The 144,179-nt window shown below is 48.3% G+C and overlaps 2 protein-coding genes and 1 pseudogene across 2 annotated transcripts; 2 read left to right on the top strand and 1 right to left on the bottom strand.

Moving 5' to 3' along the window:
- Positions 1–54,523: 54,523 nt before the first annotated feature.
- Positions 54,524–58,297, bottom strand: LOC149332835 (uncharacterized; annotated as a pseudogene).
- Positions 58,298–73,525: 15,228 nt separating this feature from the next.
- On the top strand, positions 73,526–123,739 carry LOC149332834 (uncharacterized). The gene is made up of 14 exons (XM_089557569.1): positions 73,526–73,550; positions 80,881–80,929; positions 81,758–81,870; positions 84,377–84,451; positions 86,289–86,480; positions 107,610–107,664; positions 110,199–110,291; positions 111,131–111,352; positions 116,734–116,816; positions 118,664–118,723; positions 118,812–118,848; positions 120,624–120,736; positions 121,639–121,845; positions 123,534–123,739. Exons 1-14 carry the CDS (start codon positions 73,526–73,528, stop codon positions 123,737–123,739), a joined length of 1,530 nt encoding a protein of 509 aa, XP_089413695.1.
- Positions 123,740–138,632: 14,893 nt separating this feature from the next.
- LOC149332833 (uncharacterized) lies at positions 138,633–142,710 on the top strand. Its single transcript, XM_089555889.1, has 3 exons — positions 138,633–138,780; positions 139,315–139,551; positions 142,511–142,710. Exons 1-3 carry the CDS (start codon positions 138,633–138,635, stop codon positions 142,708–142,710), a joined length of 585 nt encoding a protein of 194 aa, XP_089412015.1.
- The last annotated feature ends 1,469 nt before the right edge of the window (positions 142,711–144,179 follow it).

The raw sequence follows: 144,179 nt of genomic DNA, 5'->3' as shown, positions 1-144,179 counted from the left end.
ACGGCAAACGGCAAGATAGTGGTCCGCAAAACGTTGCAAAATAACACAAGAAGCAAATGAGTAGTTGGGGGCTCGTAAGGCGATGTGGTCTAGACACGACGTTGTTAAATGGCCACCAGCTATTTCTTCACGGGTGGGAGCTGTTATCATATTTTCAACACCATACGATGACAGGAGGGACAAATAGTCGGATACGGAGCCCACTGCAGGACACAAGGTATTGATATTCAGGTCTCCTACTAAGCATAATTCTTCCACGGAATGCCATGACCGCAGCAATTCTTCGAGTTCCAAAAGAAAACGGGTAACACTGTTGCAAGGTGGCCGATAAAAAGCTACGAAGCTCAGACATCGAGAGCCACAAGTTATCGTTAGCGCCAAGCATTCGGCATGAACAAAGTTCACGTCGATGGGTGCAATGTCAAACGTGTCTCTTACAAAGATAGCGATTCCGCCCCCTCGTCGACGAGGCCGCGTTACGAAACGGCACTGATAGCCTGGTACTGAAAACGTGTGCATGCAGGCATCTGTAGCATTAATTTCTGTCAGGACGAAAACGTCAACAAATCCGATTCCTGATGTGGCAGTTAGCTTAAATTCTTCCCAGTGTTTTCGAAGGCTTCTAACATTTGTGTTCACAATAGTAAATTCATTCTCAGAGCTGTGACCAAATTTATCCTTGAAAGACAAAGTTTGGGAGTTCGCAGCACGTACTGACCATTGCAGTTAGACAATTCGATCCAAGTCGGCTGGTCTGATTATTCGGAGCAGAGACGAGTTTTCGGTCTTCTTCGCGAAGATCTTGCCACGTTTAACCCAGACAAATTTGTACTCATTTTGCTTAGCCCTGGTCCTTGCACGCCAGAACAGATCTCGGTTCAGTCTAGTCAAGTTCTCGTTAAAAAATATCGTTTGGGTCTTTCCAGGCTCGCAAAGATTTCCAAGCTTCCTGCGGGCTTCGAACAACGTTTCTCTCGAAGCAATAGAACTGAAGCGCACAAGAATCCTGGGGATAGAGTCACGCCTGCCCGGTAGACGATGAATTGCTTCAACCTCCGACAGAGAAAAATTTTGCACTCCCAATTTTCCAGCGATCTCCCCAAGCACCTCCTTCAGGTTTTCGTCCGCTTCTTCTTTGAGGCCATGGATTTCCATGTTCATGTTGCGACTGTATTGTTCACTCTCATTTAGTTCCGCTTGTATTCGCTCCAGCTGTTCTGCTTGAGCCTGGACAGTTGTTCTCAGTGCGGATATTTCCTCATCTCGAGAAAGTGCTTGTTCCTTGGCTGCCTTCATTTCTGCGAGAACTGAATCGTACTGTTCCGACAGGAAGGTCACTGAGCTCTCCAATTCATGAACTGTTTTGGTTAATGTGACCACTTCGGTTCGCAAAAGCAGCAGTGAATCAACCTTCGAATGTAGCTCCGGTAAGCATTCTAGGCTCTTTTTGATGTCTTGTAGTTCCGAAAGCAATGCCGATTCCACCCCTGTACCCTCATCGGCCTCGGCAGCATCAGACTGAGAGTTGGAACCACCTACGCGTTTTCTTGCCGCTCTGCATGTCTTGCATACCCACACGTCCCGTTTTGCGGTACCCATTGTGTTAAAGGTGTTTGGCGCAATTCCAGAACAATTTTGGCCCAGATGGTAAGAGTAATTACAACTAGTACAGGTCATGAATTTTCCATCCACGGGTAGTGTCTGGTGACAGGTGATACAATCTGCCATTGTTATACAGGGGAAAGCGTACACAGGGTGCAGACAGGGTGCAATACACTGGATGCAGTCAGCGGCAAATCAAAATTTGAGCGATACCAGCCAAAAAAAAAATGACACGCTACCTGTCAAGATACAGAGTGTCAGCGTTGGGCCACGCACTCGCCGCCGACTGCAGATGATCCCCGTTGTCCGCTGGCTTATGTAGTTTGCTGGCGAATCCTTGTTTTCAGACGAGTTGGCCGCTTGTCGCCAGAATCAGCTGAATGGCCAGCTCCGATGAAGGTGATAGCAGCGTCCGGGGCATCACGAGGACAGCATCCAGGTCACCGTCTGTCAAGATACAGAGTGTCAGCGTTGGGCCACGCACTCGACGCCGACTGATAATAATAATAATAATAATAATAATAATAATAATAATAATAATAATAATAATAATAATAATAATAATAATAATAATAATAATAATAATAATAATAATAATAATAATAATAATCTTTATTCATACCTACAGGTATGAAAAGGAGTCGAGGGAAAAAGCCACAAAGCTTGACAGGCCCTCGACCCCTGGTACACAGATATCGGCCAGCAGGGTTTTTCTTTTCACAGGGTTCTTTCCTGGCACGGCACAAGTGTAATTCGCAAAGACAATATTACATGTTTATACAAAAATAACGATATGAGAAAAGAAAACAGGAATACATACACAATTAATAAAACCAAGAAAAAAAAGAGTAAAGGAAAAAAAACGGCGACGTGGCCGTTTTCCCCCCAAGCTTTTTCTTTTCCAGTCTCCACCGGCCGACTTCGATTACCCTATCGATATCCCTATTAGTGTCGAAGCTTTCAGCGATAGTGGCCTGACCCTTTCGTCCATTAATCTGCGCAACAAACACATCTCTCCGTGTTACTTGGGTTCAAGCCAACGCAGAAGAGCCGCGAAGGAACGCACATCCGTGGCTTTGTCACGCGGGAAGCTGCCCGCCCAGGAACACACAGAACAGAGCAACGTCAAAAACAGAGTGAAGCCCGAAGCTTGGCTGGGATCTACTGCGCGCAATAAAATCAGGTATAAAGGTTTTCGCGCAGCGAGCAGCGTACAGCCACACCTCTTCGCAAACGCGCGCTCGCAGCGTTCAAGGACAGTTCGGCGGCTCTCAATGCGGAAAACTCAGGCGCTGAATTATTGCACGTCTCACGTCACCCGTTTATTTAAGCCAGCCACCGGGAGTACATTATACCTGCGCGCTTCGCCCAAAGATGTGGCGGTGTGTGGCTGCGGCTGGAATCGTGGCACGATGAGGCAAAATAAAACGCAGAAAGTACGCTCGCCGGTGGCATACGGTATTGCAGCGGCAAAGGGAAGGGAAAAGAAGATGGAAGGGATTTGCTGGGACGAAAAACTTTGAGCCACTTGCATGATTATACAGTATTCCAATTAGGGTCTGTACACTGAGCAGTATTGGAGTTAGCGAAAATGAAGTATTTGAGCCCAAGATTGATTCCATTATATCACTCATTTATACGTAGTCACATCACTTATGGCTTAACATGCTGGGGTAATACAGATCTCACCTTGCATCAACTCAGGTAATCGAGAACAAAGCTATAAGAATTATTGCATCCAGCTCGTTCATTACTAATGCCAGATCTTTACTCCATATAAACAATATCCTAACTGTTTCATAGCTCATCAAATTTCATTTAGGTATATTGTTCTTCGGAATCATCAACAACCAATTACCAACACTTCAGTTTTTATCTTCCACACTCACCAATTCCAACAGTACCCGGTTAGCTTCTAACAACAATTTCCTCCTACCAAAAGTTCGTACTAACTATGGCAAGCAGACTGTTCAGTATTCATCGATTTCACTATGGAACACCTTACCTTTGAATGTTAAAAACTCGCGTTCAGTATTTAATTTAAACAAACCTTGAAACAATTCTTGATAGCGGACAGTTGACCATAAGTTTCTTTTTGTTTATTTCTGTTTTCTTTTTATTTTCTTCCTTTTTTTCTTTTTCTTTGTAGTTTGTGTTCCTTAGTTTGTGTTCTTTGTCTACAAATGTTTGTATTGTCTTAATTCGGTATCACCTGTCATTCTTAAAATGCTGCGCTTAATTTATTTAACTCAAGCTTATTATGAACAGGAGGTCCCCTTTCATTCAGTCGACTATAGGACCTCCTTCTGCATATCATTGTACATTGTTGAAATCATTGATTAATAAAAAAAAAATCTGAAATTCTGAAAGATCAGTGTGTTTGCCAAAATTGAAATATATTTCTGGAGTAGGGCTGTTCAGGTGTACGCACACGAACAATTTTGCAGCCATAAATCTAAGAAGTCCTTCGCTCGGATTTTCCTGCTTAATACCTGTCGCGAGATCACGCAGCGCTAGTCTAGAAAGGCTAATCTTCTCACCTCGGCATAAAAACCTAACCACAGAACGGGAGGTACTGCGGAGACAACTCTAAACTAAAACTCTCCCTGACCCTGCCATTCTAAGCCATGTGTACCCGTACAGATTTAAACCGGAGTGCAGCAGATACGGTGACAAAGCCACCGTAGACTGTCCGTACGATCCCCCACCATTATCGCTTCAGAGGCTTGCGCACCCGGGCCCGTGGCAGACCTTGCTGCTCATTTACGACCTGGAAACACAGGCACAGGTCGTGAGAAGAGCCCAAGAGGTCGCCGCCTGTCCCCACTGACGGCTACCTAGCAAGACCAACTAATCCAGTTGTTACTCAAGCCGACGAAAAAAAAAAAAACGTTTTTCAGTCTGAAATCGATTTCTCCAGCCACGCGTCTCAACGTTTTCGGAAACAAACTCCAGCGTTTTATGAAGCAAAATTATGTTATGAATACTCGATGGAAGGATTGCAAACCCTGTCAGAGCGAGAAAAACGTGGAAGTCATTCGGTCAATAAAAGCAGACACCTCATATCAAAAGCCGCCGCGGTGGCTCAGTGGCTATGGTGCTCGGCTGCTGACCCGAAAGACGCGGGTTCGATCCTGGCCGCGGCGGTCTAATTTCGATGGAGGAGAAACTCTAGGGGCCCGTGTACTGTGCGATGTCAGTGCACGTTAAACAACCCCAGGTGGTCGAAATTTCCGAAGCCCTTCACTACAGCGTCTCTCATAGACTGAGTTGCTTTGGGACGTTAAACCGAACCAACCAACCTCATATGACCAACGCAAGCAACTTGGAAGACAGCACAGAGTGTCCCGCTATCTAAGCAGTCGTTGAAGAGGTGACTATAAAAATTCCAGGGGTGCTTAAGTGCAGTGATGCGAAAGCATTTCACTTAGTGCTGCCGATTACTATGTTGCTGCGTGTTCATTCCTGTATGCCCTTGCGGTTTCAAAGTCGTGTTTTCGCTCTAACTTCGGTTCTAGCACATCCAAAGACGTCGGTCTTGTTGCTAGAACGTCTAGTACGCACACCAAAGAGTTAATTAATTAATTCTCTAGTTCGTACCGATTAATTTGTGATGTGGTTGATGGTTTATGGGGTTTAAAGTCCCAAAGCGACTAAGGCTATGAGAGACGCCGTAGTGGAGGGCTCCGGAAATTTCGACCACCTGGGGTTCTTTAACATGCACTGACATCGCACAGTACACGGGCCTCTAGAATTTCGCCTCCATAGAAATTCGGCTGCCGCGGCCGGGATCGAACCCACGACTTTCGGGTCAACAGCCGAGCACCATAACCACTGAGCCACCGCGTCGGATTTAATTTGTCATGTAACTGACCAATTCAATGAATGAATTACTTATTCCAATTATCAACTTTCCATTTAATTATTTTGGTGGCCTAGTTTGTATTTATGCTGCCTATATAATTATCTAATCAACTATTTCATTAATTACCCCTGTAATGAATTACAGAGAGGTTGTGCGGACACGCTCTGCCGACAGGTCCTGTACACACGTAACTCATGAGACAAGAAATGCTTTCGCATAAATGGATTAAATTAAATGCATTAAATGCATCACTAAATAAATTAAATTAAATTCGCATTAAATGCAGAAATGCATGCGTCGCTCGGCTGCTGACCCGAAAGACGCGGGTTCGATCCCGGCCCCGGCGGCCGAATTTCTTTGGAGGAGAAATTCTAGAGGCCCGTGTGCTGTGCGATGCCAGTGCACGTTAAAGAACCCCAGGTGGTCGAAATTTCCGGAGCCCTCCACTACGGCGTCTCTCATAACCTCAGTTGCTTTGGGACGTTAAACCCCATAAACCAAACCAAACCTAATACGGGAACACTTCACATGGCAATTTGGCTGAAGAGCTGACGCGCTTTTTGTGCGAAAGCACTCATACGCTCACCAGCACCGGCCAAGAACCTTGTCAACGTATTACGTACGGTGGGCTTGTGCCGTTGCCTAACAACGGCATGTTTCCTTTCACCTAAGTGCAGCACACTATATCCTAACTATGGCAATAAATGCTCGCGCCAAGCCTCCGCTCCTCAAAGTGCGGTTACGCTCGCCCTCATACCACGCGGCTAGTTGCCTTTCTATGCTCAGAGTGACGAGAGCGAGGCAGCGAAATGTGTTGAAAATGTTTGGTTTAGTTTATTAAGGCGAAAGCCTTTAATGCCTCATACTGTCGTTAGCAGACGCGTCGGCAGGAGTGTCGACAGACGCGTCGGCAGCCGTGTGGACAGACGCGTCGGCAGAAGTGTCGACAGACGCGTCGGCAGGAGTGTCGACAGACGCGTCGGCAGCCGTGTCGACAGACGCGTCGGCAGCCGTGTCGACAGACGCGTCGGCAGGAGTGTCGACAGACGCGTCGGCAGGAGTGTCGACAGACGCGTCGGCAGCCGTGTGGACAGACGCGTCGGCAGAAGTGTCGACAGACGCGTTGGCAGCCGTGTCGACCGACGCGTCGGCAGATTCGTCCGCCTTTCGGCGTCACTGCTTAAAAGGCTCAAGGTTCCAGCATGAATAAAGACGCATCTAGTGAACGCATGGACTTCATAAATAAAATAAAAGGTGTAAAGTCAAGAAAAGAAAAATAAAAAATAAAAATAAGAAAATAAACAAAAATAAAAACAAAATAAATATAAGTTGTGAAATTGAAAGTAAAAAATAATAAAATGAAGAAAAGGAGCAAAAAAATAAAAAACAAAATACGAAAAATAAACAAGTAAATAAAAACAAACAGTGGCCAGGAAACGCTTTCGCCTTGCAGCACTTTAGAGAGCCAAAGTGCCCCTTGAATTTTTGGGGTTTAACGTCCCAAAGCAACTCAGGCTATGAGGTACGCCGTAGTGAAGGGCTCCGGAAATTTCGACCACCTGGGGTTCTTTTACGTGCACTGACATCGCACAGCACACAGGCCTCTAGAATTTCGCCCTCATCGAAATTCAGCCACCGCGGCCGGGATCGAACCCGCGTCTTTCGGGTCAGCAGCCGAGCGCGGTAACCACTGAGCCACCGCGGCGGCGAAATGAGAAATCAGTTGAAAACTGCACTGACACTCATGTATATGTAGAATGGCAATAACTACTGCTGTCCGAATTCAGTTAAGGCACCGTCAAGGCGGCGCACATACATGTGGTGAAGTTTCGACAGCGTCAGTTGCGAGAGAATCCTCAAATTGGCTTTACTGTGTTGGAAAACCCATTAATGTCATGCTCAGAGCTGTTGGGCAGCACAGTTGGTTTCAAATTGGCCCTGCGGTCAGTATGAGACACGTGGTTGCTCCTGAGAGCCCGGTATCAATTTCACATTGGTGACAGTCGGCTGCACGAAACAAACTATAAATAAGACAAATGGCGGGCCTTTTTAGCACACCTTAGGACTGCAAGTGCGTGCCCTGCGGTTTACCTAAATAACCCCGATAACATGAAGCCAAGTAGGCATGAAACGGTTACAGCTACGAAACAGGCGCGGAAAGTCCGACAAAAGCATATCTAGAGCAGACGACAACGGCAAGAGCTCACCTGCGGAAGTCCAGACGGAAGCACCCACGGTACAACCCACGCTTTCACAATGTGCCACGGAGAAGTTTCTTAACATGCCGCAAGCTCATCTTGAAATGAAGAGTTAAGTGCTTCAAACGAAAGCACGAAGCATGGCACAACGACGGGAAAAGGTTTCGCACTGGCCGTACAGCGAAGGAAACGATAGAACCAATAAAACTGCTGCAGTGGTGCAGCGGGGTGCAAATATTACCAAACGGTGACAGATAAGCGACGAGCAAGGACGACAAAAACTTCTCAAAGGGGCCAGTTCGAGACCGGCGAGATTAATTCGAACGCTTTCCCAGACGCGCCGTTGTAGAGAGCTGGCTATAAGGAATCGCTTCGTAAGCTCCCGCCACTGGCCGCAAACCGAAACAAGGCCTGCAAAGTCGCGCTGCAAATGCACCTCACACTCATAAACAGGGGGCGCAAGAAGAGCGTTGTAAAAATTAGAAAATTCGGCATAATGTTTTGCTATAATAATTTACCTATTTTGTGAAACCTGGCATTAAAACATTTACTTCGTTGTGTTGTATAGCATTTTAATTTGTACTTTTATATTTCTTTATATGAGTATTTTGCCATCCATGAACACTGGATCTGAACACCGGAACTGAAGCGAAAACCGAACTGCTTGCGCACCTAATTCGCACTTCGCTTAAATACGCAAATCGATCATCATTCTTTTTGTTCGTCCTCGCTAGTACACCAAAAAAAAAAAATATTGCAGCAAAAACCTGTAGGTTCACGAAAGGAGAAAAGGTGATTATTTGTGGATTCGCAGTGCATGGACTTTGTAAACAGGCAATATACGGGAAGAAAAAAAAAAGAAAACGGGTACACATAGACCACGGTTTCAGCGAAGAAAAAAGAAGGAAGACTTACCGCACATTTTCTTTCTTTCTTCTTCTGTGCAAACTCCTAGCACCACGGGTGGTCTCCACGTGAGAGACACCGCTGACCTGAGCGGCCCGGTCATAACTTAGCGCACTGCCCGCCAGACGCCTATGCCCAAATGCGGCCTCGACGAGGAACGGCGAGCTGGACGCAGGGGCGAGCTTCGTACGCTGGCAAGCAGAAGATTGTTAACCAACTAGACTCTGCAGTTAGCAGTTAGAGACCCTCTGGAAATAAAAAAAAAGAAAATACGCAGTCATGTTATGCAGTGTTAGGGAAGAAGTTAGAGCTTGACCCTAGCCCTTTACGCTCAACGGAGTCGCCGCTACACAGGAGTCTAAAGCACAAAGAAGAGCCAAGTATATGTATTTATTCCACCTTGGGGGATTCCCCTAAACTTTTGACCAACACTGTTCCCACTTCAAGTTATTGATCAATTCGCTCTCGCCCTACAGTAAGCCTGCCGCCCCGGTTAGCTGCGTTGGTATAGCGACTGCTCCGGTGATGCGGTGGTCCCGGGTTCAAACCCCGGACCAGGACAAATTTTTCTTTAACTACGAAGTTTCCGAAAAATCTGTATAGTTTTCCTTTGTAGCCGTTTGGCTGCGCTTGGGTGGATGCCAATGAGTAATTACTCCCTTATTATATATGTATGAATACGCTGGAGTCCTGCTTCACTGGGACCGTTCCCTTGCAGAGCGGACTGCAGGAAATCGAAAGTGAATGTAAAAAAAAATAAAAGAGAAGAGTAAAAAAGGAAAAGAAGCTGAAATAATGGAAGGAAGGCAGAAAGGTAGAATAAACAAAAGAAAGGAAAGAAGGAACAACACTAATGGGACAATTAAGGAACTTATGTGCGTGTAATGCGAAAGCGTTGCTATTCCAATCAACTTCCATTCTGATTCTATAGCAGATCTGTTGTATTCCTTTGTAGTTGGTGAGGTTTTAAGTACTAGTACTGACCACGTACTGATTATAACTGCTTAACATAACGCCGCCACGTTTTGGACGACGACGAGTTCCGTAACGCTTTCGCACTTATAAAGAAATATATTTCAGGAACGAAGAAAGAAAGTTTATCTGCGAAAGGCACGACTATCTCTACGTTTTTCAATGGGGCGGTTGATTTTAAATAGTAGGTTCAGCTGTTCCTGGACCCTATATCCGAACAAGATCAAAGAAATAATTGAAGGCAGTGCGGATGTGAGCCTCCTGCTTGACAGATAGAGTCGGACCCCTTGGGCTCCATGTCATTGCTTCGTGCGTCTGGCCCCCGGTAGTCTCCCCCTGCCGCAAGCCGAACGTGGTAGAACTATACTCCGTTTCATACACAGCAGGCAACGCTGCGGAGGTTACTGAAGTAGTGCGTCCGCGAAACCATATTACTCCGCCATGTATCATTCGTTCTTCTCGAAACTCCGCTCATTGTTTGGACGAGTACAAAGAGCGGTATAAAAAGATGTGGTAGCATTGAAAATCATGGTCGAAGCTGTGAGGCTCTCAGTGTTCGGGCTCTCTGGCCATAATTTTCACGGGGAGTGAACTACTTTTTGGATGTGGGTTTAGTAGAAGCGATTTGCCCTACCAACCGCGAATCATACCGCCACGTGTACTTTTTGCGTCTCGAAATCTCGACGAGTCGCAGGACGAAATTGTGGCAAGAGGTAAAACGAAGTTCAGGAGGTGCCAGTCACGGCACTTAAGATTTGTCGCTATCAAATATGTTTGTGTTCGCTTTGGTTGTATGGCGAACTACTTTTAGCGTGCGGAGTTAGCCTGCGCGAACAGGCGTGCTAGCTTTGGCAGCGTTGCCTGCTATGTATGGAATGGAGTATAGTCGCTGGTGAGAATCAGGCGGCATACTACAGCGCTTAAAAGAAAAAAGAAAAACGGGACAGCGGCAGAGGCAAAGCATGAGCGCTGAACTCGGACGGCTGCACCTTTCCGAAATGCGTTCACTTCTGTAAAGGGCAAGTGCTTAGTCGTCAGTGCAAGGACAAAAGTGGTCACACGACAATGTAACGCGCTCAACCGGTGTTTGACACAAAGCTGCAGCGACGGAGCAGTGTAGTCGCCTATCTACATGTCGTATTGTCGTAGATAGGCGACTACTCTGCTCCATCGTTGCAGCTTTGTGAAACACCGGTTGAGCGCGTCACTGTACAAAAAAAAGCCAAACATCTACTCGGCGCACGCAGTTTTGGCTATTTGAAAAATTGATCGCTCCCGGTTACAACTGATACTCCAACCCAGCATTTTTTTCCCCCACATTCGTTCAGAGCTGCAGTTTGCCCCACAGCCAGAGGTGGATCTTAGAAGGATGTGCTGGTGTTGCGCAGGCTAGTGTAGCACTGCAGCCCAGATGAGTTGCGCGATCACAGGAACAGAATTGCGCCGCTGCTTGCTGCGTCGCATCCGTCGTTCTTGTCGTCCACGGCACATTCCGGCGCGCAAAAAAATAATAATGGTTGGAATTAACAAAATAAACAGAGAAAACTATGAATGACCTCGAATGACGGGGCGAAGCAATAAGAGCTAAAAACTGCAGCTCAACGGAAAGCCTGGTATCATAGCCTGCGGAACAAGCCATGACGACTCACTCATTCAGACGTGATTCAAGTTACGTGACTCGCGTTTCGATAATACCTAAAAGCCCGTGCACGAGGCCTCGACGCTTAGTCGCTGCCCGTAAGGCGGCTACTCTTGCGACAACAAGGTATTGAGAGCAATAAAACCGAAGAAAAAAAAATGCCGCCTGTCGTAATCACGCCACTCTCACACATCGTACAATGTACAAGAGGTAGATCCAGTCATTTTCTTTACATCGAAAAAAAAAGGAAAGGGGAGGAGAACCATTATGAACGCAAAAAAGAAAAGAAAACCGATTGGGCCGACTGAGCGGCGCCATGGCGCGCCCATTTCTTCATGAATGAAAAGCGTGTACTACGCTGCTCAACACAGTGGGAGTGTGTCGTTGCCGGCGCCTTCGAAACCCCCTCTCCCATCCGTCGCGTGCTGGTTTTCTTTTCATTAGTCTTTCTTCTTAAATAGCCGCCAACACGGCTCCTTGCCCCACTATCGCCGAAGCTGCTTAGCCCGGGGGACAGTTAGGCCGGCCCCACGCCTTTCGGGTCATCAGAGATGATCTCTCGGTTAGAAGAGGGAGGCAGAACCCTTACCCCAAGCGTAGAGAAGAAAGAGCAGTACGCGCCTGCTACACCCCGTATATACGCTTGCTCCGCACGCCCGTCGCGTGGGCGAACAGGGCATAGCCAGACAGCCAGTGGAGGAGGAGCCGCCCCGGCAGACACGGACGTGGCCGGCGCGTGCGCTGAAAACTGTTGTACAAACAGCACGTGCCGAGCAGGCTTAAAGAGAGACCGCCGAGATAGAAACGAAAGGCGGTGCTGGAGGAAAAAGCCCAAGTCGATTCATTGCCTGAGTCTGTACTCTCGGGAAGGAAGCGGAGGCGGTGGTCCTACGGGTACGAAATCGAATCGTAGTAGATCTACGCACGTTGTGCAGGGGTGAGGGAAGATCGTTTGTGTGTGTGTGTGTGTGTGTGTGGCCTGTGGGGTCTATAGTGCGCGTGTAGCACACAGGTCGGCGTCATGAATGGGAGGAATCAAAAAAGAGAGGACAGTGCCGAAAGAGAAGGAAGGAGAAACAGGACCGACCTCGGGCACAGTTGTTGCTTTAAGGGTTGTCCGGCCAGGGAGATGGAAGGCAGCTGAGGGAATATGTGCGCGTTTGACGTGGGTGCCGCTACGGTGATAAGGTGAGACGGTATGCAAGCAAGAAGAATGACAGCCCAGTAAATCGTAGATACGGGAGAACAATAAATGATAAATGTATTCGCGTGAGCATTGAAAAAGTTATCTGTGATTTTTTATTTATTTATACAAGTACCTGCAGCGCCCAGGGGCATTATAGCAGGGGGGACAATAAGAGTAAACATGTACCTAAAATGAGCATGTAACAAATATTGAAAATAAACCATAAGGCACATTTGTCTAAAATAAAATAGAACGCATCACTGAAATTTCAGTCCGAGAAAACAAGTTTTGAAAGGGTGGAAAGCCTCTACGACAGATTGGCGGCCAGGAAAGACTGAAAATGTTTATCCGTTTTACATTGTTCTATGCTCTAAGATCCCACTACCTTGCATAAACGACGCCTGGGGAAGGTTACATTCAAATAACATTTATGCGCAAGTGGAAATGGATTTTAAACCCAGGAATTTCAGCGTAAGCAGACGGCATTTTGCGGCCGACACCTTGAGTCAAGGCAGCAAGAAGATACTGAAGTAGTTAACGCTACTCATGCTGTGAACATACAGTAATGGTTTTGAGCAATAAAGAATTAACGTGGTAGCGAGTAACCGGTCACAAGAAGAACGCCTCGGCAATTTTGCGTTAAAAATTGGCCCAGACATCTACCGAATTTATTCTTGCATACGCTGACTGTCGCACATTTTACTGCACACGTGTATGTGCGATGCGTGCACAGGTGTGCCATGAGCTGCGTGTCTTAAGAAGTAACTTCTCTCGAAGTGATCGGTATGATTGGCAAAAGCTTCCTTCACTGCACAGCACTCGTATGCTCTCACTACCTGATCTCAGTATAGAGCGAGTTTTTCTTAGCTATTTACTGGAAAGTATACAGAATTGCATTTAACATTCTCCTTTACCACAAGGCAACTCTCCCACGCAATTAACCACAAGGTCAATGTCCAACTGCAATTTGTTTACGCCACTGCTTTGACCCGATCCGACGATAGTTCTCCTTTATACCAATGCACAGGCAGGCATCAACGGTCAAATAATCATTGCATGACCTTCGTGTAATACCTCTGTCACAACTGAAAATTGAATGTTAATTGAACCTCGTGGCATTCGGTGCATTGAATGTCATTATTTTTTCTTCAGTGCGGCGTGGTCGGTGTATGATCAGAGGAAATACACCGAAGCAGACAGAGCCATTCCCACCCCAACGAAGCGACCACAGCCCAATTCGCCCGTATGGGCAGTGCCAGAGTATGTGGCCGGGCCCATCGCAGTGGAACCAGAGTCGCTGGTCATGGGTCCTCTACTGTGTGCTTTCCTTGGCGGGGGCCGCTAAAAGATTAGCAGCGGGTGGTCGGGCGAATCTGGTCGTTGGGCTCCTGGCGCGGGTTGGCTGGACATTTTTGGCTGCGTACAGCGACGGCGTAAGTCCCTGAAGGACGCCCAGAGCCTCGTGGACTTGTTCTCCTCCCTGAAAACCTCGTGGATAACTTCCCGTAGATTTCCTCTGGTCGTTGTCACGGTATCGGAGTTGCTGCCGGAGAACACGTGTAGCTACCGGTCGTACAGGCGAGCTCTGACATCTAGCGTCTTCCCTATGGTTGCTGCTTCCGGGGTGAATTCGAGAATGGCCTTCGATGGACTGCGGGGGAATATTATACCTTTCAAATATTATTTCAGGCCACGCTGCAGCACTTGCAGTCAAGTCAAGTACAATATCAGCCACAAATTCGATAAAAGTACATACACAAACTATAGGGCTGACATGGTGGAGCGTGGAGACGCGCGGAGCATTGAAATGACGTCTAAAATGTGAAGCGCTCAATTACAGCTTTAGGTAAGTCCGATCTAAACGCACTTGGAACGCCAAGCAATCCAAAACACAGAACTCAGAATTATTGCAAGTCGCGGGCAGGGCCGTGCTTCATGCTCGGCTACTACTGTCGGCCTCTGGTGAGGCTGGCACTGTTAGCTATCCACGGCAGCCTCTAGTGCGAATAGTTTCACCACTAAATTAATATTTTTTAGAACAGTTTAATAACTTACTTTTAGCTGTACACTGTTCTTCGCATTGCTTCTTTCTACTGCGAATATAGTGTCTAGCGTATGCATTCTGTTCGAGATCGAATGAGAATGAGTTACCAAAACTAATTCGATGGCGAACGTCCTTCGAACCTACTGCCATTAAATGTTCTAGTGTAGCAGCCAATCACAGGCATTAGATGATAACGCCATTCGAGTCGAATAATATTAAATGCGCTACTGCGAGCCTAAGGGTATTAGGAGCGTGTAAACCCGCAACACGGCGGTGCAAGCCGAAGCTGTGACTGCAACTTGTCGTCGGCACTAGACGGCCGTCTCCGCCAAAGAAACGGGTGGGGTCGGTCGCAGCAAGGCAACGGCACTAAAGGGGCGACAAGACCTGAAAGAGATTTGAAAAAAAAAAAAAAGAAAACACGCCTCAACAGGAAGTTTTCTAGCCGCAACGACGTGTCGACCGCGAGACAGGAGAGACTGCACACGGCTCGCTCTCCCTTGACTCAAAAGAAACAAGCACAGATTTGAAGGTAGACGAGCCAGAGGCGGGGAGCGTTCGCGTGTTGCGCTTCTTGTCTTGGCTTCGCCCGAACCTTGCGGTGGTGGCATCATCCAGGCTGTTTCACCGCCGTGTCGTCTCTCCTGTCGCGCCCGTAATCTCTCTTAGCAGCAGCGGCGTACGGGCACAACCGGAAAGTTGAGTTTCTTCTTTGCTCTGTGAACCCGCCCCCCCCCCCCCCTTCCTAAGCCAACTCGCTCGCACGCTCTCTCTCCTGTCCCGTGACTTGTTCTTTTATCTCCTTCCACATTATGGCGCCATCTATTTCTCTCTTCCCGAAGTCCTCCTTTCTCTCTTTGTTTTAAGAAGACGGTGCAACGTACTACGACTCCTCAATGAACTGGACTTCTACTACGCCCAGCTAGTGTACGTGGCGGCGTTCGCCGCACACATAAGTACTTCTATATATATATATATATATATATATATATATAGCACAGCTCGATGTACCCGAAAAGACGAGAACGGCGGAGTCAGCCCGAAAGGTTGTAGATTATATATATATATATATATATATATATATATATATATATATATATATATATATATATATATATATATATATATATATATATATATATATATATATTGAGCTGTGCTATAGTAGTTTACGACTGAGAAACGGCGGCGTCCACGGCGACTTCCGCGTCTGCCGTCGCCAGCCCAGAGAAGGTGCACGTGTGTGCGCGTGCTCGCTATCTGCGCTGAACTACGTGTCGCACGGCCGTAGACGGGCGGAATTTTACGATCGGCGCCACGCTGTCCACGCGCCGGCTAGGCCAGCGTCAATGGAGCCCCGTGTAATCTACACTCTACGCTGTGTGGGTTTCCTCTGCATTGAGAGGGCAGGTTTCGGTTACCTGCGTTCACAATTTAATGTTTCCGGAGCGCAAACAAAACTAGTACGGACAGAGATAGAGAAAGCGATGCTCTCTCGCGCGCGCGGTGTAACTGTCATCATGTCGTATGCCGAACACGGATCGAATCCCTCCTGCCTCTGAGGAAGTGCACTACACCATTCAACGTGCAGCGTGGAACAGTGGGTGATTCCTGAGTTAAGTGTCATTTATTAGCGTCCTGCGTCCATTTTTTTTTTGTTCGTGCAGTGCTCCGGAAGGGAAGATGCAAAGCGATCAGGTGATCAAAAGGGATCGCTATAAATACGGCCTGACTATCCTGCTCAATCACCCTGCCTCGCTCCGATACGCCAAGCGTAGAGCTTTTCTTTTTTTCTGTCTGGCCTGCGGTTTGCTAGCGTAGAGGAAAGACGCTTGGCAAGACTCTTCTGTACAAGCACACTGTTCTTTCAGAGCACCTGTTTTGTTGGAGGAACCAGTTACTTTTCATCATCATCATCAGCCTGACTACGCCCAGTGCAGGGCAAAGGCCTCTGCCATATCTCTCCTATTATTCCTATCCTGTGCCAGCTGTGTCCAAATAGTTAACTGCAATCGCTGGAAACAACGGAAAGCTGACAACTTGCTCCTATAGTCTGAAAGTACGCCAGGAACAAAAAAAAAACGAAGGACTACATTGCAACTTGTCCTTGAATTGAAACCGTCCCCTGTTTTCTAATTCTCTGATGTCATGGATGATTGTCCAGGCTAGCAGCGATTAGCCGGATAAGTTGGCTGTAGTTCGTTCATCGCGAACTTCTATGGGCAGTAAAGTGCGCATGGGAATTTACTGCTACGCAACGCATCCAACAGCTTTGGGAGCGCGGGAAGTCGCGAGCTTCTTGGCGCATTAAGAGTAAGATGTAAATAAAGAAAACCTAAAAGACAGCGCGCCGCTCCTGAATCCCCTTAGGAAGAAGAAACTTGTAGCAAAAGTAATCACAGGCGTGCTATAAATTCGCAGATGTCTGGGATATATATGGACGAAAATCTCAGCGTCACTAAGATGAGCCCACCAGCACTTGCTTCAAAGTACTCTTTGTTATCAGCGAAGAGCGCGCACAAGACAAGTCGAAGTAAGAAGAAGCGACACGCTGTGTCCGTCGGTTGTTACTTCACGTTTTGTGCGGTGTTCAGTAATGAATCCGTACGGACTAGCCAATCCCTTTTTTTAATATCCCTTTTTTAATTTACCAATATCCCTCAAGAGAAAAGTATACAACAGCTGTATGTTACCAGTACTCACCTATGGGGCAGAAACGTGGAGGCTAACAAAGAGGGTTCAGCTTAAGTTAAGGACAACTCAGCGAGCTATGGAAAGGAAAATGAGAGGTGTAACGCTAAGGGATCGGAAGAGGGCGCAGTGGGTGAGGGAACAAACGCGGGTTAATGGCATCCCAGTCGAAATCAGGAGGAAGAAATGTGCTTGGGCCGGGCATGTAATGCGAAGGCAAGATAACCGCTGGTCCTTAAGGATAACGGAGTGGATTCCAATAGAAGGCAGACGTAGCAGGGGGCGGCAGAAAGTTAGGTGAAAGTTAGGCAGAAAGTTAGATTAAGAAGTCTGTTGGGATATGGTGGCCACAACTGGCCAAGGACAGGGATAATTGGAGAGACAAGGGAGAGGCCTTCGCCCTGCAGTGGGTGTAGTCAGGCTGATGGTGATAATGATGATGATGACCGACTAGCCAAGCTCACTGCTCTTTTACTCTGCTAGGCGGGAAACAGCGCCCAACAAACAAGGATGAGAAGAAGGTGGTACGGATCAAGTCATGCAGCAACCAGCCCCACAACAAACTTTATTGGAGTTCTTTTACAGCCCTTGCTACATGTATCCGTCGAGCCCTGAAATCAGGAAATGCAAGCCTCCTAAATATAAACCGCGATAAATATGCGTAACGCTTTGAAAAACACAATCGGCCATGAAAACCGCACAAATCGGAATCAAAATGCAGGAAGCCTCTCGAAGTGGATCGTGGAGCCGGTTTTTAACGCTCTGATGCCCGTTGGGTGGGGAAGTACTGAGCCCGCAGAAGTATCCGCGGCTAACAGCTGGAAACGCTAGGACACTTGGAAGAAACGGATTAATCTCCGAAGTATAACTTCGTCGATATCCGATATATTCTCAACAGACTCAACTGATACACCAGAAAAGATGAATAATGTAGGGAGCATAAAATGAATACCTTAGCAAACTCCTTGGTTTAAATTCTGAGTGTTTTCCGTAGATTTTTCTTCCCACACGAAAGATGTGCCCATAAACTCAACCGAAGCTAAGAAACAAGAATCGCTTCGTTGCAACTCGTTAGATTTTCAGTAAGCCTCCACTGGCATTCGACACAAACCTGGTAACGTCCGTAAAGAAATTAACCGATAAAGATGTTTTTAAAGTGACTAAGTTGCACTGTGCAAAGCCAGAACTCCGTAGCTGAACGTAACTTCGGCCAACCGTGCTACTTCGGCATGCACTGACCCCGCACAGCTCGCGGGCGCCTTTCCCCTTTGTCGAAATGCGATCGCGCCAGCTGGGATAGAACGCGCAACGAAGCCAAACCGTCTCGGCGAAATCCAAAAGAGGAATACGCTTGGTTGCCAATGTGGCCCATAGCAAAAATCACTGAGCGGCCAAGTTTGGTTTGGTTTATTGGGGTTTAACGTCCCAAAGCGACTCAGGCTGTGAGGGACGCCGTAGTGAAGGGCTCCGGAAATTTCGACCATCTGGGGTTCTCTAACGTGCACTGACATCGCACAGTACACGGGCCTCTAGAATTTCGGGTTGGTTTGGTTTATGAGGTTTAACGTCCCAAGGCGACTAAGGCTATGAGAGACGCCGTAGTGGAGGGCTCCGGAAATTTCGACCATCTGGGGTTCTCTAACGTGCACTGACATCGCACAGTACACGGGCCTCTAGAATTTCGGGTTGGTTTGGTTTATGGGGTTTAACGTCCCAAGGCGACTAAGGCTATGAGAGACGCCGTAGTGGAGGGCTCCGGAAATTTCGACCACCTCGGGTTCTTTAACGTGCACTGACATCGCACAGCACACGGGCCTCTAGAATTTCTCCTCCAAAAAAATTCAACCGCCGCGGCCGGGATCGAACCCGCGTCTAGAATTTCGTCGTCATCGAAATTCAGCCGCCGTGGCCGGGATCGAACCCACGTCTTTTGGGCCAGCAGCCGAACGCTGTAACCACTGAGCCACCACGGCGGGGTTGAGCAGCCAAGTGTCGCTGGCGGAGACCATGAATGAAACACGTTGTACTACGCCGCGAGTACACACGGAGTGCCTCGAGGGCAGTCGTGACGCGCTTTATCGGCCACCGTAAACAGCGCGTAGGGGCAGCACGACTGAGGGGATAGTCTTGCTCTGCTAACGACTTCCGCGTTTCCCCGTGCGGAGCACCTAGTCTTTCGCGTCGCCATCTGGTGTATACCACAGATACTATTGGTGTGCGGAAACTTTGCTCAGGGGCCGCCTTGTAACTGCCACGAAATTTACAGATGGCAGAACATGGGTTTAGCCGCTGGGTTTTGACTGCGCTCCGTGCTTTGAAAGGCGAGGTTTTTGACGATGGCAAATGATAGATGGGAATGAGCAGTTATTGATGCTTTCCACATAGGCACACCTGAGAAACGTATCAGCAAGATCCCTGATGTCGAAAGAATTTTCTTTCTTGGAAGGTTTTGGGCAGGGCACCCTCACCGCGGCTTTCGTCACTCCTTTTCGTGGTTTGGCTCAGCTTCTGTGCTCAGGCAGAAGCTCGTGCGAGATTTTCAGGCTAGGCTCGTTTTTCTGCTCAGCTTTTTTTAACTCCTTTTAACAAAGCTTTCTCTCAACAAACTTTCAAGAAAAAAAAGCTTTCAACAAAGCCTTTTCTTTGTTTCAGCTTTCGACCAGGTGTATTCGCTGCTTATTCCTCGTAAGCTTCCCGTGCTATTCTGCTCTTCGTATGGGGTAAAGAATTTGTTCTGGAAGATTTTGTTCTCCTAGTGCCTTTTTCGACGTTTCTAAACATGACTTAGCTATTGTGAGCTGTTACACGGTTTGTGCGTTGTTTTTAGTTTGTTAGCTTTGCGCCTTTTCTGACCATGTTTCACTGTTTTACATGACGCAGCCTTCTAGTGCTGGTGCACGGTTTTCGCACTGCTGTTTTGGAAAGCTCTCCTTTTCGTGAAGAGATATTTTTGGTTTTAGCCAGTAAATCCCATGACTGTGTTGCAGAGCAATTTTACCTGTATGATTTCGAGGACCGGCCGAGTGATAGCTTCATTTTTGACTCTTCATGTTTTAGTGTTCTCGAAGATTGCAAAAATCAAAGATAATCATGTGCATGACGTCTTCGGCAAATTATCAGCGCTCCACACAGAACGCTTAATTATTCCTTGCATTTCCTTGAAAAAGTAAAGTATGTAAAAATAAGTTTATAAAACTGTTATCCATCACGGAAATAACTAGATTGGGAAAGGGAGGCTTCAAGGAAAAAGTAGTCGAGGAGGTTAAAGTAGCTAATGCTTTCCTATGTAAATAGGTGCATCAATTAATTTATTAAGCAGTGATGCAAGTAGAAATGGTAACATATTGCCTCCATAGTTTGTTCTAACGTTCGGTGATGTCAAGTCTGGTTTGTGACGGCGTGGCTATGTGCAGTAAAATATTTTAATGAGGGTTAAGGCTGATATATTGGTTGCGCATCTTCTTCGTTTTATTTTATAGGTACTCACTAGTCTATAAGCATAGAACCTGGAAACGTTAATAATATTGTATCAGAAAAATAAGATTTTGTTGCGTGCCTATTTGGCAGGTTCACAACCATTCTGAGGGCTCGTTTTTCAAGAACGGTTAGTTTTTTTTTTTTTTTCAAACTGGTTTTTGTAGCAGTGCCCCATTCTAATCAGCAGTAGTTTTAATGCAAGCGAAATAATGCATGTACAGAGTCGCTTTTACCTTCTGTGGGCGGCAACTTCTAAAAGGCGACATAAATCGTATGCTTAGATGCCTTTAACGCCGCATGGTTTATGCGGTCATCCCACTTCCCACTTTGGGTGGATATGACGCCAAGCGATTTGAATGACCTTACTAACTCAATCTGGTCTCCGTTGTAAAATAGCTCACCGAATTCATTGCACTTTCTATTTTTCGATGAAAAAGTACTGCCTTCCAATTTACTACAACATTAATTGAGTGAGTATTTTCGTCTGACCATATATGTACTTTTTGCAAGAGCATGTTTGGTTTCTTTCAAGAGCATAGTTCATACTGAAATAACTCTTATTTCAGCATGAACCAACTATATCGTCAAATCCTGTTGAGCTAATTGGGACGGCCAGCACACACCAAGCCGAGAGCGAATTGATCAACAACTAGAAGTGCAAACGGTGTTGGTCGTACGTTTAGGGGAATCTCCCAAGCTGAAGTTCAGTTGTAATGAATTACTCTTAAGCCTTACTAGCATCGATGCGTTTCTTGCGCGGAACATCACCGGTGCTACTTCAGTGTCCACATGCACCGCCGAGACACGGCGTGATACCACGCAGAAACGGCTCCTAAGCCATCGCGGATCAGTGGTGATGATCTTTAATCAGCATTTTTAAAGCGTAGACTTGACTAGCCTAGCGGCGCCGATTTCGCTGTGTCTGCACAAATGGCCTTGAACAGGAGGAGCGGAGCTGCGTAAGTAGCCAAGTGACGTATACCACGTGACTAGTAGCAGCTGCAGCCGCGCGCTCCGCCGTCGCCGCGGCCGCTGCGTGGACCGCTACGCGCTGGCTGTCAAGTGTCTCTCTATGGACGATGCAAGGGAGCCGGAGCCGACGTCCTCGGGAGTGGGTACTCGCAGACGTCGGACCGAGTCTGATCATCCGGTCGACATTGCCAACCGTCCAAGGCATTTAGCGATCAGTGGGGGCGTAAACGCTCTAAACAGCCAGCGAAACCGTTGAAGAGCGGGAGCTTCGAAAGCGAAGGAAATGCGCATGCCGTATTTACTCGCATATAGGTCGACCTTTCTTTTTTTCAGAAATATTGCCCATACTTAGTTATCCACCTATATTTGTGACCAAAAAACCTCGACCTATATTCTTGACGCAGGTCTTCATCATCATCATGTGGGTGCACACAGTGAATTGCTGTGTGTACCCGCATTGCTCTATCTCTCATTTCTGCTGTCATGTCGTGGTAGACAGCTTAGAAAGCAGTATATTTTGGCGTTCTGGGCAGGAGCGGTGATGGTAAAGCACGGGATGTTTTGGAGGCGTACCACATAAGAAAAAGAGGAAAAAGTTGAGTCGGCGATACATCTGTGAACCTTTTTAAAGCTGAGATTTCATATCTTGAACGGTTCTGTTGATTGCACATCAGGTTTCTTTCTGCGCAAGCCTAGGCTCATGTATATTTGCTCGCTTTTCAGATATTCAAGTCAGATCAAGTGTGTGCTTGTCCTACATAATATGTGAATGTTTTTCCAAAGATATGGGTCAACTTATTATCGAATAATTTTTTTTATTTCTCGGCGAGCCCAATGTATAGCGGTCGACCTACATTCGTGGTCGACCAGTATACGAGTAAATACGGTAACTGGCCCCCTGGCACAGTGGACACCTCATTCGCGCTTTAAGCTACGCGGCGGTAGTGACAGATGTGCGCTGCATGCGTTGGCATTGACAACGTTGTGGAAGAAACACGGCACTGGAGCTAGAGGCCTTTGACGTTCACTGTGTTGTTTAGCGCTGACGTTGACAACGTTCTAGACACCGGTAATCTTCTGGAAAAGAAGAGCGCATAACTGGCTCCCTGAGTGAGTGGACGCCTCAATAGCGCTAACTGGGTGGACCGGTGCAACGCGGCTGCTCGCCAGATGTCTGGCCGCAACACGTGGCGCCTGTTCCGCGCTCTCATCGATCCAATACAAACACGCTCGGAAACCCAACGCCAATTACATAGGGCCTTGCACAACTTTACAGGAACGACAAAACAGCTAGCGCACACGCTCAGGGATCGATACCTGTCCACCACTAAGGACCCCCGGCAGGCGGCGTACTCGTATGCAGGCGAGAAGAACACGGAGCTGGACAAGCCTTTCCAACTCCACGACCTCCGGGCAGCCTTAAGCAAAATGAAGCGGGGCACTGCACCCGGGCGCGACAAGGTTACGGTCAAGCTCTTGGCCAACCTTCCCGACGCAGCCTACGCCGCGCTTCTCAAATACATCAATAGCATTTGGGACGGAGAGACTCCTCTCCCTCTCGATTGGAAATCGGCTCTCGTGACCTTTATTCCGAAGGCCGGCAAACCTATTGATGTGGAGAACCTTCGCCCCATCTCCCTCACGTCTTGTGTCGACAAGCTGATGGAGACGATGGTGCGCGACAGACTCCCCGATTTTCTCGAAACACAGCACACTTTCGCGGACACCATGTTCGGTTTTCGTCCTCACAAGTCAGCACAGGATATACTTCTGCAGCTTCACCAAGACATCTTAGATCCTGTCGAATGTCCCCACAACGACAAGGTGGTCCTGGCCTTGGATCTTAAAGGCGCATTCGACAACGTCAAACACGAAGTAATCCTGGACCACCTCAGTACCACCAACTGTGGCCACAAAACATTCAACTACATAAAACAATTTCTTACAGACCGTCAAGCCTACATACGCATACAAGATGCGGAACACGGGCCATATACCATCGGCTCGAGGGGAACACCTCAAGGCGCGCTCCTGTCTCCCCTCCTCTTCAATTTGGCAATGCTTCATCTTCCCTCCAAATTGTCTTCTTTGCCCGGGATACATCACGCTCTTTATGCGGATGACATTACAATTTGGGCCACGCAAGGTAACCTGGGCCACATGGAATCCTGCCTGCAAGCAGCGGCGACCCTAGCCGACGACTACGCGGCCTACTGCGGACTCCAGTGCGCCCCATCTAAATCAGAATTTGTGCACATACGTCCCTCCCCTCGGGACACAACTCCGCTTTGCATCAGTCTCCCCTCGGGACCGATCCGGGAGTCCAAGGAGATCCGCGTCCTTGGTCTCTTCATACACCATCAACGCAGGGTCGACACTACCCTAGCCAAACTTCGCACAGTGGGAGACCAGGTGGGCCGCATGGTCCGCCGGGTCTCCAACAAGCGGGGCGGATTACGAAGGAAAGATGCACTGCGGCTTGCCCATGCTTTCGTGACGAGTAGAATCCTCTACTCAACCCCCTACTTGCACCTGCGCAAACATGATGATGACCAACTGGAGGTCATCCACCGGAAAGTCATCAAGCGGGCTCTCGACCTCCCGGTCACCACGTCCAACCAGCGACTTCTGGCCTTGGGCGTGGTAAACACATTCCGGGAGCTTCGAAAAGCCCACTTAGTCAACCAATACACGCGTATTGCACAGACCACGTCCGGTCGCCGCCTCTTGGACCGGCTACACATCAAACATGACTATCATATTGAGGAAAGGGAGAGAGTGCCAGAACCCTGGAGACGCGCCCTCCGGGTCCGACCCCTTCCCCGCAACATGTCCAGAGAAGACCATAGCGGTTGTCGCCAGGCACGTGCGGAAGCGTTGGCGCGATACTATGGTAACCAACAACATGTGTATTACGTGGACGTTGCCGGCCCACACCACGGGGTGTGGTACACGGCCGCAGTCGTACACAACACAAACACAGTTAACGGGCTCACTTTCAAAGCCTACAGCGCAACACACGCGGAGGAGAGTGCCATTGGTCTGGCTCTCACTACTCCCAAGTCTAAACACATCATCACCGACTCGCGAGGGGCCTGTCGGAACTATGAGTTGGGCTGGGCTCCCCCGCTTGCCTGGCGCATATTGGTATATAGCTGCCGATGCGAAGATCCAACTGCACGCAACCTGATTTGGGCCCCCGGTCACCAGGGCCTACAGGGAAACGAACAGGCCGATCAGGCCGCCCGCGCACTCTCTCCCCGGGCTATCTCCCTGTCCTTGGAAGCCTACTCCCAATCAGACAATCTGGCCCTTACATTCAAACACATCACCGATTGCTATAAGGAGGAGCACCGGCGCTACCCGGCCCCTTGTAAGGGACTGGATCGCGCTGACGAGCGCCTCCTCATCAAAATTCTTACTAACACTATACTGTGCCCAGCGGTACTTAAACATTTCAACGCATCCTTTGATGGCGCGTGCCAGTTCTGTGGGGAGGTGGCTGACACCTTCCACATGGTTTGGGCGTGTCAGTCAAACCCATCTATCCCCCCCAACCCCAACCCCACCAGAGAGGACTGGGAGGCGGCCCTGCTCGGCTGTCAGGACCTAAAGACCCAAAAGGCCTTGGTTCACCGGACGCGGGCGGCGTTGCTTGCCAATGGGGCCCCGGAATAGGGGCTCCACCTAGTATTGTTAGGGGAAAGGGCCAATAGGGCCTACCCCAATCACCTCTCTGTAAATATGTATCGCACTATAAATGTTTTTCACCACCACCACCACCAATAGCGCTTTGAGGTACATGGGATGGTGAGAGAGGTGTGGGCTACATGCGTTAGCGCTGACAACGTTGTGGCAGACACGCGGCGCTGCAGCAATAGGTCGCAGCGTCACAATCGCTTGCATAACCAGGGTTGGCTGAATTAAATCGGAGGCTTTTTTCTTTTATTTATACGAATTCAACTGTGGAGGTTTCAGCATTCATTACTTGAATCAATATTACCTTTGGAAAAAAATTTTTGAGACGACCTGTAGCGCTCAAGATTATTCAGTGAGTAATGCTGTCTGGCGCGTTAAATACAATCAGCTACCAGTGTGTACGAACGTAATATAAACCTTGCTAGATATATCCCAAGCACAAAACTGGTAGGCTGCCGAACTTGATCTGACGTGCTAGGAGCGATCAGGCTGAGGGCAGCATGCACAGGTAAAATCTGTAACCTTAGAAAAGCCATTTGCACGGGGCACTTTACCGTAGTAATTATATTCTAACTACTGTCAACATCTCGCAGCGTGATTCGCTGAAAGTAATGATTTTGAATTATATGATCTTATTATGACAAAGTGCAAAGAAGACAAAGGGCATGCGCGCTAGCCCAATCCCCAGCCGTGGGTACGTGCCATTAAGCCTGAGGACATCATCATCATCATCATCGCCCGGTGCACGCTCCTGGCTGGACTGGCTGATCTCGAACTGCTGTTGGCCCTCCTCCCGTTAAAAAGCTTCTCCAGATAAACCCCACGTTACCCAAAGCAATATTATTATATGTGTGTAAACATTTCGAAACAAATCTGTGTGGTAGGGAAGCGAGCTAGAAAGGAAGTACTGGGAATCATCCCTGAAAAAGAAGCCAAAAAGGGCCCGGAACTTTGGTCTTTTACTTGGAGTTTTTCCTTTATTTTAGGCTGTGTTCGACATTTTATGTATACCAGCCAATTTGTTATCTTGTCTAATACTCGGAGATATACAGAATATAAGATATTCCACGAAGTTATTAAGCTGCCGACGAGTCGGGAAATGATAAGAGCTTTCTTTTACCATACACGACTTGGAGAAATCATTGCTTTGCCCGCTTCGTCGAAACAAAATAGCACTCGATCACTCATGGATATCGATTTGGCTTGACGAGCTAGGCAGGCGAGAAAAGACGTTCTTGGCGCCATTGGGCGTTCGTGTCAGCGGAGGTGCCAGAACAATTATTTGCATAAAGGGGGCATTAGTAGCCATTAGGCTTGCCTGAAACCATCGGCCGTTCCAACACGGGATTACGACAGAGGACATGCGTGACTATAAGTTATTTTCATGCGAAGTAGTGTTTTCATGCTTCGAACCTGGGAACTGAACCTTCGAAGAGCAGATGTAAATAAATAACGAAAGACGGCAGGATGCAAGAAGCAGCGACGCGAGCAGCTTTTCGCCCCGGAGGTGACGCTGTTTCGCAGCCGCTGCAGGCGTGCAAACACGAACCTCGAGCCAAGTCAACATGTGTGTGGGGCCACGCCGAGTGAGCGATGGCACTTAGTCACGCAACGCGGCCGCCATCCCTTCGCGTGCGGTCTCTTAATTCTGGCGGATCTCTGCCATCGCGTGCTGGGTCCGAAGTATTGAAACCTCGCTACGTGATTGATGAATCCAGATATTTAAAAGCAGCAGATGTGAAGTAAGGCTGAAGCCAACCTCCCCATCAATGAGGACCAGGAAATCTGGCGTAAAACCGCGCACACTTGTGCAAGAAATGACCAGGGTGTTTTTTTGCTACGGTCTTGGTAAATTGACAAATTGGTTTTTGAGGAAACGAAATGGCGCAGTATCTGTCTCGCATATCTCGGAGGACGCCTGAACCGCGCCGTAAGGGAATGGAGGAAGGTAGGAGTGATAGAATAAAGAGAGAAAGAGGTGCCGTAGTGGAGGTCTTCGGAATAATTTCGACAACCTGGTGGTAGTGGTGAAAACATTTATTAAAAAGGGACAGGATGTATGTTTGGATCAGCCCTTAAGGGACTGATCCTTACAAACACTAGGTGGAGGTCCCTAGTATGGGACCCCAGTGGCGGTGGCCGCCGCCCGGGCGCGCCCGACTAAGGCTTGTTGGGCCTGTAAGTCGTGGCAGCCGAGCAGGGTCGCCTCCCAGTCCTCCCGGGTTGAGTTGGGGATGAGGAGAATGGTCGGGTTGGAGGGGCAGGCCCACACCATGGGATAGGTGTCCGAAGACACCGCACTACAGTGTGAGCAGTTGCCGCTAAAGGAGGGGTCGAAATGTTTTAGTGCTGCCGGGCACAGCAATGTATTGGTGAGAAGGCGGAGAAGGAGCCGCTCATCAGCCTTCTTGAGGCCTTTACATGGGCTTGGATAAAGGCGATGACTGTTTTCATAGTAGGCTGTAATTTCTTTGAATGTATACACCGGATTAAAATCGGGTTCCTGATCGGGTGGGGAGGAGGAAACAGCCCGGTGAGAGAGCGCGCTGGCGGCTGCGTCTGCTGCCTCGTTTCCTGCCAACCCCTGATGAGCAGGGGCCCATATAAGGTAACGGTGTGCGGGGTCCAAATCCCGTATGCAATTTAGCTATATTCGATAGGCTTGGAAGGGAGTGGATCTGATATCGCACAGCACACGGGCGCCTCTTGTGTTTCGCCTCCATCTCAAACGCGGCCGCCGCGGTCGGGTTCGAACCCGGGTACTGCAGTTCGGTAGACGAGCGCCTTACCACTGAGCCACCGTGGCGGGCATTGCTACGGTCTAAGTTGAGATTTTTGGGGCCCATTTTCCTAACTAAACGTGTTCCGAACGGGAACGTCGAGTGGCCTTCAGCTTTTCTCAAAAATTCAACTCTCCTTCTTCATTACTCAGGGAAGTTATCAAAAATTTTTGCAAAGCGATGAGGGCGCCTAGCATAGAAATAAAACAATGCAGCTTTTCGCCTACGCTAGGCGCATTATGTATAAACTACCTGCTTTAGTGTACTGCGTACAGTTTGCATAGCAAAGGGAAGCAGGTACTGCGCATGCATTATCTGCATACTCCAGTCACTCCATTGTCTCTACAACCACCTCCAGATTATAATGATCACCAATGTTTTTCATTTGAAGCCAATCATTAATAGCGCGTAAAGTTATGTGCTGCACCTGCATATTTGTGGACTAAACAGCCGTTGGCTAAGACGTTTGTGGAAGCCTAGACCCGCACATAGGGCCACGGTACTATTTTCGATGAGGCACACAACTACTGTTGTTCACTGCTGCAGGACTACTACTTGCCCGGCGTGTGAGTACGACACAGAGTTGGCAGACAACGAAAAATGGGTGGAGTGCGAAATTAAGTGTCTTCACCGATTGCAGTGCGTCGTTGACGTCCTTCTTTAATGAGAGAGAGAGAGAGAAACAACTTTATTGCCATAGATTGGAGAGATTTAGGACAGGTGGGCTTGGTGTGGCCCCCAGGTGGGGGCGACTTCCTGGGTCCACGAAATGAGTGCCAGTTGGATGCTCTTGTCTGGCCTTCTGACGAGTTGGTTCCATCCTTCTTCGGATGGAGCTGGCAGTAAGGTTCGAGGGGGCGGATTTGAAGTAAGTGACAGAAGCGATGCGTATTTTGCTCGTAGCTTACTACTGTGTCAGTATGAAACTAAGCCGCTACAGAACGCCTGCATCGCGTGCTCGCACGCAGGATCTCCGCTATAGGCTCACGTCTAGGTGTCGTCCACAAATCTCGCATTTTTCCCCGCCGTGGCGTCTGAGAAACGTGACGCGCAAAACTGCGTTCTTCGAGCCGCTGCCGCAACAGCTGCTGCTAAGCTCCCTGCTTACACGGAACTGATCCGGGGCAAAGAGCAGTGGGCTTTGTAAACAAGCTCTTCGTGAGCGAAGGAGATCCGCCGCCGACGGCTAGGCGGGACGGCCTTGCAGGCATTTCGCAGGACATTCCCTCTGCATATGCAGACAGGGGCGATCCTGTAGCCCTTCCAGGCTTTCGGCTGTCAATAAAAGACAAACTCTTTCTGCAGTATATGAATACATATATATATATATATATATATATATATATATATATATATATATATATATATATATATATATATATATATAGGTTCCGAAAGCGTGAAGTACTAGACTGCTTATAAGAATATATAGCGAAGTATACGCTTCGTTAAAGGAAACATATTTATTCAACTCGACGTTTTTTTTTTATGAGTGTGTGGGTCGCACTGCCTCTAATAATTTTTTATGCGTATTTTTCTGCTATGTGCTTTGTGTTTCCCACTTTCCTGTTCTGTGCCCGCCCCTATAAAAGGGGATGCATTCAAAATGTAAAATCACTCCTGAAGAAGAACGGTCTTCCGATCGAAACGTCGAGTTGAATAAATATATTTCCTTTAACGAAGCGTATACTTCGCTATATATATATATATATATATATATATATATATATATATATATATATATATATATATATATATATATATATATATGTCTATATATAGTCACCAGAATTTGAAAAACATAGCAGAATTTAATTCACGACGTTTCGGCAGGCTGGAGGGCCAGCCTTTTTCGAGTGTGACACTCGTCAACGGCTGGCCCTGAAACATCGTGAATTCAATCCTGTTATCCTGTTATGTTTTTCAATTCCTGATGACTTTATCTGATATATATATATATATATATATATATATATATATATATATGTTTGTTTCTAGGTTACAGTTGGCAATACACTTAAAGGAAACAGACGTACAGGCGCGGCCATAAGTAAACGGAGCACGCTATTGCGTTCGAAGTGCAATCATGCTTTCTCTATCGGTAATGAAGAAGCGTTGTTTGCCTACAAGAAAGCCCACCAACCTCCGCTACCAGCATGCGCGTACCACTGGTGGAAATTTCAATTAGGTGACGCGTGAAAAATATTCGAAGACAGTTGCGTGCTCCGTTTACTTTTGTCCGCGCCTGTACTTGGTGAAGAAACACTACTACTCTTGACGTCTTGGCCGTGGACCGGCCTTCGTCTGAAGGAATTGAGCTGCGGGCAGTCTTAAATTTATATGATGATGCTATGACTGTTTGCACCAACGACGGTGAATAAACTGAATCGGGCGAATTCATGCATTCGCAAAAGCGCTAAAGTTAGGTATCAGTGGTCATCTAAAATACCAAGAAAACATAGACACGTGTCTAACTTACAAGACGCAGATAATGCGGAGGGCACAGGCGCAAAATGGGTGTGGTGCAAAATAAATAAATAGAAACAATAGGAGGACACGATGCGAAGCTACATTGTGGATGATATGCGTATGCTCTCCGATATGTACAAAATCAATAAAATGAACAAAACCACACATGTGATCTGTGACTGCTGATGCGAATTCTGAATGGCGCAACTGTTCGTCCCTCGTACTGAGCTTTAGTGGTGCCATATTCCAGGAGGTAGACAACATTAGCGCGGTCGTATTAAAGGTTACTTTTTAGCTGAAATGAGAAGGATGACGCTGTTCAATTGGCACTAGAGGTTGTTGCTATCACCGGATAGGGTTTACACCGAGGTTTATTGCATGGCGCAGATCCTCTGAAGCTACGGTTGTCGATTGTCGACGATGTTATCATAACACGGATGTTCCTTGCAACAACGCGTGGGGGTGCAGGGATCACTGTTTTCATCCTTTCACTCTTTAGAAGGATGTTGCGATGTTAAGAACTGCGCTGACATGGGAATTAATGCCGAATGTGGAAGGACAAGACTGAGTCGAAAGTCAGGGTGTGGCTGCTTTTACCATTTATGAATTCGCGCCGGTCATGTTTTCAAGCTTTCTTGACTGAATCGTCGATGACTGAAAATGGGTGTTTCTCTCGTGCTAGGTCTCCCGGAGTTCGCAGTTAGTTTCAAAGTCGCCTTCTTTAGAGCAAACCGTACGGAAGCCAAGCGACTGACTGTAAGCGATGGAGGTTTTACAATGTCGGGTGTGACTGCTCTTGAAGTGTAAGTGCTGGTGTCGGTCTGTGGGTTTTCTGTAAACTGTTCTTCCCAGTTTGTTTTCCGCGAGGGTCACCTAGACAAGAAAATTCACAGTCGAGGCTGAATGTGAAGATGAAAACGAGATGTTAGTGTGAGCGCTGTTGAAGTCAGAAAGGAACTTCGTCAGTTTTTCCTCAGCATGTGTCCAGACCATAAATACGTTTTCGATTAATCTCCTGAAAAATATTGGTTTATATAGAGAACTATTGGCGAATTCCGTCTCAAGTGCAGCCATGCGTATTTTAACGCAATTTAGTCCACTTTTCGCTCCCATTGACGTTCCGCTAATTTGCACCTAGTGCTGGCCATTAAAATCAGAGTTGTTTAACTCAAGTATCCGTTTGAACAGCTCTGCAAGCGTGTTGCCGTCAACTGGTTGTTTGGATTCTAAGCGCTCATAAGCAGAGACGACTGCTTTGATCCCATCAGCATGCGGTATGTTGTTGTACAGTGAAGCGACGACCGGGGTATCATTTCAATGACTAAGTCATTTCATTGACTAAGTCAGGGAATCATTTGGAATGACTAAGTCGAGAATTTCGCAAAGTGGTGGTGTCCTTAACAAATATATTGGAGAAACAACTTTATTCTAATGTTTCGGCCTGGGTCTGGCCTTCGTTAGAATGACCTCATAAAGGTGACAGGTACAGCTTTTCTAACTAGACGTGAGCGCTGAGGGAACATTCTGGTTGGCGGGTCGCAGCGACAAGCACTTCACTATGAATCGGCAGTGAAAGCTAAATATTAGTCAGCACAGTAAAAAATGAGTAGAGCATCGCGAACTATAACTGTAATAACAACACTGCGAAAAGATTGGTCGCGTGCTCAAATGCACGAGCAAAGGCGAACAACAACAGAAGACATCAGATAGCTGTTGAGGCGAGAGGCAATATACACGAAAAGAAGAAGCAAAGAAGCACAAAAAGGGCAAACCATGGAAGAGAGGAAAAAATGAAGATCAGTGCAGATGAAACACATCAGGTACTATAAAGTAATGCGTTTATGACGAGAGACAACTTAGCTTTTCAACATTTTCATTCATACCGCAAGAAACAGTAGTAAACTTGAATCAGGAGTGATTCACGAACTTCGCGTTCATGGTGGGCCTTGAAAAGCCCAATTCCAGTTCCGCTCCTTGAATATTTTTTCAAAAGGGTGCTTAGTTTTGTTTACATGTTTACAGATAGGAAACTTCTGCAGTGTCTTGAAATGAGCGTTATGATTAAGAAAACGATATCTGAGATGTGCTTCTGTTTGGCCAATATATTGAATTACACAGATTGAACATTCAAGCCTGAAGATTACGTTGTTAGTATCACATGAGTAGTAATCCCGAATTTTTCCATTACAATTCGATGCAATGCTCGATGCCATTATTTATTTATTTCTTTTCAAATACTGCAGGCAACAGTACGGCCCAAACAGGAGAAGGTCGCAAGAGGTGCGCAGATAAAAGCATTTACATCGGTACAAGAAACAACCGACGCTGGAAGACTTCCGCTCTTCAATTGTGAGAGGAGCAAAGGATATCTGGAACTGCTTAGTCCCCTGAAAGTACGGGCGAATAACATTCGATTGGTTAATTCGCTATGAACTGTGTTGTGCAGGGGAAATATAAGTTTCGCGCTGCAAGCCACTTCTTTTGTGATAGATGAAATGAAGCAATTTTAGTCTCGCAATGTTTCGACGTACCCTCTTTGCCACAAGTAACCGAGCAACAGGTTTTTGATTGTCAACCGTATAACGGAGCCTTTATGGCACCTCTAAATACCGAAAGGTGTCAAAGCGTGAGGACAAAGGTTCACCTTACTTTACTGCCATGAGTGCTTCGCTACGCGGCTAAGAAACAAACCACAGTTGCCGGGTTACTTTTGACAAAGACTGTACATGAAGGAGCTCTATATTCATTCGCTGCAGCACATATCGGTAACAGAAGAAGAGCATCGCTAGTATGATACAATAAATCTGGCAGCAAGTGGCCGAATTCATTCCACTTGCGCAATATTTATTTATTTATTTATTTATTAGAGATACTATCAGTCCGGTCAGGACCAAGATAGGAGATATCTTTAACATAGCGTAGGTCCCGCACTGCGGAAGCATACTCAAGAACTGGGGAAACTACAGTGCGCTATGCCGCCAATTTAACACCTAACGGTGATGTTTTTAATTTTCCGCGCAGAAAGCAAAGTTTGTTGAATGTCGTCATATGCGCGCAAACTTTGCAAAGCAATTTATTGCATGGATGGCAGCGAATTGGTACACTTGGCCTTGACTGAGATGAGGTGAGAACATCACTGAGGTTTTTGCCGCGATGGCAGACAACACGGGGGGCTCGTTGGAAAGTGTGCTTGAGTCGATCACTCTCCATAGGAATGACATGGTGTTTTTTTTTTCGAAATTCCCGTGACGTTTGGAACCAATGCCGAGCGGGTTACTACCAAGTTAATTTGTGATGGATTGGATGGTTGCTTTTGTGCTTTGAGGATTGCGGCATGGCCCGGTTACCTACAACTTCGAAGGAAACCACGAAGAAGTTCATAGACGCTTAAAAAGGTCCAGTCGATTGAGCACCCAATTACGAGAAACTGTGTTAAAATGAAAATTGGAGGGGACACAAGCCCCTCCTTACCGGTATGACACGATAGCTTAAATGGGTTAAAGTCCATATATGCAGAATTGATTTGATTTATTGGGGTTGAACGTCTCAAAGCGGCTCAGGCTATGAGGGACGTCATAGTGAAGGGCTCCGGAAATTTCGACCACCTGGGGTTCTTTAACGTGCACTGACATCGCACAGTACACGGGCCTCTAGAATTTCTCCTCCATCGAAATTCAGCCGCCGCGGCATGGATCGAACCCGCGTCTTTCGGGCTAATGTGCAGAATTGGTGATTCTTAACACTCATACATCCCTGGGAGCGCCCCGCCGCGGTGGCTCAGTGGTTATGGCGCTCGGCTGCTGACCCGAAAGACGCAGGTTCGATCTCGGCTGCGGCGGCTGAATTTCGGTGGAGGCGAAATTCCAGAGGCCCGTGTCTGTGCGATGTCAGTGCACGGTAGAGAACCTCAGGTTGCCAAAATTTCCGGAGCCCTTCACTACGGCTTCCCTCATAGCCTGAGTCGCTTTGGGACGTTAAACCCCAATAACCATAACCGTAACCTCGTGCCACTCCTGGCGCGGTGGTGCAGTGCTTAAGCGATGCGCCACTGCTCTGCGATGCCAGGTGCTGCCCCCCCGGGAGGGTTTCTGCGATCCAGGTTGCTCTCCCGAGCAACCTCTAGCAACCTATCATTAATTCAACTGCCATATGTCGCAGTGCGCACATCGCTCGGAATCCGGTGCACGCAGGTTGTGATGACGCCAGAAGGTTGCCCAAACTAGGTGGCCCACCTGCCTTTGCTTATCTGAGGATTTTTCGCGGACATTTAGCTCACTGTCAACGATGTCGATGAGGACGCTGAATTTTCTGCGACAGAGCTCCGTAACGATATCGCGTATTCTTGATTTAACCAGTCAGTGGTGCATTTTTACACCTTAGCTACAATCACTAAGATGCAGTCAACGTCACTAATAACGCCAGAAGGTGTAACCTTGCTGCCAATGACTGAGAATGATCACTTCGGGGTTCAGCTATGTGCGTCATGTCTTTTGACAGTGAATCCAGATTACATCTGTTGGGTGGCCCAGCCGCGGTGGCTCAGTGGTTACGGCGCTCGGCTGCTGACCCGAAAGACGCGGGTTCGATCCTGGCCGTGGCGGCTGAATTTCAATGAAGGCGGAATTCCAGAGGCCCGTGTGCTGTGCGATGTCAGTGCCCGTTAAACAACCCCAGGTGTGAGAAATTTCCGGAGCCCTTCACTACGGCGTCACTCGTAGGCTGAGTTGTTTCGGGACGTTAAACACCTATAAACCAAACCAACCAAACATCTGTCGGATGGAATTTTCAGGTTCAACGTACACGCGACATCAGTCATCACGCATTGTATGGCTCACGTTTCCTCAAATCAAGTAGGTCATTTATTTATTGATTGATTCATAACAACCTGACATGAGTGAAGCTTCTGGGAGCGTTGAAACACAATAATGACACTGCAGGCACCGAGAAACACTCGTCCGTAAAAACACTCCACAAATGAGCAGCAACAGTACACTATCCATAAACGCACCGGGTGTTCTCCAAAACAAAAATACCGGCGCACCAAACAAGCTGAGCCAGTATATCAAAGTAAAGGGAAGGGGGCCGAGAACCGCCATTAGCAGGCACACAAACACGGAACCACCACCGTGCACGCAATCTGCGCAACGCGGCCGGAAGCCGAGCAGCGCCATCCAACACCCTTTGGCGACAGGCCTAACGCGATTGCTAAATCGCCATCGCACCGTACTCGACAAAGTTCGCGCTGGCCAGCGGCGCCTACTGTGCGCCGAGATCCAGCTCCCTCCCCCACGACCACCATTATAGACTGCACCACATCGCCTGGCTCTTAATCGCGCCAAGCGAGAAGGGGGTAAGGCATGCAGGGGGGGGGGGGGGGGGGGTGCCCACGAAATTCAGGAAAGCCTGTGCGTAATGACGCCGGACCCACCTATGCAATCATGCGGCGTTTAAGATGAGCGCGCAGCCACCGATGAAGCGGGTAGATTTATTGGATAGACGGAGCGAATGCAGGAAGGTGGTTAGAGCGCGAAATCGGTGCGCGGGCCGGAGCATGCTGCACACGCGGCATTCACGGGGAAGGATGGTGTCGAGCGATTGGTGCTCGACCCTTTCGGCGTTTCTCACTTCGTTTTCCCCCTGGAGCGCAGCGGGTTTCCGCGCGGTGCTCTCGTCATAAGAGCTGCTCGCCGTCGTGGTTCAGTGTGCAACTAACACGGGAAAAACTAAAACTAGCGCAGAGGTTATTTCCTGGTGAGTATCTGCGCTGCTATACAACAATTAGTTCCTAAAAAGAATAATTACTTCTCTGTCAGGGAGATGTCCGGCACTGTCAGTCTCCGCATGGACCAGCCGTTCTTTGCGGGGTGTGAGTGCTGTCGTCTGCCCCATTTTACCTGCGGCATTGACTCATAGTGCACACGCAAAAATACTGGGAATATATCCTTTTGTTATGATGAATTGTGCAAGGGCAGCCTTCGCGAACAGCCTCAGCACAAAGGTGTTTTCGTCTACACAAGGTTTGAAGTTTGAAGTTTATTTTACCACAAAGCAAAAATTTATACATGAGATGTGGTAGGGAAGGTGGGAAAAAAGCTACACATTAGTAGCTTGACTAGCCCCACCTCCCAATAACTGACAGCGGATGCTTTGACAGAGGTGAGTAGCACAGATTCACGCAACAAATATCACGACTACGAAGCTAGTTTGCTAACAATAGACATTAAATTCAAACAACTCTATTACATAAGGAATTGGAATGAACAGAGAAGTATTAACAAGCGTTATACAAAAATTGAATAAAGTCAAGTTTAGAAAGTACGCGCAATTTCTCTGTTGTGAGGTGATATTTATTTAAAATCTGTGGAATGCTAGACTGAACAATCTGAAATCCATAATTCGTGCGAGATCTTGGAACATGCCACAATTCTGTGTGCCTCATTAAGCGTAAAAATGTGTTACTTTTCAAATTTCCCAATGTTGTGAGAGTATGTGTGCCTTTACGTATTTCAGATTTAAGTGTTGATAGTAGCTTAAAGTCATACAGGTTTTGTAATTTCACGATTTCACGAAGGTGAATGAAAGACCCTTTTCCCAAGCATATCAGCCGGAGAACTACGGCTCCTGACCAGGGGAAAGCATGCACCCATCAGAAACCGGTGGGTACTTGGCGGCATTAGGGATCAGACCCCCCCACCCGCATGTGATATGTCCTTTGTCTCCATGATGCTGCCTGGCGACTTCGGCGCTTCTTGGTGAGTTGCAAAGTTTCTGTCATGAACCCCCTTAGAAGTATTCAATTAATGAGTTTTGAAATTTTCCCGACCTATCTCGGTGGTCCTAGCTTGGCTCTGTGCTACGTCTGCGAGGCATGTGCAGGCTCCAATTGGCTACAAGAATGGCTTTCTACAGCAGCGTTGCGTTTAGATGCGTTTCATTTGGCCTCCGGTTGCAAGGCGTTTGTCGACGCCATTACCTTCAAGAGTAAAAAAATTCGGCTGTGGTTCAACTCGGCTGAACCTAATCAGTTGGAGCGGCAGGTCGGTTATGCTTACTTAGACACGGTTATGCATGGCTAGACACGCTTTCTGTTGATCAAACTTTACTGCATATCACGATTTCGCTTCCGCCTAACTTGGTAAATCCTGAGTGCTTCTTTTATTAACGTGAAGACAATCATGTGGTCCGTGAAGTAGTTTTCCATCGTTACAATCCAGAAAACTTCCAGGTCACAGGTGGGCGGGAACTTGTAGAAGACCAGGTCTAAGGCGGTGTTCTACTGGGTGTTTGGCACCGTACGGTCGGAAGTGAGTGACATCCGCACTCCGTTTCAGCGTTATATACCCGTTAAATCCCTTGTCGTAAGACAGGCTTCAATGGGCCGCTTTCCCCGATAAAAAGAAGACAGTAAGCAGCCGCCGAGGTTGCTCATGGTAACCCTTACAAAAAAGTTTGACACTCTATAGAGTGTCTATAGACTTCTGTCTATAAAGTCTGTAGACTGTCTATAGACCTCCTTCACCCCGCGACGTCACGGAGATGCGGTGGCGCTGATGTCAGTAGCGACTTTCGCGTGGTAGGCAAAACAGGTTCCGCCTGGCCGTGCCCACCGCAGCTGCTGCAGCTACCGGCGGCTGCATATCGTGGCTGCGCACTGCAGAAGCAGCATGTACGGACCAGCTGCGTCGCTGCTGGATCCGCGTAGTATGATAAAACGAAAAATTAGATTAGCTTTAATAGGTTTCTCGGAAATAAATGCCGCATTAGAAAATGAGCCGCGGTAGTAAAAGCGCGAAGTCTGGGTGTAGACCGGCGCTGCCAGTCAACGTACTTCATAGCACGGAAATTGCCGCGCTCATTCACCTGAACAACCGCATGGTACGCTTAAAATTGCGCAAGGAAAAGAAAAAGCATGTATGTAGCTGCGAACGTATTTATCACCCTGAGCTGGTGTGCACGGGCGCCGGCAGGGTCACTCTCCACCGAGGAGTGCGTTATTTTGTTGATAGCACAGCATGTTTTAATGTGTGCAGAAGTTATACGAACGTGTAATGACGCATTTTAGGGCATTTAATATATACTTCAAACTATTTCTTAACATGAACGACATAATTATTTGATTGTAGTAGAAAAGTCTGGTAAGTTGTGACAATCTTGCGCGGTCGCGTTGGCATGCTTCGAACAGCGTACTTTCATTGCATCATGCATGTGTCATAAGCTTCATGAAGTAGTACATGATCGCGAAGGCTGTTTGGAAAGAAGCAACCGCAGGCGGGCTACCAACAGAGGCACGTAGCGAGATTGACAGGGGATGAGGCAATGAAAAGTGTTTTCTTTATTGATGCTTCAGATATGTAACCAAATTTGGTGCAAATATGTAATTGCTCTGCTAATTTCAGCAATGCGTTTTATTTTCAGCTATACCTGGTAAAGTTCTTGGATAATTATAATTAACACCCTCGTCAAGTCACCACGGGTCTTGAATAATTAAGTAGAAAATGCGGAATTTTTTTATGCCAGCACGTTGCCAACGCCCTATTCTCTATGATGGCGGTATTACTTCTTTTTTTTTAGATTCGCAGTACCTTTCTTATCAAAAATGACTACCATACTACTGCTCCTGTAGCAAAAAAAAAAAAAAATCGAGAGATTTATTGCACTCCTCAATGTCTCTGGAATCGTTCGCGACAAATAGAATCATTCTATTTCCATTCCTTACAAATTTACGAAGGGGTGAGTGATGCCAGTCAGAAAATGTGGTAGATCACAAAACAAACCTTTAAGTTTTTTTCCCTCGTTTATGGCCTCTTCGCTTTCGCTTTGGTCAAAGAAATGCCGCACTGAAATCAACGAAACCTCTGATCCCTCTTCTGCGTAGTGATACTGCCATTGTGGTGCTCCGTCGTCGGAAACCCGCAGGATTCGCGACGGGCCAGGACCATCACAAACGCCATTACCTCACAATTTTTGGCGACCGCAGATCTAAAAACCGTAATTTTATGAATTTCTACTGAATATTTTGCTATAATTTTTAGTAATCAAACAGAAGACCCAGGGCTGGAAGAAATATAATTTCAGGAATCCAAATTTTTCACCAAATCGACCAGTTTAAGAATGGGAGAAGTCAGCCTGCTGGTGCCTGATCTGACGGCTAAAAAGAGCGGCTACGCGAGACAGATGAGATCGGGACACGATCGACGCTGTCCCCACTTTTCGCACTGTGCGACACGTGTGTCAACAGACGGTGAGCGCACGTCGGCTCTGCCGAAAAAACGCCAGTGCTTCCCTCAGCACTGTCCCGAGGTAAAATTATTCTTGCTAGTTCAGTGTCAAAAACTTATCATTTTATTGCATGCCTGGGGTAGAAACCAACTGCAGCGCTTTCTAGCCATAATACAATACACACCGTGTCGAAATCCGCCGTACATGACCAACGCGAGCCCGTGTACTTCGAGGAATACTAAGTTGAAAGCATCAACCGTTGTTATGATTCTCAGAAACTCAAAACGCGCATAAAAGCCTTGAAAACCGGCGCTGCACCACCTCAACTCGACGCCACTCCCTGGCCTCTTGCCTACCGCGAGCCCGTTCGCGACTGCAGCGCCACCTCGCTTGTTTGCAAACATGGAGGAGGTCTATAGACAAATCCCAGAGAACAGTCTATAGGCAATACAATTGATGCCATAGACAGTCTATAGACAATCTACAGATTTATGGCCATACACTTTTAGTAGTCTTTTGTCTATAGACAGTCTATAGACTATGAATAGACAAAAAGCAATATCTATAGGAAGTCAATAGAGTCAATAAGAAGTCTATAGACTGTCTATAGACCATTTTTATAGGGGAAAGAACGCTCGGCTGCCGACCGGAAAGACGTGATCCCGGTCGCGGTATTCGAATTTCGATGGAGGAGAAATTCCACAGGCCCGTGTACTGTGCGATGTCAGTGCGCGCTAAAGAACCCCTGGTGGTCGGTATTTCTGGAGCCCTTCACTACGGCATCCCTCATAGCCTCAGTAGCTTTGGGACGTTAAACCCCAATAAACCAAACCAAAGAATTAAAGACTTCTTGGTCACAGCAAATTCGCTTTGTGCTTACGAATCGAACTAATTGGCGTCCAATATTTTTACGAAAGGCGGTAACTCTCGAAACTTTTCGCCACAGTAGCAACCGTTTCGTGTGAGAAAAAAAAAAGCTTCCCACAGTTTTTCTCTTCTCCACTAGGGCAAAAAAGTTACCACAGCTGTAGCCGCCTGTCAGTAAACCACGAAAGCGACCACTCCAAGTCGTACATACAAAAAAGCAATTCGAATCACGTGACCTCTAAGGGCACATTCTCAGAGCGTCCTCTTCCGGGTAAAGTGCGACCATAAGCTTCTGATTAGTTAAGAGACGAAGGTCGCAGGTTTTTTTTTTCAGTTATTTGAAAATTCTGAATCTTGATTCAGAGCCTACAGCAGAAGTCAGCTGCAGCGTGATATTAGGTCAACAGGAAACAAAACGAAATCATGAAAATGCAGCAGTCAGTTTTGCTCACTAATAACAGAGAGAAAGTTAGACAGGTAAAAAGAGAAAAATACAGACGGAGAAAGAAGAGAACTGCACTATATATTTCACTTCAAATATTCTTCTGTCGTTTTTCATGAATACATTTTTCAAAATTCACGTTTGGCTCCGATATTTTGTCGTAATCCTAAGAAAATTTCCTTATGTATACCACTATACCTTGGCCAATCCCCCCACGTGGGTATGTGCCATTATAAAGAGGTGAAGAAGAAGAAGAAGATATAGCTCACACTGTATGCAGTACCAGTATTTTGTTATTGGACACATACCCAACATTCTGGGCAAAGGCATTTTTGAGCGGAAAAGAGTTTATGAACACAATTTTTTCTTCTTGTATTGTAACATTTCACTATAACAGTCAATATGTCCGCAGATCTACCGTCGGCAGGCTGGCATTTTATTGCAATTAACGTTTCTGATACCGTCAAAGGCGTTTACCGTGGGTTTTCTAAAAGCGTCTTAACTACTCCATGTGAGCGATGGAAACGTTACAAATGAAAGATTTCGCTACACATCGGAAGAATAGGCCATCATTTCCAATATTTCTATAACAGTGCCTAACAGTTTTTAATATTCGAAATTTTTGTCCAAGAATATTGGTCATGTTTCGATGGCGAATCGGCGTATACAGGAGGAAGTGTCCTGTAGAGTTACGAATGCCAAATATTAACGCGTTAGCCTTAATGCTCCCGTTCTGCAAAAAATCTAGCGTCGGTGTCGTGTGTAAAAAATTTCCGGAGAAGCAACCTATACTCCGTTTCATACATAGCAGGCAACGCTGCGGAGGTTGCTGAAGTAGTGCGTCCGCGAAAGCTTTGTCACGAATATTACACAGCACACAGAGACACAAGAACTGCTCCAGTCTGCCGAGCGGTCACCAGCAAGAAGACGAACCACTTCTTCTTCCTCGTCACCAGCGAGATGGCGAAGCACTTCTTCTTCGTCCACTTCTGAGCTGTATCATTATTACTCCGCCACGTATCATTCGTCATTCGAAGCTGGTGAAGACAGCTATCGCCAACCTCCGCTTCAAAAATGCCTAGACGAAGCCCTGTGCCCACGCCAAGGCATCCAGTTCTGCTCAGCAAATAAGCTGGACATCCAGAAGCTTTGTTGCTGTCTGTAGCCGAGTGCCTTAAAGGTGCATTGAAGAGGAATCTGAACTCGTCTTTTTGCCGCGGGAACTCGATCTACACGTTACGAGCATTCTTAGAAACTTCGAATTATTGCCCTCTGTGGCCGATTTCTCTAATTAAATCGAATTAACGTCCGGCTCCCGCCTTTATTTTTGAATTCTCCGTCGTACGGTGGGCGGAGTCGACCAACGCGTGGAGTGCCTTTCAGCCAGCTCAGTGGAGGCTTTGCTTTCGCTTTATGTTGTTTTCTGGGTTTCCGTGAATAGTTTCATTCGCAGATAATATAGCCGCAAAATAAGCCCGCAGAAATAAAAATACGCGTGGACTATTTGGTACTACGTACTACTACGTAATACTCCACCGATGGCAGAGCGGCAAGCTGCCACGGGACTGGGTGAAAGGCACTCCACGCGTTGGTCGACTCCGTCCACCGTACGGGGAGAATTAAAAAAAAAAAGGCGGGAGCCGGACGTTAATTCGATTTAATTAGGGAAATCGGCCACACAGGGCAATAATTCGAAGTTCCTAAGAATGCTCGGAACGTGTAGATTGAGTTCCCGCGGCAAAAAGACGAGTTCAGATTCCTATTCACTGCACCTTTAAGACCAAGTGGGAACAGGCCTCTTTGTGCCCCGTCGAGTCTAACTCCCAAAAGAAAGGCTGTGCCTGTTCTCCACATCCACAATTTATCGCACCGGTTAACGAAAATAGGCAGTCGAGTTGGATTTGATGTACTTTTCTCCGCACCTCAGAAGATTTAGCACGTGTGTAAGCGTGTCAACCGAGATCGGCAATGCAACGAAGGTTGCACAATCAAACATCAGAATGGCTTCGTGGACTCCACAGAAAGTACAGTGGGCAGTTTTTTTTTTTAATCCGCTTTGTCCTGTGATAAATGCGCTTTAGAGTCAATAATGCGATCAACAACACCACAGCTCTAAAAGACCCGCGCTATCGGTTTTTACAAAGAAGAAGAATTGGTTGTCCTCAGCGTTGTTTTCAGGGAATACAGACCATAACATATGAATCCGCTTAGGAGAGCCGACAAAATACTATCAGTTTGGAACAAGAAAGCCGTTTATCTTTCAGAAATTACACGCGCCAAAAAATAACTCGCTATAGTTGGATACAACTTTAAAAAAACAGCAGTTGCTAACACTGGGCCACGGTCCATGGCGTCTTGTATTACTCCGCTGCCCAATCACAACCGTAAACGAGATCAGCTTTTTAATGTTTGACTATATCAAACAATCCACGTATCTAGCTTCTAGAGCTCATAATTTTTGTTATTGTGATAAGTTTCTTGTTTAGGTAACAAGAACCGGTTAAGCAGCGGACTACTTTTCCGTCGTGGAGGAATTCTGTGCGCGGAGGCTGAATGTGGGCGGAGCTTCACTGCAGACTGAAGATGTATCCGACTATAGTGGTACACGACTGCGGTGTGGACAAGGGTTGGCTCAGAATGTGCTCACTCACCCTGGGATTAGTTAAGAAGATCCGGAATAGCTACAGAGTGGCCAACGCACGCAGAAGCAAATTCGGCATCGAAGTCAACAATACACGGAGCCGAGCCCACAGAACGCGAGCGGTACAGCCGGGTCTTGAATACAGCAGAACGGACGACTGACGAGAGATGCTCTTAGCACAGTGCTACTTTTCTAGGACGGTAAGGATAAGCGCGACCAGCCGGCAACAGGGACACGAATAGTGACGTCATAAAAGCGAGAAGAAATCGGAGAAGCATAGAGCAGAAAATGCAAGGGAGAGATCTTACAATGGCAGCAGGGAAACCGAGAAAAATTCCCAACATTGAAATATACGCGGCCCGAGAAAAAGACTCAGACTATCCTCGTAGGTTCTAACTGATACAAATGAGTCTATCAAATGCAAACACGCACGTCATTTGGGAACTTCTGCAAGCACCGTCACAATGATATGCACATAGAGTCGCAACATTGTGCTCGGCGCTCTGATAAATTCCTCTGAGACTATTTTAACCAATTAATTTAGTTAAATTTATTTACGCGATAAACTTTAATGTGCATAAAACACTATTAAAGACAGTATGATCCACCTATATCCTATGCCTGGTGGGAGCAGTCATCGATGGCGCTGCTGTTGCTGCGACGACTACTATACTATTTGAGACAGAAATGCTAATAGCGCTGCAACAAGACGTACACAGGAAAGACTGACACAGGACATGCGCTGTCTCAAATAATGCACCATCTAGCCCAAATAGACGTTCTTCTAAAGAACGTCTTCTACAGAACAAAACACTGCTGTTGAACGTAAAGTGAATCCTTGCGCAGAGTCGGACTGCATCAGGCCAGCAACGCTTGCGCTCGATCCAGTCAGCCTTACCGCATTCGGGACTAAGGGCGGCGCCTGTCGAAAAACAAAAATCGCATGAAAACCCGGCCAGTAAGGCCGCATGGCTTCCTGTTCGACCAATCATCGCCGTTTTCGGACGGCTGCCGACTCACACTCGCCGCTGATCACTCTGGGACGGTTCAGCAATGAGAGAAAAGTCTAGAAGAAAAAATATTTCAAAAGCAAGAGCAGTACGGCCAGCGAGCGGAGACAGGCGCGATCAATCATGAATGGGCTTTTATCAGCGTTCACAATCGAACGCCCCTCAATTACTTCCTCCTCTCACCGTAAGCGTTTCCTCTGCTCTGGCTTTCTAACCCCCGCTTTACGCACATATCGCTGAATAACTTGGACAGGGCGCAACAGTGAGAGACATTCGAGCAAAACGAAGAGGGAGAATAAATGCACAAGGATAAGAAGCGGCCTGGCAAGAAATGAAGAAACTGGCGCGCTTTTGATTCTTATCAGTGCGTCCGATCTGCACTGCGAATGATAAAGGTTAATTGCGTTCTCACTGGGGCCCGTGCGGCGGCGAAGGTTCATTCCGCCGCGTGCTCTACACTCACGCGAACACGCCAGTGGAGGGAAGGGGGCAAGACGTGTCGCAATGAAAGGGAGTGCCTATGCCACCCTGTAAAGTGGCGTACCGCACCGATCGCTGGGAGGGTGTACAGGCGCCATACATCACGCGTGTTCGAGAGAGCTCTGAAGCGTGGTATACGGCTTCGAGAACGGGGAGAAACGAGCGGTGCTCTGTGTGCTGGACCAGCTCTTCACGGTGGGGAGGTAATCTGGCCACGGCTGCCGTCGGTGAAGCCTTTGTGGCAGACGTGCATTCGCGTAACGCTGACGTCACGGGTAACGTGAGTGAGCTATTACTCTACGCATACGTTGTTTAGACAGGAGCTTTGACTCCTATAGCCACTCACCTTACACGTGGTGAAAGCGGGCAAGCTACTGCAGAGCATCTCGCGTTCTCTTGGTCCACGTTATTCTCCCGCATTAGGTTAAGGTTACTGACGCGCAGTGGCAGTATGTCAGTTGTTGCGTTAGCATTAGAAGGATCAATGTAAGCGGAAGTGGAGGGCGCCATCTGTCGGTAATCATCATCATCATCATCAGCCCGACTACACCCACTGCAAGGCAAAGGCCTCTCCCATGTCTCTCCAATTAACCCTGTCCTTTGTCACTTGCCGCCACTGTATCCCCGCAAACTTCTTAATCTCATCCGCCCACATAACTTTCTACCGCCCTCTGCTACGTTTGCCTGCTCTTGGAATCCACTCCGTTACCCTTAAGGACCAGCGGTTATTTTGCCTTCGGATTACATGCCCTGCCCAAGCCCATTTCGTCCTCTTGATTTGAACTAGGATGTCATTAACCCACGTTTGTTCCCTCACCCACTCCGCCTGCTTCCGATCTCTCAACGTTACACCTCTCAGTTTCCTTTCCATAGCTCGCTGCGTTGTCCTTAACTTAAGCTGAGCCCTCTTTGTTAGCCTCCACGTTTCTGCCCCATAGGTCGGTATCCAGTGACAACCTGCCCACCGGACTGCGAACTTAGCGACCTTTCATGTGCAAACATCAGATACAACGAACCTAGTACGCCGCCTCGGATATAAAAACTTTAGTGAGTTAACCTCGGATACAGCGAACTTAAGTATGCCACTTTAGATATAATGAACTTTCGTGCCTGTACCTTGAATGTAACAAAATTAGTCTATTGACCTCAGATATAACGAACTGTACGGCTTCATTCTTGTGTACATAGCGCAAGACAGAAGAGCATGACACAGAATACACTTCTTCGTCTGTCCAGCGCTATGTGTACAAGAACTTCGAACCGACTAGCCCAAACAAAGCTTCTGTAGTGTTTCAACCTTGGACATAACGAACGTTTGACGGCTAACGTATAAACGATCCATCGAGGATAGCCTATGAGTTTTTGCTTCACAAATCTGTGGCGAAAAATAAAACACGGCTCTCTATAATCCTGACACAGCACCCCATAGCAACATGAATGGTAACAAGAATACTGCCTGGTGCCACTGCACATTCGCACGCATATATTACCATTTTTGTGCAAAGTAGAAGACTGGCTGTATATTCTCGTGCCTTAGAGCATCCTTGAGATTAAGCGCCCGCGTCTTATTGCAGTTCCTGGCTTCAGTTTGCTGAAATTTGAAATTTTACCACGCTTTAGGGCTTAGAAGTACCATTAACCTAATGCACACTATTTATCATCAACACATCAATGCTCAAAAAGAAAACATTGCTCCATATGCTAATGGCCCTTTAGTATACGGCTTAACTATAGTACTGGTGCATTGCAGCAATTGACGAGTGTCGAAAAATTACTGCACTCTAGTCCAGTAATTTCCCGACGTAGAGAAACTGCTGCGCATTAAGTAGTTAGGCTACTGTCTGCTTCTGGCGAACTTAAGCAGACAGTCTTCTGTGGAGAGAATAGTTAATTAGGAATCCCCTCAGGGTGGCACCCCGCTATTTATCATGTGCGGCACCCATAAAAGAAAACTGCTGCTTAGCGCTCCAGTTTCTTTCTGCTTAGAGTCGAGGTCACTGCCACAGTGTGTAAGTAGATACTATGCCGGCGAACAGCCTGCCACTGGATAATTCATATTGGTCCTAATTTAGACTCAAGTGCCTGAGATGGTTACAGGCAATTACGCGAGCTAAGATTGCGGCGGATTCTTTACAAGTAGTGTAACGTCCTCTAAAAGCTTTTACCGACTCTTGATACAAACGTGCAGATCACAAGCGAGAGGTAATGACCTCGTTACGCTCACATTATTTGCACCCCTAAAACAGAAAGGCGAAATTTACTGTTGCATGTATGCTTTTAACGTCACTCGGCCTCTCAAAGACAAAATCAACATCATGCCTCATGCCCCTCGGCATCCCCAACACGCTCCGAGAAATTTGGGTGGTGCAAAGACAGTCACAGTTCAATCACCTGGCCATATCACACGACCCTTCTGAGCCAGGTACTACATGTGCACCTCACAGTACCATACAGGGCCGACCAAAGTACGGAACTTCTGCTATCGATCCGCGAAAACATCTCTGCACGCCAAATACGCAGAAACATGCATCCCGCATAAAACACGGAACTAAAAAGCTCCAGAGCCAAAAGCTTGCACAAGAAATGTGGTAGCAGCCCGGACACACTCTATGTGGATGCAGCCTGTCCAATCTAAGGGCGGGTGACCATCGCCATAACGAATCCCGAGGGTAAAATAATTAACTGCTCGTGAGTGCGCGCGTGCAACCCCACTCAAGCAGAGGAGGCCCCCATTGCTCCAGCCCTAGTTACTAACCGAAAAGCTAGTGTACTGATAGGTTCCCAAAACGACTGCCGAAATATAAACAACGGACTAATCCACCAATCAGGACACCACACTCCTCGCAAAAAATCCCCCTAGTCAAGCCTCAATCATCGCACTCTTGGTTGCCTCCGTCGAAACTTGCGCCTAGCCTCTGCATCCGTGAAAACACTTACTTATCTTACATTTATCACACCTAAAATAGAATACGCATGCTCAGTCTGGGATCCCCATCAAGCTAATCTTTCTAACACCCTCGAAGCTCTACAAAATCGCGCTGCCAGGTTTATTTTCTCAGACTACTCCTATCATTCCAGTGTCACTGCACTCAAATCACAGGGTAATCTTACTAATCTGAAAAGCGACGCTGCATCTTCAGACTGTGCCTTTTCGCAAGTTCTACCATACGCCACTCAATGTTTCAGCAATCTTACCATTTCATCTACAATCAAGCCGCACCAGCCATCCTAAAGCCGCCTATCCGCCTCCAGCACAGACCACAGCCCATCTTCGTTCGTTTTCTGTTCAGACCGCTCGGGACTGGAACAAACTGCCTGTCGACGCTGTGCACCATTCCGACCCACATTCCTTCAAGACTGCCATTGAACTACTCTTCACTTGAACATTATGCCCATCCCTCATGTAATACCCCACACCAAGGGACATTTGAGGTACTAAAATTAAATAAATAAATAAATAAATAAATAAATAAATAAATAAATAAATAAATAAATATGGTTCCCGAGACAAACGGAACCGACGGGAGGGAACGCCCAGCTCTCTTACACCGGCCTTCTCTCTCAGCGGACGGGGCAGAGGAATGTGTTACGCAGCCCGTAATCACCCTCGACAAACACAGCTAAGTTTTTCTCCGTAAAAAGTCCGATGGCCGGATTGGGCTCGTCTGATGCCCGTCAATGCGACGAATAACGATGACACGTTGGCCGATGATCGTATGCGGTTAATACGAAGAGCACTTCGCGTCTTCGTACGCTCGTCCGGCGACACATTGCCGGTTGGGGCAGCAGTTCCAACCACTTGACAAACAAAACTTGTTTATTGAACTGTAGAAGAACTGCAGATTGGGCTAGTTGGTGTAGATTCATAGATTCACTAGATTCATCACAATGAATCTACACCAACTAGCCCAATCTGCAGTTCTACAGTTTATTTCTTGTACATGAGCGTCTTTTATGTGTTACAATTTGGACTTGTCCAACCCAGCGGTTCTTTCTCCGCTTATAGCTGTGTTCAGCGCTGTGTGTGTCTTGTCTCCTTCTTGGTCTGTGTGTGTTTGCGCTGTTGTTTATTGAAGACGGGACCAAAATACAAGTACTTAGAGAAAAAGGCGGTGTAAAAAAAAAAAAGGCTGTTTAAAGAAGGGCTGTATAACAGCGGCCGAGACTGGGACTCGGCGCGCTCCTCATTCGCTCTTTGTTTGCCGCGGGCTTTTAATCCCTTCGATAATTGGGCTGCGCTTTAGTAAATCTGCTCTCGCCCAATATCAACCAATACCGCTGCAATGGCACTGTAGATACAAATTGGAGCTGGGAGTCCTCCCTAAAGGACTCACCTACTATCTGTAGATACAAGTGGGCGGAGCCCAGTGCTCGCCAGAGCCCGACTATGCGGACCACGCATTTTTCCTGGAACATGCAACCTATCGAGGAGCCAGTGAAGTCCACCGCTTAGCTCGGCAGTCGGGGGGTCTAAGAAGTCGCCAATCCTACTGACCCTCACTTCACATGAGAGCTCATCTCTTTTCAAAAAGAAACGGTCGCCGACCCTTTGCGACCCTGACAAGGCTGTTCGCGGTCTTGGTCCCCGTTTCCCGCGGCCTTGGACAGCGTCCGAAGCGCGCGACGCGCTGTCATAATTCGTAACCCCTCCAGAGTTTCCACGGACACGGCAGTTACCAGCGAAAGGGGGAAAGGTGCTACTGGCGCCGTAGGCTTCTAGCTTAACAAACACCTACAGGCCTGCAGGCATACTGCACACCTCATGGAATCAATGTCTACCCTCACTCTACAAACCGGTGTTACTTAGATATCTTAGATAGCTTACTTAGGCACTTAGATATCTCTTAAGTGCGGGAAGGCGAGAGCCGTTTGCGACTCACTGCACTGATTTGAATTTGCCGCGCTTGAAGTCCTTTCACGACAGAGAAGGAGAGCACGACGAGGGGAAGCGGCGACGTCACACTGAGGATTGCGCAGCGCGTTGGCAGTTGTAGCTTGGCGACGGATCACACTATTTCGACGTCCTTTCGTCTGATGTGACGTTCGAATTCCGAAATGCCGATTTGCGCGGTCCTACTTCATTTCACCATGCTCGAATTTTCAACCTTGTCCTTTTCTTTATTCAAGTGCTGCTGTCCAGAGCATTTGGTGTGCCCCACGTTGGTGTTACGTCAATGATTTCGTAGTGCTCAATAAGAGGGAGAGAGACTCTTTAGTGAAATACAGAGAACTTAGCCGCCGTTAAAAAATCGCTGGCATGCTACTCTGCGTAGGGAGGGGAATTTGGGAGATAAAGACAGAAGGAGAGCAGTGTGGAAGAGGTAAAAAAAAAAGAAGATAAAATACGGCCATGAAATGGGTACTAAGGATGCAACGGCGAGTATTGATGTAACCTATGGAATGATGGAGTGCATAGTCCGACAAATGGGCTGACGAAGTTCACTGCATGAAGAATGCATGAAGGCAACGTGCAAGTGAATTTAAAGCTTATCGAGATGTGCAATGTCTTTTAAATATGTAAATAGAAAGTTCATTGCAAGTCTCTGTTGCCTAAGGCAGGCTAAGAGACCTAAAATTTTGTCCATTGTTAGGGGCACTGGGCAGAGCTTCTGCATGCAATGGTCATAGTACGCACGCTCGTTAGCATACGCACGGCATCTCTTATAACTTGGCAAAACTTTTCGCCGAAATAGTCGTAGCTTCAACCACAAGGCGTCAAAGCGGCAGAACTGAGCGAAAGCTCTCCACTTCCTGGGAATCAATCGATGCCCACATGGGCAGGTCACCAAACGGGCTACGCCGCTGTCCTTCTTTAGCGACTGGCAGGAGGCACTCACTAGGTACGGGAGCAGTCTTCGCCGTTGGCAACTGGCTCCGAGAGCCGCGTGTGGAATGAAAACTACCCGCGCGCGTATCCTCCGCTCGTCGCTTACCCTGCGTCGGCATCACCCCTGGGTGATTTGAAAGAAGCTCGCCGAACTCTGAAGCCGGGGAGGCAAAGCAACACCGTTCCTCCTCTCATCTTTTCCCTTCAAGAACGCTTTCATCGCAGAGCTGTGGGCCTCTCCCTCTATCAGCACCAAAGTGCTTCGAGCCTCCTGTATTTACACATCGCGTACGAAGGGCGCCCTGGATGATAAGCCGGTGATGATTGCATGTGTGCTTACCGGTGGCTGCATACCGGCCGCTTATTCAAACCGCAGCAGCCGGCACCCACCGCCTCATTGGTCGCTATTACGGGGAACCCGCGCGGGTGCATCGAAGATTGTTATCAGCGGCGGCGCGCCGTGCCGTGTTGTACGGCGATTTCGGCCGGCCGATCGAGCTGCCGGCCAAGAAGTCGTGACGAATTATCCCTAAGAAGGGTTGTATACCACTCCGGCGCCACGGTGGCGGCTCCAAGTATCCCAATTATGGTTCGTAATCTTAACCTCTTGTCGCGTTACTTGTCTCTTCGTATGTATTTCGTTGGCTTGTGGGTAGATTGCCGGCGTTCGATTTTCGTCGTTCGACTCTTGGCAAGCCCCCGCCGCGGGTCGTCAGACGGGGAGTTATTAGCCGCACCCGTGACGCGGAGCCGACGGTGCGTACGCATGCATATATACATCACCTGACGCGTCGAATGCCTCGCCCGCGAGAAAATTTAATATGCGTCGTTGTTTGTCCTCTGCAGCAGCTTGTCGACGCTACCGCTACAGCTCGACTCGAGGTATTTCGCTTCTCAAGGGCAAGCACAGTCACGTAGAAAAAAAAAAAGGCCGTGGGCTCACCTTGACAAATCCCAACGACACATTTTCTCGTTTTCCGAAAATTAAGGGGGATATTATATATGTACAGTCTTTGTCAAAAGTAACCAGGCTGCTTGGTTTGCTTCTAGCTAGTACAGCGGAGCCCTTACAGCTTCCCTGAAGTTGAAATGGTGGTTAAAGGTAAGGACTGGGGGTCTTCTTGCTTTCCAACACCTTTTGATCTTTAGGAAAGCCACAAGGGCTCCTCTATACAAGCTAGAAGCAAACCGTGCAGCCTGGTTACTTTTGACAAAGACGGTACAATCTTGCTCAAAAGTATTCACACCATATGGTTTGCGTTTGAACGTTATAGTACTGTAGTTACGGGACCGCTAAACACCAATAGGTGTTGAAAGCAAAGTCGAAGATTCCCCTAATGTTATAGAGATCTAGAACTTGAGAGGTTCCGTATGCGCTTCCCTATACTTTCCGCAAAACCGAGCCAAAGAAAGCCTTCTCTCAGCACTTTTTCAGTGAGGATGCACACCTATGACAGCGTGCCGGTACGCTTTTCGCCTGTGCCTCCGAGATGCTGGAGAAAAATTTCTTTCCTGTTTCGCTAAAAGATGTGGCAGGATTTCTTAAGGCACTGCTTAATATGCAATATTTTCTCTACCAATATTACAGCTACCTTGTGGCCCGAAGGCTGCGGCCAAAAACAAAACAAGCGCTGGACAGTGCGAGAGACTAGCACGCTGCCAAGACGCCTTTGTTGGTGCGGTATTTATTGATGTGGCCATTTTTGCTGCGCTCACGCTGTGCTCGTAAACTGGAGCGGACCAATCAATACAGCCAGAGATTTGGGTCCGGCACACAGTGTCTACACCTCCGTGGGTCAGGTTTTGGTTTGGTTTGGTTTATGGAGTTTAACGTTCCAAAGCGACTCAGGCTATGAGAGACGCCGTAGTGGAGGGCTCCGGAAATTTCGACCACCTGGGGTTCTTTAACGTGCACTGACATCGCACAGCACACGGGCCTCTAGAATTTCGCCTCCATAGAAATTCATCCGCCGCGGCCGGGGTCGAACCCGCGTCTTTCGAGTCAGCAGCCGAGTGCCGTAACCACTGAGCCACCGCGGCGGGCGGGCCAGTTTTTCGTGACGGCGGATAAATTATGAGCAATGAAAGCTAAAGAGCTACTGAGTGCATGCAGCTGAATGAAAATTTGTACACTAACGACATATTCCACCCATTTGTAAAATATTCTTCCGTTTTGCCGAACAGTCCGGAAGCTATTTAGCTTCTATTATGTATCATTTTTTCTCATTTCTTGGCGTTCTTCAGAGCGCCGATTCTAAATAACCATCCGCTGGTACCAAAAACCGCTCCCTATTTAGCGACAATAACATTGCATTGAAGCGCTGTAGAAGCAGACTTCTTTTTGGTGCAGCAGCTTTTCAAAACGACTCCACGTAAGCAGGCAAGTCGAGCGAAAGTATCGTTTTTTTTTTAGACTCCATTCGTAACAACAATAATTGCCATTAACAACGCATGCCTATAAAAAGTAAACACGTTTCTCTTTCTATTGGTTAAAATTTGTTTTCTTTTATATCTTAAACGAGGCGGCCACAGCGATCACAAAAAACGTTGTGAAAAATAACCAGTCGCCGTGGAAGTGCGGTAACCAACCGTAGTATTTCCTTCACTTTAATTTATTGAATCACTAAGGGCTCGTACACATTATATGTATAAAACAAAAAATAATAAAGGCATAAAAGGTACAAGCTGGCGTAAAAGTTGACTAACAGTGCTACTGAAATTGAACCTCGCGGAACTTCACTTCTAATTTTTAATGTTTCGTTAGTAACGTTGCCTGGTATTGCAATTTGGATGCGCTCACATAGACACCCTTGACAAAGAGAGCAGAAAAATCCCCGAAATGCCTATTTGTACACTTTATAGACTACAACATCATGACTCACTGAGTCGAAAGCTTCTGTAAGCTCTTAAAATGCGGCAGAAGCAATATTATCTTGATGTAGAGCACAGTTTATGAAATCGCAAAATGCATTGGATGCTTGCATGGTTATGCAAATAGCCAATTTCTAAAGGTCACTGACTGCAGAACTTGGTACTACAGTTGAGGTGTGGCGTAGTCCTTAAAATTACCTACAAACGATTCAAACCAATGCCACCTAGAATTAGTTTCAGGCCTGCTCACTGCCGCCGTGACGTCACGTGTCTTGACCGAGCCGCGCGGAAGCGGGAGGCTGTGAAGCGCACATCATCGCTTCCCGTGAAAAGAAGGAATGATCGTGGCGAAGTGCACATGTGTAATAGTTTTATTTTGCCTTTGCATTTTGATTGGCAGTGTATGTCATGAATGCATAATGCTTCAAAATCCGTGCATTTATCTGTATAGCAATTTATTATTCCACTACAAATAGAGATTGTGCACCGTGGAACGTGTGACCGGTTTATAAGAGTAAAGTTCGATGGCCCAAGAAAGTAACGAAATAAAAAAGGTCAATTTAATGAGTCTTTATTTACACACACGCTTGGCACATACACACACATACACACTGTGTCCAGAAAACACATGGAAACTGTTGTTACTCATTTTGCAAACTTCTGCAATTTCCTTTTTTGAATCGGCGTTTTTCTACTCTTCAGAACATCAGTCTTCATGGAAACGTAGTTCTTCAGAAGAGTGTTTGCTGCTGCCACAAATATGTTCGTCAGCACAGTGTCAGGATGGTGACCATTGTTACAGACATCAAAATCCTCTGTTTCACAAAGATGTCTTGTGACAGCCACAAGTAGCTCCCTCTGTTTATGTGTTGCATGAAAACGTGCAGCATTCGCTTTGTTGGTAAGCTGCTCTAAGACAATGTGGGCGTGTAGAACCGCATTAACGACAGCCGGTTGAGGAAGCTTGAGAGCGCCTCTCGAGAGGTTTTCGATTAGGAGATTCCTTTCAAGTTGAACTTCCCGGTCCTCACACGTAATATTCATGGCACAATACTGACAGGGCAGCTTCTTTAACGCGGCGTGGGCGCAAAAGCCTCCGATGTATGTTATTACCGGCAGAATGGATTCCTTATTTCTTATATCATGATCTGACACCTTTATGCCGTACTCCTCTGTCAACTGAGCTCCGTCAAGTGTTTCAGAACATGGCTATTGCATTTCCTGCATATCTGGCAAAACCAAACTGTCTTGTAGCCTCAGTTTTTTCTCTGACTCAAAGACTTGTTGGATTGAGATATGATAATTCGTTCCCGACAGCCGACGGTACTGTCCGAACCTTTCTTCCAGACTGTCGGTCTGAAATTTTCCCAGCAACACGTAGTCGAAATTCAATTCTTCAAGGCAGTACCGGCACAGTTCGACAAGCGAGTAAGAAGTCAGCCGCAGCGCTGCGTGTGTTTCAGTGGTTAGTGCGCCTGTATCCATCCTGATGTCTCGCCATGTGTACAACCAATCTACGAATTTATTAAGAAATTCTATCTGCTTGTCAGCCAAACTCTTTACTGGATCCTGGAGCGGATCTCGTAGGCGCCGGCCTTTGGAGGGGCTTTTCACGTTGACGATATGCCACCACTTCAGTATTAGGTCAATGAAATGCGCTGTCCCTGCGGCGTAGTTCAAATTAAGCTCGTCTCCGCGCATATTTAGAGCCTCCACCACAAATTAACTAAAAACCTTTAAAACAAGCTTCACATTCTGGCGCTCAATGTTGGATGGATGCAGTGCTTTGTAGCTCAATCCATAACCAAACTTTGAGACGCTGTGTTGCTCCGAAGCGTGCATGTCTCGAAGAGCTTTGAAAGACGCTCCATTAACCCGAACTAACGAAGATGTGCTAGGAAATTCAGGGTAGAAGATGCACGTTCCTGAATTTTTCTGGTTTAACCAGTTGTTTCTTATGCACTTCAGAAGATGGACTGGGTCAACTACATAAAAAAGGGGTCCTGATTCGTCTACTGGGTGAGGGTACACAATCTCAACTGTTCGCGTTTTAGAAAACAAGGACAGCACTTTTCTGTTTATGGAATTATTATCTGTTATTACTGCGATGACAGTAAGCCCTGCATTCTCTAGCTCCAAAATTGTCTTTCTTAGGGCTGCATGCAATTGGACTGCGTCAATGTTAGATACTGGCAGAATGTGCGCGACATCCTTGTGGGCTGATAGCAAGGACTGAATCACAAAAACATGCGCAGTTTTGGCTGCTTCGCAAGAATTAGAAGCTGCCCCGGTCACTGATCCACCTTTGTATTCGAAGTACGGCTGAATATGGATCTCGTCCATCATTATAGTGACGATCTTTTCATGCGGTTTGAGAAGGCTCGATCGCTTCTTCACATAACGTAAAAACCCTTCATCGTCCTGCTCATTTCCAGGGTCGACGTTATATTGAGAACAGATTCGCATGAGTGTAGATCGATGTGGTAGTGCTAACTTGCCAGCACCGCGAATGAATCGGTAGGCGTGTGGGGAAACAGTGTAAAGAATACTGGAAAATATTAAAAGCTCAGCAGAGTACCGTGCTGAATGGTCCTTCTTGTGCAATAGGTCAAGTTGCTCTTTTATAAAGCCGAGCGCTTCTGTTTTCTCTTGCGGCAAAAGATCATCACACCTGAGGCTGTCCAGCAAAGAGAAAAGCAAGCTGAAACTTGCCTTCACTTTTTCATCCTTGTCGCAAACGTCTGGAGCCTTGAAACTTCTCATACTGTCTAGTGCAGTCTGAAGGCAGCGCAGATCGTCCAGTATACACGGGATGAGCAGGTCCTTCACAGGCACTTTCACTTTCCTCCAGAAGGCCGTAACCTCCGTGTTCTTACTAACAATCACAGATCGTTCGACGTCTGGTGGGTCTTCACCCTCTATGTGAACAAGGAGAACAGCATGCTCTGCTTTTACTGAAGTCCAGTAGGTGGAGAGGTCGAGGCTTTGTAGGCGCGATACAAAGTCTTCATATGACTGCAGCTTATTTCGACGCTCTTGTTCTTCGTGCGATGAAATGGACTGCCGAATAGCTTCCTCTAGATGCGATGCTTCGCGGCGTTTCCTTTTTGCCTCTGGCTGCTGGCGCACTGGTGCGCATTCGCTCAAATAAGCAGGTGCATTAGGAAAAATTGTCGGCACTGCGTCCAACGTAAGCAGAGTAGCGCCCATGGGAGCTTCTACTGTCCTTCTGGTTCTTGGATCGGTGTACGTGGTAGTCGTCCTTAAGTACTCGGCCTTGAAATGGAGCTCGCACACCTGCAAACCATTCACAAAAAATAAACGGTATATTACAGGCTTCGTGCTCCACATCCGCCTCATTCACTAAGCCACAAAATAAGAAGGAAAGCTACAAAATTCTCGATGAAGCGCGCTGACCAGCAAATACATTCGACAACAATCTACAGATCACTTCGAGCGTGCGCGTTAACTGATAATACGTCCTGGCGTTCCTGGATAGAACGACATCACTCATGACACGCGCGATCTGATAAATTTCCAGAACACAAATAAACACCCGTGAAATAACGGGTCTTACTGGCTGGCAAGTAAAAAACACACAAAAGACCGTTATTTTCACTTCTGGAAAAAAACATCCCTCAAGGCATGCGCACGGCGTTATAAAAATAGCGTATCTCATCACCACAAAGCGCCGCAGTCGAAGCGAACATTTCAGAACAGAAATAAACCGCCGTTACAATGTCAGGGCTTAGGCTGGCTGGCAAGTCAAAAGCGCACAAGAGATCATTATTGTAGAGCAAGAACCGGACATGCTGGAGGTGGTGCTTTTGGAGCGACTCAAATTAGGTAGTATAAACGTACACATACCTTCGGATCACGGAGAGAACGGATATCGACGTCATCGCGACGAACAGCCCGCTCCCACTTTGCTCTTCGGTCATCCTTTGGGAACGAGAACACACGAACCTTCGGCCCATTGTCGTAATTGCCGCGACAGCTGGGCACGCAGCATCGATCCATTAGGACAGTTTGCAGGCGTACACTACGCGAACATTCAGCGAGTGAAACGCTTCACATCACAACACAGCAGTTCAGAGACACAGAAAAACACGTCTTCTCCAGTCGCGAACAGAACCAGTTCAGAATAGAAACACCAGCATGCCGCGACAGGTCTCGTCAGGCTTAGCAAATCCTACTCTCGAGAACGGCGTGGGCACCTCCGCGCGACGGAAAGCGTCGGTCAAAACTGACTGACGTCAGCAGCTGCGACAGGAGGAGTGAGCAGGCCTGATAGTCCAGAGGGCGCTGTTCAAACCCGGGAGGCAAGGTAACCTAAATTTGCAAGCCTGATATAAGTTAACATCGAAACATGTTGACCCCACTCGGAGTGTGCTGACGGAAATGTCAGGTGTTTTAAATCAATCCAGCGCCCTCGACTACGGCGTCTACCAGAGTCCGTGCACCGCTTCAGGACGTTAAACCCCATAATTTCCAAATAACAGTTTTTATTCACAACGTGAGCAGTTCTTAGTAATCACTGCACTGCTTCGCAGTAAAAAGTCTATACCATGTTGTGATCTGCGCCGTTGGCATCAAAACGACTACTGAACGGTAAAGAACCCGCTGCGGCTGCTCAGTGGTCACGGCGCTAAGCTACTGAATCGGAGTTTCCGGGTTCGAACCCGACCGGTGGTGGAGGCGGAACACACAAGACCTTGGTGTGGAACTTTTTGTGTAAAACTATGTTAAATGACTGTTTGTGCCAAACTGTATGCGGGGCAAGAGCCACCGTCAGGCGTTCCGCCTTTTGCTCTTGCTCCTCTTTCTGTATCAGAAAGGAAACAAATAAATCAAATCAAATCAAATCAAATCAAAATGCGCCCGTGTGCTGAGCGATGGATGGATGGATGGAAACAACTTTATTACACACACACACACACAAAAAATCTTCCAGGGTGGTCCCCTACTGGTCCAGGAGACCATGGGCTTGTGCTTCACGTAAAACCCGATCCACCAGCCATTCTGGCCATCGGGCTGAGCGGTCCGTAAAGCAGCCTCCCAGGAAGAATGAGTGGGATTGGGGATGGGGGGTACTGCCTTTGGGGAAGGACATTCCCAAAGGTAGTGGAAAAGTGTGGATCTGGGCACGCCACAGGTGTTACAATAAGGAGGAAAGTTGGGTGAAAGCATGAGAGACGGTGGGGGGAAGTAAAACAGCCTGTCTGTAATTGTCGCCATGTGGCGCTGGATAAGGGCGACAAGGTACTGTGGGGTGGTGGTAGTGTCATGCGGCTGTGCGATGTCAGTGCACGTTAAAGACCCCCGGGGGGTCGAAGTCATTACGGAGACGACCACTACGGCACCACTTACTGTCTTTCTTCTTTCACTCCCACCTTCCTCCCTTCCCTTACGGCGCGGTTCAGGTGTCCGCCGATATATGTGAGACAGATACTGCTCCATTTCCTTTCCCCGAAAACCAGCTACAAGTGGGAGGACAGGTTAGTGGCGGAAAAGGTGTCTCCGACGTCAAGAATCAGTTCACGAAGGGGGCCGCTGATATGGGTAGCGTGGCTGCGTAGCTGCCGCAGTCGAAACGGTTTAGGCCCTGCACTGCAAGAAGGGAAGTATAAGTGCCAGCTGTAATGCACCCACCCAACTCTGCAGCCAAATGCCGTGCCACGAGCTGCCCTTCTTTCGTTTGGTCGAGATAATAAGATATCAGGACAGGACTCAAGTTGTGTATTTCCAACTTCCAATTTATACCAACCGAATAAGTAGGCTCCTATCGAATCTAACAAAATTGCATACGGGATACGGACCCCGCACACCGTTACCTTACATGGGCCCCTGCTCATCAGGGGTTGGCAGGAAACGAGGCAGCAGACGCAGCCGCCCGCGCGCTCTCTCACCGGGCTGTTTTCTCCTCCCCACCCGATCAGGAACCCGATTTTAATCCGGTGTATACATTCAAAGAAATTACAGCCTACTATCAAAACAGTCATCGCCTTTACCCAAGCCCATGTAAAGGCCTCAAGAAGGCGGATGAGCGGCTCCTTCTCCGCCTTCTCAACAATACATTACTGAGCCCGGCAGCACTAAAGCATTTTGACCCCTCCTGTAACGGCAGCTGCCCGCACTGTAGTGCGGTGTCTTCTGACACCTATCACATGGTGTGGGCCTGCCCCTCCAACCCGGCTATTCCCCCCATCCCCAACCCAACCCGGGAGGACTGGGAGGCGACCCTGCTCGGCCGCCACGACTTACAGGCCCAACAAGCCTTTGTCGGGCGCGCCGGGCGGCGGCCACCGCCACTGGGGTCCCATACTAGGGACCTCCACCTAATGTTTGTAAGGATCGGTCTCTTACGGGCTGATCCAAGCATACCTCCTGTCCTTTCTTAATAAATGTTTTCACCACCACCACCCCCGTCAAGACGCATATTTAAAGGATTTTTCTAAATTGGAAGTCTACATAATCGAACGCCAAGTTACAAGGAGCTAACTGTAAATAGACGCCTTTACTCATATATGCACAGTATACGTTAAACAAAATGTTTCGCTTCACTGTGTGTTGAATCACAGCCCGTAGCTTGAATGCGGTCATTAATGCCAGGCAGGATAAAGGGTTTTAACGTGCTGAGCAGTGGACAAATTCGATGGTTGCAGTATGAGGCGGGTAACGAAGACATGACGGGCGGATTCTGAAAATCTGGATGAATGTAACCGCACATATAAGGGCCGCTGGATGACCCTCAGTCCGCTAGCCATCGGCTTTGGAGACTCTCTGCAGTGAAAAGGAAACGATTCGAGTAGGACCGCTGTGTCGTATTAAATAACTGCACGAATGAAAGCCCAAAATTGGAATATCATTTGACACCTTAGATCGCACATTACCTCCATCTAAGGTACAGAGAAAGAACGGAGATGGGACCCTTGAACACGCAAAACCAAATGAACAAGGATCGGAGAATGGGCCTCACTGCCGATGAGGTGATGTGCAATGCAAGCCTTCAAATGACATCCTGATCTCGGGCTTTCACCCGCGCAGTTTTCACACGGCACAGCGGCCCTGCTCGAATCATTGCCTTTTTTACTTCAAAGAGTTTCCAAAGCTAACCTAGGCACGTCACCGTCCGTCTTCCCATGTGGCCACGATGGAGTCCGTTTAGAAACTGCGCTCGCACCTTCTACAGCAAGCCCTTATAAAAATGGTCCATAGACAGTCTATAGACTTCTTATTGACTCTATTGACTTCCTATAGATATTACTTTGTCGATTCATAGTTTATAGACTGTCTATAGACAATTGATAGTCTACTAAAAGTGTATGGCCATAAATCTATAGATTGTCTATAGACTTTCTATGGCATTTGTACTGCCTATAGAAGACTGTTCTCTGGAATTTTCTATAGACTTTATAGACAAGCCTATAGACACTATATAGACTGTCTGAAACTTTTTTGTAAGGGAATACTGCATGTTTTTAGATTCCCAAATTTTACAAAGCATACTGGGGTCATTTGGTAGATAACGGCGGCTGTTTGTTACTTTACACGCTGCACTGCATGTAAACAAATTTACTCGGTGAAATGAAGCAAAAGGCGGCACTTAGACACAACTATGATATGCGCTTGGCGGATGTAGAATAATTAATTTTTATAACATTATGGGCCCCGGAAAGAGCCCAAAAACCGCACATTGTTATTGCATGCATGGTCACGGCAGCAACTCACATTGATGAAAGTAATGTAATATCTCGTGGTGACAATTATTAACAGAAGGAACAGTGTATTCCCTGAATGTGAACATTCCTAACCATAAGAGCAGAAACAACACCGCCGAAACCACGAACATGGCGAAAAGGAAGAAACTGATCGAACTCTAGTCTTCGAAGAGGTACATATGAGGCCAACCTTCCGGCAAGACAGCACGACTACTCTTCTAGTATTACTGGCTTTGATCCGCACGTGTACGCAAATAAGGCTGATCAAAGAGATCGCAAGAAGGACACAGCCCGGTAATTGAGTTGTCATGTCAGGCATCGTTCTTCGGTGTCGACTGTACAGGTGAACAGTTCGCTTGCTTTACTTTCAAACGCCCGACACGTTTTTGCGGCTGCAAGGAGCGAACTTTCTCGGGCACAAGCGAGGTATCTTCTGGTTCTTCTTTGTCTTCTCGTGCGACTGGTAGCCGGCCACGAACAGAACAGAATGAATCCTCTAAATGTTGCCAAAACAGCCCAGCGCCAAACCAGAATAAAGGGCAGATAAAGGCATTCAGAATTAGCAAGTTGAATATGGAGTCAAACATATCGCTTGAATTTAACCAATGAACATGACTTAAGGGGGGGGGGCTCGAAGTATTTGAAAGTAGAAGCAACTGAAGATGATTATATGTTGCGAGCTCTAACAGCTTAAAAAAATCGATGCATGGAATCGAAGTTACTCTTTCTACTGAAGCAGCGTTTGGACATTCGTTTTTCTCACAGGTACGGACATGCAGGTGTTTGACGCGCTTCAGCCGTTGCTCTTACTCAATTAACTACTCGGGTATGAATCTTGAAGAAAATTCAAAGCATAGTTCTCCTACAGGTGTCTCAGTGTTCTAACTACTCCAGGAGTCGTTAGGCTGTTGTAACAGGTCTCAAAAGCTTTGGCGTCAGTCCAGCTAGGACACAGGTTAAGTCAGTCGGTGACGCAGTGCCGATAGCTTATCAGCTTATAGCTTATCAGTGTGGAATGTGCAGCCAAATGCGGCTTCTCAGTGCAACAAAGCTAAAAACATCCAGTCCGTACAGCACAAAGATCGTGGGCTGCTTTCGAATAGTGGGCCAGTTCATCTGCCTCCTCCAGAAAAATCGTGCGACAAATAGAGCGTAAAACTGGCCAACCAAACATGTCGTGCGTAAGGTTATTCTTGCCTCCCATTAAACAAACAAAAAAGCTCGCTTAATATGCTCGCCGTTTTTAATCGCAGAAAAATTTTAAAATCAGGAAATCTTGGAGCCAGTCTTGGTCCCATTGCAACTTTATAATACATTCACTGGTCATTTAATAAAACGAAAGTAAGTGCATGAGCGAAATTCCTGAAAGCGCACCTATAGAAAAACAAAAAAAACACCCTTGTTTTCTGTACACGACCATCATGCCGTTAACTGGAGACCACTGTAAGCAATACTCCTTAACTTACTCTTTATTTATTTATTTATTTATTTATTTATTTATTTATTTATTTATTTATTTATTTAATTATTTATTTATTTATTTATTTATTTATTTATTTATTTATTTATTTATTTATTTATTTATTTATTTATTTATTTATTTATTTATTACCTGCATCGCCTGTTTCAGGTATTACAGCAGGGGGATATCATCGTAACAAAAATCACTGAAATCACAAGCTCAAAACGGGGTATAAAGTACCATTTCCTAGCATTGAGACAACATTCGGTGGCAAAGCATTCCAGTCTCTAATCGTACGTTTCTAATCTCTAATCTCTCTATTCTCTAATCTCTAATCGTTTGAGCAAAAGAAGGCATACAAGCGGATTCTCTCGAGAATAAATATTTAGTGAGCGCAGTATAGAGCGATATGTTTCCCACGGTGGCACATTTTTCTGCGGGCCGTACGAACATTCATCCCCTGTGCTTTGCTGTTTGTCTCTAGTTTACTGTATAACTGCGACAGCAAGGAGTTTTGGAGACCTCATTCACGAAACCGATTGACAAAACATTGAGGATTCACACAGTGTTCGTAGCCCGCCAGAGACAGCGGGGCGAACGGTCGCGCGAGGCATTTTAATGGCCTCCTCAGTGCCCGGGGCCACCTGGCGTCAGTAGGACTTCGTCGTCGCCTGCTTGGCCGGATATTCATAGTAGGTGACTTCCACTGCAAACAGGATACAGATAGAGCTGCTGTTAGGGAATGGGAAACGCGTCTTGAGGGAACTTGCAGCTGCGAGAAAGAAAAAAAAATTGAATGCTTGCTAATTTTGTTTCAATACGACAACTATAGAAGTCCTGTGCCGCCGAAATACCTCTTCAGTCAAAAAAATTCGCTGTGGCTTAGCTTGGTTAAGCCCGGTAATTGCGAAAGCAATATCCGTACCTACGTCGTGCTACAGCTGGTAGTGTAGCTGGTGGTGGTGCTTGTGGTTGAACTTGTGGTGATGCATCGGTTATACAATCCAATCCAATGCAATCCAATCCACTACTATCCAATCCAATCAATACAATACAATCGAATCCAATCCAATGTAATCTACTCTAATGCAATCTAATCTAATCTAATCCAATCCAGTTCAGTCCAGTCCAGTCCAATCCAATCCAATCCAGTCCAATCCAATCTAATGTAATCCAATGTAATCCAATCTAATCCAACTAATGCCATCAAGGTCAAATGAAGGTCAATGGTGGTCACCGCCGCGGCACGATGGTGGTCACCCTAAAAAGAGAGTAGTATTGCTTTCGCAATAAAATTCGCCTGTATGCTGGAGGGGAGTGACGTCACCAGACCAGCACTGGTGTCACGTCCCGTAAAGGCTATTGTTATCGCACTGCCAGCACGTATTGAAATTAGGAGACCCTGTGCATATTTATTTCTTAGAGTGATGAAGTAAATAGGACTATCGGGACAAATGGCGTCAATATCACCATCGTAAATCTTAACGCAAAACTACAGCTTTCAACTGCTTGCTAGAGAGTGTGTTATTAATGTAGGCATGGGCACGAAGGAGCACTGTAGAAAATGTGGCATATGTATGTGCGTGTGTGTGTGTGTGTGTGTGTGTGTGTGTGTGTGTGTGTGTGTGTGTGTGTGTGTGTGTGTGTGTGTGTGTGTGTGTGTGTGTGTGTGTGTGTGTGTGTGTGTGTGTGTGTGTGTGTGTGTGTGTGTGTGTGTGTGTTGCGGGTCAACCGTGTGTCGCAGTGGGCTCATGGTGGTGGCATACTATTTCGCGTTTCGTGCAGCATAAACTTGTTACGTTAGAGTGTAGCCCGCGGCAGGGATGCGAACCGGCGACCTGTGTTAGGTCTGTTAACGCTCGATATTTGATCGCTGCCTCAGCGTAAGCCCAATTTTCTCTTTCCAAGGCTGCTTCTGGGATTCGAGGCGCAAGGGAATAGAGGGATAAACCTATACCACCACAGTTGTTTTTTTCACGTGCTGAAAAATCTCAACATGCCAGTATTACTCCGCGTGCGTGCGTGCGTGTGTGTGTACGTGCGCGTGCGTGCGTGTGCGTGTGTGTGCGTGCGTGAGTGCGTGCGTGCGTGCTCAGCGGCTCAGTGCAGAGTATATGTTCGTGGTTCGAATCCTAGCTGCGTTTTTTTGGACGCTGAAGTTATACTGGCATGTTCAGATTTTTCAGCACCTGAAAAAAAACTGAGGCGGTATAGGTTTATCCCTCTATTCCCTTACGCCTCGAATCCCAGAAGCAGCCTTGGAAAGAGAAAAATGGGCTTACGCTGAGGCAGTGATCGAATATCGAGCGTTAACAGACCTAACATAGGTCGCCGGTTCGAATCCCTGCCGCCAGCTGCGCTCTAACGGAATACGTTTATGCTTCACGGAACGCGAAATAGTATGCCACCACCCCGAACCCACTCCGACAAACGTTGAGCCGCAATGTTCATATTAAAATTCGTAGAGTCGTGGAACTGGGGGTACATAGGTCACCGGTTCGATTCCTTGCCACGAGCTAGGCTCTAACTTAACTGGGTGAAAAGTGAAGTTTATTTGGACTCAGGATTAAACAGGGACATCCGTCCCTCTACAAAAACAAATATACATTGCGGCAACTGATGTCGCCCTATGCACACACACTCACAGGGAACGTAAGTGTCCAAAAACAAAAAGCGTCCAAGAAAGTTCTAGTGGGTCCATACGCGGGGGAAGCACGCCGGGTTGAAAACCGCGCACAAAAACCCGCGCACAAAAACTCGCGCACGAACAACGCGCGCCACACACGCCCGCCGCACTTAATATGGAAGGGGCCGCACCGTAACACGGCGCCTGCCTACGACGACGAAGCGGGTAGACCAGCGCCGAAGGAACTGCTGTGGGTTATGCTGCACGCAACGCTGAATCGTATGACACCAACCGGAACATTGTTGTTGTTGTTGTTGTGACTGAGAGAAGGATGAAAAGGAAATTGCACGGGCCTGCTACTGGCTCCAGCCAAGCCACCACCACTGCCACGTGCAGATAGAGGAGAGTTAAAACATCAGAGGAAGGAGAGAGAGGAAAGGAAAGGAAAGACGCGCGTCGCAGCAACAACTGCGTCCGCCGGAGCGGACGCTGCTAAAAAAATCAGATAAGCGGCCGAAGCCGCGCTCGCCGAAGCGAGATCGTGCTGCAAACGGTTGGCCCTCAAATTTGACACGAATATCGGGACCAAGTGGTCCCAGCCTGCCAGGTAAGGATACATGTTATAACGGATTTATATAATCCAGCTTCGAGTGGGAGTGCTCGGGCATCACGCTGCCGCCTTTTGTTATTAAGGCGACAGCCTTTAATGGCTCATGATGTCGTTAGCAATCCGTGCTAGCAAATTTGTCCGCATTTCAGATTAGTCGAAACGGTCGTGACGTCACTGCGCGCCATTTTGACAGGTGTCCACCGAAATATGTGTGACAGTTACTGCGCAATTTCCTTTCCTCAAATACAATTTTCGACTGGTGTCCACCGAGACATGTGAGACAGTTACTGCGTAATTTCGTTTCCTCAAATACAATTTTCAGTTTCTTCATTACGGTCCCTCTTTTTCTCTCTTCTTTCACTCCTCTTCCTCTCTTCCTGTACGGTGCGGTTAAGGTGTCCACCGAGATGACGGAGAATTACAGCGCCATTTCCTTTCCTCAAAAAGCGTTGCATTCAAAGGGCAACGCATCGCGCCGAACGGGTGGTGGCGTTGCGTGCACTCCCTGGCAGCGCTACAACACGCTGTCGCGTTCCACTCCTAAAGGCAAAGATTAAGCGTCATTAATTGGCACTAATTAATGCACCAACAAAATGTGAAGTGAACAATCGCGTAGCAGAATGCAGCAACCAGGCTTTCGCCTTTCAGCACTTTCGCCGCTAAAGTTCCTCGTAATTTTTTATTCCAGTATGTAACCACCTCGGTTAGCGTGGCAACCACTGTGTTGCTATGAAGGCCTCCATTTGGCATTGTGTCCATGGAATCAGCTTAACTCGGAGGCTCGCAACGCGACCAGCAGAGTTGACGCTTTAAAAGGACATAGTTTTGCACAGAATTCGCAATTTCCTAGCTCGTACGTAACTGAACGAAGCCCGCGAAATCCACACATACGATTCCAGCTTCCACTGCTGCCACCCCGGACACTCGAAATTCCTGCGGATAGTTCTAACGTTCGGTACAGCGCATTGTCTACGGCCGTCAGACACGGAGCCCAGGGAGCTTTTTGTAGGTCACATTCTGCAGCCAGGAGGAAAGTTCAGCCAAGATAATGTCAGTGTATAATCTCTCGGGACCCTCCAAGAGGTTCCTCAACATTAAATGTTGAAAATATTCCCGATGCGTCACGCGGTGTTTGCTACTGGCGGCCACCAGATGGCGGTAGTTGCTGATGTCGAGTAATGTCGAGTAGTGTGTTCCTGTATATGCTCCCTGCGGGAGCGTATGTTAAGGCGAAATACCTTAATGCCTCATACTATCGTTAGCAGACGCGTCGGCAGCCGTGTCGGCAGATTTGTACGCCTTTAGGCGTCACTGCTTAAAAAGAAACTGCGCCGAGGGTGGGAATCGAACCACGGCCTTTGGCAGTTGAAGCGGGGACGCTACCACTCCGCCACGAAGGCTCAAGGTTCGAGCATGAATAAAGGCGCATCTAGTGAATGCATTGGTTTCATAAATAACATAAAAGGAATAAAGTCAAGAAAAGGAAAAAATAAAAATAAGTAATAAATAAAAACAAATACAAAATGAAAATAAGCTGAAAATAAAAATAAGAACAATAAATATAATAAAAGGAGCAAAAAAACAAAATATGAAAAATAAAAAGTAAATAAAAACAAACAGTGCGCCAGGAAACGCTTTCGCCTTGCAGCACTTTAGAGTGCCCCCTGAATTTTATGGAACACTATGTCCATGGAGGAAGGAAAGAACTAAGGAGACGCCCTGACGTCACTTTTTGTGAAGCCGCCCCGCAACCGGAAGTTTGGCTCGGCTCACAGGGCTCAAAGGTTCACAGGTGCGGTGAACCTTTTCCGACGCCAGGCGAAGAAAGACGACATTGCGCGCCACTTATAGCTCAGCTCTCCATCCTCCTCGGGCCACCGTACACCCGCCGTGTGGCTATCCAAACGCAGCTCAGCATCGCCGAGAGCGGCTTCATGTTTCTGTGCTGTTGGGTGAGGTGCGAAAGTTCGCTGATCAAAACAATCAACGCTTCTTCGCGTGTCGAAGCGCGGTTCCGGAGTGCCACCTTTTCGCGAGATTCATTTCAATGCATCGATCGCTCCGCGTAACGACACCAAGTTTGACGAACAAAATATCAAATGAGCGGTTATTTGCTGCATTAAAAAGCAATCTTAGATGCGTGCGTAACGTCACGACGCCAGGCATGTAGACTTTAACACGCAAGGACGAACACACCGTGCCGAAAACCCGTCCACCGCCACCGAGAAACACTCGGGCCCCTAGCAATGACGACGCTAACGACGCCGGACGCCGTTGCTAGTCAACGTTGGTTGCTAGTGGCCCGAGTATTCTTAGCAACAACGACAACGTTGCTAGTGGCCCGACTTTTTAAGCCAAAGTTTTGACGTCACTTCCGCCACATTCTTGCCAATGCATTGGGAATACGAAGGGCCTCTCCTTAGTTTTTCTTCTTCCATGACTATGTCCAAGAAAGCTAGGCATGGTGCTGCTTCAGTGACCTGTGGGGAATTCACAGTCAACCTGCATCACGTGTACTCAAGCGATTCGCTCGAACGAACGCGTTATTTGTGAACAAGTGTACCGTGTGAGAGCTTGGACATCCTTCCCTGTTTTCATTCCGTCATGTCTTGCGGTCACTGAAACATTTGTCGCTGTAACCAAGTTTCATGTCGACTAAACGAGTTTCGGTAGAACGTTAAGTTAAGCGGGACGTCATCTCCTAGGGTTCCCACGCAAGCCTCAGCACTTTCTCGATGTACACATCACCGCCCTGCCCTCCCTGAACTGCCTGGGTCATGGTGTTAGAATAGGTTAGGTTAACCTAACCTATTCTAACACCATGGCCTGGGTGTTTCGCCCTCATACGGCCTAAACCCGAATACACATGCGCCGCCTAAAGGAGCCGGCGACGTTGGGGTATCGAGGTAAGTCCAGGAAATGCGAAGAGCGATTCATTTTTGCTATTCCTTACATAATGGCTAACCTCTGCCTTTCACATACTCCGACGCGCATCACATCGAGCCATACAAGCGGAATTCACAGCACGTCAATTACGGCAAGGGCTTTCACCCTCTCCAAGTCCGTTCTCGGTTCCACCTTCCCTCTCGCCTTCAGTATGGACTCCTCTCACATCTGCTGATGTGTACGGTGTAAACCAGGACTCTCCAAACACTCGAGCGAAAGATCATCTTTGAATGCTCTCACTCACCCGGCGTCGATCGCTCTCCGGTACACAGTAAACACAACTGGGGAGGGCGCTCGCCAAGCAGCGACACTATCGCCACGGATGGCGTTTTGCTGCGCGCGAGCGGGGGAGAGACGGTTCTCCTCTGCTCGGGATCGGGAAAGCGGAAGGACGTGACGCGCGCCGCTCCGCTCTTCGCCGCGGGCGCCTCGTGGTCGGAACATACTCCCGCCACTCCGTCCCGTCCTTCCTCGGAGCTTCCCCTTTTCCCCAGCATGGGTGAACGTTCGCTCGTAACCATGCTGGTGAGTCGGACGCCCTCGATTCCTCAGCGTATTTTGTTGCTAGATGGCGTTATTGTTGTTATAGCAATAAATGCCTTGTTTGTGTCAGCCAGTGTGTCGTTCTTTTGTTCCCGCAGAGCAAGGCCCGGTGAGCGCTCGGTAGCGCTAGCGACCACGGGGTGGGGTCCGCGTGGTTTTGAGCTTTGTCAGCCGCGGGTAAGCGGGGAGAACGTATTTATCTCCTCAATTAAAACCCCACAACACCTAACAGAATATACAACGCAAAAACGAAAGCGCCAATATTATACCTTTGCCCACAGTGCTAGGATACAGACAAACATTACTAACAGAGCAGTAAAAGCCGCGATCTAATAGCAACCGGAAATGAGTACTTAGAAAATCTATAACAATGGCGGAGCTACAAAGGCGCCTGTGCTAAGAGGCGCCGGGTTGAGAGCTCGATGCCGCTTCGAGCTCACAAAGAGTGCAAACCAAAGAGGGGCACTACACTCACTGACTCCGAACAGTATGAGCCCCAAGAGCAGTAGAATCATGGTGGCGACCACGATGAGGACGATGATGAAAAACCTCATCGTCTCGGCCTCGCCATAGCCCTCGATAGTGGCCCCGCTCCTCCTGGAATTTGGGAGAAAGCCGGAGAGGATGTGCAAAATGAAAACTTCTCTTGCGGAAAAGGCTGGGCAGTGCTAGGGAGCCCATGTAGGGCGATGGCATCCAGTTAATTCCCTTAAAAAACGGTCTATAAACAGTCTATAGACTTCTTATTGACATTGTTTTTTGTCTATTCATAGTCTGTAGACTGTCTATAGACAAAGATCTACTAAAGGTGTACGGCCATAAATCTATAGATTGTCTATGGACTGTCTATGGCATTTGTATTGCCTATAGACTGTTCTCTAAGCTTTGTCTATAGACAGTCTATAGACTTTATAGAAAGAAGTCTATAGACACTCTATAGACTGTCTGAAACTTTTTTGTAAGGGAAGAGAAAACTGATTCCCTGGCTATGCTCACATTTTTTCCGACAGCAAAATACGCATTTACGGCCGAGGACGTAGAAATTAAAAACGTTCCCACCCCTCTATTAAAATTCGTGACGCCCCTGAAATGGAAATCGTTGCTGCCGTTTTGAAGTGAATCGGAACGAAACACAGACTGCGGGAACCGTGGCCAAATTTCGGAATCGATGCGTGCATTTAACTTGCGAAATCAGCCCGCGATGGCACCACCTGTATTTCCTTTTTGTTCTTGTTTAGTTTTCTACCTCCTTTTTCGATTAGTGAAACATCAGAACATGTGATTAGAACGTGGCACTCTTTGCATAAGCATGCCAACTTCAATGCGGCGCCTCTTTAAACATGCACTACCTAGCGCATTATGCACGATACAGGCAATAGGTAAATTGGTTTATGAGGAAAGGAAATGGCGCAGCATCTGTCTCACATACCTCAACCGCGACGTAAGGCAAGGGAGGAAAGTGGGAGTGAAAGAAGAAAGCGAGAAAGGGGTACTGTATTGGAGGTCTCCAAAAACTAAACCACAGAGTTGGTAAGGCGCCTTTCCTTTCCTCCAAATCAACGCAGTCTACAACGCTGTCTATGTCAGAGCGCATCATTTAACGCCGGAATTAGCTTTAAGTGTTATTGAGGTGTCCACTAAACCACAGAGTTGGTAAGGCGCCTTTCCTTTCCTCTAAATCAACGCAGTCTACAACGCTGTCTAAGTCAGAGGGCATCAATGAACGCCGGAATTAGCTTAAAGTGTTATTGAGGTGTTTACTAACTAAACCACAGAGTTGGTGAGACGCCTTTCCTTTCCTCGAAATGAATGCAGTCCCCTCTCTTACTGCCTGGGATCTGCGGCGCTCCGTGGCTACCGCTGGGACCACGCCGACGAACCGACTTGGTAGCTCAGATTTCAGCTCGGTATGACGTCACAGACTCGTTACTACCGCCGGGACCACGCTGAAGGCTCAAAACCTAGCGTAGTATTGCTTTCGCAATAAAATTGGCGGGGGCTTAGCTTTGGTTAAGCCTGGTAGGTTGCGAAAGCAAGCGCAGCGCCTCTAACGGAAGGAACGCGGCGCGCCGCGTCTAAAGAAGGAACGCAGTGCGCAGCGTCTACAGGCCACGCGTGGCTGCCGGCCGCCGCTGCGCGACGACTCGACTTGGTAGCCCATATCCAATACCTCCTAGAAAGACTACCATATCTCACCCTTGTATGACGTCACGCTATGACGTCACTAGGCATGGCATGACGTCATAGGGCATTCTAAATGTCACGCGTGGCTACCGGCCGCCGCTGCGCGACGACTCTACTTGGTCACCCATCTGTCACCCTGGTATGACGTCAGAGGTCATTCTAAAGGTCAAACGTGGCTACCGGCCGCCGCTACGCGAAAGGCCGTTCATGAGCGTAGTACTGCTTTCGCAATAATAATTTCGACCACCTGGGGATCTTTAACGTGCACTGACATCGCACAGCACACGGGCGCCTCTTGCGTTTCGCCTCCATCGAAACGCGGCCGCCGCGGTCGGGTTCGAACCCAGGTACTCCGGCTCGGTCTTACCACTGAGCCTCCGCGGCGGGTTAATAGAAGTGTGGAGAGTCTGCTAAGCGTTTGCATGCCCACGTATTTTGTCCTACGAAGACAAACGCTAATTTGTGCAACAGACGCCGTGTCGCCACGTGGTGTAGAGTTTAGGCCACCACTACAGCAATTACAGGCACACGCCAAAAGTGAAAAAAAGGAAAGATAAAAATTGACACTTACTCCCTCAGGTTGCCGTGCTGAGCTGCAGAGAGACAGCAACCATGCGTTAGAAAAAAAAAAGAAACATCTGCAATTACGCTATTCGCGCTAAAGTGGTCATGCTTCTTACAGCTGTGAGTGCGCGCATTACCTTAATACATCACATAGCGCTATAAACAACAGAGCAGTTTCGATGAAACCGTGTGACTTGAGCTGGCACACTGCTTTTACAGAGCAGAGCCAATTCTTCTGAGAAGCAACACGAGGCATACTGCGTCTTGAGGCAGTATGTTGGCGCGGATGAGCGATTTTTGCCGGCTTATGTACGAAGAACGTTTCATTACTCTGGTGTGCCCCAGTCATCAGTTGTGGCTTTGCGCTGCTCTTTTGACAACCTGTAAGCGTGTCCGTCCAGACAGCAGCTTCGACCGAACCCTTAGGTCCCAGACTCCGCCACCGGTGTGCAGTGCTTACTCAGCTCTGCTAGAAAGTTGTTCTCGAAGTGAGGTGAGCCAGAGGCCCGTGTGCTGTGCGATGTCAGTGCACGTTAAAGAACCCCAGGCGGTCGAAATTTCCGGAGCCCTTCACTATGGCGCCCCTCATAGCCTGAGTTGCTTTGGGACGTTAAACCCCAATAACCAAACCTAACCGAACTAAACCAAACTACTTACGACCGTGATCCATTGACGAAGCTTGGGTCGAACCGTTTAGCGACCAAAGGGCCCCTTCTTCCTCTTCCTCTTCGCGGCTGATCAAACGCCTAATGTGAGAACGAGGTAAACTGAAACTGACACGGCAGTGAGCATTAAAAGGTTTGTAGATATTGAATACTTTTCCTCTTTTTTTCTTCAGTGTCCAGGGCTTAGGATATCTTCTCGGGCCTTATTAGTTGGCTGCTTTTTCATCTACCTCCTCAGAATACAAACAATATTGCTCGAGCAACGAAAAAAAAAGCGAAGAAGACGCGGCGGTTATTTTGCGAACGTGGGCGCCGAGGCCGGCTTGGAAAAGCGAAGTTAGAGCGCAATGGCAGTTAAGCCGCACCTCACCTGTGAGTACACTTATTTCCACGTTTTCTGTATATTTCTGTGTCCTTAGTGTTTTCTCAAAGTCCATTGTCTCAAACAAGAACATGATCACATCCTAGATAAGCGAGTTGAGCCAGAGCACGTGTGGTTTCACGTAGGTTGCGCCACAACAGAGAAATAATAATGAAGTTCTGTGTTTCAAGGCTCTATTTGGGGTATATAGCGACAGCGTAGCGTAAAGCATCGGGTTCACTTCCAGCACCCGGGTTTACTAATCGTGCACTGGATTCTAGGTACAGCATTCTGTCGCGTGTTGCCCGATCGGAATGTGGTCGCGCTGCTTGAAACAGAAAGCGCGGCCTAGTAGCAGGCCGCCAAAGGTTGCAGTCGCGGTGATTGATTGATTGAAAACATCTTTATTTGCTGAATATTCTCAGAACATGTGGGTGGGCTGCCTAGTCCGGTAGTCCACTGGCTATTGCTGCTGCGCTGGCCCTCCCCACCAGCCAGTGCTGACGGTCAGGTATCATCGCTGAGCAGAATAGCCTCCCACTGCTCCTCTGAGGGGTTGGCAATGGGGTCAACTAAGGGATTAAATTGGCATGTCCACACCATATAGTAGAGTTTAGCTACCTCTCCACAGTGTGGGCAATGCGGAGAGTATAGTGTAGGATACCACTGGTGTAATTTAGCTGGTGTTGGGTATGTGTTGGTTTGTAGTCTCCTCAGGGTGTTCTAACTTAGTGAGGGATTTAGTAATGTTGGGTACTCCTTCCAGGCTGTTCTGTATGGCGCGAGATTGTCAGCATACACTGCTAAACCTATTAGGTCCCGGCACCCTTCATGGTCATCAGGGGGAGGCGCCCGGTATAGAAGAGCTCGGGCATGCCTTTGAGCGGCTTCGTTTCCTCCTGGTAGTTCCAGGTGACCAGAAAATCAGATGACTGAGGCTTGGCTGGGTGGATGCTTAGTCAGCAATGACAACCCTGACCTGTGAATTAATCCGTTACTGAAGTTGCCACAGGCGTTCTGGGAATCAGTGAGCACAACGGCGTCGGGGTTAGATGCTACAGCTAATGCAATAGCTGCCTCCTCTGCGTGAGTGGGGTTCGATGTTTTCATCGAGGCGCCGTTCACCATCAATCCTGAAGGCGTTGAGACCACAACTGTCATGACTCCATTCTTTGGTCCTGCTGCGTCCACGTAAAGGGTGTTGGGTTGCTTGTCCCATTTCTTCTGCGGGGCTTCCCCTCTTGCTTTCGTCCTCTCGATGTTATATGCGGGATGCATATTCCGCGGAATGGGGTGCACGTTGATGCGTCTTCTCACATCGCGTGGGACCTCTTCCCTTTGATCTATTGTATAGGGCAGATTAACATGGATCTTCTCGAGCAGTTCTCTGCCGGGTTTTGTGAGTGCGAGCCTATCGAGTTGTGAGGGCTATTGTGCTTCCCACATCTCTTTGAGGGTATTAAGTACTCCTAGAGCCATGCGCTTTGCCGTTGGCGTGGAGTTCGGTAGCCCCAGTGCCGTCTTGTAGACTTTCGTGATTAGAGTCTCCAATTTCAATTTCCGACCTGGAGAGGTTAAGGACCGTACATTATCCGAGAGATCACGAAAGCTTGCACTAAGCGGATGGTGTCCCTTTCCTTCATGCCATTGTGTTTATTTCGGATACGATGTATCATCCGTAGGATTTGCTCGGTGGATGTTATAAGCTTCTTCATAGTGGTGGTGTTCTGTCGTCCCTGCGGGATATACTGCCCTATGATCTTGATCTCCGTGGGTTTTTGTACTGGGTGGTTCTCTATATACACCGTGGTGTTCTGCGCTAGGCGTCTCCTCGGGTTCTTCAGGATGAGCAACTAGGACTTTTCCGGCGCCCACTGGAGGCCTCTCTCCCTGGCGTAGCGGTCCAACGTGTCCACTGCTGCTTTAAGACGCTCCTCGATCTCGGCGTCACTCCCCGAGTTGCACCAGACAGTGATATCACCCGCATACAATGTGTGTTTAATGCCGGGGATTTCGGAAAGAAGGCCTGGTGGATCTTTCATAGCCAAATTGAACAAGAGTGGTGACAGTACTGCCCCCTGCGGAGTTCCTTTCGGGCCCAGAGTGATGTGATCTGATTTTATTCCACCGAAGTTTACAGTGGCTTGCCTGGCTATTAAGAAGTTTTTATGCGAAGCATATTACTAGAGCTATACTACAGCCCGTCGAGCGCGGCGGTGGAGCTACCATTGACCTTTAGCGTGACCACCTGACACCACGTGACAACATGACGTCACAGCAGAGGAGAGATGGGCTGCCGGCTCGCACAGTCGGCCGCGGCGGTGGAGGCTCCACATCAGAGGCGCGGCGGCTGACCACGTGACAACATGACGTCACAGCAGAGGAGAGATGGGCTGCCGGCTCGCGCGGTCGGCCGCGGCGGTGGAGGCTCCACATCAGAGGCGCGGCGGCTGACCACGTGACAACATGACGTCACAGCAGAGGAGAGATGGGCTGCCGGCTCGCGCGGTCGGCCGCGGCGGTGGAGGCTCCACATCAGAGGCGCTGCAGCTGACCACGTGACGCTACAGCAGCGGTATAAAGCTGAGCTTGCCTCGCTCTCCGGGCACTTACGAGGCGGCCAGGTGTTGGGATGCCGCCTAGAAGCAGAGCTGATTTGAACGAGAAGCGAAAGCTTCAGCGTGCCTCAGAAACCGATGAAGAGCGGGACGAACGTCAACCAAGGAAAACCATGTATTACCAAGCCTAGCCATCAATATGCTTCGCATCTGACTAGGCTTAACCTTAGCTAAGCCTCAGCCATTTTTGATATAGTTGCCGGTTCTCGCGCCGCAATTGGTATCGGCGAGGCCTTGCAGGATATATTTATATAGAACGTAATCGAACGCTCCTTTCAATTCAAGTGCCAGGATGGCCCTTGTCTGTGACTGGAGGTGTCCCAAGGAGGTCTGTGTAGAAGTACAAGAGGGCGTCCTGTGTCGATAGGTGAGGGCGAAAGCCGAATTGAGTGTTAGGTAGGAGGTTGTTCTCTTCTAGCTATCTACTCAGTGTCGTGTTGATGGCCCTCTCTGTGAGCTTCCGCAAACACGAGGTCAGCAATATCGGTCTTAGGTTAACCAGTTTAAGGGGTTTGTTCGGCTTCGGAATGAACCGAACCTCGGCTGTCTTCCAGGATATTGGTAACGTTCCTGTAGCCCAGTGCTGCTCGTTGAAGCATTCCACCAGCGAGGTGATGGTGTCATCGCTGAGGTGAAATAAGAGCTTCACTGTTATTTGATCTGGACCTGGAGCTTCATTTTTTCTCATGGCCGCGATTTCTGCTTTGATTTCTTCTTTCGTGAGTGGGATGTCCAGCTTGGCATTCGGCAGCCCAGAATACTCCAGCTGTTCCATGACTTGGTCCGTGCACAGATACCTGGTCTTGAGCTTTTCTGTCAACTCTGTGTCCGTACCCCGGGGTGGTGTGTACGATCTTCGTGAGCCTGTCTTTAGTGGCCGACTTGCTGCTGGGGTCGTTAGGGACACGCAGGAGCTTCCAAGTCTTTGACACACCTAGCTTTCCCTGAATACCATCGCAGAGCGAATTGCAGTTCTGACTGGTTAAGGATATGGCATAGGATTCTGCCATTTTGTTTATCTCTTCTATTTTTTTCTTGAGCTTGCGGTTAAGCCGTTGTCTTCGCCATCACTTTGTCAATGAGTGCCTCACTTCCGATAAATGTAGAAGGTGCGGATCGACCGCTTGGCAATCTTCTGTCGTGCAGACCTCTTCCGTAAAGGCTTTCAAAGTGTGCACCTCATCCCTAACTCATTCCTCTAGGTCGGTAATAGGGTTTGCAGTAGATGCCTGGGCCTTTCTCCACCTGTCCCAGTTCGTAACTCGATACCTATTTTGCGCTTGCACGCGTTTGTGGTTATCTCCAGAGAGAGTCTGAAGTGATCGCTTCCCAGGTGCTGTTCGATATTCTTCCAAATGGCGCTTTGTATGTTCTTGGTGAACGTCAGGTCCGGACACGTATCTCTACTGACACTGCTTCCCAGCCTCGTAGGATAGGTGGGGTAGGTGAGGATCAATGACCCTTCTTGCGTAACTACTTCAAGTTTTCTGCCTTTTGGTATCGCCGCCGGGTAGCCCCATGAAGAGTGTGGTGCGTTGAAGTCGCCCCAATCACGCAGGGGGCATGGCCCTCTAAGCTCAGAAATTTCTTTATGAGGGAACGCAATCTTGCGTGTCTGTCTTTAAGAGGGCTGTAGACATTCAATACGCGCGTGCTTGCCGCTCTTCTTTGGAGAGGAAGAACAGTAACATAGCAGTGGCAATATCTGGCTCTAAAGGGTCGTGCAATATGGCCGTGTATAATTTGGGCACTAACGTGGCAGTCGACTGGTCGTGCTGATAAGTCACATAGTCTTGGAGTTTAATAGGCATTGAGTGGGGTTCTTGAATTAAGATAGCTGCCGGTGGGTCAGATTCTTGAGATAGAAGGAGATTAAGATCAGCCTGCTTTATCCTGTATCCCCGGCAGTTCCATTGCCAGATCTTTACTCTTGGTTTGGCTGGCATATTGAATCGGTATCTGATGGCTCGTCCACATGCATTGTATGAGCGAATTTGCACTTATGCCTTTGATACGCGTGTTCCTTCCGAAGTGCAGAAATTGCCGTCCCCGTGTATCGTCTGTTGTTTGCAATCTGCTCTCAAATTTCTTGGAATTGGGCGTTCACGTAAATTGTAAAGGCTTGAAACTCCTCCTTGAAGGATCTCAGTTCTTGTATAATTTGTTGGTAGACCTCGCCTAAGGCAGGCTGGGAGCTAGGTACTACCTCCTGTGCTGTTTTTGGTTTTGAGGAGTCGGCTGAGTTACCGGCGTTATTGCTTTAGTAGTTGCTCGCTTAAGCTCTTGGGTTTGGATTGATAAAGCGCTGACTTGTTTTTTTGAAACTTTCTATCTCGTTTTTGAGTGCTTCCAACTGCGTGTTATTCTGAGGGGGAGGACGAGGGGAGGGGAGGCCACTCTGCAAAGCTCACCTTCGAATCTGAAAGCTGGCCCGAGGACGCCTTCTTCAGCGCCCTGGTGGTCTTGATGAGGTTCTCCTTCCCTTGTTCTTTACCCTACTCTACGTGACTGCCGTTCTGGTTGGAGCCTGTTGCCCGGCGTCTTGAGCTCGACGGCCGCGGGAGGCGGAACGAGAGTGGGAGACCGATGACGACACTCCTCGCCGTCGCTGTGCAGGCTGCATCTTCTGCCTCGGCCTGCTCCTGCCTTCTTAATCTTCGTTTCGTCGTTTGATGACGCGGTACTAGCGTTCTTGTTCAGCGGTCTCTGGAATTTCTCCTTGCAGTCTCTTGCATAAGTCTTGTGTGGGCCCTTGCACAGCGCGCAAACGGGTGTGCACTCGTGCGTCTCATCTGGACTCGGCGTTCCACAGGTTTGGCAAGCAGCCCCCTTGGGTTTCGGGCAGACGTCTCCTCGGTGACCTGGGGTTCCACAGTTGATACAAGCCGCCCTCGTTTTCCGGTAGATGTAGCAGCGGCACTCTGACCACCCGTAGTTGAGCGTGAAGGGAACCTTCTGCCCTGCCCGGTGAAGACGATGACTGCTGACGTAGTCTTGCCCAGTCGGCGCGCTACCAGGATTGTATGACTCGATGAGGAGACGTCTTGGAAGATAGAGTCATCAATTACTTCAGGCTTGATATTATGTATTACACCCCTGCAAACACCCTCTGGCTAGGCAACGTAGGCGGTGACCGTTATACTCTTGCCGTCAAGATGCAGACAATTAAGCTTGGCGAGACGGAACGCGTCTTCCTGACAGTGAGTACACACCATTATAATGCTCTGCTGGCTAACAACGCGCAGCGTTGGCTTTTCTTGTAGAGGGGTGTTGAGGGCTGCTTGGATCCCTACTTCGAGATAGTAGGAGCGTGGAGCCACAGATTGCAGATCACCGTGGTTTTAGGTCGTATGATGACTTCGTATGGAAAATTCCTGAAACTCGGTAGACGCGCAGGTCTCGGTGCAGGAGGCTCTCTGCGTTCTTTCTTCTCCGGCTCTTGCTTGGGAGGTGTGGATTTAGCTTGCGCCGCTCTGTCGTTGTTGCGCCGGGACCATATGTTATAGCCGTGGCTGTTGTCTTCCTTCGGGAGATCCTGCAGGGGCATCAGCTGCATCTGGGATGTCGGCACATGTCTAAAGTCCATCTTTGTCGGGTCGTAGCCTCTTAGGGAATTCATAGTGGTCGTGGTAGTCATGAATGAAGCGGGAGCACTCACTGGCGAGCGTCGTTAGACCCAGCGTTGCGCGAACGCTATGCCGCGCATCCGCGGGCGCACCTGCGTCTCCGCGGCGGTAAGGCACCCCAACCCGTTGGCCGTTAGGGTTAGCGCTCTTCATGTGGTGACGAGAAGTCAGGGAGGCTTTAGCGCCGAAAATGTGGTTCTCACAGGCTCACTGGCGGTACCAGGCGATGTCAGGCGTTGAAGGCAACCCGTGGATGGTGATCCAATATTTTAATCGGCCGCAACCGAAGATCGTCAACGGAGCCCATGTATCGTACGTCCGCTCGTGACGAACGCTTGCAGCGCCCCCCTCTGCAGTCGCGGAGTTCCCATGAACTTCTGCGCGCTGACCGCCGCTGACAAACACACGCATCAGCTCGACGAACTGCGAGAGCAGTCACAGGAAACTCACCTTTTGCGACAGAAAACGAGTAAATCCCATGAGACTGCAGGGAAAACTGAGGTCTTCCCAAAGGCTAAGCTACAACAACCCTCTTCGCAACTTCTTGGGCCGTTGCCAAAAACTTGGGATCCTTTGCTGGCTAAATGTAGAAATAATAAAAAGCAGGCACAGCATACGAATTTGTAAATTCAACTGTAAAACGCCAACGTTGTGTAAGCCGGTGACGCATACTCGCGTTTAGCTGTCGATTTTCCTTTAAAACGCCAACGTTTTAAAGGAAAATCGACAGCTAAACACGAGTATGCGTCACCGGCTTACACACTACAAAAACTTAATTTCCGACCCGCAAGTGGCGAAACAGAAAAATGGTGGCAAAAAAGAACGAATGAAAGTGAACTGATTTCAGCAAAAGTTTGAGCGATAAGCAGTACCATGCAGAAGGAACAAATCTAGTGACTAATCAAAACCAATTTTCTTCGTGTTTCGCTTTTCAACCGTCCCATAAAAATTCCAAAACTTGTAACATGCTTCCAGCCTCTTCCTGTTCTTTCGCTCTGTTTCGCTCTTTCAGAGCTTAAATTTTTAAATATTGCCTGCAGCTGAGACGATGTTGTGTTGGTGCGTTTCTTTCTTTATTTGTATTGTTCCTCCGCAAGCTATCACCCACGAGTCGACGAACGAACGCCTGGGCCATCATGAACCCGAGTAAGCATTTGTTGGTTACATGTGCCTGCTTGATATGATTCTAGCACTTTGAGCGCATGCGCATACAGCATTGTCGCCGTCGTAATATGTAGTACAACCGCGTAAGCGCGAAAATCGCCTGCTTGTACAAACTCGCGTGTTCACGTTGGTGCGCGAGCTTGGACTGATTTTTTCAGCACTTGCACTCAGTCACCCTCTAGCCTTCTTTTTCCATGTTTAATGCCTTCAAAGAAGGCCTATAAATGCTGACATGCTGTAAACATCAAGCACGAGTCCGTCAAGAAGTGCGGCCAGGCTCTGAGTAGGTGTTTTATTCATGCGATACATTTAACGCTAATTCTATAGGACGAAGTGTGATCTTTCAATATCCGTTATGAATACTCGTACATGTCAGCCAACGTATACAAGCGCGGACAGTGGCGTATCGGCATGCAGCATTTTGTAATTTTTGGCCGCTTAAGAAAATCACGTTTGTCCTACACTGGACTCGCTCATAAGAATGATAGTGATATGGTTCTTAGAATCGTTGCGACTTTATGCCACCCTGATTTTAAATTAAACATTTTTACAGCAGCAAACACACCGTCAAGAAACGTATCAGAAGCCGATACAGGCCCAGGACAGTGAACATTACTAAATGTTTACGCGTCATCATCCCTTTGCTTGTGCTAGAGACATTGAGTAGCCACCCCTCTCAAGATCTGAAGGAATCAGTGCGCGTCATATCGAAAAGCTTCGTTTTTTTTTTGCTTTCTTTCTTCACACTTCTAAAAACATGTAGGCGAGCAAGATTATTTTAAAAAATTCACGCCATTTCTTTCCCCACAGGATGTACGAATCTTACATGACCACCATAATCTGCGTCATCATGGTGGTCTTCAGCATCGCCTGCGTCGTGGTTATCATCTTCATATCGTTATCCCACTCGAAACACGAAAAGGGTGAGAGAAGTATGCAGGCATGCGCAGTAGACGCACATTCATATCTAACGAGGTGCATCTGGCTAACTAATATAACCATCGTTTACAATAACCGCGCACACTAAATACGAATCGGAACAGAGACGCCTTCCTAATCAAGGTTCGATGTACTCCTGCATTTTCGACGTAGAAATTTACCCCTTAAAACATGGAGTACGTTCGCCGTGTTTTTTGGCCCCCGCTCTACCCCAGATCTGCTCCTGTGGCCAACTGCATGTGCTCTATAATTTGGGGGGTCAAAAGGACTAGCGGAGTATATCGAACCTCGATTAGGGAGGTCGCTAGAGGTCAAGCCTACTCCAGTGTGGGTTTTGTGTTTATAGTGTTGCCGTGAATCAGAGAGGAAATGACACCTTTTGCAGGGACTTGCTCTCCCATCATCCCTCTGTTCTAGTAAACGGAAGCAAAAATCAGATGGGTAACAGAATGGATGAATATGAATTCACAAAAAACGCTGACTAGACTCGGGGCTGCGTAGAAGGCGAGGAGCAATCGAACCTAAGTGTTGAGTCGGAAATACATACTCAAGGTGCGAAGCTAAAGTTGAGGCCGGTAGGTTAATTAATCCGCCTTGTTTTGCATACTTCGACACCTGGCGCTAACAACCAGCAGCAGCTGAAAAGTTAAAATATGTTTCTATTTATGCTTAGTAAAGGGACGTCGGACTGGGACCAGAACTGCTCTACGTTCAAAACCGATTCCTTAGGTTGCGTGCTCCTCATGCTACGTTGCTCCTAGGAGTCGGCATCCTGTCTTTAAGTTTGGTACTGATCGAGACTTTGGGGTTAGTAGCCGGAAAGGTTAAGTCGTTCTCCAGATAAATTAGCATCGGTTGCACCACAGGATTCTTACCAGATAAGAAGCCCAAAACACTCTAGCCTCGGTAACTATGCCCCTAAAAGGGCCTAACTACTGTTCTCGGCCCTTCGCTGTGTTCCTTTCTAGCAAAAGGAGATCAGCGTTTCAAACTAAGGTAGCCGTCCCAGAATGACAAGAGCGAGCCTAGAAAGGACGCTCCTGAGAAGTCGGAACGGAAGACGCCAGCCTACCAGTATGATACCAGGTGCATGCATCCCGGGCAGGGAATACAATTTAGAGGGAAGATGAAGCATTGAAGAGTAGGGGAGACAGGACCGCGCCTTGAAGTGTTCCCCTCGAGCCGATGGTGTATGGCCCGTGTACCGCATCTTGTATGCGTATATAGTCTTGACGGTTTGTAAGAAATTGTCTTATGTAATGGAATGTTTTGCGGCCCCAGTTGGTGTGACTGAGGTGGTCTGCAGGATTACTTCGTGTCTGACGTTGTCGAATGCGCCTTTAAGATCCAAGGCCAGGACCACCTTGTCGTTGTGGGGACATACGACAGGATCTAAGATTTCTTCTGAAGGAACCAGCGCACAAAATACAACGGACAAGAAAAAGGCGGTACACGACGGACAGGAGCGCTGAGGAGCGCCTTTTTCTTGTCCGTTGTGTTTTGTGCGCTGGTTCCTTCAGAAGTATGTATTACCAACTAGCCCAACAACAAGTGAGGATCTAAGATGTCGCTCTGGAGTTGCAGAAGTATACCCTGGGCTGACTTGTGAGAGCGAAACCCGAACATGGTGTCCGCGAAAATGTGCTGTGTTTGAAAATCGGGGAGTCTCTCGCGCACCATTGTCTCCATCAGCTTGCCGACACAAGGCGTTTGATGGCACGTGCCAGTTCTGTGGGGAGGTGTCTGACACCTTCCACATGATTTGGGCGTGTCAATCAAACCCATATGTCCCCTCCCCCCCCCCCCCCCCCCCCCACCCCACCAGAGAGGACTGAGAAGCGGCCCTGTTCGGCTGTCAAGACCTAACCACCCAAAAGGCCTTGGTTCAACGGACGCGGGCGGCGTTGCTTGCCATTGGGGCCCCGGATTAAGGGCTCCATCTAGTATAGTGAGGAGAAAGGGCCAATAAGAGCCTACCCCAATCACCCCTCTGTAAAAATTTAATAGACGATAAATGTTTTTCACCACCACCATCACCAGGTGCTTCACCAGAAACTGAAGGGATCTGCCCCCCGATGTAATACCAATCGCACATCGTCAGGAGCGCCCCGCGCACTGGTAGATTCCAGCTCTCTACCACTGCCTACGAAGGAGGGCGGCAGCAGAACGGTAGCGGAATCTTTAAATAAAGACAGTTCAAAGCACCTTGTGGGAAAACAACGCGTGAGACGAAGAACTTCGATGGCCCATCGCGGCCCATCACTGAACGAAGTGTAATTTGCGTTCCTCGCACCTTCGCATTTCAGCTACACTTAAAGTTGTGTTTCTGTACAGGCTCAAAAATGGATTTTAATACTTCAGCAGCTGATCACCAAAACAATAACTCGTCCCTTGGCTACCTCTTCTCATTCTAGTGTCGTCCACTATTCAACATTGACGCTTGCGCTAAATCACGTTCTTCTCATGCGTTGCATATGACTCGCCACGCAGCGGCCCAGAAGAAGAGGCGAGTGGCGACTGAGTTCATCACCGAGGACGAAGTCGTCGCGGCGCCACGTCCTCCTGGTACGCAGTCTTAACGTAGCCTTCAGAGGGCGATGACCTCTTCGCCTGTAACAGCGGTGGCTTTTAGCGTCAACGCAGATAGCGAAGCCTGCATCGGGGTCAGTAATCTGCATTAGCCGAGTGCACAGCAACGTCGCTCTATTTGAGTACCTTTCGTGAACTCCTTTTCTCTCATTCTACTGGTAACAAAGATGCAGTGAAAAAAAATGGCGCGGGCTTAGCTTTGGTTAAGCCTGGTAGGTTACAAAAGCAAAAGCGCAGCGCCTCCAACTGAAGGAACGCGGGGCGCCTCGTCTACAGGTCACGCATGGCTACCGGCCGCCGCTGCGCGACGACTCAAAGCGTCTTCGGTAATTTTTTTATATTTTGTTTTTGATGTTGTTGCGACTGAGAGAAAGAAAACATAATCTACAGCTGGTATGACGTCACAGCGGCAGTGGCGCCACAGATGCGCGGCGTAACTGCAGACGGGCTTTCTGAAGGAGCGAGTTGGTCGCCCATATTCACTCCGCTAAAGGTCAAACGTAACTGCGGCCGGGTCACGCGAAGGCTTGAAAGTGCGAGTAGTACTGCTTTCGCAATAAAATGGTAGGCTTTTCTAGCACGTCTTGTATTACAAGCCCCTTCTCTGCCTGCTCAGTAATGTATTGCAAGACATTTTCCTTCCTTAGAGACCTTTCCATTCGAACCACGTTTCTCTGCTCGTGACGACTAATGCCCGAGAGCGAGTGTACAGTGGCCAAGCGTCGTCTCACAAGTTGACCGCGTCATGTTCAATCGTGATTTCGTATATGCGAAGTAGCAGGAAGGTGATGATTGCGATTAATTTCTATCAGAACACAGCCACAAAGAAGAGCTACACAGCCTTTCAGTTAAGTCTTCTGTGACCAAATCAAAATTTGTTGCGTTTGTGGGACTTGGCCCAGGGCAACGACCCCATGTTACTCAGGCGTTCACGGGGCGATGCTGCACGTACTGAGAAAAGCTGCCGTTCTGTCAAGACCTCAAATATTTCGTTTTCTTTTTCTTCCCAAGCAAGTGAGAAAATGCGAGCGTACCCGAAATTCTGTCCGCGATATAAAACTTAGGGGATAAAAATTACTCCGGCTGCGTCAACTACCGTGTATTTGTAGCTTTGCTTTGGGACGTAAAAATCAGCTAGTCAGCCTCCCTGGTACGGGTTTAGGCTTTTCCGCTGCACACGTTTAATTTCTGTGATTTCTCGTCGTTTTAAGGCGAAAGCCTTTAATGGCTCATACTGTCGTGACCAAGACGCGATAGCAAGTTTGTCCGCGTTTCAGGATGGTCGAAATGGTCGTGACGTCACTGAGCGAAAAATTTTGACGGGTATTCACCGAAATATGGGAGACAGTTACTTCGCAATTTCCTTCCTCAAATACAATTTTGATTTCCTTCATTACGGCCCCTCTTTCTCTTTCTTCTTTCACTCCACTTCCTCCCTTCCTGTACGGTGCGGTTCAGGTGTCCACCGAGATGACAGAGAATTACAGCTCCATTTCCTTTCCTCAAAAAGCGTTGGGTTAAAAGTGCAACGCATCGCTCCGAACGGGTGGTGGCGTTCCGTGGACTCCCTGGCAGCGCTACAACACGCTGTCGCGTTCCACTCCTAAGGACAAAGATTAAGCGTCATTAATTGGCAGTTAATTAATGCAGCAGCAGATTGTGAAGAGAACAATCGCCTAGCAGAATACAGCACTCAGGCTTTCGCCTTTCATCACTTTAGCCGCTAAAGTTCCACGTAATTTTTTGTTCACTATGTCTGTTCTCTGTGGTTGTGAGCCCGCATGGCCGCGCGATCCCCATTTCTCTGGCGCAGCGTGTAGCCAGCCCATGTACTTCCGCTGCCTGAACAGCTCGGACTACGAACGCGGCGAGTGGGTCTTCGTGCTGGGTGACCACGGCTCGCGCCAACCCGGATCCTGCCGACGATGGCAGCCCGACAAGGTCTGCGCGAGGGACTCGCCCGCGCACTTCCGAAAGCGCCAGGACTGCGTGCGGACATGCGAAGGTGCCTGCCTGCAGCGTCATCCGCCCATTTACACGTGCATGTCATGCGCCTTACACTGCGGAAAAGGGATTTGGTCCTGAATGCCCAACCAACGTGACCCTCCAGTAATTTTCGATTGTCACAGAAGGTTTAATGTTGCATGTTCTGTTGGTAATGTTAATGTTAATGTTGCATGTTCTGAGCTTTGTTTTGTTGCTTACTTCTTGGGTGTCACTTTCACTGCACATTGTACCTCACCCTCTACAGCTGCCTTGTTCCAGACTATGTACTGATGCACATGTCGTTTCGTTTATGGTTTATTGCGGTTTAACGTCCAGAAGCAACTCAGGCTATGAGGGACGCCGTAGTGAAGGGCTCCGGAAATTTCGACCACCTGGGGTTCTTTAACGTCCACTGACATCGCACAGTAGACGGGCCTCTAGAATTTCGCCTCCATCTAAATTCAACCGCCGCGGTCGGAATCGAACCCGCGTCTTTCGGGACAGCAGCCGAGCGCCGTAACCACTGAGCCACCGCGGCGGGGCAAGAAGGAACTGCACACAACGCAGTATTCGGCGAAAAGGTGATCCCGCTAGTCACACATGGGATGCGTCCAAAAGTGCATTCTATACGTGGAAAATTCTGACCTTGTTCCGGTGTTAAAACCTGGAAGTCGGAATTTTCCAGGAATATTTATGACGCTTTTCCGGGAGTGTATTTCACCCCCTATTGCCTAGCAGAGTGTCGATCTTTTTCCATGACTTTTTCTCCGTGAGGTCTCTGTCAAGTTGCTGGGGCGATGTAATATTCTAATTTTCTCAGGTTGTTCTGCTCCAAAGCAAAATCCTGCGTCCATTCTCCTTGCCTTTTTTTTTCGGTAACTTGTATGCTAACAGAGAGAGAGAGAGGCAAGTGCAGTTCGCTAAGATATTGCCAAAAGTACACCGCGACAAAACACTGTGCAATATACTTCCTACCACCGTGGTATCGCGCCGAATGGTCTGCTTTCGAGACGCAAGACTCTATAGCAAGGATACTGTAAATGCCGCGTGAGCACAGGAAAGGTCCTTCATATACTCTTTACCTAATCGGGAGTGCTTAGTAAACGGATAATGTTCTCATTTGGGAGCCTAGGATCTGCATCAGAATCCGGTAAAAATAGAAGCAAGTGTGTGTCTGTGCAAATAGCACCTTAATGCCTGCTGCGAAGTTGGTCACAAGTTATCCAGCCCCAGTTTTTGAAGCGCAACGCCACAACACAAAAAATTTCAGCTGCTTTGTCTGTGAAAGTGTGGTCTATCTGGTTCCTTTGAAATAATCCTCATCGAAGGAAATTTCAGATGCTGGAGATCTTACCGACAACAACAAACGCAGGTGCGACCCGCCGTGGTGGCTCAGTGGTTACGGCGCTCGGCTGCTCAACCGAAAGACGCGGGTTCGATCCCGGCCGCGGCGGCCGAATTTCGATGGAGGCGAAATTCTAGAGGCCCATGTACTGTGCGATGTCAGTGCACGTTAAAGAACCCCAGGTGGTCGAAATTTCCGGAGCCCTTCACCACGGTGTCCCTCATAGCCTGAGTTGCTTCGGGACGCTAAACCCCAATAACCTAACCAAACCAAACGCAGGTGTTTTCTTGCCAACAAAAGCGCGCTTTATCGGTGCCATCAGTTATGGGCAAGCCTGAATTGTTTGGTTGGTCTATTGGTTTATTGGGGTTTAACGTCCCGAAGCAACTGAGGCCATGAGGGACGCCGTAGTGAAGGGCTCCGGAAATTTCGACCACCTGGGGTTCTTTTACGTGCACTGACATCGCAAAGCACACGGGCCTCTAGAATTTCGCCACCATTGAAATTCGGCCGCCGCGGCCGGGATCGAACCCGCGTCTTTCGGGTCAGCAGCCGAGCGCCGTAACTACTGAGTCACCGCAGCGGGTAAAAAAAAAAAGCCTGAATTGCGTACGAGGTCTTCCCTCCAGCAGACTTGTAACGGCACTCTCCCTTGCAGCCCGCAGGGACAAGCGCTGTCTGGGGCTGGTCACCGAGCGTCTCCTGAAGCCGTGCCCCGCTTCGCCGCAAGGCAACCCTCGGCGCTTCTGGCACTACGACCGCGTGCAGCGCGCCTGCGTGCGCTGGGCGCCAGCCATCACGTGCGCCTACAACGCCTTCCGCTCAAGCGGCCAGTGCAAGATTGCGTGCATGCTGCCACGTCGCCGCGACTGACTCGGGAAGGAGCCTCTCGAGTAACCCAACGGGGCAGTGTTCTCTACAACACACAGACCTGCTGTCCTGGTTGCCTCTGTGTGCCTCCTTGAATGAGAAAACAAAGAAGTGATTGCGGAATTGACCATTCTTCCAGAACAAGTGAAGCCTCTGAATGTCTGCACTGATATAGTTTAGACTGCACACACACACACTGCTCCCACTGCTCGCTCCGGCTGACAGTGCGTACGGTGTATAATTTGAAAACAAAGGAATCAATCAGCCACTTCGTGTTTGGTCATTCCCTCTTGGGTAAACTCTGGAATCCCGAGCAGGAGTGTACTATCGGGGACAAAAGTGGTGTACTCCACGCGGCGGGAGCCGGAGCCACGGATGGATGGATGGATGGATGGATGGATGGATGGATGGATGGATGGATGGATGGATGGATGGATGGATGGATAGGAGCGCCCCCTTTGAAACGGGGCGGTGGCAATTGCCACCATGCTCAACTTTTCTTACATTATTTTTGTTCAACTGTGTTTTTAATTGTCATTAAGATTCGCCATCTTCTTTCACTACGGTTTCCTACACGTCTAACCTTATGTCACACCTCTGCTTTGGAAAACTGCTTTGCAACGCCATCTACAGGTGCCATCTGGGATCGAGACAGCCAATGCGTGACCTTTATTATCGACAGGCATGTCGCTTGGCTCATTTAAATGTTTCATGCTTTAGCTCACCAAAATGCCGCAGTTTTCCGTTGCTCCGGCTCCCGCCGCGTAGAGTATACCACTTTTGTCCCCGATAGTACATCAGGAATACAAACAAAGAGTTTCTATCTACGCCCACGCACTGCTGATATGGCCTTCATTGAGTCTGGAGTTCTACGTGAAACAGCAGGGAAAGTGAGTAGTTGTGATCTAGACGTTCTTCAGCTCCAATGTCTTGAGCGTACCCTCTGTAGTGTCTGGATCGAGACTGGCAGATTGATTATCTGGAGCGAGAACTACGTATACAGATAGAGCTACCCTCGCTGCCCGAATGCCCAGCATAATGTAAAACAATGATCGCAGTTTAGTACTTCATTACACGACCGGTTGTTTACAGCCAATTGACCGAACTCGAATATCGGAATATCGCTGATAAAACACAGCACATGCGAGCGGAGACTTGGAGGTTTTACCGTCTCTTTGGCACAGTTTGCTCCGTTTTTCTCTTGTCGCATCAGTGGTCTAATGCAAATGGCCTCGAAATGTCAACTCTGAATTGTTCGTATTCTTTTATAAAAGCAGTTTTTCGAGAGGGACTGAGGATAATTTTATACTAGTTTGTTTTCTTATTAAAAAGAGATTTTATGGCTGTATGCTGTTATATTCATTTTTTTTTGGTAACAAAGCACACATTTTTAGGCTGTAAAAATGAATTTAAAATGGAATGTTGTTGTCCCGCATTTGTGACGCCAAGAGGGAAAAAGGCTCCGGAAGGGAACGGCGGTGTAGACTAGCCTCAGTGGTCCGTGCACTTGGCGTCTTCACATTTTTCGTGTGAAAACTGCAACACATGTATTCCATTTTCAATATTTTTTTCTGGATCCTATAAGTTCCGTTTTCAGTGCAATTACCCCCTGTGTGGCTGGATCCCGGTGATCGATGTATGCAGGTCAACTTCATCGTGTCCTCAGTGTCCCATTAAAAACTGCGCCCAGTCGTGCCAGAAGCGGCCAGCTTGCTTTGGCCGCTAACAGCACTATGAAGTATGAGAAAAGGAAGCAACCCGAACCGTACGCCATATAAACTTTTATTTCCCTAGTATCCTTCTACACTGACCTCCATCTGCACTAAACACTTTTTTTTTCGGAGCAGGGTATTGTGGCCAAGCCGTGGGGATTGACTTCCATCACTAAAAATACGGTACACTCACAACTGGCAAGGAAAGTAAGCTCTCTCTTCAAAATGTTCGAAATTCTAGCAGTAACTATTATCTAACCGACATTTCAATCCTCCGTTTTAGCTAACCTCAAGACAGCCTGTGCCGCTTTCAAAAGCCTCTTTCCATTGATAACTGCATAAACTTAGTATGTCTGGGTTGTAAAAAATTATCCTGCGCAAACTACTTGCCTGTCTGGGTTCAAGCACAGACCGTAGGGTAGCTTATGATAGTCTGCGTTTTTCGGTAAATAATTTAAACTTCAGAACTTGCCTGAATTGTCTGGAATCGGCGAAAAACTGCAGTCGACTGCGCAGAGAATTTTCGTCTAGGCGAGCGGAGGAGCAGATTTGACAGGCTGCGCCATCTGGGGTGTTCGAGACGTACCCCAGCTCCAAGCAGGGATACTGATTGTCTCGCCGTTTGCCAGATGGCGCGACCTCTCCATTCGGCTATCACAGTCGCCTCGGTGAAAAATTCTGCTCGCAGACGACTCCAGTTTTCACCGTTTCCGAGCAGTCCAGGCAAGTTCCGAAGTTGAATTATTTATCCGAAAACGCAGACTCTCACAAGCTACTCTGTGGTTTGTGCTTGAGCAGAAATAGACCATTGGTTTGCGGAGGAGAATTTTTTACAACACAGACAAATAAATACGGAACACCCTGTATGCTTTGCGGTGGGAATATGCCTCCGTGGACAAGAATATCCATTCCCTATATTGAGTGAGTGAAGTCTAAGTAGGGACCAGCATACGCTACCCCTATAATGGAGAGCGCTAGAGGAGAGCTTACTCCGTTTTTACCCCCATATAAGCTAACTCGTTTTTAGAGTGTAGCAGTGCGCTTAGGAGGTACTGAGGGCTTTCACGGTCATAGGAAGTACTGTGGGCTGTGCGGCAAGCCTTATACTGGTAATCTCCGGAATAATTTTGAGCAACAAGGGCTCCTTGACCTGCGCCAAAATCTACTGTCAGTGACACGGGTGTTTTACCACCAAGTAGCTTGCTCAGATCTGAAAAGAAAGTTGCGGCAATAAAGCTCACTGTATAAGGCAAACAGATAGAAGCCACTCATAGTGAATACGTATAGGCAGTACGACTGGTGGGGAGCGCCGCGGTCCGCGTAATCGAAAAAGTGCTTCGAGGCGCGGTTAAATTTCGACACAGAGTACAGAATTCAGCTTGGCTTCCTTGCTTTCTGTATATAACTATGAGACCCAGTCTCGCGAGCAGCAGTTTGCAACGCCTTTTAGTATGCTCCGCTTGGTCCGGCAAAAGTACAGAAGCACAAAAAAAAACAGAGGGGGAGAAGGCAGAGGGAGATCTTCACAGACTACCGTTCTTATACGAATATAACCACCCTTTGTTTCACGAAATCGAAGTCCCTCCAGGCACTGCGCCCTTCAATACACAGAATGACACAGTGCCCACATTAGCACACAGCATCCATTTGCCTAAACTTTCTGTATGATATGGTCACCAGTGATAAATATTATTTAGGGACAATCGTCGCCGTAGCTCGCCATAGACAACCGCCGTCGAATCTCAGTTGGTAGAGCACCCGACGCGAAATTCGGAGGTCGTGGGTTTGGGTCCCACCGGCGCCATGTGGTTGTTTTTGTTCTGCTTTCTAATCAATTACCTTCAAATAATTACCCTAATAATCTCCAACTGATGGATACCACAATTTTTTAAAAATCCCCTTTACTCCTTACTTCTATCAGCTGACAAAGAAATGCGCAGAATATAACCAACCCATACAAAAAGCTACAGCATTTATTGATGACGAGAAAGCATTCAACTCAGTGGAAACCTCAGCTGTCATGCAGGCTTTGCGCAATCAGGGTGTGGAAGAGTGTCATGTGAAAATATTGGAAGATATATATAACGATTACACAGCTACCATAGTCCTCCATAAAATCAGCAATAAAATTCCAATAAGGAAAGGTGTCAGACAGGGAGACACGACCTCGTCAGTGTTATTTACCGCCTGCTTACAGGAGGTATTCCGGAGCCTGAAATGGCAACAGTTAATGCAGAATACCTGAGTAATTTGCCATTCGCCGATGACATTGCCTTGCTAAGCCACTCAGGACATGAACTGCAAAGCATGATCGGTGAGTTAAACAGCCAGAGCAGAACTGTGGGGTTAAACATTAACATGCACAAAACCAAAGTAATGTTGAACAGCCTATCAAGGGAGCAAGTGTTTGCAATTGGTAGCAAGGTTCTGGAAGTAGTAAAAGAATATGTCTACTTAGGGCAGGTAGCGACCGCCGATCCGGATCATGAGGGAAATAACTAGAAGTATAAGAATGGGGCGGAGCGCATTTGGCAGGTTCTCTCAGATCATGAATGGCAGTTTACCAATATCCCTCAAGAGAAAAGTATACAACAGGTGTATTTCACCGGTACTCATCTATGAGGCAGAAACGTTGAGGCTAACGAAAATGGTTCGGCATAAGTTAAGGACAACGCAGTGAGTTATGGAAAGAAAAATGATAGGCGTAACTTTAAGAGATCGGAAGCGGGCGGAGTGGGTGAGGGAACAAACGCGGGTTAGTGAAATCCTAGTCGAAATCAAGAGGAAGAAATGGGCTTGGGCAGGGCATGTAATGCGAAGGCAAGATAACCGCTGGTCCTTAAGGGTAACGGTGTGAATTCCAAGAGAAGGCAAACGCAGCAGGGGGTGGCAGAAAGTTAGGTGGGCGGATGAGATTAAGAAGTTTGCGGGGATACAGTGGCCGCAGCCGGCACAGGACAGGGTTAAGTGGAGAGACATGGGGGAGGCCTTTGCCCTGCAGTGGGCGTAGTCAGGCTGATGATGATGATGACTCCTTACTTTCGGTGACTGTTGGCTTCCTTCGTACATGTCATTGCGAGCCCCTTGTTTGCCCTACCGTTGTCTGCTCAACCGAGAGAATAGTTGTCGTCTGTTACGTCAGTGGCCAGCGTACAAGCTTTTGCCCTGCAGTGGGCGTAGTCAGGCTGATGATGATGATGACTGCTTACTTTTGCTGACTGTTGGCTTCCTTCGTGTATGTCATTGCGAGCCCCTTTGTTGCCCTACCGTTGTCTGCTCAACCGAGAGAATAGTTGTCCTCTGTTAGGACAGTGGCCGGCGTACAAACCCAGCCGATGAATTCATGCCCTCGTCATGCAAAAGCGGGTACGATGTAAGTGCACTCACTTCAACAGGTGATGAGCTGCCAGTCTAAATCTGTTGGTTTTAGTCCTCATTTTATTCTTTTCACACGTATTTTTCATTAAATGTGTGGCTGCGCGATCAAATCATATTTTATCTTTTTTATATATTTCTGCGAGCATAGTAAATGTGGAAACTTTTCATTGTTCACGAAAATACCCGCTCGAAAATAGAAACGAGCGAAGTGTGGGTTTCCAGATCGTTATATACGCATTAGTACGGCACCTGAGCAACCGAGCACGTAGCCGCCAGCACTCAGTCGCGCGCTGACGCAACAACACGGCTCTGCCATTAGTGCCGCGACACTTCCGGAGCACTCTCACTTGGAAAGCTCGTCAGCGGACGAGATCTCTGGGGGCGCGCGGAATAACCACATCAGCAACAGAAGCGAAGCAGCCGCGCGACAAGGCGATAAAAGCTTCAATTAATGCAGCCCGACGGCAACGCGCTATCGCGCAGAGAAAGACGCACACTTGGGCCTCGGAGAAAGGGCGGACGTCGAAAGCGCGTTCGCCGTCACCTTCGCTCGAGTCGCGAAGCGGTGTCTGCGTTCACCCGTTGCGTAATAATATATCCGCGGCCCTATGCGCGGAGCAGGTCGGGTTTGTTGCACCCCGTCGTTCTGATTGTTAAGGCATGCGCTCCGTCGACCGATTGCCGATGGTACCGGACGGCGTGCATTGCCACATCTGTTCGCTTTACTCTTTCTACTCCTTTTGCTTGCCCAGCCTTATACTTGGTGGGGTACGCTGAAAGCGTGATTTCGTTACGAATGAAAGCAGAATGTGGGGGCCACTGGGCGTAAGTTACTGGAGTGATTTTGATCATTTGTTATGAAAGCGGAAAACCTGTAGCGCTCGAGACAACGAAGACGACAACACATGCGCTAACTTTCAACTGAATCTTTATTCAATGCACAAACAGTTTTTTAAGTACTGCGAAAGCATCAAAATATCGTCCCATAAGCCTATCACACCGCAAGTCACTTTTCACTTTTTGTTCAAGCCATCAAGAAAAATCATCTACTTCTTTGATAAAGATACAGCGGGATGCTTACACACCTATCTTCTAAGTTTTTTATTCGCCTTGCTTCAATAATCTCCCTTATTGGCTGTTTCCTGCTTATTTTAATCACCTGGAATTCATTTAACTTCGGCATGCATGCATCTGGTTTACATTCCTCACAGTGTTCTGAAAGATTGCCTTTTCTATTTTCTGTATTCTTATTGTGCTCCCGTAGCCTCTCGTTTAGGCATCTCCCGGTTTGGCCTATGTACACCTTACCACATGACCGTGGCAAGGAATACACGACACCTTCTGCGCAGTCAACAAATTTTTTGCTGTGATTCTTTGTACAGCTTTGATGTTTCACAGAGTACGGATTCGTCATCTTACATAGTTTTGCCAGTTTATCTGGGGCCGAAAACACTACCTGCCTACTCGTTGACATATCTTTTTCAGATCAGGGGAAATCCTGTGCATGTACGGAATTGCTGCTGTTTTCCTACATTTCTCAGGCAGAGTTTGACATTTGTAACTTTTCTTACGAATCATCCCCTCAGCCACTGAGACAAGAATGGCTTTAGGATACCCAACCTCTTGCAACCATTTTACTGTTTCCTGAAAACTACTGTTCACCCGGTGCCCACACGACTTTTCCAGAGCCTTTTTGAAACACGTGTTGATAATACCTCTCTTTATCAACTCATAGTGCGTCGAATTGTAAGCAAGCAAGGATTTATTGGAACGAGGCGCATAGCTCCAGCAAGTGTGTTCTTGATCACATACCAGCTTAATATCAAGGAAGCGAATTTCTTTGTTTTCAGGATATTGACAGGTCAGCTGAATTGGGTCGAGGCATTCATTAAGAACTGCTGTGACATCAGATGATACTTTGTTTAGGTTATCAGAGCTACTATCGACGAGGATGAGAAATCGTCCACGTATCTAAATACTCCAATCTAACATATCCATATCTAAACATCCACCCTGATCAATGTTATGAAAAGCCGAAAAATCTCCAACTTTCGTTTAGAAATGCAACATGCCTTCGGCGTATTGACGAGGTTAGCTGACAATGGCAGTAATTTGGAGTTACTGGCTAAGCCTTTGTTTTGCAATGAGCCCACGATTATGGCTGATGCTCATTATGCTGATGGGAGTGGCGGCAGTCGAAAACAGTGGTGGTGTCGAAAACAGTGTGATGACTTTCCTCAATCACCGCATGCTAATTAATATCTTGTGCTGTTCTCCGGGTGCCTACAAAAAGTCTGCTATTAGTATAGTTGCCACCGATGACTTCAGCACGTATCCGGGACTTTTCCTAAAGACGGTTCCTATTTCCATCTGAATCAGTTTAACCTGCCTGCGTGTGCATTATAGAACGGCCTTCAGCATTGCTCGCGCCACATTTCCCGTAAAAGTGACAGTCGGTGGTCTAATCGCGTGTCAGAATGCAGGATTCGAAAATGTAATCAAGGGCAGCCGAATGTCCGATGGGGGCCCTCCGTTCTCTCAAAAGTGTGTTCCCTCATCTTCCCATTAAGCCTCCAAGGTCGTCTTCAGCTGCTTAGCGATTTTGGCTCCAAGGCTATTCAAAATCAGCTCGAACGTAGCATACACACGGAGAAGATAGTAAAGGATTTTCGTGCTGTCAGTTGTGGCGTCAAATGAAAAATATATGAAGCGCCTTTGTGTTCTTGCCCTTCTTATAAATTTTCTCCAATTTGGCGCCAGGTGTCGCCCGCGTAACCGGAAGTACTATGATAATTAAAGAGAAAATAGAGAAGAATAATTAAAGAGAGAATAATTGAAGAGAATTGCGCACGAGAGTTTGTGTCGTCCCTGTTTTGTCCCGTCTTTTCAAAAGCGCAATCATGTTTGACCATGTCTACTCTTTGAAGCTAGGTCCGGGTGTTTTAAAACGCTAAGCTACAAGAAGACGACACGTGTTCAGTGTGTACTAAATCGGCAGAAACAAATGAGCATCTTATCCTAGAATTTGGCAGTATCCATCCGGATGTCGATGCAGGCTCAGTCACTCTTCCTGAGGCCCTATTATGTAGAGGTAACAAATGTAACGTGAATGAATCTGCGGTAGAAGTAAAAAGTGATTGGAAAATTGGTGGGCCAAAAACATCGCGGTGGCCTATAGGCGATACATAGTCAGTAGAAGTCTATAGACTATATATATACTATATCGCTGTTTAGGCTTTATTGTATATACAGGGTGTTTCACCTAAGACTTTCTGCAATTTTCAAAAATAAGCTATTTGAATTAGATGCGCGCTTCTTCTGGCATAGCATTGTCAGTGGTGTAGTACATCATAATTCAAGTAAGACGTGCTAACTAGCAGGCTTGTTAACCAATATTTAATAGTTAACTTTTAAACTATTACCGTTGGGCTCCTTAATTATTGAGAGGCATGCAGCCCACCGTAAGTAATGTCCATATCCGTTTTTAGAATTTCGAGAACGCGATTATCCTCGGCGCTGTGGCCCAACAAATTTCGCCTACATCGCGCCAAAATACATGCGGTTTGAGAAGCTTGCAGGCAAAGCAACCTCTCCAGTGAACGTAACTCGTCGAAATAGCCAAAATTTGTTGGGCCACAGCGCCGAGGATAATCGCATTCTCGAAATTCTAAAAACGGATATGGACATTACTTACGGTGGGCTACATGCCTCTCAGTAACTAAGGAGCCCAACGGTAATAGTTTAAAAGTTAACTATTAAATATTAGTTAACAAGCCTGCTAGTTAGCACGTCTTAGTTGAATTATGATGTACTACACCACTGACAATGCTATGCCAGAAAAAGCGCGCATCTAATTCAAATAGCTGATTTTTAAAAATTGCAGAAAGTCTTAGGTGAAACACCCTGTATAATCTATAATCCGTCTATGGACGAAAAAAATTGAGGCTGTTATAGACTTTAGTCAATAGATGTTCTGTCGGCTTTCTATAGACAAAATTAAGCCTAAAGGATGGCTGTAGAGTCTATGAAAAGTTTGTAGAAATCTGTAGACCATTTACATAACGGTAGACCCGGATACTGCGCATTTCGATTACTTTTCCAAAAATCAGGATTACTTATTTTGAGCTGCAGTCACATGGCCTCCAAAGACAGCTATTCAGGCAGCTTCTCGTTCATCACGAAATCAAGTGCTCCTTTGATGGCTGCTAATTTCAGTAATTATGAGGGTGCATCGTTGAATTTGGCCACTACACCTCCGCCCATGAACAAAAATTGTTTTGGAATGCAAGCGCTTTTCATGCCTTATGCCTAGCACTATTGCCTAGGCATTGCATGCCTAGGATTGTATCCTGCCAAGCCAACATCAAAATTCGCCAACGTATGACAACGGCACTATCGTGATCATCTGGGGGATCAGCCTCTGCAAAAGTAGAATCATGCAATGAGGAGTGGCGAACATTCGAACTTAAACTGAAATACGGAGCCACGGCTGGAGCTAACCAGCAGTACTGATAAATCATCGAGAAGCGCCTTTGGTTTCCTGCAGACTCCACTCGGTTTAGTTGGTTTATTGAGGTTTAACGCCTCAAAGACTCAGGCTATGAGGGACGCCGTAGTGAAGGGCTCCGGAAATTTCGACCACCTGGGGCTCTTTAGCGTGCACTGACATCGCACAGTACACGGGCTTCTAGAATTTCGACTTCATCGAAATTCAGCAACCGCGGCCCGGATCGAACCCGCGTCTTTCGGGCCAGCAGCCGAGCGCCGTAACCACTGAGCCACCGCGGCGGGGTAAACGCTCGGTTGCTGTTGATGATGACGATAAGTGTTCTAAGGGTCCACCGCCAACAAACTCATCCAGCCAGCTATCGATACTGTCACCGACCTGGATGGACATCGAGCGAACGGACACCCCAGGCCGGTTGCGGCTCATTTCCACCGCATTAAAAAAAGTACACAGCACTCGTCCCCTATCTATTCTTTTCCCTCCCAAGCGAAACGGGTCTGGGCGAGCTAGCCGCTATAGCCGTCGATTCGGAGCGCGTATCTGCACAAAGGTGCGGCCGCTGTGATAACAAGTCCAATTCTTCCACACCTGTTTGCCTCTGAAATTTGCAACCGTGGGCCCCGCTGAACGACGGCGGGCAAGCCCCGATTCCTGTACACATAACCTGTACGCCGAAAGCAGTGCGACCGCGTATCACTGCTATGGAGAATGAAATGCAAGTTCCTTTTAGCGCCTCGTGGTGGGTTCGCAACGAGCTTCTGTACACGCCGCCTTCCATTAGCCTTATCCGAAACGCGTTCGGCCAACGAGTATTATATAGATTTACCCTTTTATCTTTGTGGGCTTATCACAAAGACTTCCTGGGCCGTTCTGCTGCAATACAAAGGCCGCTGAAATTAAAAAGGAAAAAAAGCAAAATGTCTAGATACCAAATGACAAAGCTGTTGCAGCGAAAAAAAGATCTCATCTCTAGCCGCACTGCCCTTGCATGGTTAAGTCTACGACCGGGCAGTAAGATAAATGAGATCAAATGAGCCGGTACCACGATTTCCGTGTAATCTAACCACAGCGCAAAAGCTCGTAGAGAGAGCAAAAAAATGTATTGAAATCTAGAGATGTGGTGAGTGCACGAGCATCCACAGTTGAGCGTGCTAAGTTGCCCGGGAAGCACTTAGACATGCACGTATTGGTGGGCTCCAGCGCGTAATTGAAGAGCAAGTGCTCGTCCCCTCTTTCTATATGACTTCTCCGGGTTGGTGCTCAGGCACGACTTAATGTCTCGGTTATCACCGAACCTAAGCGCAGGTTAGGGTTACGATGCTAGATGCAAGGGTTCAGGTACTTGTAGATAAACTGAACATTCCCACCGAAGGAACGCATACCATATCGTGAGTTCGATCCATATGTGTAAGAGAAGCTTCAAAATTAAAATTAGACCTGTTCATGCAATGCATCTCTACAGAGGAGAAACTAAAATGCACAGCTTGATGCGACTTGAAGATGATCACTTCAGGATTTACCTATTCGGGTTAAACTTCTCTAGCATAGATTGTTCCAAAAGAACGCTGCAATGAATGCATGAGCTTAGCTAGCCGAAGGATTCCTCTATCCTGCTACGTGTTGCGGACTACGTGTGGTCAGGCCAGGAATTAATTCCTAGTCCATTGCAGCCAGAACGAACGTGGTAATCTTCAAATAGCCTTAGACTGGGCACGCCACAACCTTCCTTTGACTTTTGTCAGCATCGCAATATCCAATGTGAAACAGATTAAAACTGCTTCAAAAGGATCTTGACTGTATTTTTTCCTTGTGTCAGGTGGGGAAAATGCTCTTGAACCTTTGAAAATGCAACATAATCAGGTTCACAAAAAAAATTGATCCTAAAGCAAATAGCTGTTATCTGGATGGCGCACGAGTTACTGCAGTTTCAGACTACAAATACCTGGGAAATATGTTTTCTAGTCACCTGTCATGGAGCACCCACATTCACTACTTAGTATCCAAAGCTAGCCACGCGTTAAACTTCATCCGAACAAATTTCTGGCAAGCCCCGGGTGAACTCAAAGATGCTATACCTGACTAATTTCCGTCCAGTTTTAGAATATGGTTGTTCTGCGTGGAACCCCTACACGCAGCAAAACATAAACGAGCTTGAGCGTGTCCAAAAACGCGCCGCTCACTTTGTATCTGGTGATTATGACTTCAGAAAAAGTTCTACAACGATTCGAAACAAGCTGAACTGACCACAGCTAGAAGATAGAAGGAAATGTCTCAGATTGTGTCTTTTCTATAACATATTTCAGGGCAGAACTGGCATTTATACATTAAGCCACCAACTTATGTGTCTCCTCGAAAGGATCACTGAATGAAAATCCGGGAATACAGGTGCAGGGTCAATATTGTTAAATACACTTTCTTTTTAAATACAATATATGATTGGAATAATTTATCAGACCATGTAATCGAGGCTTTGACGGCATACTGTCTGGTCAGGTATCGTGGTGATGAGGACTACTGGTTACAGGCCACGGTATATAAAGATGGAAATTTCTGAGGTTTCGGGAGCACTACGGATCCCTTGTTCACTATGAAGAAACTGGCGCACGGATCCATTCTTTTGTAGCACCCAGCAGCGTTTTTAATGATTTAACATAGATAGGATGCAGAGTTCCGTCGTTTGTGTTTAGTACATTATACGATGTCTGTATGATAAGGGACTCAAGATTCTGTCGTGCTGATGTATTCTTTTCTGTTGTCAATATATTTACTCCGACCCAGTTAATATCGTGGCCGGTTTCTTGCACATGCTTGGTGATGGCGTTAGTTGTTACTTTTAGAGAGCAGCTCTTTGGCGCCCGTTTCTGCGTTTCGCGGCGTCGCCGTCACCGTTGTTCGCCGCCATCGCCGTTGTCCATTGTAACCAGCAGTTGACATACCTTAGTCGCGATTTATGCTGCGAAAGCAATGGAGCATGACCTTGGAAAGCAGGGGGCAAAATGGGTAAATTGGTTTTTGAGGAAAGGAAATGACGCACTATCTGTCTCACACATCTCGGTGGAGACCTGATCCAGTGCGCTGCGTGAATTGGCATTGACAACGTTGAGCCAGAAACGTGACGCTGAAGCCATAGTCCTTCGGCGTTCGTTATGTTCATTGGCGTTGGCACTGACAATTTTACACTCCGATCATTTTGAGGAAAGGAAACGCGCATAACTGGCTCCCTGTGACCGTGGACGCCTGAATCGCGCTTATAGGTACGTGAGGTGATGAGGGAGAGATGTGGGCTAGCCGTATGCGTTAGCGCTGACAACGGTGAGCGAACTCTCGCGATCAACCATTGTCACCAACCAGGGTGGCAGGGCGAGGGGGGGGGGGGGGTATTGTAGATATAAGTTCTTTTACGGGGTTTAACGTCAAAAGCGACTCAGGCTATGAGAGACGCCGTAGTGGAGGGCTCCGGAAATTTCGACCACCTGCGGTTCTTTAACGTGCATTGACATCGCACAGTACACGGGTCTCTAGAATTTTGCCTCCATTGAAATTCATTAAGACAAATAAACAGGAATTCCTTACCACTTATATGGGAGAAAAATCCGTTCCTCTCGCTCTTAACGCCTCCCACGGCTGTGACAACCTCTCTAAATACTTGCATAGACCTTTTCTTTGAGAAAAAGGCATAGGTGCAGCAAATCGAGCTCATATGTATATATTTCTCCCACCAGAAAGCTTTCTTTATAACAATCAAGAACTTTTAGCGGAGTGTTTCTTGAGGAAAGATAATGTGTGAAAAATAAGTTGTCTGTAATTGTACACAAATGTCTTGCTCGAATCCTTTGCCTCAATCAATCGAAAAGCTGAAACAGCTGATGTGCTGCACCTAAATTTCGCATTAGGAAGTAACGTAATCGTCAGCAATTTCTTTTATTTTCGGACGCCGTTCTGGTGCTCTCTCAGGCGTCTCCTGAAGTCCTTTGTTTCACCTATATATACTGATGAGCAATAGACGCAGTCAGTTTCGTACACAACACCTGCAAATCTTTCACGAGGGAGCTTGGCCTTCATGTTCACCAGTTCTGTTCGCACCTTGCCAGCGTGGACGAGCGCGATGTTGACGCCATGCTTGCATAAAATACATGCAAGCGCCTCGCTAATTCCCGCTACGTACGGGACAGGAGCTCGTTTTTCGTTCGGTTTTTCCGTGCTCGGGCTCTCTTAGAAGGCAGACTGTTTTGGTGGCATTGTTCTTTCGGTATCCCTGATAAAGGAGAAAGATAGCCGTTTCTTCGCAGATAGGACTCTATTCTTTTCATTTCGCTCTTTAGGTTGACATCTTCCCTGTCTGGCACGGTGGATCAGAGAGACAAACGCAGACCGCTTGTGAGTGACTGGGTGAACAGAAGTGATATGTAACTATCTTCCAGAGTGCGTATGCTTGCGGTAAACATTAAAAATAAGGCCAGTCGGTGTACGGGTCACCGTGGTGTCCAGGAATGGTAGGCAGCCGTCGGTTTCTTCCTCAGCAGTTAACTTGATTGAGGATGCAGTGGCGTTCAGGTGGTCCAGAAAAAAGGCCATGGGCTTGCACTCTAGGACACAGAAACAAAGAATAGGTTGCGGCAACCGAAAAGGAAATAAAAATAATAAGCCCCTGCCTGCACCACATACATACAACAGGCTTAGGACACAGAAACAGTCGTCCACGTACCTTACAAATATTTTTGGTCGTGGCTAGAAAGTGGTTAGGGCTTTGTTTTCGATGACTTCCATCGTGATGTTCGCCGCTGTGACCGAGATGGATGCTCCTATTGCTGTGCTGAAAGTCTGTTGGCAAAAGTTGCCATTATATGTAAAATAGGTGTTAGCGATACAGAAGCGCAATAGCGCTCATAGCTCTGCTGTGTCGAAAGGGGTCCGATCTTGCCATAAATCCTCACCTTCGAGAAGTTGCCTGCAAGCTTCAACGGCCAGATTGACCGGTAGGCTGTTAAACAGCGAGCAGGCATCGAAAGAAACAAGCATGTCGTCTTCACGGACAACGACTTTAACCTTGTTGGTAAAATCGGACGAGTTCTTCACATTCGTTTCTGTCTTTCCGACCAGTGAAGATATGAAGGTGTGCAGTGAGGGCACAGGAGACCTCCTGAAGTCTACTATTGGGCGTAGAAGGGAGTTTTCTTTATGAATCTTTGGAAGCCATGGTGGGTGCCGAGCCGTTCGTACATAGTAGCTGGTAGTAGAGGCGTTTCATAGATGGTGGAAGGTCCTTGAAGATTTTGCCAGCAACTTTTAAAGAGACGTCTGCACCTTTGATGTAGGGTCTTTTGGTAGTCGGCGTTAAGTATTCCCGTCCTGCAGCAGGGCTTCCATTTTTTCCCGGCATGAAGAGCGGTCAAGAATTACCGTGTCGTTGCCTTTATCTGCAGGTAGGATTAAAATTTCATCTTTGGCCTGCAGGCTACGAATTGGCTTGCATTCGTCTTGAGGCAGGAAGTAGTCTGTTGATGCCTTCTGCATACGAGACAGCACATAAATGCTGAAAATCCGCGGCTTGAACAAGGAATCACGAAGCTGGCCGATACATGTCGGATCCTCTGGTCAGAGGAAATATCCAACAGAAATATGAGCCCCTAAGGCACCGAGTAAATTACAGGAGTGCCGACCTTGCCAAGGAATCGGCCATCTCGCTCTAACAGACATCAGAACGGCCAGGCACTCGGACAAAATGGGCTTTTCTCACAATGTGCGGGCTCCCTTCCCGAGCCTGTTCGTCTTTTGTGTTGAGTAGTAAGACCGAAAAACCGTGCCATTATTTCTTGTTCTCATTTTCTGCACATTAGGGTCTGCTTGACCCAGGGTGAGTTCACGAGCGTGGGGTGTGTGAAGGCAAAGGAAGAAGAGGCCTGACGCGTGCCACCAGTGCATCCGCCCAGAAGCTTACATTCTAGGCCAAAAGAGCGCTGCTAAGGGAAAAAAATGCCCGTGCCAAGTAAGCAGCACATTTCTTTGCTCTTTATGTTCGTCCCCTTCCTCTCGCTTTAGAGTAATAGCCGAATGAGGGAGGTTTCGTGGGGTCAGCGCCTTCGGCACCGCCACCGCAATATGAAGAAAGCAAAAGCTGAGGAGCATGCGTGGTCTCGAACCACACAGGTTATGCTGGGCCATAAGGAGAATGCCTCCCTCTCTCTAAGGTGTGCCATCTGTGGTCGTGCGTCCTGGTGGTCCTGGAAGCTGGTGGACTCATGACAGAACCAGGACAGCAGCTTGGGCATGTTGGTTACTGATTTGTGACGGAACAGCGCAAAACTCCGGGACAAGAGACAAGCGCTTGTCTCTTGTCCCGGTGTTTTGCTTTGCGCTGTTCCATCACTCATGAGAGAACTACCATTCACTGGATGTTCTTATTCACTGCGATATCTCTAAGAGTGGAACTTGTCGAAAATACCGCGATTTCTTTGTGGAGACAAGAAACTCCCTCTGTGTAAAGTTTTGGCGACTGAAGCCTCCAGAAGCACCAGCCGCCTCTCCACCGCATCCTCACCATCCCGCGGACACCCTCGATTCACACCACCTACCTCCACAATACTCCCACCAGCTAGGGCAGCGACGGAACAAAAGAAAATTGTCAGACGATTGCGATAGCTGGTAATGCGAAATCTGAGAGCAGCTCAGCACGCATTTCTACGCCACCGCTAGCAGGTGGCGCGCTGGCCACCATCCGGTTGTCCGTTCCTCCGCTCTCGCCGTGGCAGGTGGCGTTTCGCTCTGCCAATACGTGCTACACATGCCACCCTGTCAGACGAGGTGTCACGCCGACAACTACGACGAGGGATGCAGGAGCAGGAACCTGAGGGGTGCGATTTAGAAGTGAGGGCGCTTAAGTCGCCTCAAGAGTGGAATGCGACACTAATAAAACCACTGCTGCACAAGCACTTGGGAGCGAGCCTATTCCCTGCGACTTTCAGACGCTGATAGCAGGTTTTGAATACGTGCTACTGGAGCGGCCCGACGCTCGCGCAAACTATAAAGCAGCACACTGACTCGGGGGAGGCCGAGAATAAACTCCAACCTGCTTGTGGTGGTGGTGGTGGTGAAAACTTTTAATTTCTGAAATAGAGTTTGGGAGCCACAGAGTGGCCACGCTACATGGTCGGCGTCCCTAGTCCGGGACACCGCATGACAATGCCCCGTCTCTAGCCCGTTTCACCAGAGCCCTTTGGGACTCAAGCGAGGAGCAGTTGAGAAGGGCAGTCTCCCATGCCTCTCTGGAAGGGGTAGGGGAGGGGGGGGAGGTGGGGATTTTGAGTACATGCCCACACCATGTGGAAGATATCACAGGTCTCCCCACAGTGCGGGCATCGCCCATCCGTGTTAGGATCGTAATGCTTTAAGATTGCAGGACAGCGTAGAGTACCTGTCTGCAGGCGCCTTAAAGTTCGCTCCTCCGTCTTACTCAGCCCCTTTGCAGGGGCCGGGAAAAGGCGGTGGGTGTCGCTATAATGCGTTATAATTTCCTTGAATCGCAGCAGCGGCTGGTTAGTCTCCGAGCCAGAAGAGCTGGGATGAGGAGCCCGGTGAGTAAGCGCTCGGGCAGCCGCGTCAGCGGCCTCATTACCTCGTAAGCCCTGGTGGCCAGGAGCCCAAATGATTCTTTTGGGTGTTGGATCAGTGGCAGTCCGTCTTAGAATGCAAGCAGCTAAGGGGGAGATCTCCCCTGCCAAGTAATGATCACATGCTTATCGGGAGTCCGTAATGATGATTCTCGAATTGGCGTGGGCGGCAGCAAGCGCTATCGCTACTTCCTCGGCTCGCATTGAATTCGGGGCTCGAAAAGAGAGTCCATCAACGTGCATTTCCTGGTGAACGACAGCGGCCGTGTAAAATCCCGTGGGCGATGGGCCTGCTACGTCTACATAATATACACCGGGTCGGGAACCGTGTTGTCTCTCAAGAGCCCGAGCCCGCGCTTGTCGCCTGTTTACGTGCATGTCGGTGTCCATGTTACGGGGGAGCGGGGAGACCCAGAGCATATGGCGCCACAGTACTGGGCTCCGCTCCGCCTCCTCTGGAGTGCAGTCGTGTTGGATGTGTAAGCGGTTTAGCAGGCGGCGCCCAGGGGCCGTCTGCATGAGCCGCGTGTATTGGTTCACGAGGTGGGCTTGTCTCGCCCTTTCCGGGTTTCGCACTGCTCCCTTGGTTTTCAGTTTTTAATTTTACGCGCTGTGGTCGAATGAATTAATGACATCATCGCCCTCTTCACCAATCGGCAGATTTTTAAAGTGAAAGCTTTACTACTTGCACTTTCAAGCCTTTGCCGTGACGCGGCGGTGCCACCATTGACCTTTCGCATGACCTCTGTGTGACGTCACGCCGAAGAGCTGGGCGACCATCTCGCGCCGTCTGCGAGTAGTGGCGGTGCCACCACAGGCGGCCTTAGATTAGATTGGATTACATTAGATTAGATTAGATTAGATTAGAGTTGATTACAGTTGATTAAATTGGATTGGATTGGATTGGATTGGATTGAATTGAATTGAATTGGATTAGATTAGATTTCATTGGATTGGATTGGATTGTATAGCAGGTGCATCGCCACAAGTCTAACCACAAGCACCACCACCAGCTACACTACCAGCTGTACCATGGCGTAGGTACGGATATTGCTTTCGCAATTACCGGGCTTAACCAAGCTAAGCCACAGCGAATTTTTTTTTATTAAAGCTTCACTCGAAAAAGCATGAATGCTGTCCCATTCAAAGCCAGCTGCCCTCCAGAAACACCGCCCACCAGTCACGTCCCCACCCAGCCCGTGAAAGCATACATTACAGCGAATAAAGCAACAAAGGAATCATCCAACTGGCATCGCAGCTTTCTCACATAAGGTTTCAGGATGGTCTTGTTAGTTTTTTTGGCATATGTTAGCAGTTGCTTCTCTGAAATTAGCCACTGATAAGAAAGTTTATACAGTATAGTTACTTCGAGCTCCCCTCATTTCAACTTCCGGTTTATTCGAGGTGACCATCATAGTGCCATAATCATCAATATTATTAAAAATGCACCCCTGTTTTCTCATTTCACGTAGTGAAAAGAAATGTTTGGCCCCCTTTGAGTTCCTATTATTAGAAGTCGAATGCAGTAAAACATTCCAAGTGATTCCGGATCGAATGGCCTTCTACAGCAGAGGCGCTGTGAGCTGTGCTTGCCGAACAAAGTGCAGATTTCACTTGCGTGTCGCTTTGTAACGCGGATGAAATGCTTATTTCAGTAAATTGATCATGGCGATGGCCAGTTTTCTCGATAGAGCTCCGTGAATCGCGTCTTCATTTGCATCTTGCTCAGGAATGATCGACCAGTACGTCTACGGAGAGGAGCGCCTGGGGCACCAGACAGAGCTGTGAGACGCTTATTCTCTCTTGTTATACGTGAGCGTTTTCCGCTTTATTGTCACAATTCTACTTGCGCTGTTGGCTGGTGACGCCTTACTGTGACAGCTGAGAAACAACGGCTGTACTTGACTTTCACTATGAGGCCTGCGATTCGTCTCAAGAGGGGATTAAGGCAGGTAACGTGTACTGCGCAGTTATCAAGCATCATATTTCCATTAGCGGCGCCGCACTCCCGTCTCATTCGATGTCGAGTTTGGCTAACACAAGTTATTAATTGTACGAACGTTCGCAGTTATTTGTCTTAGCAAAAGGCCTACTCAGAGACAATATTTGAGCGAGCGGGGGATTGCATGGCAGTGTCGCCACCCTCTCTGTTTCTAATATTGGTGACTAATTCGGTGTTCGGCTGTCATTTGGTTTGGTTTGGTTTTATTGGGGTTTAACGTCCCGAAGCAACTCAGGCTATGAGGGACGGCGTAGTGAAGGGCTCCGGAAATTTCGACCACCTGGGGTTCTTTAACGGGTACTGGCATCGCACATCACACGGGCCTCTAGAATTTCGCCTCCATCGAAATTCGGCCGCAGCGGCCGGGATCGAACCCGCGTCTTTCGGGACAGCAGCCGAGCGCCGTAACCACTGAACCACCACGGTGGGGCGTTCGGCTGTAATTAAATTTCCGGTAAAATAATATATGCGTTGAGTAGTGCCGGGCTGTCAAATTGTAATAATAAATAATGTGACCAACCTCATGCTTTTCGTGTACAGGGAGGAAAGGGAAATCCAAACGTACGCCAGAAAATTTGTTGTCACAGAATACTGAGAGCAAAGAAAGAGGGCAAGGCCACGAGGCTAACGCTAAGTTAGATCTGCTGCGAGTTCTTGCCACCGTCCTGTCTCTTTCCTTGACTCGCTCGCAGGATCAAGGAGCGTGTGCACCGTGCCATGGTGCTCATCTGCGGGGCGACCTTCGCATTGGGCGGTTCACTGGGCCTGCTCATGATGTACATGGTCTACCTGGCAATACACGTCGGTCAGTGCTCACTACTAAAAGGCGCCGGCGAGCTATTGTCTGACTTCGAGATTTGGGGAAGCAGATACAACAATCTTGATACATCAATTGCCACATTAAGTTTTGTTGTTGGACGAGTTGGTGTCTGAAGGAACACAGCGCAAAATTATCGGGACAGGAGAGGCATTACCCCGATACACCAACAAGAAACCTTTGCAGCCCGTGCAAGGGGGCATCGTGTGTCAGCAATCCTCAAGTCTCTTGTCCCGCCCACCGCTGAAAATGAAAATTAGTTTTGAGTGTGGACACGGCAACGCTACAAGACAGAGGTCGTCACTACGGAAACCGTATTTTGAATGACTAACCTGCACAAACACGGCAACGCTGGGTGACATAGCCACGGCTGTGTTGCCGCGTCCACTCGCATCCGCGTTTCTTTCACAATAATCAATTACCACTCATTAGTTCATGACACAGTGCCATTCACAGCTAGTGACTGCAGGCAAACAATTTTGGAGAAGATGATATGGGCTAACATTTGATGTGTCCACTTCTATGTCGCTGCGACCAGTTCAGAAACGCACAGCCCCCCTCAAAAGTATGCAGCCCAAATGGTTTCCTTCTGAGCTCTTTAGCGGGGCTCCTTAGCACATATAGCAATCCAAAACTTCGGAGAATTGAGGACGCGAAGCCATTCCTCTCTCGAGAGGTTATGGTCGCTGAGGATGCATAACAAGACGTACAGCAGGCCTCACAAGCAGACCCCTTGGACCGTATACTTTTGACGGAAGGTATGCATCTCTAGGCGTACGCTGCCAGCAGTGGTACTAGTATTTAATTTTCATTTTTTATGCCCTTTTGCTAAACAATGCAGAGTGAGAGAAGATGCTTCAGCGAGTTTTTAACCGGTGAATCGTCCCAGCTCCATATTTAGGAACCGAAAGCTCAGAAATTTACCTCTCTAACCAATAAGATCAGCCAGAGCCGGAAGGGGTAGACGGTTTTTCTCTCCGAGAACCGCAGCGCCGGCTAAATTCTCTGCCTTTCATTGTAGGCTTCTCTCTTCTACAGTAATAAAAAGAATGTGTAATATAAAGAGACAGTTATATAATTTGAAAAAGAAAAGAAACGGATCCGGAATTACGTAGTGTTACAGCTTCTATCAGTTTATTCAGACGCAAAGAGCTATGTGAAATGACCTGCCATATGCACAGGTAACCTGCATACCTGCAATAAGTATGCAAAGGTAACCTGCCATATGCACTCCAACCCATTCTTATTTTTCAGTGCATATATAGAGTAGTGCCAACTTTATATCTGCTGTCCATCCATAGCGAAACTAAGGTGGATGCTACTAGCAGCAGCGCGGAGCCAGCAGCCAAGCTATCAGCAGCCATGACCATACCAACCACCAGCTCGTGAGATGCAGCACATTATGGTTCGATGCAATGAGTGCTAGGCCCGGACAGGATTTTGTGACGCTGTGGTTACCCTTGATGTGCACTCGTAGAGCTTTATTCCGTCGTCTCCAGGGGAGCCAGCGCGCCCTCGAGTGGCGGTCGAGGCCGACACCACGACGACGAGCGCCGAACTGCCTTCGCACCACGTGACCACTCTGCCGCCGGGTGAGTCTCCCTCACCTGACCACCGTCTCGTGCTGACGCGAGTTTTCTCTTTAGGCGAGTTTGGTTGGTTCGGCCTGGCCTGTCTGCAGGACATCCATGCAATGGTATCTCGCGGCAGCAGTTTTATGCCGAGGCTGCCAGGGAAGTAAAACTTTTGCGCAGTCGTGGCCTAGAGGCTTGGTCGTCCGCCTCGGCTGCGGGAGGTGGTTGGTTCGAAACCCACCGCCGGACACCCACCGGTAAAAATGGGTACAAGCCACCCCCGGCCCGGCGCCCGGCTTCTTCAGGGGTGTGGGCTTGGAAGAGGCTCCGCAAACCCCGCTGTGTCCTTTCGGGGGCAAAGCCAGTTTCGAACACCATCAACCTGCAAAGGTGGTTCGTGATTCCGTTCAGACTTTACAGGTTCAACGGAGTTTGGAGAGTTCTATGAAGTTTAAGCGGAGTTCGCTCTACGTGAGTTCAGTGGCACTGCGCCAACTTGAGCAAAAGCTGCGCCTTACAGAATTTTCTGCGCAAAATTTGCTGTCAGTACTATTAACAGCTCCGTGTGATTAAACAAAATTTAGAGGGCACTTTGGCTCTCTAAAGTTGTCACAAAGTGTGTGCATGCCTTATTTTTATTTATTTTTTTGCGACCGAAGTGGCCACGGATGGCCACGGCGCCGGTTGTAATAGGGCATCTCGCGACGACAGTTCTTAGAGCGTTAAGGGATGGCGGCGCGGATTTCGCATACCGTCTGTCGCTCGTGCACAGTTACTGCGAATGTCCCCATCTTTGCATTGCAAGTCCCAAACGAACGACGCTAAGCACTCAACGAAAACGCCCGCTGCGCGCGCAGTGTGTCTCGAGGAGCCGGTGTTTCACAAGTGCCTGGCGGACGAGAGCTTCCCTACGACGCCCCGTCTCGAGGAGTGGACGGCGGCAGACGGCGTCTCTCGGCCCTGGTACTTCCTGCGCGCTGCCTCCGCATGCCTCGAGTGGACGCCGGAGTCCCTCTGCCTGCGCGGCTCCCGGGCGCACTTCGCGAGCCTCGAGGAGTGCCTGGGACACTGCGACGGAGGTATGCGAATCACGCCCAACACTGGGCTATCGAACGGGGAGCCCAGGCTCACTTGTTCGCGTCAACTAAGAACCGAAAATAAAGGTCCTCTTTAAACGATGCTCAGGGTTTAATGGTGAAAGTTCCAAACCATGCTTTTACTATATGGTATTTTGTCTGTTGATATATTTCACCCGTTCATATCATTATGTGCCTACAATAATGTAGTTAAAACGAATAATAAACTGTTCCTTGCAGTCTTCAATTTACATGAATACACACCGGTGTACAATACCCGATGTATTTGACCTTGGCTTCTACCCTTTTGCCGTACCTTGTATCGTAAACAGTCCTTATCCTATAACCTACGAAAATGCCTTAACACATTGGCAGCAAATAATGTTTGTATACAAAACATCTCAAACAAGCAGTTATTATCTGTCATGCGCATTTTCGAATTTATTGTGGCATCATTGTAAATAGGTTTGGCGTATTGTATTGTATATTGTTGCTATTATTTATGTGCATCTCTGTTGTTGTGTACGCGGTCAGGGTTACACTGTTGTTGTCCTTTTTCGTTCTTTGTTTTGATGGGGATACTAAGCTCATCTTAAGCCTGATGTTCGCGAAATACACTGCTGTCGTTGTATTCATGCGGCACTGGGTGCTACTTCAAGCTGCATTATGCAGCTTTTTGCATAGTGTCCCCTTTTTCCACTGTAGTATGTGGGGAGAAATAAACTTTCAACTTTCAACTCGTCACCATATCCCGTGGTCTTACCACCGCATCTGATTCGCCCATGCGCATAAACTAAACTCACAATACATGAGGTTAGGTATTAGTGCGTCCATGGGCCTTTGTGACTCAGCACAGGGTGAGGGCGGCACGAACAGGCATACAGACACATATCAGCTGCGATAGTTGTTCCTCTGTTTTTACCTGTGTTCCTGTCTCCTACTCGGTTGACCCCTGTACCTAAGTGACCATCCACACACTTGAAGGGCACAAGGGGATTTGGAGAGATGTAGGCCGCAGCACTGCACGCATTCCGCCCAGCTCCGCTCTTCATTTCCATCAGCTACTGCACTTGGAACAAGCTGAGCGACATGTTATGTGACAACAACGCCAAAGGAACGACAACAAACAACGACGAAACATGGAGACACGATTCATTACGGCTTTCTTTATTCCATTCCTGTTTTTCTTCGTCTGCTTTTTCTCTTTCTATCTTGTCTGTGTATTTTTCCGGCCGTATTAATTCTAGAAAACGGAGGAGCCCGACGTAACAGGATATTAAAGCACTCCTTACTTATACTGCTACAAACAGCACAATAACACAAAGACAAAAAGAAGGGCACCTGACGAGCGCTGTTTGTTGTAATGCGTCACCACCACCTCTCCCAACTCGCTCTACTTGTACTTTTTACTTCCACTGGCCGTGCTTCTAACCTCGTAGGGATAAAACAAAATGTTTCCTCGGGGAAAGTGTGAAAGCTGGTCTACCTTGCTTGTCTTCTTCGGGTAACTGAAAGCTCGGAGAGCGGAATGGCGCCGCCAACAAAACGCTGCCCACTTGTCTAACAAATCGCGAAAAATCCGCAGCACCGAAAAAACTCCCAGGACGGCGAGGAAACATGATATGAGAAAGCTGCGATAGCCGTTTTATTGGCCCTCGATTATTAGGTGCTTTTGGTCTAGTTAATGCGATAACTGCGAACCGTCCCACGGGAGACATGGCTTGAAGGTGACGGAAGGTGGGTGGTGCCTATGGAGGCTTCGCCCAACTAGGCTTCACACAGAAGACGCCGGCGTTTTCTCCAAGCGCAGCTGGTAATGTCAGCGCAATGCAGCTCGGCCAGAGAGCATAACATAGCGATACGGGTTCGCGTCGAAAGCGCTTGCACCGTGCACGCCCACAAATTCTGGATAAGCGCGTATTCTGAACAGGTAATTGTTTACGAAAGCAATTGTTTAGCTTATTGTAATATTGCACCACTCTCGTTACGTTTTCCCGCATCACCCCCGCCCACCTTGGCCCTCCAGCGGCACCAGCCACCCACCCAACTCTTCCCACCCAGAAGAAGCCCACCCAGCAGCGGAACAAAAAAGCGCTTCTGTGAAATCTAATTCCAAGGAGCAGTGGCAAACCTCCCCACCCCACCTTTGGCCTCAAGAAGCATCATCCGCCTCCGGGCTCCTTCACTCTCCACAAAATTCTGTCGTCTATGTGAAGCCCCAGTAAAGGCGTGGTTTAGGGTCCACGCATCAAGTAATCACTGACGGTACATCCAGCTCATCATCAGCCTGACTACGCCCTGTGCAGGGCAAAGGCCTCTCCTGAGCCTCTCCAGTTAACCCGCTCCTCTTCTAGCTGCGGCCGCCTTAGCCCCCCATCATCAATTCATCCACCCAACTCACTTTCTGCCACCGCCACTAGGCTTGCCTTCGCTTGGAACCCAGACTGTTACCCTTAAGGAACACCGGTTACCTGGTCTTCGCATTACATGCTTTGCACAATCCCATATCTCCCCCTTCATTTCGACTAGGATGTCACTTTCCCTGAACCACTTTTCTTTCCTCGAGCCTCTTTTCTGAAGAAAGTCAAGCGAGCTTTCATTTTTCAGTGGAATGCCCGCGGGCTCCAGTGCCGGATTTCAGACACAACCGCTTCCCATTCTGGTGATCTGTGAACCGAATCTGCCCAACATTTTACGATTATCCCCGTCCTTTCACAGAGGCCAAGATCCTCGGTCCGTGGCCACAAAGCCGACTATCATCAAGGCTCACAAGGCACTGTTTTGTCTTCTCCGAGAGACTGCCTTGCTTGCTAGATTGTGACTTTGTCTCTCGTTTCTTCTCTCTTCCCTTTTTATCCCCTCATTCCCTTCCCCAGTGCAGGTAGCCAACCGGAAACCTTTCTGGTTAACATCCCTGCCGTTCCCTCTCTCATTATCTCTCTCTCTCTCTTTCTCGAGCCTCTCAACGTTGCATCTGCCATTTCCTTTCCGGTAGCTCGCTGCCTCAGTTTAAGTTGAGCCCTTTTCGTTACCTTCCATATTTCTTCGAGTACCAGTAAGATGCAGCTCTGATATCTTGAGGGATATTGGTAAATTGCCTTCAGTGATCAAATCAAACTGCCTTATGACCGCACCGTATTTTTTTTCCCTTCCACTGCTGCCTGGCCTTCCAGCAGAGGCAGGCCCTTTGGAGGGTGAGCGTGAGTGGGTTGGGTGGCGCTTCTCGAGGCTTGCGAGGTTTCGCACAGGACGACGCCAGCATTTTCTCCAAATTCCACGGGTTCTGCAATCGCAGTAAAAGTATATCGAACAGGTGCCCCGATTCGGGCCAGATTCCTTTTATTTAAACAGGGTGTGTTGCTGGGCTAGTTGGTTTTTGTCAGACATCATGGAATCAAAGGGATTGCAGACGAGGACGCAGAGAGGACAGAGCGCAGTTGTGGGTATGTGTCCTCGCCTACCACATGATGTCCATTTATTTCACTTACCATGTGATGTTCAATGAGATCTAGACCCGCGATGTGTTCTAATCTGCATGCCTGTTGTGCGCAGACGTACCGAAAACACGGTGCACACATCACTTGCGGACACTTCCGGTTGCCAACTGTTCTTCGAGTAAAGAGCCGGAGGAAGAGGGAGCCGGTCTCTGGTGGTTCTACGACCCACGCGCACAAGCCTGTCGCGACTGGACAAACGTCTGCGTGCGGCCGGCATTCGTCACCTACGAGGAGTGTGCTAAGCGGTGCAAGCCGCGCCGCAGCTTCAGCACCGTACGCAGCGCCACTCACGGCTGACCTGCCTCTTGCACCTATCGCTTCATTCTGCAGTGTGCCTTCACTCCTCCGCCTACTGACGACACCTGCGGGGGGCTTAGGCCCACTCGTGTTTTAACTCATCTATATCCACGTTGCTCTACTAAATCGCTGGCAGCGGAACGGGGAGAATCACTCGGCAATAAACACACTCGTAACGATTTTGTCTCGTTATTATGTAAACTATTCCATGGCTCCCGGAGCTTAAGCCGATCCCTTGTTGGCATTGTAGCAGTGTGATATCCTCAGAGCTGAAATTTTGCGAGCGGAACAGAGAACACGAAGCATATCTTTGAACACATCGCTTATTCCCAGAGAGCTACATATACACAGTGGCTGAGCATAATAAAAAGGAATAAAGAGAAGCAGCGCGAACAGACAAGGATGAACACAAAACTGGCGCTGGAAGCGCCTACCTGAGCCCCTACCTTCTACGCGTGGCGTCAGGTGTTGAATTCTATATGTCCGCCGGGTGTCCACCGGTTTTCGAATGGGTACAAGCTTTCCGCCGGCCTTGTGCACTTCTCCTCTGCGTTGAAACGGTAAGCAAAATGGTGCCTTTTACCCCGTCCAGAAAAGACCAGAAACACACTGGCGATGCCACTGTTTGACCATGCTGCCTCGGTTCATTACAGTCAAAACATCTCACCGCGGCCAAGCGCAGCAGTTTCCCGAAGATATGGGTTCATGCGTACGTACAGTTTGTTAGCATAGTGGCAGTGACACGCGCTGAGGTACCTAATGGGAAATTCGTCTCGCACAATCTGGATTTTAATGCGTCAGCATTACAAGCCTCGGCGGGAAAGATGTGGCGTTGGCAATAAAATTATCCCATTGGCTGAAAGGAAGCAACGACACCAGACCGGAAATGGCCATGTTTCGATCTATCTTCCTTGAATCCGTGCCGCCGCCTCTAGAAATATTCGAGGAAACCACCAGCTAGATGACGCAGAGTCGTCTGCAGAGAGTTGTGTAAGGCTTTGCAAACACAGCCTTGAAAGAATGACACAAAACTCGATGTAAAGGCATCAGTGAGATCGCACTACAGCGGCTGTGTACCATTATGACAGGCACATCGCGAAGGCTTCACCTCTTAAAGCTATCGTCGCTTCTGTCTTACCAGTTGTATCTGTAAATTATTCGAGCTTGCAATTCACTCTCAAGCCATCTTTTTTTTTATAAGAGCATAACGTTATCTTCAAATATCAACATGAATTTTGTAAGGGCTACTCGTGTGAAACACAACTCGCCAGCTAATTTATATTAATGACTTGCTATCATATGCTGACGCTGGTTATCAAGTTGACGCATTATTTCTTGATTTTCTAAAGCATGTGACTGCATTCCTCATCACAGGCTCCTACTCAAACTAACACATTTAAATGTAGTGCATGGTATAGAGAGGTTGTAACAGGGCGGAAAGCTGAGCTAGTTGGTAAACATTCATTATGAAAAATCCAGGCGCTAGCAAACAACGACTCTGTGTCGTTCGGGAGGCACAGAATCGGGAGGCACAGGCTTGCTTGGTAGCAGAATTGCACAAACGTAGCACGCGATTTTTTTCACGGGCAGTCACGAGATAGAAGAAGAAGATCGAGAAGCAGCAGCCATGAAAGGCGACGGCGCCTTGCCCAAGGAAGAAAAGCAATCTGTTTGTAAGCATTATTCTATCTTCAACTTTCGCGCGAACATTCGCGGCTGTACGACATGTATTTCGCGGCCTTCGCTTGGGCACCCGTAACGATCTCTGTACAGGAAAGGAACCTCCCTGCGGGCAAGCTTCTGTCTCTATGTCCAGTTTACGTACCAGTCTCTATGCGTCTATGTGTCTGTCTCTATGCCCCTACGTCGATGGATATAAACTTGTATGTCTTCACGTCCAGGTCAATGCGTCACTTTGCTACTAAACACTTTAGCGCGGACACAAGAACAAACAGAAGAGTACATAATCATCTGTCTGTTCTTCTGTCCGCGCTAGACCTTGTAGTAGCCATGTGTCATCAACTAGCCCACCACTCCACACTTCTGCAGTCAATGTGCCCATGTCTAAGCATCCGCTCTATTTGTTTACCTCAGTGGTATTCCATTTGGACAGTTTCCTTTTTTCATGGAATTTAATTCAGGAGTCAAAGTTGACGAAAGGCGAGGCTATGATTTTCAAGGAGCATCAAGGACCGAAAATTTCTCAATATTTCCAAATAGCTACATTTATCGAGCTGCTGCTAGGAAAATGATCCATAAACAGTGCTTTCTGTTTCTAATTGATAGAATTTATGGTTATGGCGTGAAGTATGATTGGTCTATGTTTATTTCTTGCGTCCGTCTATGTGACCATAATATTCAGGACTCTTCCGTTGACAGGACTCTTCCGCATGCATCCTCTAACGGATTCATATCCCGTCTATTTTCATGAGGGCAAATAACAAGCCCAATATGATTGTTTGCATCGTTCCAAATTTTCCTAATGTCAGACGATAACATTTTTCTACTCGTGCAGTGGTAACACTGTTCGGTTCCCTTTTCCCTTTGCGTAGCTGTATAAAATGAGCCGTAAATGTTAAAAATGTGGTTACGTGCATTACGAAATCTTCGCAACGAGTGACCAGTCTGTTGGTACACTAAGTGTGATCTGTAGGGGGGTGCTTAAAGGGTAACTGCATCACTTTTTGAGAATTTCGCTATATTCAAGGATTCAAGTCTATGTTAGCTGTAGGTGAAGCGTGCCAAGCGTTTTTGCCCTAGCCTTTAGAATAGTGACGTAATCGACGATTCAATTTCGCTCTTCTCCTCTAAGCATCGGACTAGTGCGGGGAAGTTCAGTGTGACGTCACGGAAGGTATGATTTCAAATTACCGCTGCCGTCAGCCACACCTTGCCGAGTCTTGTTAGATGCTGCCAAACAACGCTCAATAGGCTTTGCCTCCTGTGGCGTTGGTTTTTTTCCTTCAAAGCAGGCGTTTATGCGTTGGAAATGTACCGATGGCTTCGATGACGTCATCATGCGACCCGCTACTTGGCGTTGTGCGTGCGGAGAAGCTTGAAGGCCTTCGCGATTTTAATCGGCGATCACGTCACCATTTCAAATGCTAGCCCAAAAGGACTTCGCATGCTTTACCTGCAAGTTTTACACATTCGACATTTTTAAGCGCATCGATTTCTAAAACCTATGCAGTTGCCCTTTAAGGAACTAATCGTGGCCCTTGACAGTACTAATGACTGCGACATGGCACATAGTTCTCGCACGGTGTTAGTCCTTTGTGGCGTGCCGTGTGCTACATAGGGTGATCGTGAGGAAAGGAACTGCGCAGTAATGCCCACTCTCTCTGTGTATACTAGCGACGTGACTTGGGGGAAAGGATTCAAACGGAGACGAAAGGGCCGAGAAGGGAAGAAAGGCTCTGGAAAAACTTCGAGGTTCTTCAGCGTGCTCTGGCATCGTAAGCCGCCCACGCGCCGATGCACCCCTTCTCCATAATGTGCCTTTGTCTCCCTCCTGCCTCAGATAAACTGGTATGGGGAGCCCTACGACGCATGAAGGAGAGCCAGAGTTGGGCAAGGCTTGGTAAGGAAAATTTTCAACCCATTTATATTTCTTTTTCGCAAAAGAGCCGACGCGTAGTATAGGCAGATTTTGTTCCTATCCTGCGCAGGAAGCCTCCTCAGAGAAGAAAAAATGGGACATGAAAGGTGCGTAGTCTCAACTCACCCAGGAACACCGAGTGTGCATAATGTCACACGCCAACTGTGCTTGATGCCAGGAGAAGATTAATCATGAACTACACACTAATTCCGATTTAATTACACATTGTTTCCAAATTAATTTTTGTTCAACGGTCTTGCTAGCCTGTAAATCACACTATAAACTTCATTTCAACGTAACATATGCCATTTCCTCAAGCAATGAAACGTTGCAGCACTGGACCCAACATACAGAAAAATTTGAGGGAACTGAAGCTTCACCTTAAAAGTTTGACGCCGTAGCGTTACCGGGTTGATGGTTATATATGCAGAATGGGTCATTTACACTCAGTTTTTCAGCGCAACGGCACACGGCCAAAGAAAAGAAGCAGTAAGAGAAGAAGGACGAACACAGCGCTGTTCGTCCTTCTCTACTGTACATTCACAGACCCCTCATTCTCTACTGTACATTCTCTACTGTACATTCATTCTCTACTGTACATTCACAGACCCCGTAGTCCTCATACTTACCATAGTGGTGCAGCGGTTAAGCGATGCGCCACTGCAGTGCGATGTCAGGTGCTGCCACCTGGTGGGCCTTATGCGACCCAGGTTGCTCTTCCTGAGGAACCTCTCGCGACCAATAGTTAATTTAACTGCCACGTGCCACGGTGGTCAGTTTTCTCACAATCTGTGGGCAGGTTGTGATGAGGCCAGATGGTCAAGTGACTTCGGTTGTCGACCTAGTTTGTTTCTCAGGGGATTTTTCACTCGCAACGCCGACGACAACGCCGGATTTCTACTAAGCGGGAGACAACGCTTTAGCGTTCATACGCCGCTTAAGCTTTTCAAGTATGTATTAAAATATAACTTGACTGGTGCGGTTACGTTACCCGACTCTGGACTTCCTGACCGGGATGTCTGCAGGAACACCTTCTAATCAGCGGCTTCACTCGCGGCACTTGCGTATGTAAGGCGATACGTTAAGGACAACTGTACGTAATTGGTAAATTGGTTTCTCATGGAAGGAAATGGCGCAGTATCTGTCTCACATATCTCGGCGGACATCTTAACCGCGCCCTAAGGGAAGGGAGGAAGGTGGGAGTTTATGAAAAAAAATGGCTGTGCCTTAGCTAAGGTTATACTTATTGTTACACTTCGGGTATAGCTTTCTGGCTTTTCCGAAACGTATTGTCTTAGCTAAACAAAGTTTGCACGGAGGCGGAGGAGGAGACACGCGTGTAGTGAATACCGTGCTGTCTTTGAAGGTTGCTTTAGACACTACCGTGGTGTGCATTCCTTTCGGGTGTACACCAAGATATGAGAGACAGGCATTTGCTTTCCTTAAAAGCAGTTTTCATTTCATTTAATTTTCCTTAAGGCCCTGACGGCGTGGTTTGGGTATCCACCGAGATATGAGAGAGACAGGCGTCGTTTCCTTTCCCTAAAACCAATTTTCTTTTCATTTTCCTTCCCTTACGGCGCGGTTCGGGTGTCCACCGAGATATGAGTGTGTCCTGGCGCACTGTTTGTCTTTGTTTTTTTATTCGTGATATTTTATTTCTGTCATCTTTCTTTTATTTTTGTTTGTGTCAGCGGCGGCGGCGGCTACGGTGGCCACCTGCGCTGCGCGTGACGTCGCTCTGTTTCGCGCATGCGCAGAAGTGGCAAATCTGGGCTCCGGCTCACGCGAGGATCACTGTTGACTAGCCTAGTGAAGCTTTTCGCTTCGAAAACGTCTTTTAGGTATAAGGCTTTATAGCGTTAGATCTTGGTCGTTTCAGACCCACGGAGACACCGGTGTCGTTTCTGATCTGCATGGGAGTATCGGCTTTCTTGGCGACCGTATTACTGATCGCCAGTATCGCATACTTCAGGCAAAGGTATTCGCAACCAGGTGGGCCTCACTTTCACCTCCCCGTGCGCACCCGCGTATTCTGTGAACAAGTTTAAAATTTCACCAGCGCTGCGACTAGGAACAAGAAACAGAGAAGGAAGACAAGGACAAGCGCTGGTGAAATTTTAAAGATGTACCAACTAGCTCAAACCACCATTTTGCTCTGTGAACAAGATGCGCTGTGCTACCACTAGCTGAAGAAAAAAAAAAAGCAGGCTAGGGAGAATTTTTCGGCCCATTACACGTTATCAGAACGTAATAATGTAATAGTGCATAGAACAGATGAGCATTGCCAAGTGTATAATTTATATATGCCTGAACATCTTTGCAGAAGATAGCCTTCAGAACGCGATATCGAGGTACGACTGAACAATAGAGTGACTGACATATGAAGTCTAGCAGTGCTTTTAGCTGAGGTCATCAGGCCATTCAGCGTTGGAGATCGAAGATGTCAGAAAAGCAGAAGTACAAGCTTTGATATCGTGCTTCACGTCTGAGGGATGGGTGATTCTAAAGTGCCAGTTATGAAGTAACAGCTATAGGCAGCTATGGCCCGTAGCCGTGAACAATAAATTTCGATTGAACGCCAAGAAGTAAATAAATGTAAATACTTTTCTTCTAGCGTGAAGAGCATTTTCTCTTCCGTCTTTCTTGCGTGGCTGATCGGGCTAGTTGGTAGCGCATGACAGCTAGTTCGTCTCTGCTGCTCGGCCACACAATCTAGAGGGATACGTTCCCCTTTACGCCTGACGTTCTGGAAAAAATGTGGATTCTCGAAGGATACGCTTAATATGGAGGAATTGGCGCGAAGCTTTTGCTCGCTTATAGTAGCCGTACCCTATCGTTGCTGCGCTGCGGCGATTTTCCCTACGACTGACCCAAAGTTGTTCTCTCTCGCAAAGTGTGCTCGGCTCCACGCTTCCGGAAGTGCGACGCTCCCGGTCCCCAGGGTCAGCCGAAGCAGCGCAGGCCCAGCATGCAGTGGTACTACCTGAACACCAGCTTCGGCCAGCACTGCCTCCAGTGGAGCCCCGACACGCTGCCCTGCCTCAACGGGTCGCGCCTGCACTTCGCCAGCCTCCGAGAGTGCCGCCAAGAGTGCGAGACCGGTGACCCCCTCTATTCTTACCTCATCACGCATGTCGGCGGTTTTTAAGGCGGAAGCCTTTAATGCCTCATCGTTGTAAGCAGGAGTTGTCGACAGATATGTCACGCTTTTCGATTGGTCGAAACGGTCGTGACGTCACAGTGCGCGAATTTCAAACGGGGCCAATTGTACTTAGGCTAGTAACCATGCAACCAATTAAAGGGATCGTATAGTGATGCTCCAAGTAAGTGGAACAGAGTTTATTTAATAGCTTAATCACCCAATTAGCCTAATTACCCTCTCTAGTCAAGCCAGATAAATACATAAAACCGAGTAGGAAATTGGTCGAGTTCGGGAATCGAACCCCGGTCTCCGGAGTGCGAGACGATTATGCTAACCACTCCGCCATGCCAGCTTGATGGTTTGGAATGAACAAAGGCGCGTCTAGTGAATACGGTCTTTTCGTTCACTCCCATCTTCCTCCCTTTTCGTTACGGCGAGGTTTAGGTGTCCACCGAGATATGAGAGACAGATAAATTTTCTTTCCTCAAAAACCAATTTACTGACGAGCAAGGCGTAGAACCGAACCTTCGATGGCGTTGTATAGACTCTCCGGCAGCGTTGCAAGACGCTGTCGCGTTTCACTTTTAGAGGCAAAGCCTAACGTCTTAACAACGCATGAGTGACACAAGCAGCAACACCGCGCTTAAGACTTTCGTCTCACCGCACTTTAGGTCAACAAAGTGGCCCCCTGAATTTTTGAAACCCCAGCGTTGACTTGATCCACCCAGAAAGCGATTGTGTAGTCGACACTCTGCCTCCACCATTCCTCCTACTTTCCACCCTGCGGTATCGACGATTTTCAGAGGTTCGTGATAAGTTCTGAGGTGCAGAGGTTACTGGGAGCTGTTCCGACAACATAAAAGTAACGCGAGCCTTGACAAACAACATTACAGCATCACTGGGTTTCGGTGTTCTTGTGTCAATCTGTATTCGCTCCTTGCATCTTTTAAGCGCAACTGACAGTGATTACGGAATAACAGCTAACCTCTTTCGTAGCTTTGACAGCAGAAGTTCCCGCCAGTCTACAATTGCTCAGACTCAACGTAGCCTTGACAGTCTGACCTTCATCTGTCGTCGCCAACTGATTGGCTTGAACTCGAAGGGGCACGGACGTGAAAGTTCGCATGCAAGCAAAAAATATGGTTTGTTTCGTGGCCGTAAGGGGATGTCTTCCAGCAAGTGTCAGTCGCACGCGTTGAGTGGAACATAATTTAATATGATTTCAAACGTTGTCCGAGGAGAGGCATTCTCTGGCCGCATAGAGAGTGGCCTTAAGTTGCGGCAAGTATTGCAACATCCCCGCACACATAGGTTCATTGCCACGAGGCAGCGCGCAGAGACGATGGACCAGAAAAGACGCAGCAAGGCGCTACCCTATCCACTTTTCTTGTACGTCGTCTTTGAGCGCTGCCTCGTAGCAATGAATCTATACCGACTAGCACAAGTAGATAAGATAAGAAGATAGATAAGATAAGAAGATACATAAGAAGTTTATTTAGACAGGTACAAATGTCTGGGAGAATGGCGAAAAGGCAGTGATATGCCTGACAAAGCGCCATCCCCCGCTTCCCGCCAATTCCCAGAAGTTGACACTTGTTCAGACACAGCTTTGTGTCGGTGCCCTTCAAGAGCTCCTCGTCCCCGCAGTTGCGCCGGGTCGGTCGTGCGACGCCACAGTCTACGAGGGAATGGTGGACTGCAGCCGCAAGCGAGCCAGCGGGGAAAGCCTCAAAGGCTCCCTGTGGTGGTACTACGACGTGCTGCTGGGCTCGTGTCACAACTGGACCGACATCTGCATCGAGCCCTGGAAGAGCAGCCTCGACCAGTGCGCCTCCGACTGCCTTCTGGCGTGATCGCCTTCGGACAGGGAGGCGACATTTTGACGCACTTCACGAAACCTTACGATATTTCCACAACACGTCTCACACTGCCTGGCTCTCATAGGTATTTTGAAGCGAAATTATTTTGGCGAATTCTTTGACAGCACAATAAAGGCTTGAGCGGTTCTCACTAAGGAGCTTATCAGTACCTTTTTCTGGGCTAGTTGGTGTGACATTGTGTTCAGGAAAGTAAAAAATGGCTGAGGCTTAACTTGGTTAAGCCTGGAGAATGCGAAGCATCATCGTGTCGCGTAATTTGGAGGCGCACAACCACAGCGACGGCGCGAGGTGGGCCCCCGTTTCTCCACTGCCGTGACGTTAACAAGTCACGTGGTGTGACGTCATGTATCACGTGATTTGGAGGCGCACAACCACAGCGACGGCGCGAGGGGGGCCCCCGTTTCTCTACTGTCGTGACGTCATCGTGTCACGTGTGTCACGTCATGTATCACGTGATTTGGAGGCGCATAACCACGGTGAAGGGCTGAAGTGGTAGCTAAAGTAGTATGCTTCGCATAAAACAGCGCTAAATTGTACACAAACCACACAAAGACGGACAGGACGGGCGCTGACTCCAACTAAGTTTATTGAAAGCCACATGTTGCATATATATAGCCCGAAGAAGGTGAACGCATGCCCATTTCCTACATGGCAAAACACACAGGAAAGCGCCCGTCCTGTCCGTCTTTCTGTGTGGTTTGTGTACAATTTAGCGCTGTTTTTACTTTCCTGAGCTTATCAGGCTTAACTGGAAATCCAGCGCGACGAAATCAAGTTGCCTGGTAATATACTCAATAGGCTGCAAATCGTACTTATAGTCGGATACAACTTAAGTATGCAGTGAAGCTTGTGGGTTTCTAAGTGGACACAGGCCACCACCAGCCGCGGGTTCGAGCTTCGCGCGAGCCAAGGGCCCCGATCAGCCGTCACCACACACCACTGGGACACCGATGCGGTGCACTCAACCTCCGCTGGGAGGAGAGCGATTCGCCGCAAAGAAATAGGCCTCCAAGTTCACAAAGGAGACGTTTATTCACGTCGTCCTTCAGCAGTACACACACACTCAATCGTCACCCCGTCCCGGGGGCGCGCGAGGAGCAAGGCTCCGCTGCGCGCACGAAGCGACTCGAGCAATGCGCACCGCTAGCACGCCGCTGCAGGAGAATGTCCCCGCGGCAGTGCTGTGATCTCTCTCTCGTGTCGACCGTTGGGCCGGTTGCGAGATAGAGTGGGCAATCAATGCAAGGTACGCCTGTCGGAGGTCGCTGGACCCCGCTGGACAGGCTCGAGCCGCCGCAGGTCAGAGGACACGTGCGGGCGAGCTCGAGTAAGCACTGATCCGAACGGCAAAGGCCGGCACGGACAAAACAGTAACGTACGCACCTTACGCTGTCTCGGAGGGATCTCTCTCTCTGGGCCCCGCTCGGACGGTCGCGCCGTGCGCGGCCGCCCGTAGCGGGTCCCGATTTCCCGCCAAAAGGCGCCAATGGCAAAGGCCGTTGGGGAGCCGGGGCGGAGCTGTGGCCAAATGACAGTGATTAGTCACCTAGCCGCCTCTCCACCGCCTGAGGCGGGAGCAAGGGAAAGAGGAGAAACAACGCAGGAAGCCGGCACAGCCGCGCAAAGGCAACGGCGGAAAGCCAGGATTCCCACATCCCCCTCTCCTTAAATGCCCTCCTACCCATCGGCGAAGCACGCGGCCAAAATAAAGAAATCAATACACAAAAAAATAAGCTACACTTCAGTTCCAAAAATAAAGAAATGAATACACACACAAAAAAAACTAGCTACACTTCAGTTCCAGCCACAACAACGTAAAAATAAAAAAAAAGGAAAAACAAGGCAAACAAACAAACACTGGCATACGCTTCAGTAAATCAAAACAGCTTGCAGATTATATACACGGTACACAAGAAGATGTGAATAAAACTGTACAGCTATGTGACAGGTGGATGTCAGCCTCAAAGTTCGATGGCACGGCCCAGTGGGCCTGTTGGCGACTCACCGCTCGCAGACTTCAAGTTGAACGGGTTGGGAGGGCCGACGACTGATGGCGGTCTTCTTTCCGTTGATGACGACGGGGCCGCGGCAGAGCACTGACCTCGCGCCCTTGGGCACGACATCACGTTCGGGCACAAGACAGTTAGTGCACCCCCTTCACGCCGGCTGAAACGGGCGAGGCCGTTCGGCGGCGTCCAGATGTGTAACCTTGTCCACAGCGAGGGGTCCTTCTCATCCTCGCGCTCACGCGGAAGGACACAACGGCACAACTCACAGGCGTCGCCTTGGCTCATGGTTACGCGCGCACACAGCCACAGCCACAAACACGCATACACCGGCACGTGCGCGGACGCTGGTCGACGACAACGATCCCCTCATCAGAAGCGTCCAGAGGCGCCGCGGCGAGGGTCAAAGGGTGCACCGCCCCCCATCGCTCCAAACGCCCCGCCAACTTCCCCTCCATACGGGCCGCGCAAAACTCGCAACGCGACACACGGCTCCTTAACGAGCCAACCACCCACAGTCGGGCCGGAAATGAGAAAAGGCGCGCTGTACAAACGACACCTAATCCAATCTATTCCTTCTAGAAGATAAGAGCGAGCACGAGCGGGCTGAAGTTTGTCTATGTACATCTGGGTACGTTAGAACGAAAACAGACGTACACGCGGGGAAACGAAAGTGGCTAGAAACTGACTCAAGCAAACAAATAAATAAACTGATAAACACACAAGGCTGGAACTGATCATGCTGCCAAAACAACAAAAAAAAATAACACACCGTGCTTCGCCTGGGTAGGGCCTGACGAGAAAGCTCGCCAGCTAGCTGAGGCTGCGTGCCTTCGGTTGCGGAAAAGTCCGCCGTCCGGCATCAATCACACCGGTGACCGTCGCCTCAGATTGTACCGGTGCTCCGTACGCTTGCGTTCCGCAGCACCAGTTGTGCCTTTGCGCTTGCCTTTGATACCAATGGGTACCGGCGCAAGCTCGTCAGACCGTGACGCGTAGGCCTTCAGGTCTATGAACCCCTGCTTGCTCCTGGGGAAAGGCCCCATCAAATCGCAGGTCGCCATCTGCCACGGACGCACACTGTCAATCGGTTTCATCATTCCAGGCGGCTTGCCGCCCCGTGACTTCACCGCTTGACAGACATGGCAGGAACGGCAATAGCGGAAAATGTCACGCTTCATGCCGGGCCACGTCACCGAATGGCTCAGTTTTGCAAAAACTTTGGAGCCACTCAAATGACCGGCCAGTGGTTCGTCATGAGAGAATCTCAACAGTGCGCCTCTCAGACTTTTGGGGATAACCACCTAGAACGGGTCGATGGACTCGTCATCGGTGGCTATGTATTTCAGCACGAGCCCGTCATGGTCCAGCAAATATGAATCCCCGGGGTTCGCCGCGACACACGCTGGCTTCTGCCCCCCTGCGCCCGCTACAATACAAGTAGCGTCACGGCGCTCCGTCTCCCTGAGACCGTCGCTCACCTCGCGACAAAAGGGGTCATTTTGCTGGGCTTTCAGTAGCTCTTACGGCTGAAAACGATTCCAGTCATTCCAGAGGGGAGCATGGTCTCGTCCCCACTCAGGTTTGCAGCCAAAATTTCCGTTCGCGTCGGCACCTCCGAGGCGCTCACGAAGAGCTTTGCCTCTCGTCCGCTTTGCGAAGCGCTGCTCGCCTGGTTAGCGGAATGGGTTAACCCGTTTGCGGGTTCCCCCTCCTTGCCGCCCGGCGGCTCGTCCGCTGTTTCGCCCCCTCCGCCTACAGGCGTCAAGGCGCCGCTGGCGAGTGGGGCACGGGATAGCGCGTCAGCTACCACGTTTGTGCTCCCCTTTCGACACTGCACGGAAAAGTCGTAATGCTGTATCAGGAGAGCCCAGCGCGCCAGCCGACCCGCAGGCTCGCGGAGCCGCATCAGCCAACTGAGCGCACTGCACCCCTGCCTCAGTGGAGGCTTGGGCGGGCTGCACGAACGAGGGAGGCAAGGCTCCTAGTTCGTTGAGCGGCGCGGTTTCCGCAGGGAACCGGGCCAGCGCCTCGCCGTTCCCAGAGCAGACTTGACTATACTCGCGGAGCACGGCTGCTGCTGTTCGAAACTGCCGGTTGCGGCAGCGTGACACGAACTGCTTTCGCACTGGGCGGAAAGCATGCACAGCTGAGGCATGTGACCAGCGGATGCACCGCAGGGTGCTCCCGATACAGCTCCAATGGGAGCCGCGTGGTCGACATTTTGGGTTGTGCCGCCGTAAACCCCAAGGGGGGCCGCGGCCAACCACGGTGTCTAGCTATTCGAAGGAACAGCAGCCAGCGGATCAAACGACGCTACAACTCCGTAGGGAGCCGACATGTAGCTGCCGAGTGCCCCGCTGGGGGTAGACATGGTGCGCAAGCGTGATCGGCAAGGCGACCTGCTCGGCTGATGTGCCATCAAAGGCGTAAGCGCCAATGACTTAGCACGTTGGGCAATCAACGCAAGGTACGCCTGTCGGAGGTCGCTGGACCCCGCTGGACAGGCTCGAGCCGCCGCAGGTCAGAGGACACGTGCGGGCGAGCTCGAGTAAGCACTGATCCGAACGGCAAAGGCCGGCACGGACAAAACAGTAACGTACGCACCTTACGCTGTCTCGGAGGGATCTCTCTCTCTGGGCCCCGCTCGGACGGTCGCGCCGTGCGCGGCCGCCCGTAGCGGGTCCCGATTTCCCACCAAAAGGCGCCAATGGCAAAGGCCGTTGGGGAGCCGGGGCGGAGGTGTGGCCAAATGACAGTGATTAGTCACCTAGCCGCCTCTCCACCGCCTGAGGCGGGAGCAAGGGAAAGAGGAGAAACAACGCAGGAAGCCGGCACAGCCGCGCAAAGGCAACGGCGGAAAGCCAGGATTCCCACAAGCTCCGCCCACATTCAGCCTCCGCGCACAGAATTCCTACGCGACAAAAAAGTAGTCCGATGCTTAAACGTTTCTTGTTACCCAAACAAGAAGCTTGTCACAAGAAAAAAATTTTGAGCTCAAGAATTCTGATACGTGGGTTGTTTGATCTGGTGAAACATTCAAAAGCTGACTTCGTTTACTGTTGCGATTGCCCGGCGGAGGAATACAGGACGTTGAGGATCGCGGCCCAGTGTTAGCAACTGCTGTTTTTTTAAGTTGTATCCTAATATAGTTAACGCAACTCTGGTGTCCGCGTTTTTTTTTTTTTTAATACAATCACCATCGTTAGGGCGGCGTTGGCTTCGTCGTACGTCATCGCTCTTGATAACGTACACTGTGTGACCGTGTGATCCAGGGCCGGTATAATAAACCATTTTGTTTTTCTCGTTTTTCGTCATTAGTACAGGGAAAGCCACTTTTCGCGTTCACTCTTTCCCATTGGCTCAAAGCCAATGGGTATGGATTTGCTAAAACATCTCAAAAACGAGGAAACGCAAGTGGACTAGGATCGGAGTGGAATCGTTATATTCTAAAAACCATGCTGAGCTTTGTCTATGTGAGTCCCTTTTAAGTAGGCCCTCTCGTTATCTTACCACACCTGTCGGAAACTTGCGTGGTGTGGACGTATGAATTATTCCAGTTACAATCACGTAGTTCTGTTATCCCTCAGGCTATGAGAGACGCCGTAGTGAAGGGCTCCGGAAATTTCGAACCCCAGGTGGTCGAAATTTCCGGAGCCCTTCACTGCGCCGTGTCTCATAGCCTGAGTCGCTTTGGGATGTTAAACCCCATAAACCAACCAATCAATCTGTTATCCCTCCGCTTGTCAACTATGTCACGTGTGGTTTTAGACAGCCGCATCAAGAGGGCTTACAACCGTGCTAGAAAGAAGATTACCTACTTCGCAAAATCCATACGTGCACACTACGGCTGCAAGAGTCACCTTTCTATCCACCTGCCGCGATGGCTCCGCTGCTTTGGCGTTCATCTGCTGATACCAAGGCTGCGGGAGCGATCCCGGCCGCGGTTGGGCCGTATTTTGATGAAGCCGAATTATGGAGACACCCGTGTGCGGTGCGATGTCAGCGCGAGTTAAAAGTGTTGGTGTTAATCCCTGGCCCTCCACTACATCATCATCACCAGCATGACTCCGCCCACTGCAGGGCAAAGGCCTCTCCCATTCTCTCCCAGCCTCTCCTTCTCCCATCCCTGCCCTTCGCCAGTTGCGGCCAGCGTATTCAGGATCACATATATCAGAAGACCCGACCGCGCAATATGAGCGCTAGTCTTCATCAGGGTAGGCGGCAGGCACGAGCGAGCTATTACACCAAAACGTACAACAACCGCTCCGATATCCTTTATGTCGACGCGGCAGAAAATTCGAAACCAGGATATTTCACGGCAGTGGCAGCCTATGAAGACGGCACAGTGGGGGCCGCCGCCACTATCCGGACTAATTCGTCTGCAGAAGCCTCTGGAACACGCTTGATGAGGTGGTATGAATGCACTCACCGGTTGATCAGCTGCGAAGTAGGTACACTTAAACAGATCATCTACACAATCCTTGTCCGGTGGCCTGCACAAGATTCCACCCCTGCCGATCTTCACTTGCCACGTAGCGCTAAACAGACACGGACACAGGGAGACACACAGGACGGGCGCTATGTGTCCCTGTGTCCGTGTCTGTTTAGCGCTATGTGGCAAGCGAACCCTCATCAACTCGCCAAGCTTCCACTCTGCCGAACAGCCGCACATCAGTGATCAGCATGTAGTGAGGCGGTGTAGTTTGAAGGGCCTCCTGTACTGCCTCCGGGTTGTTGAAACGGATCGCGCCTCCATCGGAAGGAACGAAAGCGACAGGAATGCTGGTAACACTACCGCAAAAGGAGACATCAATGGGGAGCTGGTCCTGAGGAAGACAGGCCGACCAAGGGGAAAACCCCTGGCTGAGAGAAGAGGTAGACGTTAAGCCTTCGACCCGCGCCCCAACAACCTGGAACAGGAGCAGGCACAATCAACAAAAGGAGAAATTGGGCACGCTAGTGCAACACCGCCAGGCACTCAGCCACTACCCCGCAGCATGACAGAAGCTCAGATGTCACGAAAGAAACCCGCGTGTGCGCCGTCAGGTTCAGGTTCGCAAAGTGGTTGCAACTTTCTTTTGGAAACTGCTAACCAGCAATAAATTACAAGGAAGTAATTGTATTACCTGGAACGTTACCATTAAAAAAAGTAACCGATTAATTAGAAAATTGCAAACAGTAATTTATTACGAATTTGTTACAAGTGATGCAATACTTCTAAGGTGTTACTATAACTGTGTTAAAGATCAAATTGCGCAGACGAGATTGGAAGTAACATTTTTTCTTCTTTTTTTGGTTTTCTTTCGTTAATCTTTTATGTCGTTCACATGCTAGCGCTGAACTGAAGGAGAGGACAAAGAAAGAACAGCGGCATTACATGCTTTCAGCGATTCCAGCGTTTCCACACCTTGAGCCATGAGCCTCTCCTCGCTGCAGCGGATTTTCAACACCTGGTATTTCCTTGGAGTGTGCGGATGTGCAGTTCGAGGCAATGTGAGGTGTCCATGACCCTTTTTCGCTGCAGGATACCGCGGCTAAATCTTTATTTATGCCGATCGGGGCTTTCGATATCCAACCTTTGTGAGTCTTGTGGCGAAATTGAGTCTATGGAACATTTTTTCCTCTCCTGCCTGCGGCTCGCTGCTCTCCGTAGAATTTACTTCGAGATCCCCCTCGCTCGGCTCGGGCTTCCTCTATCTATTCCGATTCTCCTATCCTTTGGGGCAAGCGCCAAGGGATATGCCATGAAACCAGTGTGCGATTATATTCACGATTATATAATTTCATCTGGTAGATTCCTCTGCTAGAATGTGAATTCACAACTTTTCCTTCTCCGTATTTTTTGTTTTGTACAAATTCTAGCTCTGCGTCCCAAAATTTTAGATTTAAATATACTCCATTCCCTGTACATTAGTGCGTTTGTATTCGCTATGCACCCTGGCCAATCCCCCGCCGTGGGTATGTGCCATTCAACCCGAGGACATCATCATCATCATCATCAACTGTCTTGGCCAATCCCCCGCAGTGGGTACGTGCCATTATTTAGAGGACAACAACAACAACAATCCCCCCATGTGGGTATGTGCCATGTTTTAAGAGCAAGAAGAAGAAGAAGAAGAAGTCATCTTGTGCCACTGCTGCAAAAGCCTCGGATCAAGATTCTTCGCCTACCAAAGTAAGCTCCCTGCGTGCGCTGTACACTTCCACGCTCACAATGGTATTGTGATTGCGCTGATAGTAGATAACTTTCAATCCCTAGAAATATTTCCGAATGCTTGGCAAAATAAGGATCGTTTTTTGGCCGCCTCTACTATGACGCACATGCGGTTTCGAGCAGTTTTACGCAGTTACGCTGAGAGAGAGAAAAAAAAACTAACGTTGTGATCATTCATCTACCGCGAGGTTGTGGTCGAGCTAGTTGCCGTTATAGACGTCTGGGTACTTACCGAAGAGAGGAATTCAGTTGTAGAAACACGCCTCTTTCATCGCAATAACTTTCAGAAGTGCTTCTGAGAGACCCGGAAACATGCATGATTATCTTAGAGGCTTCCTGATCTTAAGAATGAAATTTTTGTTTTGTTTTCATTAGTGTTGTTTTATACACGCGTATAATGACCTGAAGTGGGGTGCAGCTATGGTTTTTGCCATACACTAGCCAAATACGAAGTTCGCATCGCTCGGCATTCTCGTGGTGGATTCAGCAATCTGTAAGACACTCGCATATAGAGTAGCGCCTCCGTCATCACATATCTTGAGAAACTGGACTTTTTTGATGAATTTCAAGAAATCTTTATCTTCACCTCCTCGCTATGAGCAACGACCATTTATTTATTTATTTATTTATTTATTTATTTATTTATTTATTTATTTATTTATTATAACCTCAGAGCCGTTACGGTATTATAGAGGAGAGTGGTTACAAAAAAAAATAAAATCAACAAACAGGAGTTAATGAAACAGACAGGGTACAAATATGACTCCTGCACATACATCATTAGCTAAGCCGTTCAGAAAAGAGAAAAAGAAAAAGAAAACATGATAACACAGTATCACATGCACCCTAGTTAAACAATGTTAGCTATAACATTCTTGAATATAACATAACATTCTTGATGATCGGTGATGGTGGCCGTCGAAGAAGGAAGATGATTCCACTCATTCGATGTGCGTGGTACGAATGACTGAAAAAAAAAAGTTATTGATTTGCAGAAAGGGATGCCAACCTTATGAATGTGGTCTAGTCTTAGCGATACGTACTGAGGTGGTGAGATAAGTTCGGCATGAAACTGTGCATCTAAGTGCATCTAAGATGCGCATCCAAGCGCATCTCCTCTTAAAAACTTTTTTTTATTAATATGCACTTTTAGTTCGGCGTACGCAGCAAGCTTGCGTAAGCATCGCTCTCTGTGTTGCGTACGCTTTACTGTAAGCGGCGCAAACACGACACTTATAGTTTGCAGTGTCGCAACGTCCCTTAAGTACACCTTACCTCAGGTGCGCGTATAAACAGTGGCGCCATCTAGTTACAGCACGTCAAAGCACATCAAGGCTGGGTTTAAGATTTTTTTGTTTTATCGTAATTATTGATAAAAAAGGGTGGGTATATTCGGGGGCTTTTTTTTTTCATTGTGCTCAAAGAAAAACTATGCGAATAAAAAAAATGTAACAACTGACTGAAATCTAGAGAACTGCTTCGTCAGGTGTCGTTGCTGCGAGAAAAAAACCCTGCATTTAGTTAGGCCTAAGAGCTTGGAAATCGCCAAATTATAATACAAGAGGCGCTAGTTGTCCCTTACACCACTACGTATGGGCGGGCGTGTGCGAAATAAAAGCGAACCGCTACCAGCTATCAAGCCGAAGAATCCGGCGGAGAAATGTATTTATCTGAAGCAGACGAGCAGGGCGCCGCCATTTTGTCAACGCATCCCGCAACGTAACCGTAATACGCGCACACTATGGTTTGTAGCGTGCGTTACTGTGAGATACGTAGCGTTCTGCGTATGATCATTCTTTACCCGCAAAGTAGCTGCGTACGCCAACTAAAAGTATGAAACGCCTCTCAGTCCGAACGAAGGGGCAGAATTACGAAGTATTCGAATTCAGATCTTTACAGTTCCAGTCAGTACTGCTGGTACAATGCAGTGTGAAAATTTTCGAGGACCTTATTTTCAAGTTTGGGACTTTTAGATCAAAAGGATGTGTCATTGGTCGACAGCCAAGAGTAAATAATCGAAGCTGTTTCTTCGGCACAGACAGGTATTGATTCATAGGCTCTGATTCATTCACCGAAAGTGGCGTGAAACGTGTGCATAGGTCGGCACACTCACTCATGAGTGCACTCATATCGCCTCACTCACACTCACGTCTGTGAGTGTGAGTGTGAGTGAGTGGTCGTGAGTGTGAGTTGACGTGAGTGTGAGTGCGAGTGAGTGGATGTCAGCATGGGTGGCCATGAGTGTGAGTGTGAGTGAGTGGATGTGAGTGTAAGTGGAGATCAGTGTGAGTGCGAGTGAGTGGATGTGAGCGTAAGTAGAGGTGAGTGGTGAGTGGACATGTTTGATGAGTAGATGTGAGTGGCAGGGAGTGGTTGTGAGCGGCAATGAGTGGTTGTGAGTGGACGTGAGTAGCAATGAGTGGTTGTGAGTGGACGTGAGTGGCAATGAGTGGTTGTGAGTGGACATGAGTGGCAATGAGTGGTTGTGAGTAGACGTGAGTGGCAGTGGGTGGCAATAAGTGGATGTGAGTGGTGGGTGGACGCGACAGCGAAATCGGTCGCGTATGTTTCGTGACGGCGATACCCGCTTAGCTATTTTCATGTTGCTGCCAGCTGGGGGAAGCACATATTGACTACTGAGGGCGCTCGAGGCAGCATAAGGCTTCATGCTCGTGTCTTTGGACAACCGAAGCAGAGGATTCCGCTGGCACAGGAACGGCAATCTTTCGTTGCATTTGTAGTTCACCATTGGCACAGGCGCATATCCTTCGCGGATGCAATGAGCCGCTACAAGTTTTGTGAGATCCTTTATCGTATTTCACATTGCCAGTCCTGAAAATATACACAGGTGTATCTTGCTACGCTCCCCGCACGGTTCGACCTCATATACACAATAGTTACGGTGCTTACTGCTGAAACAACGACTGTCCGCTTCTTTGCAATAACTACCGTAAGTGTGCCCAGGTGTCTGCATTTCAGAGCTCTGTTCTGGCTGTAATTTGCTGATTGGGCCGGGCCTACGCAAAAGCCTGACCTACTTGGCGCCTAAGCTTTGTCACTGGGGGAGTGAAATTGAAATGAGCTTGTGAAACGCGATTTTGCTTAATTTTCGTGTTTTCAGTGAAGTAAGTAGATTAGCTTCTGTTTGAACGCATCGATTTCCGCAATCCTACCCACACTGATATCTGGACAGCATAAGGTATCCTCTGAACCGTATACTACGATTTGCTCTGGGAACTTCTGGATAGCGCTTTTTCCCAGTGAAGTCATTTCGTTTCAGAAGGGCGCGCGCTACAAAATGGCTCACAAGTTACCTGCATACGCATCCTTCCGCGAACGACGTTGAAGAATAATCAGGTGAAATGTAAGCGCCCCCTATCATCACGTGGTCTCCGTACGCACTAGCCTCAAAAACATCGTGCTGGTTTGTAAAAAAACCTCCTTCAGACAGGGATTATGTGCAATGCAGAAAACGTTCTGCACTGCAGAAATGTCCACAGATCGGTCACACATAGTAGCTTAGTAGGTTTTGTAAATGGATTACTAATGACAACTCCCCTTAGCGTCGTTATCACGCGGGGAAATCCTCTTCTTGCAGCCCATTCCAGCCATTTTCCTTTCCGTGAGGAAATCACTCGATCGTTTGAAAAACACGCTCCCTTTTCCATGCTGCGAAAAGTATTCATAGTTGCCATTCGACTCCAATGTGTTCATGCAGAGTCACAGAACGTCATTGTAAAGCAAGACCAAGTATTGGTAATTAGGCATCATCCAATACTATTGCCAAGACAAATCAAATTCATTATTTTTACTTAGACACCGTCATAGGCGCACGCACAAGGGAGGGAGGTGCGCCCCCCTCCCCCCCTCTCAATCGTCTAAGCCCCCTAATCACCAAGTCTGCCCCATACAATTACTCTGTCGGACCTGTTCCGTCACTTTTTACAGTGCAGTGCTATGCCAAAATAGGTTTTTTAGTGGCCGAAGACCCATGATGTTGCGTTCAAGAACTGTTTACTGGTCGGGTCATTTTGAGGCAAGCTTTTCAGGTTCTTTTTTGCTGTGACAGAGACAAAAACAAATCTGTCACATTTGCTGGGGTTTAGAGAGAATTGAAATTACTCTGGAAGCGGGATGTTACATTGATACTTCAGCGACGCAGTGACATGCTTTCCTCTGCCGGTACTCACGTGGTGAACAAGGGAGCCGAAAGCCTCAGTGTGCTTGCGAACGTTTCAGCGAGAGGACTGTCTTAGTCTGGATGAAGACAAGGCCTCTTGTGGAAACGCTGGCAAGCACCCTGAGGCCTTCTCCTCCCTTCGTTCACATTTTGAGTGTGAAGAAACCAGCGGATTATCCTCTCTATACCATATATTCCTCTGCCGATGTTACAGATTAAGATAAAAACTACTGCTGAATAATATCTTGTATATTTCGAAATCACATCTCATGGAAATAAATGTTCTATAATCATTCCTCACCTTTGCGCTCCGTTCTGGCCGTAAGGGTCTAGGTGAGGGAAGGTTGGAGGTGGGGGTGGGGGGGGGGGGGGGGGCACTGCATTGAAACATGGCTCATTTTCATGGAGAACCCTGCGCACGCCTATGGACACCGTTCAAAAACTTCTATAAGCATCTTCGCTGACGCTGAACAGGCACTGATCGTCTCAGCAGCAAGCCCGGGAGCGCACGTGCGTACCATTCAGTGCATGGAATATGCGTGATCAGTGACCTCTTCCATCGAGCAGTGCAGCTGTGAAAATTGGCCAAATAGCCCGACAAAGCCTGGGCCGCTCAGCACCAGATCTTTGCGACTCAGGCTATGCTAGGGGAACCACGAGGGCAGTCGGCTGCGGCAGTAAATCTCTCATCCCCTCCGTTGTTAGCAAACAAAGAAAGAGTGAGTGAACGTGAATGAGGGTGAGCGGGCATGAGTGTGAGTGTTTGTGAGTGTGAGTGAGTGGTTGTGAGTGCGAGTGGTCATGAGTGCGAGTGAGTGGTTGTGAGTGCGAGTGGTCATCAGTGCGAGTGTGAGTGAGTGGTTGTGAGTGTGAGTGGACATGAGTGCGGGTGTGAGTGAGTGGTTGTGAGTGTGATTGGACATGAGTGCGAGTGTGAGTGAGTGGTTGTGGGTGCGAGTGGTCATGAGTGTGAGTGTGAGTGAGTGGTTGTGAGTGCGAGTAGTCATGAGTGTGAATGCGAGTGAGTGGTTTTGAGTGCGAGTGGTCATGAGTAGGAATGTGAGTGAGTGGTTGCGAGTTTGAGTGGACATGAGTGTGAGTGTGAATGAGTCGATGTGAGTGCGAGTGGCCGTGAGTGTGAGTGTGATTGAGCCACCTCTATTGGTGCCGACGTATGAACGTGTGACCTGGTTTTGTATGGCAAGATATACTTTGCATGTGCAAAAGTCCGGGAAGAGACAAACATGAGACGTATAGTGTGGAATAATGCATCCAGGTAGAATATTGCGCCTAGAAATGCTTCTGATTAAAACTAGAAATTCCAGCTTAAGCGCGTATGCTTTTGTCGTTGCCATTTTTCAAGCCTTGAGCAACATTTCAGACACTATAGTCATTTAAAGCAGAACATCAGGTGAGCTGATGACTGGAACATCCGCTCAACAGCCTGGTAGTAGATTCTGCACGTGCCCACAGTGAGAGAGAGGTTCATTCAGCGAAAGGCAGAGAGGAGAGGTCGGCCTTGGGGAACATTATTTGACCCGCTACTCCGCACAGGGGAAGCGGAGGGTTATTATGAGTGAGAGGGTCGATAATGCGAATGTATGCAAGCACATGAGTAAAGCGCCTAATTGCAACGATGAGCCGAGAACGTCCAGTGGAGACGAATCGAAGGAATGCTCGCGTTGCGTGGAGAGCTTTCCAAGTGTTGTGCTCCGGACCACGAGGGACACCGTAGCCGAGTGCTCTGGATTAAATTCATCTTTTGCCATTAACATAAGTATCAGTGAACGAGCGTGACTGCATTCTTTTTAAGGCGGAAGCCTTTAATGCCTCATCGTTGGAAGCAGGTGTTGTCGGCAGAAATGTCACGCTTTTCAATTGGTCGAAACGGTCGCGACGTCATAATGTGCGAATTTCAAACGGGGCCAATTGTACTTTGGCAAGTAACCATGCAACCAATTGAAGGAATCGTATAGTGATGCTACAATTAAGTGGGAATGAGTTTAGTTAATTGCTTAATCACCCAAATAACCTAATTAACCTTTCTAATCAGGCCAGATAAATAAAACCGAGTGGGAAATTGGTCGAGTTCGGGAATCGAACCCCGGTCTCCGGAGTGCGAGACGAGCATGTTAACCACTCTGCCATGCCAGCTCGATGGTTTGGAATGAACAAAGGCGCATCTAGTGAATACGGCGTCTTCGTTCACTCCGATCTTCCTCCCTTCCCTTCCGGAGAGGTTTAGGTCAACTGTAAAGTGCTCCCCTGAATATTTTTTCTTTCATGACATTCTCACGCAACTGGCCTTGTTCAGCTAGTCGAACATGGTAAATGGGATGAGTCGTTTCCTCTGCAAACCTGCCATGGGCTGTGAACCCATCCGTCAGACTCGTTCAAATCCAGCGGTTCTTGAATTAATTAAATTCTTTAACGCTTTCACGTCGCCAGGTGCGTGTCCAGATTATGGCGTCACCGTCCCGTGATCACCCGCGGACGCGCCCTTCGTTCCACGGCATGCGGCGTAAGTGGATGATTGCACTCGTCGGCGTCGCGCTTCTGTTGACAGTGTCCATCGTCTGGGCCCAAAGCTACCAAAACCTCCAGACTGCGGGTAAGTACTGAATCGGAGCACTTATGCGCGTAGCGGGGACTTTGCAAGTTGGGAAAATACGCTTTGGGTACATGGATGCTGTGAGGCTCAGAAGCATGGGAGGTTTGTCCCACATTGAAACTTATCGGGAAAGGACTATGTGTCCCGTATTGAAACTTACTGGCAAAGAACTAGACAGCGGAAAAGAAAGTGTGCTGGTAGCAGGCAAACCACTTATCAACCCCACCCAAGTTCCGGCAAGCGTAGTGGAAGGGTCTGGTTCACAACGTGCTTTCCTCTTGCCTAATTTCAATTGATTTCAACTCATGGTTTCCCTTTATCGTTTTATCGCTGCTCAAGAAACTTCAGTCATTATCAGCGATGTCAGTGCACGTTAAACAACCCCAGGTGGTCGAAATTTCCCTGAGCCCTTCACTACGGCGTCCCTCATAGCCTGAGTTCCTTTGGGACGTTAAACCCCATAAACCAAACCAAACCAAACCGAGCAATGAGGCGCTTTCTTACCACCCCATTTTCCTCTGATGCCTGCTGCAGGCAGCCGCTGCAAAGCGCCTGCGCTTCGTGCTTGCTTGCCGACGCCGCTGGCGACGGGCCACAACGCCAGCAACGACCCCTCGACCCTCAAGCAGCGGCTGGCGGCGCCCTGGTTCTACGTGCGCAGTCGACGCAAGGGGCACTGCCTGCAGTGGAACGCCGACCTTGTCTGCCTGGGCCGGTCACTGCTGCAGTTCAGCACTGAGGAATTGTGCCGCTCACACTGCGGCAACAAAGGTACCACGTAGCACATGTGCAGCTGATCCTCATTGTAGGCTCTCTCACGAGGCAAGCTTACTTATTCGTGGAAATTTCGGGAGCCCAGCGAGAAAGGGGAGGGGTGTATCTTCGCTTCGGCGGACGCGGTGGTAGCGACGCGCGTCTGTTCTTTCGCTCTTTCACTCGTATCTTTCACCTCTCCCCTATCCGCACGTGGCAGCGGTGGTTTATCCTATTCATCCTTCTTTCAGTCGCAAGAACAACAACATGGGCACCCAGCGATTTAAAATCGCTCGCCTTGCCTCCTGGTGGCCTTCCTCGGGCTTAAAGCCTTGAAAAAAATTGGTCTTCGATGAAGGCAAAATTCTAGAGGCCCGTGTACTGCGCGACGTCAGTGCACGTTAAAGAGCCCCAGGTGGGCGAAATTTCCGGAGCCCTTCACTACGGCGTCCCTCATAGCCTGAGTTGCTTTGGGACGTTAAACCCCAATAAACCAATCATGGTTTATGGGGGGTTTAAAGTCCCAAAGCGACTCCGGCTATGAGGGACGATAGTGAAGGGGTCCGGAAATTTCGACCACCTGGAGTTCATTAACGTACACCGATATCGCACAGTACACGGCCCTCTAGAAATTCGCGCCTCCATCGAAATTCGACCGCCACGGCCGGGAACGAACCCGCGTCTTTCAGGTCAGCAGCTGAGTGCCATAACCGCTGAGCGACCATGGCGGCTGTCTATTTGTTACGCGATATTCCTAGATATGATGAGAAGCGTAAATTGGCGACAAAATGATATACAACTAAACCCGTTGAACATAGAAATCTTCACTTGCGCAAAACGAGATAAATTACAGCATGCTCAGTTATAACGTGATAATACTTATATCAGTAAAAGAGACCGAATAATTGTGTACACAAATGAAAACCCGAGGAGACAAGTACACAAGGGAAACTACATACAGTTGAACTCGTTGTGCACCTAACTTCTCTTCGAATACAAATCTTTGGACTTATGCAATCTGGTTTACATTCCATGTCGTCCGCTGGACTTGGACGGCATGGAATGGGCGTCAGCATCGGCAGCTGCTTGAGTTTCTTGAATAGACGTTGAATTTTGCTATACTCGATGCTACAGTGGGTTCTAGAGCCAATTTAGGATGGTAAAGAATAACACCTCTGAGTGTAAAGGATAGGGGCTACAGGTTAGGAGACGCCAAACCTCAGTCGAAACCTCAGCAGACATGCAGGAATTGCGGAATCAAGGTGTATGAGATTATGCAAAAATACTGGAACATATCTATTACGGCTGCACAGCTATCATAGCATTTCTGTGAAGACCAACGAGTTCTGCTACAGCGAGCTCAACGGGTGGCAGTGGCCAGCGGAGCTCTGGACTGAGGGCAACCGACCATTGATTAGAGGCGGATGACTTCGACAGAGAAGGCTCCTGGGGATAGAACCAAGACGCGTCTGAAAATGCCCGCAAACCGCAGGAAAAAGCATTAGTGAAAATAAAGTTTTCCCTTCAATTCACAAAAGTGAACAATAAAATTTAAATAAGGAAGTGTGTCAGGCAGGGAGACAAGATCTCGCCAGTGCTATTCACCCCCTGTTTACAGGAGGTATTCAGAGGCCTGAATCGGGAACAGTTGGGGATAAATTTAATGGAGACTAGCTTAGCAATCTGCGATTCGCTAATTACATTGCCTGGCTAAGTCACCCAGGAGATGAACTGCAGCACATGTTCAGTGAGTTATACAGGCAGAGCAAAATGGTGGGTCTAAGAATTATTATAGATAAAACCAAAGTAATGTTCAGCAGTCTCGAAAGGCAACAGCAGTTTACAATTGATAGCGAGGTGCTGGAAGTGGTAAGGGAATACGTCTACTTAGAGAATGCAGTGAGCGCAGATCCGAATCACGAGAGCGAAATAACTAGAAGAATGGGGTGGAGAGAATTTGGCAGGTTCTCTCAGATCATGAATGACAGTTTACCAATAACCCTCAAGTGAAACGCATACCGTATCTTACCGGTACTCACCTATGGGGCAAGAACGTGGAGGATAACGAAAAGGCTTCAACTTTAATTGAGGATCAAGCAGCGAGCTATGCAAAGGACACTGATGTAAGAGACAGAAAGAGGGCAGAGTGGGTGAGGGGGCAAACTCGGATTAGAGACATCTAAGTTGAACTAAAGAAGAAGAAATGGGCTTGGACAGGGCATGCTGCGCGAAAGCAAGATTAGCGCTGGTCCTTAAAGGTGATTCCAAGAGAAGGTGCGCGTAGCAGGTGGCGGCAGAAACTTAGGTGGGCGGATGAGATTAAGTTTGCGGCGATAGGATAGCCGCAGCCAGCACAGGACAGGGTTTATTAGAGAGGCATGGGAGAGGTTTTAAGATGTAATGAAAATGGCGTGACGAACGAGGACAAACAGCTGAATGCTTCTGGCCTGTAGTGGGCGTAGCCAGGCCGATGATGATGATGATGACCCGCCACGGTGGCTCAGTGGTTATGGCGCTCGGCTGTTGACCCGAAAGACGTTGGTTCGATCCCAGCTGCGGCGGCCGAATTTCGATGAAGGCGTAATTCTAGAGGCCCATGTACTGTGCGATGTCAGTGCACGTTAAAGAACCCCAGGTGGTCGAAATTTCCGGAGCCCTTCACTACGGCGTCCCTCATAGCCTGAGTTGCTTTGGGACGTTAAACCACAATAAACCTGATGATGATGATGATGAGGAGGAGGAGGAGAAGAGGCTGCATTTGCAACAAGTCCATTGCCAAACAAGCGCTTTAGCAGCGGAATTCTAATGCGGAACAAATTACCAGGCTTTTCGACTGCCTTTATTTTGTGCGCAAAAAAAATGCGGAGGGAGGAAGGCTAGCATTGCCTTGTAGAGCGAAGGCTTCCATGAAACCTCACGCTGATACAATGCTGCCTTCTAATATTCTCTCGGGCTGCGATGCATGCCCCAAACGCAGATGCTCCGAGGCCCCGCTGCACACAGCCGATAGACAGCAGCATGCTCCACTGCAGCAACGAGGAGTACCATGAGGGTCGGCGGACGGAGTGGTGGTACTACGACTCCTACCAGCGGGCCTGCCTCCAGTGGGGGCAGCACGTGTGCCTGGAGAACACCTACGCCAGCCTCAGGACCTGCGCCGCCGAGTGCCTCAGCTAGATCCGGCCTACGGTCGAGTCGGCTTCAAACTCCGAAGCTTGCGTGCGCTGTGCCTGTTCCCTTTGCATTAGGCAGTGGGGATCGAGGAGAACTATAGATTTGTGAGCATTTACCAGCGACTCTGAAATATTTCCACTCGATGTCACCTTAGTGTCAAGTTCACTCTGATTTTTATGCTAAAAGTGTGTTTCTTCATACAGTACCTGTGAACCTTTCATAGGCCCCTGTTTCTCTCCAAGGTTACCTTAGGGCCGAATTGACTACAAGGTACAAAATGAACGCGATTCTTGCAAGCTGTGTTTTAAACCTCCAAATTCCTTTAAAATTGATATGCCTTTGCAGCTGGTATTGTGATGCCAACTGGGAGGCCACAGAAAACAAATATTGCTTTTATGCGAACGATTTCGGTTCTTTCTATCATCACATTTGATCTCCTCTTTGCAGTGTGCACAGGACGGTTCCGTTAAATAAATTTGTTTTGTTCGTATACGAAACCGGTTTCACAAATCTGATCTACATGAAAAGCCACACGGCCGAGCAGCCGATCAGCACTTTGAAGTTGCATTATAAGCTTGAGTAATTAGTACTCTTAAGTACTTCATAATTTTAATTCAATTTTAATTTGTAATTCAGACCATTTTAATAATAACTTAAAGTACTTAGTAGAAAATTCAAAGCATTGTGCAGACAGGCGCTGGCATGGGGCAAAGAAATTTTACCGCCAAAGCTGCCGCTTAGAGAGCATCCCTAATTCACTATCGCCGTCCCCACTAAACCCGCCGCGGTGGCTCAGTGGTAAGGCGCCCGACTACCGAGCTGGAGTACCCGGGTTCGAACCCGACCTCGGCGGCCGCGTTTCGATGGAGGCGAAAAGCAAGAGGCGCCCGTGTGCTGTGCGATGTCAGTGCACGTTATAGATCCCAAGGTGGTCGAAATTATTGCGGAGACCTCCACTACGGCCGCTCTTTCTCTCTTTCTTCTTTCACTCCCACCTTCCTGCCTTCCCTTACGGCGCGGTTGAGGTGTCTGCCGAGATATGTGAGACAGATACTGCGCCATTTCCTACCCTCAAAAACCAATTTACCAATTTACAAATTGATCCCCACTAATAACGTCAAGGCTAAAATGTGCGTACTTCAGAATGTACTGCGATGTAGTGCCCTGCCCAACACAACCGGTTGGGCAGGAAATATATCACCTCTTGATGAACTCCTTCGAGCGCAGTACCGTCCACGGTTCCGTGTTACTTTCAGAGAAGGTTATTTGATCCAGGGATTTGCGGAAATTTGTTTCGAAGTCGGGGCTGGACCTGTGGACAGTTTCGTGGAGGTTAGCGCATGGGAGCCCGCCTAGAGACGGGACAGTAAGCTACTGGTGGAGCCCTGCAACTATCTACCTCCACTAGAACATAGTTTTGAGCAGCCCTTAGCGAACTTTACGCCCTAGAGGACGTGACGATCTGCGAACAT

The sequence above is a fragment of the Amblyomma mixtum genome, chromosome 8 (genome assembly GCF_055824585.1).
Source record: "Amblyomma mixtum isolate Tamu chromosome 8, ASM5582458v1, whole genome shotgun sequence".
In the NCBI taxonomy this organism is placed as follows: Eukaryota; Metazoa; Arthropoda; class Arachnida; order Ixodida; family Ixodidae; genus Amblyomma; species Amblyomma mixtum.
Note: the sequence above shows the minus strand (reverse complement) of the source record. Positions and strands in the feature narration are given on the sequence as shown.

Excerpts from the sequence above, each read along its gene's own strand:
- LOC149332834 (XM_089557569.1), top strand. The coding sequence starts at position 73,526 with ATGGCAGTTAAGCCGCACCTCACCT. Across the intron at positions 118,724-118,811 it reads CCAGAGTTGGGCAAGGCTTG|GAAGCCTCCTCAGAGAAGAA; the intron begins GTAAGGAAAATT and ends TATCCTGCGCAG. Across the intron at positions 118,849-120,623 it reads GAAAAAATGGGACATGAAAG|ACCCACGGAGACACCGGTGT; the intron begins GTGCGTAGTCTC and ends TGGTCGTTTCAG.
- LOC149332833 (XM_089555889.1), top strand. The coding sequence starts at position 138,633 with ATGGCGTCACCGTCCCGTGATCACCCGCGGACGCGCCCTTCGTTCCAC. Across the intron at positions 138,781-139,314 it reads CCAAAACCTCCAGACTGCGG|GCAGCCGCTGCAAAGCGCCT; the intron begins GTAAGTACTGAA and ends TGCCTGCTGCAG. Across the intron at positions 139,552-142,510 it reads CTCACACTGCGGCAACAAAG|ATGCTCCGAGGCCCCGCTGC; the intron begins GTACCACGTAGC and ends CCCCAAACGCAG.